At 51.0% G+C, this 121945-nt stretch overlaps 5 protein-coding genes, 1 long non-coding RNA gene and 2 other non-coding genes across 15 annotated transcripts; 7 read left to right on the top strand and 1 right to left on the bottom strand.

Annotated features, from left to right (window-relative positions):
* The first annotated feature begins 4429 nt into the window (after positions 1-4429).
* On the top strand, positions 4430-32883 carry IPO7 (importin 7). The gene is made up of 24 exons (XM_073561640.1): positions 4430-4553; positions 4765-4918; positions 7501-7659; positions 16635-16791; positions 16880-16969; positions 17044-17138; positions 17232-17316; positions 21072-21206; positions 21287-21386; positions 21852-21928; positions 22833-22949; positions 23239-23328; positions 23606-23771; positions 24056-24216; positions 24582-24710; positions 24798-24864; positions 24941-25066; positions 27022-27119; positions 27354-27449; positions 29976-30196; positions 30307-30512; positions 31065-31268; positions 31353-31469; positions 31782-32883. Exons 1-24 carry the CDS (start codon positions 4517-4519, stop codon positions 31871-31873), a joined length of 2979 nt encoding a protein of 992 aa, XP_073417741.1. The 5' UTR covers positions 4430-4516; the 3' UTR covers positions 31874-32883.
* LOC141074110 (small nucleolar RNA SNORA23) lies at positions 23375-23554 on the top strand. The gene has a single exon (XR_012227131.1). It is a non-coding gene; the product is annotated as a small nucleolar RNA SNORA23 (small nucleolar RNA).
* On the top strand, positions 24335-24514 carry LOC141074109 (small nucleolar RNA SNORA23). Its single transcript, XR_012227130.1, has one exon. It is a non-coding gene; the product is annotated as a small nucleolar RNA SNORA23 (small nucleolar RNA).
* A 5153-nt stretch (positions 32884-38036) lies between the features above and the next one.
* Positions 38037-81183, top strand: ZNF143 (zinc finger protein 143). Of its 2 annotated transcripts, none has more exons than XM_073561635.1 (15): positions 38037-38193; positions 68961-69076; positions 70210-70302; positions 70382-70459; positions 70636-70713; positions 70848-71044; positions 71122-71196; positions 71285-71404; positions 71480-71555; positions 72961-73086; positions 74912-75091; positions 75200-75427; positions 80319-80446; positions 80648-80794; positions 80974-81183. In XM_073561635.1, the coding sequence occupies exons 2-15, from the start codon at positions 68968-68970 to the stop codon at positions 81055-81057; spliced, it is 1719 nt and encodes a 572-aa protein (XP_073417736.1). In that variant the 5' UTR covers positions 38037-38193; positions 68961-68967; the 3' UTR covers positions 81058-81183. The 2 variants fall into 2 exon arrangements, with proteins under 2 accessions (XP_073417736.1, XP_073417735.1); XM_073561634.1 differs by having other exon boundaries at positions 70370-70459.
* LOC141074104 (uncharacterized) lies at positions 61404-68952 on the top strand. The gene has a single exon (XM_073561638.1). It carries the CDS (start codon positions 62287-62289, stop codon positions 63805-63807), a length of 1521 nt encoding a protein of 506 aa, XP_073417739.1. The 5' UTR covers positions 61404-62286; the 3' UTR covers positions 63808-68952.
* LOC141074106 (uncharacterized) lies at positions 75435-78276 on the top strand. The gene is made up of 2 exons (XR_012227129.1): positions 75435-76014; positions 76109-78276. It is a non-coding gene; the product is annotated as an uncharacterized lncRNA (long non-coding RNA).
* Positions 81184-82114: 931 nt separating the features above from the next.
* LOC141074105 (uncharacterized) lies at positions 82115-109563 on the bottom strand. 7 transcript variants are annotated; one of them, XR_012227126.1, is made up of 4 exons: positions 109082-109563; positions 103150-103340; positions 96733-96910; positions 82115-82894 (listed from the first exon to the last, which is right to left on the bottom strand). XR_012227126.1 is itself a non-coding variant. In XM_073561639.1 (4 exons), exons 1-4 carry the CDS (start codon positions 97274-97276, stop codon positions 82362-82364), a joined length of 501 nt encoding a protein of 166 aa, XP_073417740.1. In that variant the 5' UTR covers positions 97277-97352; the 3' UTR covers positions 82115-82361. The 7 variants fall into 7 exon arrangements, 1 of the variants encoding a protein (XP_073417740.1); XR_012227123.1 differs by lacking the exons at positions 103150-103340; positions 109082-109563 and adding an exon at positions 97667-100056 and having other exon boundaries at positions 82115-82574; positions 82845-82894; XM_073561639.1 differs by lacking the exons at positions 103150-103340; positions 109082-109563 and adding an exon at positions 97217-97352 and having other exon boundaries at positions 82115-82574; positions 82845-82894.
* Positions 109564-110266: 703 nt separating this feature from the next.
* WEE1 (WEE1 G2 checkpoint kinase) lies at positions 110267-119561 on the top strand. The gene is made up of 11 exons (XM_073561637.1): positions 110267-111332; positions 114802-115007; positions 115178-115244; positions 115324-115496; positions 115650-115771; positions 116056-116202; positions 116278-116373; positions 116452-116537; positions 116626-116796; positions 117019-117164; positions 117270-119561. Exons 1-11 carry the CDS (start codon positions 110982-110984, stop codon positions 117418-117420), a joined length of 1716 nt encoding a protein of 571 aa, XP_073417738.1. The 5' UTR covers positions 110267-110981; the 3' UTR covers positions 117421-119561.
* The last annotated feature ends 2384 nt before the right edge of the window (positions 119562-121945 follow it).

Raw genomic sequence — 121945 nt, 5'->3', positions numbered from 1 at the left:
GTGAGCCAAGAGGAGAGAGAGAATGTAACTCCACAAAGCTCAGCAGATTTAGAGGTCTCTAGGGGTCTGTGAATAGCTGGGTTAGCTCGTGGTCTTCGTCGTCCTCCATGTTTGATCTTGGGTTACATTGTGGCAGTGAAGCGTGGCCGAGGATGGATGAATCTGCTGATGATGAGGCAGAGCCGGGACAGATGAGCAGTGAGCCGGCACTTCCCCTCTTTCAGCACATTCTATACAATCTACACCTCTGCTCCATTGTGTCTCCAGGCCTATCGCCGTCACTCATGGCTGACCCCAGACCTGTCACTGCCAACTCTTGGTGGTCCTGAGATTTGACCCTGTTCTCCTTGCCTGTGTGCAGTCCTGGCACGTGTCCCCTCTCTCGCAGGTCCTCAGCCTGGCAGTGTCCCACCCCCTCGGCCCTCCTTGTGGTATCCAGCCTGACACGTCCCATCAGCGCTCTCCTCTCTGGCCTGGAAAGAGTCACCCGGCTCTCCTGTATTCCACGTCATGGGTCTCCCCCACCCCTCCCCCGCGCTCTCCTTTCTGACCTGGATCGGGTCCCCCCCCCCCCCCCCGCGGTCTCCTCTCCGGCCTGGAGCAGGCCCGCCTCTCACCCCGCCCCCCCACGCTCTCCTCTCTGGCCCGCCTCTGCCCCGCGCTCTCCTCTCTGGCCTGGATCAGGCCCTCCTCCCCCCCCCCGCGCTCTCCTCTCTGGCCTGGATCAGGCCCTCCTCCCCCCCCCCCGCGCTCTCCTCCCTGGCCTGGATCAGGCCCTCCTCCCCCCCCCGCGCTCTCCTCTCTGGCCTGGATCAGGCCCTCCTCCCCCTCCCCCCCCCCGCGCTCTCCTCTCTGGCCTGGATCAGGCCCTCCTCCCCCCCCCCCCCCCCCCCCGCGCTCTCCTCTCTGGCCTGGATCAGGCCCTCCTCCCCCCCCCCCCGCGCTCTCCTCTCTGGCCTGGATCAGGCCCTCCTCCTCCCCCCCGCGCTCTCCTCTCTGGCCTGGATCAGGCCCTCCTCCTCCCCCCCGCGCTCTCCTCTCTGGCCTGGATCAGGCCCTCCTCCTCCCCCCCGCGCTCTCCTCAGTGGCCTGGATCAGGCCCTCCTCCTCCCCCCCGCGCTCTCCTCAGTGGCCTGGATCAGGCCCTCCTACCCCCCCGCGCTCTCCTCAGTGACCTGGATCAGGCCCTCCTACCCCCCGCGCTCTCCTCTCTGGCCCGCCTCCACCCTGCGCTCTCCTCTCTGGCCTGGATCAGGCCCGCCTCCACCCTGCGCTCTCCTCTCTGGCCTGGATCAGGCCCTCCTCCCCCCCCCGCGCTCTCCTCTCTGGCCTGGATCAGGCCCTCCTCCCCCCCCCCGCGCTCTCCTCTCTGGCCTGGATCAGGCCCTCCTCCTCCCCCCCCGCGCTCTCCTCGGTGGCCTGGATCAGGCCCTCCTCCTCCCCCCCGCGCTCTCCTCGGTGGCCTGGATCAGGCCCTCCTCCTCCCCCCCGCGCTCTCCTCGGTGGCCTGGATCAGGCCCTCCTCCTCCCCCCCGCGCTCTCCTCGGTGGCCTGGATCAGGCCCTCCTCCTCCCCCCCGCGCTCTCCTCGGTGGCCTGGATCAGGCCCTCCTCCTCCCCCCCGCGCTCTCCTCGGTGGCCTGGATCAGGCCCTCCTACCCCCCGCGCTCTCCTCTCTGGCCCGCCTCCACCCTGCGCTCTCCTCGGTGGCCTGGATCAGGCCCTCCTCCCCCCCCCCCCCGCGCTCTCCTCGGTGGCCTGGATCAGGCCCTCCTCCCCCCCCCCCCGCGCTCTCCTCGGTGGCCTGGATCAGGCCCTCCTCCTCCCCCCCGCGCTCTCCTCGGTGGCCTGGATCAGGCCCTCCTCCTCCCCCCCGCGCTCTCCTCGGTGACCTGGATCAGGCCCTCCTACCCCCCGCGCTCTCCTCTCTAGCCCGCCTCCACCCTGCGCTCTCCTCTCTGGCCTGGATCAGGCCCGCCTCCACCCTGCGCTCTCCTCAGTGGCCTGGATCAGGCCATCCTCCTCCCCCCCGCGCTCTCCTCAGTGGCCTGGATCAGGCCCTCCTACCCCCCGCGCTCTCCTCAGTGACCTGGATCAGGCCCTCCTACCCCCCGCGCTCTCCTCTCTGGCCCGCCTCCACCCTGCGCTCTCCTCTCTGGCCTGGATCAGGCCCGCCTCCACCCTGCGCTCTCCTCAGTGGCCTGGATCAGGCCCTCCTCCTCCCCCCCGCGCTCTCCTCAGTGGCCTGGATCAGGCCCTCCTCCTCCCCCCCGCGCTCTCCTCAGTGGCCTGGATCAGGCCCTCCTCCTCCCCCCCGCGCTCTCCTCAGTGGCCTGGATCAGGCCCTCCTCCTCCCCCCCGCGCTCTCCTCAGTGGCCTGGATCAGGCCCTCCTACCCCCCGCGCTCTCCTCGGTGACCTGGATCAGGCCCTCCTACCCCCCGCGCTCTCCTCTCTGGCCCGCCTCCACCCTGCGCTCTCCTCTCTGGCCTGGATCAGGCCCGCCTCCACCCTGCGCTCTCCTCTCTGGCCTGGATCAGGCCATCCTCCTCCCCCCCGCGCTCTCCTCAGTGGCCTGGATCAGGCCCTCCTCCTCCCCCCCGCGCTCTCCTCAGTGGCCTGGATCAGGCCCTCCTCCTCCCCCCCGCGCTCTCCTCAGTGGCCTGGATCAGGCCCTCCTACCCCCCGCGCTCTCCTCGGTGACCTGGATCAGGCCCTCCTACCCCCCGCGCTCTCCTCTCTGGCCCGCCTCCACCCTGCGCTCTCCTCTCTGGCCTGGATCAGGCCCGCCTCCACCCTGCGCTCTCCTCTCTGGCCTGGATCAGGCCCTCCTCCTCCCCCCCGCGCTCTCCTCAGTGGCCTGGATCAGGCCCTCCTCCTCCCCCCCGCGCTCTCCTCAGTGGCCTGGATCAGGCCCTCCTCCTCCCCCCCGCGCTCTCCTCAGTGGCCTGGATCAGGCCCTCCTCCTCCCCCCCGCGCTCTCCTCAGTGGCCTGGATCAGGCCCTCCTACCCCCCGCGCTCTCCTCGGTGACCTGGATCAGGCCCTCCTACCCCCCGCGCTCTCCTCTCTGGCCCGCCTCCACCCTGCGCTCTCCTCTCTGGCCTGGATCAGGCCCGCCTCCACCCTGCGCTCTCCTCTCTGGCCTGGATCAGGCCATCCTCCTCCCCCCCGCGCTCTCCTCAGTGGCCTGGATCAGGCCATCCTCCTCCCCCCGCGCTCTCCTCAGTGGCCTGGATCAGGCCCTCCTACCCCCCGCGCTTTCCTCAGTGACCTGGATCAGGCCCTCCTACCCCCCGCGCTCTCCTCTCTGGCCCGCCTCCACCCTGCGCTCTCCTCTCTGGCCTGGATCAGGCCCGCCTCCACCCTGCGCTCTCCTCAGTGGCCTGGATCAGGCCCTCCTCCTCCCCCCCCCCCCGCGCTCTCCTCAGTGGCCTGGATCAGGCCCTCCTCCTCCCCCCCCGCGCTCTCCTCAGTGGCCTGGATCAGGCCCTCCTCCTCCCCCCCCGCGCTCTCCTCAGTGGCCTGGATCAGGCCCTCCTCCTCCCCCCCCGCGCTCTCCTCAGTGGCCTGGATCAGGCCCTCCTCCTCCCCCCCCCGCGCTCTCCTCAGTGGCCTGGATCAGGCCCTCCTCCTCCCCCCCCCCCCCGCGCTCTCCTCAGTGGCCTGGATCAGGCCCTCCTCCTCCCCCCCCCGCGCTCTCCTCAGTGGCCTGGATCAGGCCCTCCTCCTCCCCCCCCGCGCTCTCCTCAGTGGCCTGGATCAGGCCCTCCTCCTCCCCCCCCCGCGCTCTCCTCAGTGGCCTGGATCAGGCCCTCCTCCTCCCCCCCCGCGCTCTCCTCAGTGGCCTGGATCAGGCCCTCCTCCTCCCCCCCCCGCGCTCTCCTCAGTGGCCTGGATCAGGCCCTCCTCCTCCCCCCCCGCGCTCTCCTCAGTGGCCTGGATCAGGCCCTCCTCCTCCCCCCCCGCGCTCTCCTCAGTGGCCTGGATCAGGCCCTCCTCCTCCCCCCCGCGCTCTCCTCAGTGGCCTGGATCAGGCCCTCCTCCTCCCCCCCGCGCTCTCCTCAGTGGCCTGGATCAGGCCCTCCTCCTCCCCCCCCGCGCTCTCCTCAGTGGCCTGGATCAGGCCCTCCTCCTCCCCCCCCGCGCTCTCCTCAGTGGCCTGGATCAGGCCCTCCTCCTCCCCCCCCGCGCTCTCCTCAGTGGCCTGGATCAGGCCCTCCTCCTCCCCCCCCGCGCTCTCCTCAGTGGCCTGGATCAGGCCCTCCGCCTCCCCCCCCCGCGCTCTCCTCTGTGGCCTGGATCGCATCTCCTGTAAATAAAGATTTCTAATGTTTGTTTCAATTTTTTACCTTTCTTGATATGTTTGCTGCTGAATGGGAACCATCTTGTCTGGCTCACAGCTGAGGCTTTGTTACCGTGCGTCAGCCAGCTGTCTCCTTTGTTCCTGACTGTTTTGTGTTTTCCCCTCCAGTCGCACAAGTCCGTGAACTTCGTGTCAACCCTGCTGCAGATCACCATGTCTGAGCAACTGGATCTACCAGTACGACAAGCGGGTAAGAGCGCGCCAGGCAGTGTACCAGCCTGACTGAGGCTCCCACGGGTAACCCTTTAGTCACTGAGCATGGTCACTAAAATTACTATGGCCTGAGGATGCCTGATTATCAAACATTCTGGATTATCAGATAGTCTGAAGTCCTGTGTGTGGCACAAGTGTCATCCAGTGCATGGGTTTCTCTACATTCGCTGTTGTCTTCCTCCTCGCAGGTGTCATCTACCTGAAGAATATGATCACTCAGTATTGGCCGGATCGTGAGGTGACCCCCGGTGAAGTGCCCACTCACACCATCCCCGAGGAGGACCGTCACTGCATCCGAGAGAACATCGTGGAGGCCATCATCCAGTCCCCGGAGCTGATCAGGTAAGGTACCAGTCCTGTCTTGTGGAAATGATTGCGAGTTTCTCGTAAACTGACTCTACTCCTCACCATTCCTCTGCTGTCATTGAATCCTTGTCTTAAATATATCTAATCTGAATGCGACCTGTCAGTGTATCGTCTCACACCGCAGATTGCTTAGATACACATCTGATTACTGTGTCCCAACAGAGTCTTAGGGCCCCGTCACACATAGCGACTCACCAGCGATCCCGACACCGATATGACCTTGTCAGGATCGCTGGTGTGCCGCTACATGATCGCTGGTGACCTGCCAAACAGGCAGATCTCAGCAGCGATCAGGATAGCGACACGCGGGTAACAAACGACGCATGTTGCTTAGTTACCTGCAGTGTACATGTGCGCCCACAGGAGTATGGTCGCCACAGTGGCAATGCCTTCCTCCTAGGGAGTGTGATGTCATGCTTGGAAGCAATAAAGGATCTCTCTCGCAGTTAACCACAACACAGTTCCATTCCAGGTCAGCAGAGGGAGCTCTGAACCAAAACTGGGGAGGAGCTGCTTTCTGGGGGCCAGGAAGGGGAGAATGAGGAGTTCGTGTGAGGAGGGCAACGTGTGTGGACGTGAGGAGAAGAGCTGGGAGATTGAGCAGAGAGTTCAGGCTCATTCCCAGCTGTAGCGCATGATCTGGAGCCCGGTCTCCAAGGTTGTATGGATACTGATGTTCCTGCAACAGAAATCTGAGGAATAGGAAGCTGTAAATGCTCTGTTCCCATACAAGACTCGGAGGCACAACAGCGACGTGTGAGCCAGAAGAGGAAGGCTACAGCTGTCTGCCATACGAGGGAGTTCTAAGGAGAATAAGCAAGTGGAACTTCAGTGTAACACAGTACTGCAAGTACCTAAAACTAAGCGCTAGGAAGGAGACTACACAACCCATCTGCCTAGAGAGACTCCTAAGTTGCTTCCAGGCCGGCCAGCTCCTGTGCCATCTGTAATCTGGACCCTGGACTGCATTTGCCAAGCAAAGTAAAGGTAAAGAAACTGCACCCTGCTGTGTCCTTGCCTTCTTCCTGCAAACTCTCCAGCACTGCTACATCTGTGCCAAACACTGCACCCTCTTCATCTACTCTGCCCTGGGACTACAGCCCTGCCTGTGGAGGGCCACACCATCATTGCTGTACCCCACCATCTGTCCGAGAGGATCTGTCCGCAGCGTCGGCTTAACACCTTCATTGCCGAACACCACAGGTGACGTCACGAATCATTCACTCATGAACTTTATTCCATCACTTCATCTCTTTTACATGGGCGCCCAGGGCCACGGGCCGGGCCACCGCTACTGTGACACTTCCCTCTGAGAGACTGGCCTGGTATCGAGTAACCCCACAGCCCTGGGAGGGCGACCCATACATTAGATACCAGCGTGCTGGTGCAGGGAGCTGGTAACCAAGGTAAACATCGGGTTTCTAAGCCCCGCGCGGTGCTTAGAACCCCGCGCGGTGCTTAGAACCCCGATGTGTACCTTGGTTACCAGGCTCCAGCTCGCTGGTCTCCCGCCTACCACACGCAGCGATGCATGCTGGCCAGCGGGAGACCAACGATCAAAAAATGTCCTGTTCGAGCACGATCAGCGATACCAGCAGGGGGGCCGGTCGCTGATACATGTCACACACAAAAACTTGTGACTCCGCAGCGATCTCGCTAGCGAGATCGCTGTGTGTGACGGGGGCTTTAGTGGTGCAGCTGATGCGAGATCGCTGTGTGCAACGGGGGCTTTAGTTGTGCAGCTGATACATTGTACCAAACACATCGCTGTGCGAGCTGGACTAGCGCAGGAGCTCAGTCACTGACTGTAAACCTGTGATGTTCCCAGTAAGCGGAAGGTTAATGAGGTGCAGAACGCGTCACTTGTGGTCACAGTAACTGCATACAGCGACTCGTGCACTCGTCTGGTCTCTCCCTGCATGTCTGTGTATAGGGAGAGACCTGTCAATCATTGTCAGTGGGCGGGCAGAGCCGCCAAGAGCCCGTCTGTCCACTAGTAGCTTGGGCAGCATGTACCTGCTGTAAAGCCCCCAGTAAAAATGCAAAAGAATGTGAACCCTCCATCCTTTTCCAAATACGAAAATAAATGAGGCTGTACAGTATCGCTGCGCCCAAAGTCTGATCTAAGAAAACACAACAAATAATTATCCCAAATGGTAATTTTTTTTCCAGTCATTTTAAATCCCAATAAAATTGGGGGGGGGGGGGATTAAACCGTTGTATGTACCCCAAAGAGATGCGTCCCCTCACTTAGGTCAAAACGGATAAATCCTAACAGGGCACGTATGTGTAATACATATATATACCTTTGTGTTGTCGTTCCCAAAAACCTATGATAGTTTGTGCCACTATGGTGGGATTGCTTTTTCTCCCACCATCTCACTGCACTTGAATTTTTTTTCTGCGTTTTTCTGTGCATTATTTATTACTGTACAGTCGCTCCCACTCAAATTCCAATGAAGGTGCAGGAAACATGAGGTGTGACTGTTCATAGCCGCCATGGAAGATATACCGCCGCCGCTCTGGTAATATACTGATCGTCTCATTCTCTCTTGTAGGGTCCAGCTGACCACCTGCATCCATCACATCATCAAACACGACTACCCGAACCGCTGGACTGCCGTAGTAGAGAAGATCGGCTTCTATCTGCAGTCAGACAACAGTGCCTGCTGGCTGGGTATCCTCCTCTGCCTCTACCAACTAGTGAAAAACTATGAGTAAGTGACAGTGGGGGGGCAGAAAATCCATCACTGGGCACTATGTGGTGAAATGGGTATTATATTCCAGAGCTGCACTCACTATACTACATTACATTACTGATCCTGAGTTACATCCTGTATTATACCCCAGAGCTGAACTCACTATTCTGCTGGTGCAGTCACTGTGTACATACATTACATTACTGATCCTGAGTTACATCCTGCACTATACTCCACAGCTGCACTCACTATTCTGCTGGTGCACTCACTGTGTATATACATTACTGATCCCGAGTTACATTCTGTATTATACTCCAGAGCTGCACTCACTATTCTGCTGGTGCAGTCACTGTGTATATATATTACATTACTGATCCTGAGTTACCTCCTGTATTATACTCCAGAGCTGCACTCACTATTCTGCCGGTGCAGTCACTGTGTACATACATTACACTACTGATCCTGAGTTACCGCCTGTATTATACTCCAGAGCTGCACTCACTATTCTGCTGGTGCAGTCACTGTGTACATACATTACTGATCCTGAGTTACATCCTGTATTATACCCCAGAGCTGCACTCACTATTCTGCTGGTGCAGTCACTGTGTACATACATTACATTACTGATCCTGAGTTACCTCCTGTATTATGCCCCAGAGCTGAACTCACTATTCTGCTGGTGCAGTCACTGTGTACATACATTACATTACTGATCCTGAGTTACATCCTGTATTATGCCCCAGAGCTGAACTCACTATTCTGCTGGGGCAGTCACTGTGTACATTACTGATCCCTGAGTTACATCCTGTATTACACCCCAGAGCTGCACTCACTATTCTGCTGGTACAGTCACTGTGTACATACATTACTGATCCTGAGTTACATCCTGTATTGTACTCCAGAGCTGTACTCACTATTCTGCTGGTGCAGTCACTGTGTACATACATTACATTACTGATCCCGAGTTACATCCTGTATTATACTCCAGAGCTGCACTCACTATTCTGCTGGTGCAGTCACTGTGTACATACATTACTGATCCTGAGTTACATCCTGTATTATACCCCAGCGCTGCACTCACTATTCTGCTGGTGCAGTCACTGTGTACATACATTACATTAATGATCCCGAGTTACATCCTGTATTATACTCCAGAGCTGCACTCACTATTCTGCTGGTGCAGTCACTGTGTACATACATTACATTACTGATCCCGAGTTACATCCTGTATTATACTCCAGAGCTGCACTCACTATTCTGCTGGTGCAGTCACTGTGTACATACATTACTGATCCTGAGTTACATCCTGTATTATACTCCAGAGCTGCACTCACTATTCTGCTGGTGCAGTCACTGTGTACATACATTACATTACTGATCCTGAGTTACATCCTGTATTATACCCCAGCGCTGCACTCACTATTCTGCTGGTGCAGTCACTGTGTACATACATTACATTACTGATCCTGAGTTACATCCTGTATTGTACTCCAGAGCTGCACTCACTATTCTGCTGGTGCAGTCACTGTGTACATACATTACATTACTGATCCTGAGTTACATCCTGTATTGTACTCCAGAGCTGCACTCACTATTCTGCTGGTGCAGTCACTGTGTACATACATTACATTACTGATCCTGAGTTACATCCTGTATTGTACTCCAGAGCTGCACTCACTATTCTACTGGTGCAGTCACTGTGTACATACATTACTGATCCTGAGTTACATCCTGTATTGTACTCCAGAGCTGCACTCACTATTCTGCTGGTGCAGTCACTGTGTACATACATTACATTACTGATACTGAGTTACATCCTGTATTATACTCCAGAGCTGCACTCACTATTCTGCTGGTGCAGTCACTGTGTACATACATTACATTACTGATACTGAGTTACATCCTGTATTATACTCCAGAGCTGCACTCACTATTCTGCTGGTGCAGTCACTATGTACATACATTACATTACTGATCCTGAGTTACATCCTGTATTATACTCCAGAGCTGCACTCACTATTCTGCTGGTGCAGTCACTGTGTACATACATTACATTACTGATCCTGAGTTACATCCAGGGCTGTGGAGTCGGAGTCGGTGCTCATTTTGGTGGAGTCGGTATAAAATGGACCGACTCTGACTCCTAAAATATATAATAAATTGGGTACAGTAATTCAATGCAGGATGTGCTGAATATTTTTTCATAGGAATTTGGGAAAGTTATGAAATGTCCTATAAATGACTGTTCTATTCCTGATCTAAGGCTACATTCACACACAGCGTTTTTGCTGTGTTTTTTGAGGATACGTTTTTCAGCTGCAAAAGCCGATCAGATTTAAAAAAAAAAAACAAACCGCATCACCTGAAAGGTTTTTGAGCTCATAGATAATGTTTTCAATGTCAAAAGCAGATTAGAAATCTTCTCTATCTATCCATTTATCCATATCTGTACCAAAAAGAATGAAAGCCGGGTAGCACACAGACTGACACTTCCGCCAGGCAAAGGAGGAGGAAAGAGTCTGAAACATCATTAACAAGATATTTTGTAAGTGACAATGTTACTGTAACAATGACAGCAGATATGTCTAACAGACGGCTCCTCCAGCTTGTTGTGAAGGACGGTGTACCATTATCACTATTGGCACGACCGGCTGTTACAGCTCTTAATGGAGAAATGGCCGCAAACTTGGTGTTTCTCTGGAAAGAGAAAGTATTAGAAAATTAGTGATTGAAGAAGCCCTTAAACAAAAGGAAGATCTTAAAAAGACTCAAGAGACGCTTCATGTTTCTTAAAACGGATGCACACGTCACAGAGTGAACGATTTTGCCATCAATGTTCGATATGTTTGTGACAACAAAAATTGTTACCAACACGCTGGCAGTAACAGATCCTAAAGCTCCTCACAGCAGCCGGTTTCTCCAGGCCTTGGTGGAAAAAGTTCTGCAGGATTATAAACTCCTACAAAAGTACAATTACACTGATGAATGAGAGTAATGAACAACAGCTAGAAGAACATTCAGGATTCAGTATGAGATGGAAGGCCACAGTGCTGTTCATGTAACTGAGGAACAAACAGATATTACTACAGAAGAACAGCAACATTATACTGTAGAAATAGATGATCTTGTTGAAGCTGCTTCACGCCTCTTTCCTATTCATCACATGCGCTGTGTTGTGCACACGCTGCAGCTGGCAATAAGAGAGAGTCTGCAAGAGGGACATGCTGGAAATCTGATTGGAAAAGTGAGGAAATTAGTTATTGCCGCCAGAACCCGTAAAATTGATTCCATCTTGAAGAGACGTGCTGGGAAAGGGCAATTGTTGATCAACTAAAACCGTTACTTATAGATATGGCGAACCCTCAGGTAACCCTAAATGAAGGTCAATGGACACAGGTGGCTGAATTGAAGGAATTGCTTAATCACCCATTTACCGTGACTAAAAAATTACAAGCTGAGGATTTAACTCCTGGCATTTTCATGAGGGAGCGGAAGAACTTGCTATTTTGCTGTTTAATCGCAGATGGCATTTCTGCTTCAATGAAACGGAGAGAGACACAGCTATTTGAAAATAAAATTTTCCTGGCAGCTGTTTATGTGGACCCGAGTCATCGTTTATTGCTTGATGATCAACAGCTTACTAAGGGAAAAGAAGTTCTGACTGAGGTAGCAGTTAGGATGAGTGGCCTACAGGAGGACTGCCAGGCGCAAGAGGACTCGGGTCCTGACAGCGCTACTGCTGCCATATCTTCATCCTCATCAGATGAGGAGTTTGACTTTGACAAGTATTTGGATGACATGGAGCAGGCAAAGCGTTGCCGCAAGGAAAAAGATTCCACTCCGTCTCCTATAGCAGCAGATTGACCATATTTCAGCAAAATGTTTCACTTGTTCTCAAAGAAATAGAAAAATTCAACCGTTCATCAGAACTGACTGTGCAGGAGGCAATTCCTTTATACCCGGAAATTGTTAGAGATGTTCCCATGTGGTTACGGCTTTGCCTCCAACCCAAGTTACTGTAGGGAGGTTGTTCTCTGGCCTTAAAATTATTAGGTCAGATGTGAGGTCATCTATGAAGGAGGATCTGATGGAGGCAATTCTATTTCTTAGAACAAATTCATAGATTGCACAAATGTTATTTAGTATGTTTTTATTGAAAACTGTTTTTTGCCACTCACTATTCTGCTGGTGCAGTCACTGTGTACATACATTACATTACTGATCCTGAGTTACCTCCTGTATTATACTCCAGAGCTGCACTCACTATTCTGCTGGTGCAGTCACTGTGTACATACATTATTGATCCTGAGTTACATCCTGTATTATACTTCAGAGCTGCACTCACTATTCTGCTGGTGCAGTCACTGTGTACATACATTACATTACTGATCCTGAGTTACCTCCTGTATTATACTCCAAAGCTGCACTCACTATTCTGCTGGTGCAGTCACTGTGTACATACATTACATTACATTACTGATCCTGAGTTACATCCTGTATTATACTCCAGAGCTGCTCTCACTATTCTGCTGGTGCAGTCACTGTAGACCTGTTATATAATATTACACTGTAGAGGGCACTCACAACTAGCAGAACTATGATTCCTGCTCTGCTCTACCCTACTTTGGGGAACACTATGATTATTAAAAGGAGAAACACTAGAGCACTCAATAAATCCCATATAAAAAAAATGCAAATTTTTATTAATAAATTAGTAACAATAATACAAAAATGAATAACAGGTGTGCTCATAAACAGTATGGACAATATGTCCCATGACCCAACCTCACACCCCCTAGATGGAAAACCCGGTGAATATGTACCGTGAACCTAAAGTCATGTCTTAGATCTAAATACCAGCCCAGCAAATCTAGAGTAAACAATCTAAATAGCAATAGCCAAATACATCCATGCCAATGCCCACACACAGTAAGAGTCAGAGAGATAAGACCGGTGCTGGTTAGGATCAAAAGACCGTATAAAAAGACCAAAGAACAACTCACCGGGGAGGGGAAGAGGAAGGGGTCCAACAGTGGGGCCTCCGACGCGTGTTTCGCGACGTCCCCCGCCGCTTTATCAAGGAGGAGAATAAGTGAGAAAGTCCCGGTAGGGCCTTCAAATAGCCCATGACCCCGGTCACATGACCGGCGTCCACCAATAGGAGTGGCACAAGCGGCGCATGCGCCATGGTGTCTGCAGGTCCTGTGCTGCAGTACGGCGTCCACACACTGCGCATGTGTCGGGAACCCGAGGCAAAGCACACTATGTTAAAGGACGCCGACCGCAACATGGAGCCGCACACCACACGGCGATGCGCACGGCCAGACATGGATTTATGGGACACAATATAGATGGTCCCAGATCCAAGAGTCTAAATCAAGGGACCAAAGTTGCATAAAGATACATCTAAGGGTGGCCACGCTTTATATACATAGTGAATATACACTATAGATAATATGCAAAATACCTCTAACAATAGCATATATAACGGTACAGAAAAGTATAATTTCCAAATAATTATAATAGTCATATATAAAATCACTGGAAATAAAGTACAGTAAAATATACAATCAGGAAGGGGAAAACCACATTCCAAAATACAGCATGTTGCAAGGAGTTCGATCTGTTGGGACGTCCATAGATGTTCTTGATTGTAGACAGTAAAGTATTGGATCCACTGTATAGGGCTAGTTGAAGCCGAACCGGGGCACATAGAGAAATAGACTAAAAAGTAACAAAGAATATATCAAAAAATATTTTTAAAAACAAAATTAAAAGGAAAAATAAAAACAACCACTGCAGAACAACATGGGAAATATGGAGTCATGCAGAAACCACAAACAAAGAAAGCCATACCACAATATGTTTCAGGTTAACGTCTAAACTCAAAAGGAAGAAAAAGGGGGATATCGCGTTAAACACGAAAAGGAGGAGGAGAGGTTAGGGGGGGGGGCAACCAACAAACCAAGTTGGAAATGGAGTATTATAAAAATGGAGTAAAACTTAAAGACTCATTCAGTCCTCTTGGTTTCATGGTGTCCAAACGGACAATCCATTTGACCTCCATTTGCCCAAGAATTTTTTTATGATCCCCACCCCTTATGCCCATATGTAATGCATCAATCCCCCTAATTTTCAACAAGCCTGCATCACAATTGTGGTAGGCCCGGAAGTGTCTGGGGATGGTTTTAAGTTCAGTGGGATCAGATACAGTCCTGGCTGCGCCAATGTCCCGCACGTGTTCACGTGTCCGCACCCTCAGCTCTCTCGTGGTGAGGCCCACATAAATTTTGGGGCACGGACAGGTTGCGTAATAGATGACATTTAACGTGCCACATGAAATCCGTTGTCTAATTGTGAACTCCCTCGTACCATCCGATGAGCTGAAGGTGGAACAGCGCTAGACATTGGCGCAAGCCAGGCAGTGTCCACACTGAAAAGAGCCACATACCGGACCACTTGTCCCAAAAAAGTTTTTGGGAGTGGGCACATAGTGGCTCCGAACCAAGAAGTCCCTCAAATTACTAGAGCGGCGTGGCGTCATGGAAGGGCAGTCCTCAGGGCTGGTTCTGTCTCCAGAATGGACCAGTGTTTTTGTAGAATAGTGCGCATATTGCGCCATTCATGGTTATATGTAGATATAAAGCGTATAGGTCCATCTCTGTCTTGTCTGCCGATCCTCGTAGTGGGTTGTAGAAGACCACTACGCGGGGTACACCTAGCTCGATCATAGCCCCTCTTAATACACGTACGGCTATAACCCCTCTTGAGGAAACAATCACTCATGTCTTGAGCTTGTTTCTCAAATCGATCATTGGTGGAGCAGATGCGTCGCATGCGAAGGAACTGTCCGACCAGGATGGCCCTCACAGTGGCCGCATCATGAGCCGAGGATGCATGTAGCAAGGAATTGACAGAGGTGGGTTTCCTGAAGACGTCCGTCTGGATACGCCGATCAATGTCGCTCTCCAGACGGACATCCAGGAAATCCACAACCCTGTCATCACACTTATATGTCAAACGAATATTATAATTATTGACATTCAACGACCTCATGAAGTTACCGAGTTGGTCGACTCCACCATCCCACAAAAATAAAATATCATCTATGAAGCGGTACCAGCACAGCACATGGGAGACGTCCCGCGGGCCCCCGTCGCCAAAGAGATTCCTCTCCCAAGCCCCTAAAAAGAGGTTGGCATACGAAGGCGCACAGGCCGCCCCCATGGCTGTGCCCCGCTTCTGTAGATAAAATTGGTCTTTAAAAACAAAAAAATTGTGGGTCAGGATGAAGTCGACCAACTCAAGGACAAGCTCACATAGTGGGCCATCCAGGTCGGAGGCCCCCAAAAACAGGCAAACAGCATCTACTCCAACCGAATGATCGATACATGTGTAAAGGCTTTCTACATCGGCAGTAACAAGAAGAGTAGAGGGTTCCACAAGGATGCCATCGACCCGTGCCAGAACATCCGTCGTGTCACGGATATAGGATGGCAGTGCTTCCACTAATGGTTTCAAATAGAAATCAATAAAACGGCACACAGGTTCACAGATGCTGCCAATCCCAGACACGATGGGATGCCCTGGGGGGTCAAGGGCATCCTTGTGGACCTTAGGTAGAAGATAGAAAGTGGGGGTTCTGGGGAATCTCACCACCAGACCATCCAAGACCCTCTTAGTTATAACACCGCTTTCAAAAGCCCGCTCCAGGATTAGTCTAAGCTCATATGAGAAACGAATCCCTGGGTCGGAGGGCAATTTTTGATATGTTTCTGGGTCCCTCAATTGATGGAACACTTCCTTCTCATACTTACAACTAGGCCACACCACTATATTCCCCCCCCTTATCAGCTGGCTTGAATACAACGTCCTCCAGTGACTGTAATTGGAAGATCGCCTGACGTTGTTTTTGAGTTAAATTATCCAATCTGCGCCGTGAGGACAATTTCTTAAAGTCCTCACTCACTAATTTAGTGAAGATATCCACAGAGGGGCACAGCGACAAGGGGGGGAACCTAGTGGATTTAGGCCCAGAAGTAGGAGGAAACTTATAGGTGGACCATCTTGTTCAGCAAGCAGGTCCTCCAGATCACAAATTGCCTCCTTTCGGTGTTGTTCAGGGACCCAGGAACATAACTTGCAGTGTGAAGCTTTTTCAAAATTAATTTTCTTGAAAATAATTGGAGATCTTTCAAAGCTGTAAAGTAATTAAAAGAGTTTGTGGGTGAGAATGTTAGTCCCTTCCCCAGAACCTCCAATTGCACATCTGAGAACATGATTTGAAAGATTTAATACCTGTAAGTCTCCCCGAGGAGCACCCTGGGGGACTCCCGATCCCGCAGCTCGAGATGCACTCACTATTCTGCTGGTGCAGTCACTGTGTACATACATTACTGATCCGGAGTTACCTCCTGTATTATACTCCAGAGCTGCACTCACTATTCTGCTGGTGCAGTCACTGTGTACATACATTACATTACTGATCCTGAGTTACATCCTGTATTATACCCCAGAGCTGCACTCACTATTCTGCTGGTGCAGTCACTGTGTACATACATTACTGATCCTGAATTACATCCTGTATTATACCACAAAGCTGCAAACACTATTCTGCTGGTGCAGTCACTGTGTACATACATTACATTACTGATCCTGAGTTACGTCCTGTATTATACTCCAGAGCTGCACTCACTATTCTGCTGGTGCAGTCACTGTGTACATATATTACTGATCCTGAGTTACATCCTGTATTATACTCCAGAGCTGCACTCACTATTCTGCTGGTGCAGTCACTGTAGACCTGTTATATAATATTACACTGTAGAGGACACTCACAACTAGCAGAACTATGATTCTTGCTCTGCTCTACCCTACTTTGGGGAACACTATGTAGAATAACTCATATTTTCCATGCAGTGGGATGCTGGGTGTTATATCAGGGGTCTCGCTCCCCCTGTACATTACATTTCTCCGTTCTGTTCCCTCTCCAGGTATAAGAAGCCGGAGGAGAGGAGCCCGCTGATCGCCGCCATGCAACACTTCCTGCCAATGCTGAAGGAGCGTTTCATCCGTCTGCTTCCTGACCTCTCCGAGCAGTCTGTCCTGATCCAGAAACAGATCTTTAAGATATTCTATGCCCTGGTCCAGGTGAGTGAGTGCTGCTCTTGCTGGCTGCTTTCCCGTACAGCACTGTGGACAAGTCCTCAGTCTCTGACTCTGCCATCTTACGTTGCAGTATACGTTGCCCCTGGAGCTGATCAATCAGCCAAATCTGACTGAGTGGATAGAGATCCTGAAGACGGTTGTGGACCGGGATGTGCCTGCGGTGAGTATCCCGGGATCGGGAGGTCAGGGGACGTTTGCTCCAGCTGTCCTTCATCCTGTTCCTCTCTTGAACAGGAGACCCTCCAGGTTGATGAGGATGACCGGCCTGAGCTGCCATGGTGGAAGTGTAAGAAGTGGGCGCTGCACATCCTGGCCAGGCTGTTTGAGAGGTAAGCGGTGCCCTGGGGTGTGGGGGATGCCGGGTGAGGGGTGTATGTGTGAATGCGATCACTCACGGTACAGTCACTGTCCTCGTGTTCCAGGTACGGGAGTCCAGGGAACGTGTCCAAGGAGTACAATGAGTTTGCTGAAGTGTTTCTGAAGGCCTTTGCTGCCGGCGTTCAGCAGGTTCGTGCAGTCTCATCTTTCTAATATCTTGTGTGTTTGATCTCGGCCTCAGAGAGGATAATATCCTTATTCTAATGTCTCCTGGCCTTGATTTCCAAAATAGTCAGCGTTATTCTGAAGTTTGTGCAACCGTGCCTTATACAGTTGTGGCCAAAAGTATTGACACCCCTGCAATTCTGTCAGATAATACTCGGTTTCTTCCTGAAAATGATTGCAAACACAAATTCTTTGTTATCTTCATTTAATTTGTCTTAAATGAAAAAACACAAAAAGAATTGTCCTAAAGCCAAATTGGATATAATTCCACACCAAACATAAAAAAGAGGGTGGACAAAAGTATTGGCACTGTTCGAAAAATCATGTGATGCTTCTCTTAATTTGTGTAATTAACAGCACCTGTAACTTACCTGTGGCACCTAACAGGTGTTGGCAATAACTAAATCACACTTGCAGCCAGTTGACATGGATTAAAGTTGACTCAACCTCTGTCCTGTGTCCTTGTGTGTACCACATTGAGCATGGAGAAAAGAAAGAAGACCAAAGAACTGTCTGAGGACTTGAGAAACCAAATTGTGAGGAAGCATGAGCAATCTCAAGGCTACAAGTCCATCTCCAAAGACCTGAATGTTCCTGCATCTACCGTGCGCAGTGTCATCAAGAAGTTTAAAGCCCATGGCACTGTGGCTAACCTCCCTAGATGTGGACGGAAAAGAAAAATTGACAAGAGATTTCAACGTAAGATTGTGCGGATGTTGGATAAAGAACCTCGACTAACATCCAAACAAGTTCAAGCTGCCCTGCAGTCCAAGGGTACAACAGTGTCAACCCGTACTATCCGTCGTCGTCTGAATGAAAAGGGACTGTATGGTAGGAGACCCAGGAAGACCCCACTTCTTACCCCGAGACATAAAAAAGCCAGGCTGGAGTTTGCCAAAACTTACCTGAAAAAGCCTAAAATGTTTTGGAAGAATGTTCTCTGGTCAGATGAGACAAAAGTAGAGCTTTTTGGGCAAAGGCATCAACATAGAGTTTACAGGAGAAAAAAAGAGGCATTCAAAGAAAAGAACACGGTCCCTACAGTCAAACATGGCGGAGGTTCCCTGATGTTTTGGGGTTGCGTTGCTGCCTCTGGCACTGGACTGCTTGACCGTGTGCATGGCATTATGAAATCAGAAGACTACCAACAAATTTTGCAGCGTAATGTAGGGCCCAGTGTGAGAAAGCTGGGTCTCCCTCAGAGGTCATGGGTCTTTCAGCAGGACAATGACCCAAAACACACTTCAAAAAGCACTAGAAAATGGTTTGAGAGAAAGCACTGAAGACTTCTAAGGTGGCCAGCAATGATTCCAGACCTGAATCCCATAGAACACCTGTGGAGAGATCTAAAAATGGCAGTTTGGAGAAGGCACCCTTCAAATATCAGGGACCTGGAGCAGTTTGCCAAAGAAGAAAGGTCTAAAATTCCAGCAGAGCATTGTAAGAAACTCATTGATGGTTACCGGAAGCGGTTGGTCGCAGTTATTTTGGCTAAAGGTTGTGCAACCAAGTATTAGGCTGAGGGTGCCAATACTTTTGTCTGGCCCATTTGTGGAGTTTTGTGTGAAATTATCAATGTTTTGGTTTTTGCTTCATTCTCTCTTGTGTTTTTTCATTTAAGACAAATTAAATGAAGATAATAATACCAAAGAATTTGTGTTTGCAATCATTTTCAGGAAGAAACTGAGTATTATCTGACACAATTGCAGGGGTGTCAATATTTTTGGCCTCAACTGTAGGTGTGTGCACAGTGTCAGCGTGCGACTGGTAGAGCTCTGCCTTATAGGTGTCTGCGTGCGGCGGGTAGAGCCGTGCCTAATAGGTGTGTGTGTGCACAGTGTCAGCGTGCGACTGGTTGAGCTCTGCTTTATAGGTGTGCAGTGTCCGTGTGCAGCTAGAAGAGCTCTGCCTTATAGGTGTGTCAACAGTGTCATTGTGCGGCTGGTAGAGCTCTGCCTTATGGGTGTGTGCGGTGTCTGTGTGCGGCGGGTAGAGCCGAGCCTAATAGGTGTGTGTGCACAGTGTCAGTGTGCGGCTGGTAGAGCTCTGCCTTATAGGTGTGTGTGCGGCGGGTAGAACCGTGCCTAATAGGTGTGTGCACAGTGTCAGCGTGCGGCTGGTTGAGCTCTGCTTTATAGGTGTGCAGTGTCAGCGTGTGGCTGGTAGAACTCTGCCTTCTAGCTGTGTGTGCAGTGTCTGCGTGCGGCGGGTAGAGGCGTGCCTAATAGGTGTGTGCACAGTGTCAGCGTGCGGCTGGTTGAGCTCTGCTTTATAGGTGTGCAGTGTCAGCGTGTGGCTGGTAGAACTCTGCCTTCTAGGTGTGTGTGCAGTGTCTGCGTGCGGCGGGTAGAGGCGTGCCTAATAGGTGTGTGCACAGTGTCAGCGTGCGGCTGGTTGAGCTCTGCTTTATAGGTGTGCAGTGTCAGCGTGTGGCTGGTAGAACTCTGCCTTCTAGCTGTGTGTGCAGTGTCTGCGTGCGGCGGGTAGAACCGTGCCTAATAGGTGTGTGCACAGTGTCAGCGTGCGGCTGGTTGAGCTCTGCTTTATAGGTGTGCAGTGTCAGCGTGTGGCTGGTAGAACTCTGCCTTCTAGGTGTGTGTGCAGTGTCTGCGTGCGGCGGGTAGAGGTGTGCCTAATAGGTGTGTGTGTGCACAGTAGGGTGACCGCAAAAAATCGATGTCGGAATTTTGTCCGTCTGGACCCCACAAAACGTTTCCCCTTTCCAGATATTGAGAGAGCCAAAATTTGAGCTCGATCAAACGACGTTAACCCGCGCCGCTCGTCGCTCAAAGTTTGAAAAAATCCAAATTGAGGTATTTTAAGATTTAGGTATTTTGCATAGTCTGTTAGACTATAAAGAATGTGACAACAACATTGCAGAAATAGCCCTGACCAAATTTTCGAACCATTTGTGGTATTTGAATGCAGAGTTGGTGGGATTATCGTTTTTTGATCCCACCATTACAGACAATGAAAAGTTGTTAATGGCTAATAAATTGCTCAGTAGCACAGATGAACCATCAGAGCACGCTAACCTACACGAGTTGATAATTTTACATTGTTATCTAATCTATTCTAGAGCTTTTGTTAAAGTAGTTTTTGAAACGTCAGAATTTGCTTACAACTTGCAGGACATATTGCTTTTGTTCTTCATCTTTTGTCAGAAGGTCATTAAAGTCGGTTACTTCCTACCTCTTTTAATTTTTCTTTCCTAACTTTTGGATTTACAACCCTAGCGTGCTCTGATGGTTCATCTGTGCTACTGAGCAATTTATTAGCCATTAACAACTTTTCATTGTCTGTAATGGTGGGATCAAAAAACGATAATCCCACCAACTCTGCATTCAAATACCACAAATGGTTCGGAAATTTGGTCAGGGCTATTTCTGCAATGTTGTTGTCACATTCTTTATAGTCTAACAGACTATGCAAAATACCTAAATCTTAAAATACCTCAATTTGGATTTTTTCAAACTTTGAGCGACGAGCGTCACGGGTTAACGTCGTTTGATCGAGCTCAAATTTTGGCTATCTCAATATCTGGAAAGGGGAAACGTTTTGTGGGGTCCAGACGAACAAGATTCTGACTTTTTTTTTCCCCCACCCCATATGAGATCCGGTCACCCTAGTGCACAGTGTCCGCGTGCGGCTGGTAGAGCTCTGCCTTATAGGTGTGTGCACAGTGTTGGTGTGCTGCTGACGTCACTTTTCACTTTTAGGTTCTGCTGAAGGTTCTGTATCAGTATAAGGAGAAGCAATACATGGCTCCACGAGTCCTGCAACAAACGCTGAACTATCTGAACCAGGGGGTGTCCCACGCGGTGACGTGGAGGAACCTGAAGCCGCACATCCAGGTGAGCGTTGTGCCCCGGCAGCTCCTGGATGGTCGCCTTCTGCTGCTGGATCTAATCTTTGACTTTTCCCCTGACCTCAGGGCATCATCCAGGACGTCATCTTCCCCCTGATGTGTTACACAGACTCTGACGAGGAGCTCTGGCAGGAAGACCCCTATGAATATATCCGCATGAAATTCGGTAAGATAATTGGGCCGGGCGCCCGTCAGTCTGACCCCAGCTGTAATGTCAGACGCCTTCTTATACTTTGGACTTTTATATATGTGGCTTCCAGACTTGCCTAAAGTGATGCGAGTTTTTGCTTTTTTTTTTTTTTTTTTTTTAAGCCCCTGAGCTTTCAATTATTTGATTATCTACAGAAATACAGCCGGTTGCAGCACTTACCCGATGAGCAGATGGAACCCCTCGTGCTCTGGGTGTTTGGACATCATGGGTGCCACCATGGCAATGCTAATGCTGCCGTCAGTGATTGACAGCAGTATTTAGCGGGTTACAGCAATTGACACTCAGCTGCTGGGGATCGAACCCTGACCGTCTGGCGGATCTATCCACGAGGGGCATTAAGGCTCGGAGATCTGAAATGGGCTCCAGTTCTGTGTGGGGGTCCGCAGGCCAAGGGTTCTCTGATCACTTCTCTCTTCTTAGATGTGTTCGAGGATTTCATCTCCCCCACGACCGCGGCGCAGACGCTGCTCTTCACGTCCTGCAGTAAGAGGAAAGAGGTAGGGTGGAGTGTGGCAGATATGTCCCTTCATTCTCTTACTGGGACATATCTGGGCATTACTTACTGTCGTTGCGTCTTCTGCTCTGGGAACATCTCGATTTTGCTTTTTTCTGGTTCTCTCGAGATTGACTGCACGATCATCATTTATTTCAGTTATTTGCTTGCGGTCAGTGAATTGCTCCTGTGAGCAGAGGTGAGTGGATGTGACTGGACTGATGCGGTTTCAGATTCATTGTAGGAAACCGTCCGGTTTGGTGATCACAACTAAGGCCAGGTTCATATTGCGTTGACGGGCTGCGTTAACGGTATAGCATAAAGCGATCGCGTTATGCTATACCCGCTAGCGCTGATGATTCATGTGTGCTAGCGATGACGGAGCCTTAGACGCTGCAGCCTGCGTCTGAGGCTCTGTCACTGAGTGACGGCATATTGCGAGCGCATGCCGCTTTAAGGCATGCATCACGATGCGCCGATAATGAGGGTCAGTGACAGCGTTAACGGACTGCGATACACCGCGTTATGCCGGTGTGTAACGCAGCCCGTCTAATGGACTGCCATAACGCAATGTGACCCCGGCCTAAGGCTTTACCAGCCTGGCTGTAAGAGCAGTTTCCATTCCCTCACAGTAAGCGGAGAACTTCAGTGGTGAAGAATTACAGGGGTTGTCCAGCCAAAGCCGATCCGAGTCTGCAGTCGCGCTGTCACTTGTGAATCACCCCTGTGTATGCCGGGGGATTCATACGTCTGCAGTCACACAGCGAACGTCACCTGACGCTGAAGCTTTTCTCCTTTAAGCCGTGGAGGGGGGGGATTTGTGACCTGAGCTCAGTTTCCTCCCTTGTGACTTGTTGCTGGTTTTAAGGTCATTCCTCTTTTTTGACGTTTCTTTGTTTTTGCTCCAGGTCTTACAGAAGACTATGGGATTCTGTTATCAGATTTTAACGGAGCCCACAGCAGATCCCCGAAAGAAGGATGGCGCTCTCCATATGATCGGCTCATTGGCGGAAATCTTGCTGAAGGTGAGTGTGACGGAGATGGTCGGCGACATGTTCTGTGGGCTATAGACTGTAGTGATGGGGATTACTTGTATTCCTTCTGTGTTACTCCAGAGCTCAACTCCCTATTCTGCTGGTTGCTGGAAACAGTAAGCTTGTGGCCATCTAACCCTTGCTCCCATAAGCTTAGCCGAGCTCTTATTATGCCGCAATTTGTCCGTATCCCGCCCTGACATAATGCGTGCAGTGGTCGGAGTCGTGTGACGGGTACAACATGGCATCGGCACCTTCTCACATTCTTACTTTCTTACAGAAAAAGATCTACAAGGACCAGATGGAGTTCATGCTGCAGAATCACGTGTTCCCCCTCTTCAGCAGCGAGCTGGGCTACATGCGGGCGAGGGTAAGCTGCAGGGTGTTGGTGGGCGACGCAGATCTCCAGGGCGGCTGCAGGACTGTGTGCACAGTGTCAGTCTGTGTCTGGTAAAGCTGTCTGCCAGCGTCTTGCTGGGGGACTGCTCTGCTCACACAAAACCTAAGAGCCAAGATAATGGTGAGATCATAGTACTGGTCTAGTGACGTCTGCTGGACGCTCCACCACTGGCCGGCCTCCGACTTCTCCCACATGTCGCCATATAACAGTATGGGGGCTTCCTCTGACTTGTCCGCTTTTTCTGCAGGCATGTTGGGTTCTTCACTATTTCTGTGAAGTAAAGTTCAAGAATGACCAAAACCTGCAGACTGCTCTGGAGCTGACCAGACGCTGCCTCATCGATGACCGGGAGATGCCCGTGAAGGTGGAAGCCGCCATCGCCCTCCAGGTTCTCATCAGCAATCAGGAGAAAGGTGCGTCCAGCAACATGGCTGCGGGCTGCATGCAATGGTGGCCGTAGCCCACTGCTGGTAGCTACATCCCACCACACATGTCTAGGAGCTGAGGGGCTTCTAGCGAGGTGAGCACCCCCTAGGGGTGGCTGGAGACAGATTTATAACTTGGAAGGAAAGCGGTACAGTGGATTTCCTCCCGCCAGCTAACGAGGGGACACGGATTATTTATCAATCCCTACTAATCTCTGTAGTCAGTCGCTTCGGTATACGGCACATGTAATAATGCCGCTGTTACTTTACAGCCAAGGAATACATCGCCCCCTTCATCAGGCCGGTCATGCAGGCCTTGCTGCACATCATCCGGGAGACAGAGAACGACGACCTCACCAATGTAATTCAGAAGATGATCTGCGAGTACAGCGAGGAGGTGACGCCCATAGCGGTGGAAATGACGCAGCACCTGGTGAGTCCGGCCGGAAGAGGCGGCATATTGCCATGGCTGGTGCTTTACGTACTGATGGCGAATATATAGGGGCTTGGGGCACGGTGGGTGTAATACACGACGTTGTGCATCTGGGGCTGCCGGGCAGTGTGCACAGTGCCAGTCTGTGTCTGGTAAAGCTGCTCACTGGCGTCTTGCTGGTCGGCTGCTTTGCTCACACAAATCCGGCGGCCCAAGAGAATCCTGAGATCATAGTACTGGTCTAGTGACGTCCCCTGGACGCTCCACCACTGGCCAGCCTCCGACCTCTCAGACACGACCGGATGGACACCGGATCGAGGCTTTCATTGATATCTTATTGCTGTCTCTGAACGTTTCTTTTCCAGGCAATGACGTTCAATCAGGTTATCCAGACGGGTCCTGACGAGGAGGGCAGCGATGATAAAGCCGTCACAGCCATGGGAATCCTCAACACTATCGACACCCTGCTAAGCGTTGTGGAGGATCATAAAGAGGTGGGCAGAGTTGTCAGACCGTGGACCGATATTGTGTGTTGGGTGTATGGTCTGGGGCCGCTGAGCGTCTCTTGTCTCATTCCTCAGATCACACAGCAGCTGGAGGGAATCTGCCTGCAAGTCATCGGCACGGTTCTGCAGCAGCACGTTCTAGGTGAGCCTCGGCCGACGCACGCGCAGCCCGGTGGGTTTAGGGATCTGTCATTGACTCCTGGTCCTTCTGTCTGTAGAGTTTTATGAAGAGATCTTCTCCCTGGCACACAGTCTCACCTGCCAGCAGGTGTCTGCTCAGATGTGGCAGCTCTTACCGCTGGTCTTCGAGGTGTTTCAGCAGGACGGATTTGATTACTTCACAGGTGAGACAGGCTGAGAAAACGCAGACACCCCCACCCCTACAGTGTACCCATATCGAAAAACAGGATGGTGTGTGTGTGTATATAGACACACGCGATACTCTTCTGATTTTGTAAGTTTTGCCGCCTTCAAAGAATGGAGAGGTCTGTAATTTTTATCGTAGGTACACTTCACCTGTGAGAGACAGAATCAAAAGATAAAATCCAGAAAATCGCATTGTATGATCTGTATATAATTAATTAGAATTTTATTACATGAAGAACTTAATTTTTGGTGCAGAAACCTTTGTTTGCAGTTAGAGGTCAGACGTTTCATGTAGTTCTTGGCCAGGTGTGCACACTCTGCAGCAGGGATTTTGGCCCCCTCCTCCATTCAGATCTTCTCCAGATCTTTCAGGTTTCTGGGCTGTCGCTGGACAACATTGAGTTTCAGCTCCTCCAAAGATTTCCTATGAGTTCAGGTCTGGAGACTGGCTAGGCGACTCTAGGACCTTGTAATGCATCTTACGGAGACACTCCTTAGTTGCCCTGCCTGTATGTTTCAGTTCATTGTCATGATAGAAGACCCAGCCATGACCCATCTTCAATGCTCTTACCCCGAGGGAAGGAGGTTGTTGGTCAAAATCTTGTGATACATGAACCCATCCATCCTCCCTTCAATACGTTGCAGTTGTCCTGTCCGCTTTGCAGTATGAGGTTTCCCCCACCATGCTTCACGGTTGGGATGGTTTTCTTAAGGTTGTACTCATCCTTCTTCCTCCTAATGCGGCAAGTGGAGTTGAAAACAAAATTCTATTTTCGTCTCATCTGACGACATGACCTTCTCCCATGCCTCCTCTGGTTCATCCAGATGGTCATTGGTGAACTTCAAACGGGCCTGGACATGTGCTGGCATGGGCAGGGGGACCTTGGTTGCCCAAGAGGATTTTAATCCATGGCGGAGTAATGTTTGAGACTGTGGTCCCAGCGCTCTCCAGGTCACTGACCAGGTCCTCCTGTGTAGTTTTGGGCTGATTCCTGACCTTTCTCCGAGTCATCCTTACTCCACGAGGTGAGATCTTGCATGGAGCCCCAGACTGAGGAAGATTGATAGTCACCTTGTGTTTCTTCCATTTTCTAGTAATTGCACCAACAGTTGCTGCTTCTCACCCAGCTGCTTGCCTATTGTTCTGTAGCCCATCCCAGCCTTGTGCAGGTCTAATTTTGTCTCTGGTGTCCTTAGACAGCTCTTTGGTCTTGGCCTTGGTGGCGAGGTTGGAGTGATTAAGTATGTGGACAGGTGTCTGTTATACAGGTAACGAGATCAAACAGGTGCAATTATACCAGGTAATGAGTGCAGAGTAGGAGGCTTCTTAAAGAAAAAGAACGGGTCTGTGAGAACCAGAATCTTTGCTGGTTGGTTGATGACCAAATACTTACTTCCTGCAATAAAATCAATTTAATTAAGTAAGAATCCTACAATGTGATTTATTTACAGACCTCTCCATTCTTTGTAGGTGGCAAACGTGCTAAATCGGCAGCGTATCAAATACCCCCCCCCGTGCCCAAAATGGTAAAATGTGGGCCATTTATACTGCAGGGCAAGCGCCATAAAAAGGAAACTAAAAAATGGATGGCAGAATGGATTTTTTCTTAAAAGTAGTTAAAGTGTTAAGCATATAATATTTAGCCTGCATGCAAAATGTCATAAAGGAAAAACAATTTAAACGCCAAAATTGTGTTTTGTTTTTTTTCTGCACTTCTGCCACAATATACAAAACTTTACATCTATCCCCAAAATTTCATAAACACAGCTCGGCCACAGACACAAGCCCTCGTGGAAGGAGCACGCACAAGCAGAATTTGGATTAAATTTATTTTTTTACGAAAGTTCAGAATTTCTTTTAGCAACTAGAATTAAAAGCCGTGATAAAGCCGTGATAACGCTGGTAAAGCTGACTTGTGTCCTGCCCTAACAGATATGATGCCGCTGCTGCACAATTATGTCACTGTGGACACGGACACCCTCCTGTCCGACACCAAGTACCTGGAGATGATCTACAGTATGTGCAAAAAGGTAAGGAACCATTCTAACCAGTGCACATGTCCGACGTCCCACACTGGTCTCTGGGAGATGGAGCAGGCACTGTTCTGTAACCAGGTGGCACGTTTAGGGCAGCTCTGGCCCCCGTCTTTGGAGCAGCCACACGCACGGTCAGTCATGTCTGCAATTGGCAACCTATGGACGTGACCGGCCCGTTCTTCCAATGTGTACGTGTGAACTCGGCCTGACGTACACGTTTCCCTCCAGGTGCTGACAGGTGTGGCCGGAGAAGACGCAGAATGTCACGCAGCAAAACTGTTAGAAGTCGTCGTCATACAGTGTAAAGGACGCGGCATTGACCAGGTGAGCGCAGACCTGTATCATCGCCCTCATCCAGACCAGATTTGCTGCAATGGATTTTCAGGTCCATCATATTTCACTCACACTGGCCTTAAAGGCAATTTCTGGTGGTCATCTCTGAAACGTTGTATTTTCCATGTTTATCAGACCATGTACGTGACTGCTGCTGTCCATGTGTACCAGTTGTGACAGCAGCCCCCTCTGGTGCAGGCTCTCTCCGTGTTTCTCGGCCGCAGTCGTCTGGTGCAGGCTCTCTCCATGATTCTCGGCCGCAGTCGTCTGGTGCAGGCTCTCTCCATGATTCTCGGCCGCAGTCGTCTGGTGCAGGCTCTCTCCATGATTCTCGGCCGCAGTCGTCTGGTGCAGGCTCTCTCCATGATTCTCGGCCGCAGTCGTCTGGTGCAGGCTCTCTCCATGATTCTCGGCCGCAGTCGTCTGGTGCAGGCTCTCTCCATGATTCTCGGCCGCAGTCGTCTGGTGCAGGCTCTCTCCATGATTCTCGGCCGCAGTCGTCTGGTGCAGGCTCTCTCCATGATTCTCGGCCGCAGTCGTCTGGTGCAGGCTCTCTCCATGATTCTCGGCCGCAGTCGTCTGGTGCAGGCTCTCTCCATGATTCTCGGCCGCAGTCGTCTGGTGCAGGCTCTCTCCATGATTCTCGGCCGCAGTCGTCTGGTGCAGGCTCTCTCCATGATTCTCGGCCGCAGTCGTCTGGTGCAGGCTCTCTCCATGATTCTCGGCCGCAGTCGTCTGGTGCAGGCTCTCTCCATGATTCTCGGCCGCAGTCGTCTGGTGCAGGCTCTCTCCATGATTCTCGGCCGCAGTCGTCTGGTGCAGGCTCTCTCCATGATTCTCGGCCGCAGTCGTCTGGTGCAGGCTCTCTCCATGATTCTCGGCCGCAGTCGTCTGGTGCAGGCTCTCTCCGTGTTTCTTGGCCGCAGTCGTCTGGTGCAGGCTCTCTCCGTGTTTCTTGGCCGCAGTCCTCTGGTGCAGGCTCTCTCCGTGTTTCTTGGCCGCAGTCCTCTGGTGCAGGCTCTCTCCGTGTTTCTCGGCCGCAGTTCTCTGGTGCAGGCTCTCTGCCTCCATGTTTTTTGGCCGCAATCCTCTGGTGCAGGCTCTCACTCTTTTACAGTCCTCTGGGGCAGGTTCTCACAGTCCTCTGGTACATGCTCCCTCCATGTTTCTCGCCCACAGACCTCTGGTGCAGCCTCTCTTCCTCCGTGTTTCTCTGTTGTAGTCCTCTGGTGCAGCCTGTGTTTCTCTGTTGTAGTCCTCTGGTGCAGCCTCTCTCCCTCTGTTTCTCGGCCGTAGTCCTCTGGTGCAGCCTCTCTCCCTCCGTGTTCATCTGCCGTAGTCCTCTGGTGCAGCCTGTGGTTTTCTGTTGTAGTCCTCTGGTGCAGCTTCTCTCCCCTCCGTGCTTCTCTGCCGTAGTCCTCTGGTGCAGCCTCTCTCCCTCCGTGTTTCTCTGTTGTAGTCCTCTGGTGCAGCCTCTCTCCCTCCGTGTTTCTCTGTTGTAGTCCTCTGGTGCAGCCTCTCTCCCTCCGTGTTTCTCTGTTGTAGTCCTCTGGTGCAGCCTCTCTCCCTCCGTGTTTCTCTGTTGTAGTCCTCTGGTGCAGCCTCTCTCCCTCCGTGTTTCTCTGTTGTAGTCCTCTGGTGCAGCCTCTCTCCCTCCGTGTTTCTCTGTTGTAGTCCTCTGGTGCAGCCTCTCTCCCTCCGTGTTTCTCTGTTGTAGTCCTCTGGTGCAGCCTCTCCCCCTCCGTGTTTCTCTGTTGTAGTCCTCTGGTGCAGCCTCTCTCCCTCCGTGTTTCTCTGTTGTAGTCCTCTGGTGCAGCCTCTCCCCCTCCGTGTTTCTCTGTTGTAGTCCTCTGGTGCAGCCTCTCTCCCTCCGTGTTTCTCTGTTGTAGTCCTCTGGTGCAGCCCCTCTCCCTCCGTGTTTCTCTGTTGTAGTCCTCTGGTGCAGCCTCTCTCCCTCCGTGTTTCTCTGTTGTAGTCCTCTGGTGCAGCCTCTCTCCCTCCGTGTTTCTCTGTTGTAGTCCTCTGGTGCAGCCTCTCTCCCTCCGTGTTTCTCTGTTGTAGTCCTCTGGTGCAGCCGCTCTCCCTCCGTGTTTCTCTGTTGTAGTCCTCTGGTGCAGCCGCTCTCCCTCCGTGTTTCTCTGTTGTAGTCCTCTGGTGCAGCCGCTCTCCCACCGTGTTTCTCTGTTGTAGTCCTCTGGTGCAGCCTCTCTCCCTCCGTGTTTCTCTGTTGTAGTCCTCTGGTGCAGCCGCTCTCCCTCCGTGTTTCTCTGTTGTAGTCCTCTGGTGCAGCCGCTCTCCCTCCGTGTTTCTCTGTTGTAGTCCTCTGGTGCAGCCGCTCTCCCACCGTGTTTCTCTGTTGTAGTCCTCTGGTGCAGCCGCTCTCCCTCCGTGTTTCTCTGTTGTAGTCCTCCGGTGCAGCCGCTCTCCCTCCGTGTTTCTCTGTTGTAGTCCTCTGGTGCAGCCGCTCTCCATGTTTGTCATCGGTTTTCAGCTGTGTCCTGACTTTTCCTGTTGCAGTGCATCCCATTATTCGTTGAAGCTGCTCTGGAGAGGTTAACCCGAGAAGTGAAGACGAGTGAGCTGAGAACAATGTGCCTCCAGGTGGCCATAGCTGCTTTGTACTATAGTCCTCCCCTCCTTCTCAACACCCTGGAAAACCTGCGCTTCCCCAATACAGTAGAGCCCGTCACTAACCACTTCATCAAGCAGTGGCTGAACGACGTGGACTGCTTCCTAGGGTGAGTGCCGCACGGTCCATGGCGGGTCCTACCCGTCTCGAGCTTTGCTGGGTACAGCCGCCATGTTTGGTTTCATAAGAGGTCTAATGACAGCTTCTTCCTCTCTGCAGGTTACACGATCGTAAGATCTGCGTCCTGGGACTTTGCGCACTTATAGAACTTGAACAGAGACCCCAAATATTGGCTGAGGTCTCAACACAAATTTTGCCAGCTTTTATTCTCTTATTTAATGGTCTGAAGAGAGCTTACGCCTGCCATGCAGAGCAAGAAAACGACAGTGATGACGAAGAGGATGGTGAAGAGGAAGATGAAGCTGGTGAGAAACGCCAAGGCTGGGCACAGTTGATTTCTCGTACAAGTCCTTTTCTAACTGGAGGGCTTACTTTTCTACACTTCACAAATTGTTTGTGCCATGTGGATGTAATAGGTGAGCTTGTCTCACCGGGCACCTCTCACGATGAGCTGCTCAGTTCCCCGTGTATTCCAGCCATTCATCTGCACATGGTTTCCCATGCAGCAGCCGTGCATTGCCGAATGTGTCCTCCCCCTGCAAAATCTTTGTTTTTTTTGGTTAGGGTGCAAGAGTGGAGGTCGGCAAGGATAAGGCTGGCTCTGGAACAATTGGTACAAATTATTTGATATTACTTCTTGCTGGATTTTCCAGCAATGACATCAGTTTTTTTGTGTTCAGCAGCTGCACTGATTGAGCTGAGAAATTCCCTAAAGTTTACGGAGATCTCAGCAAACTTTAGGACAAAGTTTTGCACCATTTATCTTGCTCATGGAGCGGCGGCCTGTCTCACTGCCCCTGATGAGGAAGAAGTTGCTGGTCTGTGTCCGGGTTATAACTACTTGATTCCAATTTCAGAACTTGGTAGTGATGAGGATGACATAGATGAGGATGGTCAGGAATACCTGGAGATGTTGGCCAAGCAGGCGGGAGAAGACGGGGATGATGAAGATTGGGAAGAAGACGATGCGGATGAGACGGCACTGGAGGGTTATAATACTCTAATAGACGATGAAGATAACCCCGTAGATGAATATCAGATCTTTAAAGCTATATTTCAGAGTAAGTGGCAGTGATCCCCGAGTCCTGCACGTTTTATGTAGATCCGTCGTGGTAGTGTGAGTAATCACCATGTGGATGTTTCAGAGTTGCAGGGTCAGGACCCGGCCTGGTATCAGACTCTCACTCAAGGACTAAATGAAGAACAAGGAAAGCAGTTACAGGACATCGCAACGCTGGCAGATCAGAGGCGGGCGGCTCATGGTAAGGTCGCCACCGGAGGCCGAGATCGGGGCTGTAACGGTGATCTCACATTTCATGGCCCGACCTTAATCCAAAGTAAAAATAAAGACATCTCTGTAGGTGCCAACATTTATAGTAAACAAAAAAACAAGCAAACATGCAGTTATTATAGATACCGAGGCATGCAGCCATATACACTGGAAAACCTCCATGATTTACCCTGCAGGAATATTTCATTGGTTCCCCACATTGCCTTGGGTTGTCCCTGTTCTATAGTTTCATGATGATGACTTTATTTTTCTTAAGTTGCTGATCCTTTTTCTTTCTCTGCAGAATCTAAAATGATCGAGAAACATGGAGGATACAAGTTCAATGCTCCAGTTGTGCCAAGTTCATTCAATTTTGGGGGCCCGGGCATGAATTGAGCCGTCACTTCCTTTCCTGCTAACGTGTGACTGATTGTAGTGAGAAAAGCTTGTGTTCCTCCCGATAGTGGATCCAGAAGCGCTCGGTCTGAACTGTGACATAGGATTCTGGAGAGTGAGAGCAGAACATGCGACTCGGCCCTGGGACAGCAAACACAGGGGTTTCCTTCAGATTAACTTTTTTTTTTTTTTTTTTGTTTTTCTCCTTGTATTTTTTTTTTTTTTTTTTTGGATATCTGCAGCCTTCTCAGAGATGTCATAATTGCAGCTTTTTTTTTAATACCCTTTCCTTTTTGGGTGCGGTAGAAAACACCATAAATCGCTGGACTATTTAATAGCTTTCCTTCACTCACGAGGGCCAATTTTACTTCACCAGTTTTAGACTCCAGCCTAGAACATGTCTGTTGCCTCCGATTAATTTTCATTCTTTTATTGTAAAATATCTAAACTAAAAAAAAAAAAAAAAAATAATGAAGAGGCTAGAGTTGTAGCCTTAGTTGGCGACGTCCTGAATCAGAGCCCGGTCCTGATGTCCAGTGTCGAGCACTAGTAGCACTACACGATTAATGATGAAAATGAACAGCACTTTTTATACGCTTCCCGTTTGGTGTAAAAAGAAAAAAAAAACAATTACAAAAAAAGCGACTGATTTCTCAGTTTCTGCGTTAGAAGGGACGGACGGGCTCAGTTCGGTGTTTTAGACTCGGGCCCGAGCCGCTCCCTGGATGTAACTTGAATCTGGTTCTGTAATTTCGGGGTTGGTAATTCATTGCTGCTACATACGGCGATGCCCTTTTTTTTTCTGCCATGTTAATTTTTTTTAAACCTCCTAAGATGTACGATTCGGATACACAGCGGTCATGTGAGCGCTGAGCCAGACGGACGGCCGCTATCTTCTGACGCATGTTATAATCGGACATGGATCTCTACTCTCAAAGAGTGTGAAGTGTGGATGAAACATCTGTATATGCAAACTATTAAAAAAAAAAAATCAAGATGAATTCACCTAATCGCTGCCTTGTGTTCATTTGTGACCTCTGAGCCGCCGTATAGGGCAAAACCCCTCGTATTCGCCCCAGGAACATCTGGGATGGGCGAGGCTCAACATTCAGCATAATTCAGGTCCAGCGTCGGCCGCCATGTGTGCGCTGGTGTTTACCTACGATGGTTGATAGCGTGCGCACTTTTCTAGTTGCGTGTCATTTGCGTCTCGCCTCGGGTGTACGTGCCTCGCTCTTGGCTGCACGAGGGGTATGTTGTATCAGAGCCTGCGTTACCATTTTCATACAGTGGTTGCCCATCTCCATTCAATACTGTAATGGGAGGAGAGCGGCGCTGACACCCGGATCCACTTTGCCAGGACTAATGTGGGAGTGGGTTTTGCTGGAGAGCCCCTTTTTAATGCTTAATATTTTCTACTTGCTGTAATAATGGCAAGCAACACTGACAAATGGAAATGAGATGTAATAAACGTCAACGCTGCTTCGCCAATTTAAAAAGGTTGTCGATTGATAAAGTTTAGGAACGTTTGCAAATAAAAATTTGAGCTTACAAATATTCATAAAATGGTAGAGTTGGAAGGGATCATCTGGTCCAACCCCCTGCTCAATGCAGGATTTGCTAAATTATCCCAGACAGATGTCTGTCCAGCCTCTGCTTGAAGACTTCCATTGAAGGAGAACTCAACACTTCTCGTGGCAGCTTGTTCCACTCATTGATCACTCTGTCAAAAAGTTTTTTTCTAATATCTAATCTGTGTCTCCTCCCATTCAGTTTCATCCCATTGCTTCTAGTCTTTCCTGGTGCAAATGAGAATAAAGATGATCCCTCTACAATGTGACAGCCCTTGAGATATTTGTAGACAGCTATTAAGTCTTCTCTTTGCAGCTAAACATTCCCAAATCCTGCAACCGGTCTTATTCAAATATTCCTAGAAAGGGGTTATACAAATTTATTGATTAGTGGAAGGCTGATTATTGGTGTCCAAACTAACACCTCACGTGCGTGGAGCAGAGTTTGATGTAATGTCACCTACAGACAATATCTATATTCCCTTGGTGCGTACAATCCACATGTGCCCTCTAAATGGCTTTGTGGGGTCGCAGGCAATGCCCCCTTAATGATCTTATCGATGAGTCTATATACAGTCATGGACCTTTTATCCTGACTGCACATGGTGCCAGCGTGGTTCACGGGGTGAGACCCTAGTTATGTGCCAGCGTGGTTCACGGGGTGAGACCCTAGTTATGTGCCAGCGTGGTTCACGGGGTGAGACCCTAGTTATGTGCCAGCGTGGTTCACGGGGTGAGACCCTAGTTATGTGCCAGCGTGGTTCACGGGGTGAGACCCTAGTTATGTGCCAGCGTGGTTCACAGGGTGAGACCCTAGTTATGTGCCAGCGTGGTTCACGGGGTGAGACCCTAGTTATGTGCCAGCGTGGTTCACGGGGTGAGACCCTAGTTATGTGCCAGCGTGGTTCACGGGGTGAGACCCTAGTTATGTGCCAGCGTGGTTGGGGCTGTGGGTTCCATGGAACCCATGTGCACTGTAATATCAAGCCAAGACTTCACCCTATCCTCCCATGTCTGCAGATATTCTCTGCAGAAGCAGAGTGGATCCTAAGAGCTGCAGGTTAGTCCCCGGCGGCACAAGGAAAACGGAATAAAATCAGCCCTGGCAGTGTTACAATCATGAAATCTATCCAATAATCAGACGTAGAAACGGTTGTAGATTTGGGGAAGTGGCTGCATCTCCCCAGGTGACATCGGACAACCCTACCTGGTGAACCGATTAATAAAGGAGAAAATAGGGGCTGTATCAAAGATCAACCATGTGGCTGAAAGAAAGATGCCAGAGTCTGTCTGGATCCCAGAAACTCACTCGGCTTCTATGCACACACTGATTACAAGCAAACCGGTGAGGAGGCTACATTTACTAGCCAGTCAAAGCCATTTGTGTCGCCTTCTGTGCATGTTATCAGGGTCATTTGGATGTTTGGGGTTGTCATTATGATTTTAAAAGAGAAAACACAGTCTGACAATAAATGGCTTCACCCAACCACTAACCATGAGTGGAGAAAAAGGTTTGGTGTTATCATTCATATTCTCTAAAAAAAAAAAAAAAAAAAAAAAAAAGGCCAAGAAAGCAAAATTTCTGATGGGGTATGTAAACTTATGAGCACAACTGTACATAACTGATCCTGAGTTACATTCTGTATTATACTCCAGAGCTGTACTCACTATTCTGCTGGTGCAGTCACTGTGTACATACATTACATTACTGATCCTGAGTTACCTCCTGTATTATACCCCAGAGCTGCACTCACTATTCTGCTGGTGCAGTCACTGTGTACATTCATTACATTACTGATCCTGAGTTACATCCTGTATTATACCCCAGAGCTGCACTCACTATTCTGCTGGTGCAGTCACTGTGTACATACATTGCATTATTGATCCTGAGTTACATCCTGTATTATACTCCAGAGCTGTACTCACTATTCTGCTGGTGCAGTCACTGTGTACATACATTACTGATCCTGAGTTACATCCTGTATTATACTCCAGAGCTGCACTCACTATTCTGCTGGTGCAGTCACTGTGTACATACATTGCATTATTGATCCTGAGTTACATCCTGTATTATACTCCAGAGCTGTACTCACTATTCTGCTGGTGCAGTCACTGTGTACATACATTACTGATCCTGAGTTACATCCTGTATTATACTCCAGAGCTGCACTCACTATTCTGCTGGTGCAGTCACTGTGTACATACATTACTGATCCTGAGTTACATCCTGTATTATACTCCAGAGCTGCACTCACTATTCTGCTGGTGCAGTCACTGTGTACATACATTGCATTATTGATCCTGAGTTACATCCTGTATTATACTCCAGAGCTGTACTCACTATTCTGCTGGTGCAGTCACTGTGTACATACATTACTGATCCTGAGTTACATCCTGTATTATACTCCAGAGCTGCACTCACTATTCTGCTGGTGCAGTCACTGTGTACATACATTACTGATCCTGAGTTACATCCTGTATTATACTCCAGAGCTGTGCTCACTATTCTGCTGGTGCAGTCACTGTGTACATAGATTGCATTATTGATCCTGAGTTACATCCTGTATTATACTCCAGAGCTGTACTCACTATTCTGCTGGTGCAGTCACTGTGTACATACATTACTGATCCTGAGTTACACCCTGTATTATACTCCAGAGCTGCACTCACTATTCTGCTGGTGCAGTCACTGTGTACATACATTACTGATCCTGAGTTACATCCTGTATTATACTCCGGATCTGCACTCACTATTCTGCTGGTGCAGTCACTGTGTACATACATTACTGATCCTAAGTTACATCCTGTATTATACCCCAGAGCTGCACTCACTATTCTGATGGTGCAGTTGGTATGTACATATAAAAGCCACTTTTGAGATTCCCTTGAAGCCTTTGAGTGACGGAGCCTTTCTCGGGGAGTTGTGTGCTTTCACCCTCCAAGTCTCTTGCTTTGTCCAGGGATCATGCAGAGCTGACATCATGCAGTAGGCCTCGCAGTCGGGCGAGTCACCACATTCTGGATGGCTTACTGGCAGAATCTGCTCTTGCTGAGGACTCGTTATTTTAGAAAAACTATCAGGGTCTGTGCGCACGATCCGGAGCCGATGTCACAGCACAGTGGGGGTCAACTTCACCCACAGGCGCCTGTGGCTCACCTGCGGAGATGGACCTGCAGCGCGGCTTTCCAGACCGCAGCATGTTGACTTTTGTGCAAGAGAAAATACATCACAATGTATTGGACGCGGTGAATCCGCGCGGGTCAGTGATCACATCCGGATTTACCTGCGTTCAATAGGCGGTAGCGCATCGGATGCAGCGAAGATGCGCTGCTAGTTCCGCAGCATGGAGAAACATTCAATCACCGCACACTCCGGAGAGATGCTTGTGAAAGTTTTATTGTATAGATGCAGTAAAAACACAATTCAGGTGTAGGGATAGAGGAGAGGGTGAGGCGACAAGAACAGCACGCTCCGCCCCCCCCCCCCACAGGGTCGGATTCACATAGTCGCTGCTGGCAAGGTGCAAGGATATTCTGATTGCAAAGGACACCTGGGCAGAGTCCCCAGCGGGGCGGAGCACGTCGGGGGCAGAGTCCCCAGCGGGGCGGAGCACGTCGGGGGCAGAGTCCCCAGCGGGGCGGAGCACGTCGGGGGCAGAGTCCCCAGCGGGGCGGAGCACGTCGGGGGCAGAGTCCCCAGCGGGGCGGAGCACGTCGGGGGCAGAGTCCCCAGCGGGGCGGAGCACGTCGGGGGCAGAGTCCCCAGCCGGGCGGAGCACGTCGGTGGCAGAGTCCCCAGCCGGGCGGAGCACGTCGGGGGCAGAGTCCCCAGCGGCGCGGAGCACGTCGGGGGCAGAGTCCCCAGCGGCGCGGAGCACGTCGGGGGCAGAGTCCCCAGCCGAGCGGAGCACGTCGGGGGCAGAGTCCCCAGCCGAGCGGAGCACGTCGGGGGCAGAGTCCCCAGCCGAGCGGAGCACGTCGGGGGCAGAGTCCCCAGCCGAGCGGAGCACGTCGGGGGCAGAGTCCCCAGCCGAGCGGAGCACGTCGGGGGCAGAGTCCCCAGCCGAGCGGAGCACGTCGGGGGCAGAGTCCCCAGCGGAGCACTGCAGGGGCTGTGAGCTCTCCCAGGCTGAGCGTAGCGGAGTCTCTCAGTGACGTCGGGAACCGCCATTGTACGGGGCCTCTCGGCAGTGACGACCCCACAGCTGGAGCCCCGCGGCGCCTTACGTGTCCCCCACACGTTCCATTGCCCGGTAACGCAGAGCAGCAGGTTCTCTGCGCTCCCTGAGGGACAGTCCATTAACCGCTTCACACACAAAATGGCGGCCACTTCCCTCAGCCCCAGAACCAGCACCTTTCTCGGGATCACTAGGCGGGTCCGCAGTCATCTGACAGCGCCGACGTGCAATCAGCGCACGAATTATTTTGACGTCACGTCCGTCACAGCCAATAATCTTCAAGTCTACGATGTGGGCGGGTTCAACGAGCTCCTCAGCAAAGCCCTGCGCTCTGAATAACAAAATCAAAACCGCTCGCATGTAGAAATTCACCAATCACACGACGGGCACGGAGCGGTGCGCACCCGCCTCAGCCAATGAGCAGGCGACGGGCCCGGTTTAGTCCCGCCCGCTGCTCTTCCTCTCAGGCTCTGCTATGCTCTATCCTCGGCGCCGGGCGGCATCTCGCGGCTGTTTCCTGCCCTGATGCATGGTGGTCGGACGGAGGAATTGTTGGAAAATTGTGTCGGAGGTTGGTATATAAATGTGTTTTTACCCAGTGTGCCTTGTTCCTCGCAGTCCGCCCGGGGAGCGCAGCGCTGGGCCGGGGGCGCCGCTCCTGTCACCGCCGCGGGGACCGCCGCCTCCCGCCCGCCGCCTCCTCCCCACATCCCCGCCTCCTCCTGTGAGGCTGCCGGCTGTGCGGCTCCGGCTCCCGGCCTCCTCACAGCGCGGCTCCCAGGCCGCACTCCATCGCCGGGCCTCCCCGCAGGCCGCGCCCGGATCTGCTCCGCACCGCCCGGTACCGGCAACCGCGACTCCGGGGCCGCAGTGTGACCGTGTGGAGCGAGCGACACCGCCGCGGACATGAGATAGCGGTTACATCACGGCGTAGTGTACACGGTGCAAAAGTCTGCGCACCCCGGAGACAGCCGCAAACAGCAGTGATTTCATTTCTGTGACACAAAGTAACAAGTGTTATTAATGTGTAGCGGGAGAGATACAAGGTGTAGGGACAGACATGTGACCGTGTGCGTTAGTGTTCAGCCCCCTGTAGCCTGAGGCCCCAAAATAACCTGAGTGACCGATCCCCCCAGAAGTCACATAATCTGCACACTGCTTCCCAGAACAACTACAGCCGGTCTGTGAGAGAACATCCATATATATATATATACCGCCGAGTGTATGTGCGCAGTGACGGTGATGTCATATGGTTGCCATGGTGACGATAATGGGTATATGGGCACGGGACTGTGGGATGGAGGATATGTATGATGGGTATATGGGCACGGGACTATGGGATGGAGGATATGTATGATGGGTATATGGGCACGGGACTATGGGATGGAGGATATGTATGATGGGTATATGGGCACGGGACTATGGGATGGAGGATGTGTGATGGGTATATGGGCACGGGACTATGGGATGGAGGATATGTATGATGGGTATATGGGCACGGGACTATGGGATGGAGGATATGTATGATGGGTATATGGGCACGGGACTATGAGATGAAGGATGTGTGATGGGTATATGGGCACGGGACTATGGGATGGAGGATGTGTATGATGGGTATATGGGCACGGGACTATGGGATGGAGGATATGTATGATGGGTATATGGGCACGGGACTATGAGATGGAGGATATGTATGATGGGTATATGGGCACGGGACTATGGGATGGAGGATATGTATGATGGGTATATGGGCACGGGACTATGAGATGAAGGATGTGTGATGGGTATATGGGCATGGGACTATGGGATGGAGGATGTGTGATGGGTATATGGGCATGGGACTATGGGATGGAGGATGTGTGATGGGTATATGGGCATGGGACTATGGGATGGAGGATGTGTGATGGGTATATGGCCATGGGACTATGGGATGGAGGATGTGTGATGGGTATATGGGCACGTGACTATGGGATGGAGGATGTGTGATGGGTATATGGGCATGGGACTATGGGATGGAGGATGTGTGATGGGTATATGGGCACTGGACTATGGGATGGAGGATGTGTGATGGGTATATGGGCATGGGACTATGGGATGGAGGATGTGTGATGGGTATATGGCCATGGGACTATGGGATGGAGGATGTGTGATGGGTATATGGGCACGTGACTATGGGATGGAGGATGTGTGATGGGTATATGGGCATGGGACTATGGGATGGAGGATGTGTGATGGGTATATGGGCACGGGACTATGGGATGGAGGATATGTATGATGGGTATATGGGCACGGGACTATGGAATGGAGAATATGTATGATGGGTATATGGGCACAGGACTATGGGATGGAGGATGTGTGATGGGTATATGGCCATGGGACTATGGGATGGAGGATGTGTGATGGGTATATGGGCATGGGACTATGGGATGGAGGATGTGTGATGGGTATATGGGCACTGGACTATGGGATGGAGGATATGTATGATGGGTATATGGGCACGGGACTATGGGATGGAGGATGTGTGATGGGTATATGGCCATGGGACTATGGGATGGAGGATGTGTGATGGGTATATGGCCATGGGACTATGGGATGGAGGATGTGTGATGGGTATATGGGCACGGGACTATGGGATGGAGGATATGTATGATGGGTATATGGGCACGGGACTATGGAATGGAGAATATGTATGATGGGTATATGGGCACAGGACTATGGGATGGAGGATGTGTGATGGGTATATGGCCATGGGACTATGGGATGGAGGATGTGTGATGGGTATATGGGCATGGGACTATGGGATGGAGGATGTGTGATGGGTATATGGGCACTGGACTATGGGATGGAGGATATGTATGATGGGTATATGGGCACGGGACTATGGAATGCAGGATGTGTGATGGGTATATGGCCATGGGACTATGGGATGGAGGATGTGTGATGGGTATATGGGCATGGGACTATGGGATGGAGGATGTGTGATGGGTATATGGGCATGGGACTATGGGATGGAGGATATGTGTGATGGGTATATGGGCACGGGACTATGAGATGGAGGATATGTATGATGGGTATATGGGCACGGGACTGTGGAATGGAGAATATGTATGATGGGTATATGGGCACAGGACTATGGGATGGAGGATGTGTGATGGGTATATGGCCATGGGACTGTGGGATGGAGGATGTGTGATGGGTATATGGCCATGGGACTATGGGATGGAGGATGTGTGATGGGTATATGGGCACGGGACTATGGAATGGAGGATGTGTGATGGGTATATGGGCACGGGACTATGGGATGGAGGATATGTATGATGGGTATATGGGCATGGGACTATGGGATGGAGGATGTGTGATGGGTATATGGGCACGGGACTATGGGATGGAGGATGTGTGATGGGTATATGGGCATGGGACTATGGGATGGAGGATGTGTGATGGGTATATGGGCACGGGACTATGGGATGGAGGATGTGTGATGGGTATATGGGCACGGGACTATGGGATGGCGGATGTGTGATAGGTATATGGGCACGGGCCTATGGGATGGAGGATATGTATGATGGGTATATGGGCACTGGACTATGGGATGGCGGATGTGTATGATGGGTATATGGGCACTGGACTATGGGATGGCGGATGTGTATGATGGGTATATGGGCACGGGACTATGGGATGGATGTGTATGATGGGTATATGGGCACAGGACTATGAGATGGAGGATGTGTATGATGGGTATATGGGCACGGGACTATGGGATGGTGGATATGTATGATGGGTATATGGGCACGGGACTATGGGATGGTGGATATGTATGATGGGTATATGGGCACTGGACTATGGGATGGAGGATGTGTATGATGGGTATATGGGCACGGGACTATGGGATGGAGGATGGGTATATGGGCACGGGACTATGGGATGGAGGATGTGTATGATGGGTATATGGGCACGGGACTATGGGATGGAGGATGTGTATGATGGGTATATGGGCACGGGACTATGGGATGGAGGATGTGTATGATGGGTATATGGGCACGGGACTATGGGATGGAGGATGTGTGATGGGTATATGGGCACGGGACTATGGGATGGAGGATATGTATGATGGGTATATGGGCACGGGACTATGGGATGGAGGATGTGTATGATGGGTATATGGGCATGGGACTATGGGATGGAGGATGTGTGATGGGTATATGAGCACAGGACTATGGGATGGAGGATGTGTATGATGGGTATATGGGCACGGGACTATGGGATGGAGGATATGTATGATGGGTATATGGGCACGGGACTATGGGATGGAGGATGTGTATGATGGGTATATGGGCACGGGACTATGGGATGGAGGATGTGTGATGGGTATATGGGCACGGGACTATGGGATGGAGGATATGTATGATGGGTATATGAGCACAGGACTAAGATGGAGGATGTGTGGGTATATGGGCACTGGACTATGGGATGGAGGATATGTATGATGGGTATATGGGCACGGGACTATGGGATGGAGGATGTGTGATGGGTATATGGGCACTGGACTATGGGATGGAGGATATGTATGATGGGTATATGAGCACAGGACTATGAGATGGAGGATGTGTGATGGGTATATGGGCACTGGACTATGGGATGGAGGATATGTATGATGGGTATATGAGCACAGGACTATGAGATGGAGGATGTGTGATGGGTATATGGGCTCGGGACTATGGGATGGTGGATATGTATGATGGGTATATTGGCACTGGACTATGGGATGGAGGATGTGTATGATGGGTATATGGGCACGGGACTATGGGATGGAGGATGTGTATGATGGGTATATGGGCACGGGACTATGGGATGGAGGATGTGTATGATGGGTATATGGGCACGGGACTATGGGATGGAGGATGTGTGATGGGTATATGGGCACGGGACTATGGGATGGAGGATGTGTATGATGGGTAAATGGGCACGGGACTATGGGATGGAGGATGTGTGATGGGTATATGGGCACGGGACTATGGGATGGAGGATATGTATGATGGGTATATGAGCACAGGACTATGAGATGGAGGATGTATGATGGGTATATGGGCACTGGACTATGGGATGGAGGATGTATGATGGGTATATGGGCACTGGACTATGGGATGGAGGATGTATGATGGGTATATGGGCACTGGACTATGGGATGGAGGATGTATGATGGGTATATGGGCACTGGACTATGGGATGGAGGATATGTGATGGGTATATGGGCACGGGACTATGGGATGGAGGATGTGTGATGGGTATATGGGCACGGGACTATGGGATGGAGGATGTGTGATGGGTATATGGGCACGGGACTATGGGATGGAGGATATGTATGATGGGTATATGGGCACAGGACTATGGGATGGAGGATATGTATGATGGGTATATGGGCACGGGACTATGAGATGGAGGATATGTATGATGGGTATATGGGCACGGGACTATGAGATGGAGGATGTGTGATGGGTATATGGGCACAGGACTATGGGATGGAGGATATGTATGATGGGTATATGGGCACGGGACTATGAGATGGAGGATGTGTGATGGGTATATGGGCACAGGACTATGAGATGGAGGATATGTATGATGGGTATATGGGCACGGGACTATGAGATGGAGGATGTGTGATGGGTATATGGGCACAGGACTATGAGATGGAGGATGTGTGATGGGTATATGGGCACAGGACTATGGGATGGAGGATGTGTGATGGGTATATGGGCACAGGACTATGAGATGGAGGATATGTATGATGGGTATATGGGCACGGGACTGGGATGGAGGATGTGTGATGGGTATATGGGCATGGGACTATGAGATGGAGCATGTGTGATGGGTATATGGGCATGGGACTATGAGATGGAGCATGTGTGATGGGTATATGGGCATGGGACTATGGGATGGAGGATATGTATGATGGGTATATGGGCACGGGACTATGGGATGGAGGATATGTATGCCGGGTATATGGGCACGGGACTATGGGATGGAGGATATGTGTGATGGGTATATGGGCACGGGACTATGGGATGGCGTATATGTATGACGGGTATATGGGCACGGGACTATGGGATGGAGGATATGTATGATGGGTATATGGGCACAAGACTATGGGATGGAGGATGTGTGATGGGTATATGGGCACGGGACTATGGGATGGAGGATATGTATGATGTGTATATGGGCACGGGACTATGGGATGGAGGATATGTATGATGGGTATATGGGCAAGACTATGGGATGGAGAATATGTATGATGGGTGTATGGGCACGGGACTATGGGATGGAGGATGTGTGATGGGTATATGGGCACGGGACTATGGGATGGAGGATATGTATGATGTTTATATGGGCACGGGACTATGGGATGGAGGATATGTATGACGGGTATATGGGCACGGGACTATGGGATGGAGGATATGTATGATGGGTATATGGGCACGGGACTATGGGATGGAGGATGTGTGATGGGTATATGGGCACGGGACTATGGGATGGAGGATGTATGATGGGTATATGGGCATGGGACTATGGGATGGAGGATGTGTGATGGGTATATGGGCACGGGACTATGGGATGGAGGATGTGTGATGGGTATATGGGCACAGGACTATGGGATGGCGGATGTGTATGATGGGTATATGGGCACTGGACTGTGGGATGGAGGATATGTATGCCGGGTATATGGGCACGGGACTATGGTATGTATGCCGGGTATATGGGCATGGGACTATGGGATGGCGGATATGTATGATGGGTATATGGGCATGGGACTATGGGATGTCGGATATGTATGATGGGTATATGGGCACTGGACTGTGGGATGGAGGATATATATGACGGGTATATGGGCACTGGACTATGGGATGGAGGATATGTATGATGGGTATATGGGCACTGGACTATGGGATGGAGGATATGTATGCCGGATATATGGGCATGGGACTATGGGATGGCGGATATGTATGATGGGTATATGGGCCCTGGACTGTGGGATGGAGGATATGTATGATGGGTATATGGGCACTTGACTATGGGATGGAGGATATGTATGATGGGTATATGGGCACTGGACTATGGGATGGAGGATATGTATGATGGGTATATGGGCACTGGACTATGGGATGGAGGATATGTATGCCGGGTATATGGGTATGGGACTATGGGATGGATGATATGTATGATGGGTATATGGGCATGGGACTATGGGATGGCGGATATGTATGATGGGTATATGGGCACTGGACTGTGGGATGGAGGATATGTATGATGGGTATGTGGGCACGGGACTATGGGATGGAGGATGTGTGATGGGTATATGGGCACTGGACTGTGGGATGGAGGATATGTATGATGGGTATATGGCCATGGGACTATGGGATGGAGGATGTGTATGATGGGTATATGGGCATGGGACTATGGGATGGATTATATGTATGATGGATATATGGGCACGGGACTATGGGATGGAGGATATGTATGATGGGTATATGGGCACGGGATTATGGGATGGAGGATATGTATGATGGGTATATGGGCACGGGACTATGGGATGGAGGATATGTATGATGGGTATATGGGCACGGGACTATGGGATGGAGGATATGTATGATGGGTATATGGGCAGTAGACTATGGGATGGAGGATATGTATGATGGGTATATGGGCAGTAGACTATGGGATGGAGGATATGTATGATGGGTATATGGGCAGTAGACTATGGGATGGAGGATAATCATTGTAATTTGTTATAACTAACCACAGTTAGTTACTATGCCTGGGCTCTTCAGCTAGTGAAGAGAAAACAGCTGCACTCTGGGAAATTTTGATTTTCAATGCAAAAAAATGTTCTTTGAAGACACCATAGGGGAATAGTGCGTTGAGGTAACGTTTTGACCCTATGTCGGGTCTTTTTCAAACCTCACTAAAGTGCCATATGTAGAAGTCCGGTCTGGCAGGGACCAGGTAGAGGTCCTGAGATGAGCTGGAAGCGTGGGGCAGACGGCGCTTGGTGGGGGCAGACGTCGCTTGGTGCCCCACGCTTCCAGCTCATCTCAGGACCTCTACCTGGTCCCTGCCAGACCGGAATTCTACATATGGCACTTTAGTGAGGTTTGAAAAAGACCCGACATAGGGTCAAAACGTTACCTCATCGCACTATTCCCCTGTGGTGTCTTCAATAAACATTTTTTTGCTTTGAAAATCAAAATTTCCCAGAGTGCAGCTGTTTTTTCTTCACTGGATGATCGTCTGGACTGAGTTCCAGGTTCAGCTTGCACCTACCTCATATTCACAGAGTGCACGCCTTGTCTGTATCAGGGCTTTTCAGCTAGTTAAGAATACTTTTATTTCTATAGCACGGACATATTCCTCAGCGCTGTACATTAGAGGGTACTTCTACTGACATTAGGCATGGCAATAAACACATACAGTAAATCACCAGATACCAAGAGGCGTGAGGGCCCTGCTCGCAAGCTTACAATCTATGAGGAAATATGGGCGACGCGAGAGGTGGATGGTAACAATTGCTTTCATTGTTCCGGCCAGCCCTAGTGTAAGAATCGGGTTTTCCTGTGATACTGCATGAACTGGTTATCAGCCAGAATATGTAACAATACAGACACAGAGGACTATTAAATGCATCAAGCATGTGAGAACATGATGCAAGGAACCTGGTTATGGTAAAATTTTTGAATGGGCAACACAGGCCAGTCTGAACAAATGCGTTTTTAGGGTACGCTTAACACTGTGGGTATTGGAATAAAATTGCAATATGAAACCAAGTTGCCCACCACACAGGTCAGGGATAAAGCTGTGGAAAGCAGGGTCAGGTTAGGATTCAGAAGGATGTAGATAAGCTTGAACAATGGGCAGTGACTAATGGTATTCAACAGGGAGAAATGCAAGATTCTACATCTGGCAAGAAAAATGAAAATTACATCTACAGAATGGGAGGAATAGAACTAATCAACAGCATGTGCGAAAAAGACTTGGGTATACTAATAGATCACAGACTGCACATGAGTCAACAGTGTGATGCAGCAGCAAAAAAGGCAAACAGTTCTAGGATGTATTAACAGAAGCATACAGTCTAGATCATGTGAAGTCATTATCTCCCTCTATTCCACCTTGATCAGGCATCATCTAGATACTGTGTCCAGTTCTGGGCACCACATTTTAAAAAGACATTGAAAAACTGGAGCAAGTTCAGATAAGAGCGACCAGGATGGTGAGCAGACTACAAAGTATGTCCTACGAGGAACGGTTAAAGGATCTGGGAATGTTTAGCTGCAAAAAAGAAAGATAATAGGAAACTTAATAGCTGTGTACAAATATCTGAAGGGCTGTCACAGTGTAGAGGGATCATCATTATTCTCATGCGTACATGGAAACATGAAAGCAATGGAATGAAACTGAAAGAGAAGATACAGAGTAGATATTAGAAAAAAACTTTTTGACAGTGAGGCTGATCAATGAGTGGAACAGGCTGCCACGAGAGGTGGTGAGTTCTCCTTCAATGGAAGTTTTCAAACAGAGGCTGGACAGACATCTGTCTGGGATGATTTAGTGAATCCTGCATTGAGCAGGGGGTTGGACACGAAGACTCTTGAGGTCCCCTCCAACTCTAACATTCTAGTGTTCTATAGAAAACAGCCCAAGCTCTGAACATCTCACAGAGCAATGTTCAATCCATCATCCAAACATGGAAGGAAAATGGCATAACTGCAAACCTACCAAGACATGAACGTCCACCTAACCTGCCAACCCAAGCAAGGAGAGCACAAATTAGAGAAGCAGCCAAAAAGGCCCATGGTTATTCAGGAGCTGCAGAGATACGCAGCACAGGGGGGAGAATCTGTCCACAGGAAAACTACTAGTCATATACACCACAAATCTGGTCTCTAAGGAAGAGTGTCAAGAAGAATTGAAAGTCGTAAGAAGTGTCATGTAGGGGGCACAGTGAGCATGTGGAAGAAGGGGCTCTGCTCAGCTGAGACCAAAGGACAACTTTTTGGGATAAATAATTCTATGTGTGGTGGAAAACTAATACTGCACGTCACCTTGAAAACACCATCCACACCGTCACACATGGTGGCAGCCTCCTGCTGTGGGTAGACTTCTCTTCAGCAGGTGCAGGGAAGCTGGTCAGAGGGGATGGGAAGGTGGATAGAGCTAAACACAGGAAAATCCTGGAGGAAAACCTGCCAACGCTGCCAAAGATGTGAGACTGGGGTGTAGGTTCACCTTCCAGAAGGACAATGACCCTCAACATCCTACTAGTGCTACAATGGAGGGTTTAGGTCAGAACATATTCCTGTGTGTGATCGGCGCAGTCACCGTCCAGACCCAAATCCCAGAGAATCTGTGACAAGACGTGAGAACTGCTGATCACAGACGTCTCCATCCAATGTCACAGAGTGCAAAGAAGAAGGGGCAAAATCTCACCTCTAGATGTGCAAAGATGGGGAGACAGACCCCAAAAGACTGCAGAGAAAGGTGGGAGAGACAGACCCCAAAAGACTGCAGAGAAAGGTGGAGAGAGACAGGCCCCAAAAGACTCCAGAGAAAGGTGGGAGAGACAGAACCCAAAAGACTGCAGAGAAAGGTGGAGAGACAGACCCCAAAAGCCTGCAGAGAAAGGTGGAGAGACAGACCCCACAAGACTACAGAGAAAGGTGGGAGAGACAGACCCCACAAGACTACAGAGAAAGGTGGGAGAGACAGACCCCAAAAGACTGCAGAGAAAGGTGGAGAGAGACAGACCCCACAAGACTACAGAGAAAGGTGGGAGAGACAGACCCCAAAAGACTGCAGAGAAAGGTGGAGAGAGACAGACCCCAAAAGACTACAGATAAAGGTGGTAGAGAAAGAACCCAAAAGACTACAGAGAAAGGTGGAGAGAGACAGACCCCAAAAGACTGCAGAGAAAGGTGGTAGAGAAAGAACCCACAAGACTACAGAGAAAGGTGGTAGAGAAAGAACCCAAAAGACTACAGAGAAAGGTGGAGAGACAGACTCCAAAAGACTACAGAGAAAGGTGGAGAGAGACAGACCCCCAAAAGACTGCAGAGAAAGGTGGAGAGACAGACCCCAAAAGACTGCAGAGAAAGGTGGAGAGACAGACCCCAAAAGACTACAGAGAAAGGTGGAGAGACAGACCCAAAAGACTACAGAGAAAGGTGGAGAGACAGACCCCAAAAGACTACAGAGAAAGGTGGAGAGACAGACCCCAAAAGACTACAGAGAAAGGTGGAGAGACAGACCCCAAAAGACTACAGAGAAAGGTGGAGAGACAGACCCCAAAAGACTGCAGAGAAAGGTGGGAGAGACAGACCCCAAAAGACTGCAGAGAAAGGTGGGAGAGACAGACCCCAAAAGACTGCAGAGAAAGGTGGGAGAGACAGACCCCAAAAGACTGCAGAGAAAGGTGGGAGAGACAGACCCCAAAAGACTGCAGAGAAAGGTGGGAGAGACAGACCCCAAAATACTGCAGAGAAAGGTGGGAGAGACAGACCCCAAAAGACTGCAGAGAAAGGTGGAGAGACAGACCCCAAAAGACTGCAGCAGGGACTGAGGTCGTCCTAGAAAGTACTGACTCAAGGGGGCTGAATACAAATGCACTGCACAATTCTCAGAATTGTACTTGAAAAATACTTAGAAAGCCTTGTATAATTTCTTCTGCATGTCACGCATTCTTGTTACTGTGTGTTATGTCACAGAAAATCCTGATAAACAACAGTGAAGTTTGTGGTTAAAATGTGGGAAAGTTCCCAGGTATGACGGCACTGTCTGTATTATATAGGGTGAACAGTGGGTGTGACATCACAGGCAGAGGAGATACATGCAGCTGGTGTAATAAGGATTGAACTCATCACCAGTGTTCTCACTAAATCTATTGGTAAAGATGCTATTGTCATGAAATTCTCCCCAGATGTCGGTAACAACCTGTCCAAGCCATACGGGACAGAAATCACCATAATGTCCACAAAGTATGTGTAATAATGAGAGATGACGCAGGGTAAAGTACTGAACACTACGGGCCATGAAGGTTTCATGCATTACTTGAGGTTTTCTTGTTCCTGCTGATTCCAGGTCTTTCTGTAGGTCTCCACAGGTGTCCTTGGCTCTTGGACAACTCATAATAATTTTCACTCCTCTGTCTGAAATCTTGGGGGCACCTGGTCGTAGCCTGTTTATGGTGAAATCTTGCGGGGAGGCACGAGGTCGTGGCAGGTTTATAGTGAAATCTCATGGGGAGCACCTGGTCATGGTCGGTTTATGATGAAATCTTGTGGTGAGCATCTGGTCGTGGCTGGTTTATGGTGAAATGTTGCTGGGAGCACCTGGTCGTGGCCGGTTTATGGTGAAATCTCGTGTGGTGCACCTGGCCATGGCCGGTTTATGATGAAATCTTGTTTGGAGCATCTGGTCGTGGCCGGTTTATGGTGAAATGATGTTCTTTCCACTTCCGCATTATCACCCCAGCAGCGATCACTGGAACTTCCAGTAGTTTAGAAATTCCTCTGTAACATTGCCATCAGGATGTTTTGCAGCAATAAGGTTGTGAAGGTCTTGAGACGGCTCACTGGTGTTACCCATCATGAGAGCTTCCTTATGTGGCTGCTTGGTAGGAGGCGTGAACAAGGCATGTCCTCTGTCGACCAATAGTGTACAAGCATTGCGTTGTCAGGGAGACATCATCCCTCTCGTCGCTTATATCCCATCTTCTCAATTCTGCACGTCCCCCCAGCGCTCACCCCCGTCACTGCGCTTCACACGACAGCGGTCATATGACCAAGTGACAGTGCGCGCACAGCCAGGCATCATCACCGGGCGTCACCAGAGCTGCGGTCATGTGACCACGGCAGAGGCACGACCACTGATGTAACCAGATTATTGGATCCTTTCGATCTCTATGCTAGACCCTATAACAGTGATCAAAGTATAAATAATAGTAAATCAACTCCCCTTTTGTCGCCCCCTTAGTTAAAAAAAAAAAATTATGAAATAAAAATCTGGCCTCTGCCTTCTGGCCCCATGCAGTCTGTACACGGATGTGTCCTGCCTCCGGCTGCCGTCCCATAGTGGCCTCTCCCTTCTGGCACCATGCAGTCTGTACATGGATGTGTCCTGCCTCCGGCTGCCGTCCCATAGTGGTCTCTGCCTTCTGGCCCCATGCAGTCTGTACACGGATGTGTCCTGCCTCCGGCTGCCGTCCCATAGTGGTCTCTGCCTTCTGGCCCCATGCAGTCTGTACACGGATGTGTCCTGCCTCCGACTGCCGTCCCATAGTTGTCTCTGCCTTCTGGCCCCATGCAGCCTGTACACGGATGTGTCCTGCCTCCGGCTGCCATCCCATAGTGGTCTCTGCCTTCTGGCCCCATGCAGTCTGTACACGGATGTGTCCTGCCTCCGGCTGCCGTCCCATAGTGGTCTCTGCCTTCTGGCCCCATGCAGTCTGTACACGGATGTGTCCTGCCTCCGGCTGCCGTCCCATAGTGGTCTCTGCCTTCTGGCCCCATGCAGTCTGTACACGGATGTGTCCTGCCTCCGGCTGCTGTCCCATAGTGGTCTCTGCCTTCTGGTCCATGCAGTCTGTACACGGATGTGTCCTGCCTCCGGCTGCCGTCCCATAGTGGTTTCTGCCTTCTGGCCCCATGCAGTCTGTACACGGATGTGTCCTGCCTCCGGCTGCCGTCCCATAGTGGTTTCTGCCTTCTGGCCCCATTCAGTCTGTACACGGATGTGTCCTGCCTCCGGCTGCCGTCCCATAGTGGTCTCTGCCTCCTGGCCCCATGCAGTCTGTACACGGATGTGTCCTGCCTCCGGCTGCCGTCCCATAGTGGTCTCTGCCTTCTGGCCCCATGCAGTCTGTACACGGATGTGTCCTGCCTCCGGCTGCCGTCCCATAGTGGTCTCTGCCTTCTGGCACCATGCAGTCTGTACACGGATGTGTCCTGCCTCCGGCTGCCGTCCCATAGTGGTCTCTGCCTCCTGGCCCCATGCAGTCTGTACACGGATGTGTCCTGCCTCCGGCTGCCGTCCCATAGTGGTCTCTGCCTCCTGGCCCCATGCAGTCTGTACACGGATGTGTCCTGCCTCCGGCTGCCGTCCCATAGTGGTCTCTGCCTTCTGGCCCCATGCAGTCTGTACACGGATGTGTCCTGCCTCCGGCTGCCGTCCCATAGTGGTCTCTGCCTCCTGGCCCCATGCAGTCTGTACACGGATGTGTCCTGCCTCCGGCTGCCGTCCCATAGTGGTCTCTGCCTCCTGGCCCCATGCAGTCTGTACGCGGCTGTGTCCTGCCTCCGGCTGCCGTCCCATAGTGGTCTCTGCCTCCTGGCCGCCCACCCAGCAGTGACCACCTGAGGTGGTGACTGTCCAGGAGTGGCAATGGGAAATAAATAAGGGCCAGGAATGGCAGTGGTTGATTATGGGGGAATCAGTCTGAGTTTTGTTAAGAATATTTCTCATTTAGCTGAAAAAAAGCATTTCCAGGCCCTACAGACCTGCAGTCATCTCCTGGGCCTCAGTCGGACGCCTGTTTTACACGTATAGTCGTGTGTTCGTTATAGTCTGTGGGATTGGATTTTTTTCCACAGACCGATAGCCCGGGGACTCGCTTGTTTTTCATTCAAATTGTGGATCAAACTTGCCATCACTGTAGTAATAACAGTTTTATTTCTATAGCGCCAACTTATTCCACAGCGCTGTGCAATAAGCGGAGACATGTACAAACAGACATCACTAAATAACACAGGTCCCCGGTTACAGGAGCAGTGAGGGTCCCGATCACAAGCTAAAATCTACAAGGATATAAGGGGACACAATAGGAAGACTGTGCCGTCATTATAATAAATGAGGGTTATCATGTAAAGCTGCAGGATCCGTCATCAGCCAGGATCTGTATATATACAGTACAGACCAAAAGTTTGGACACGCCTTCTCATTCAAAGAGTTTTCATTATTTTCATGACTATGAAAATTGTAGATTCACTCTGAAGGCATCAAAACTATGAATTACCACATGTGGAATTATATAATTAACAAAAAAGTGTGAAACAAGTGAAAATATGTCTTATATTCTAGGTTCTTCCGAGTAGCCACCTTTTGCTTTGATTACTGCTTTGCACACTCTTGGCATTCTCTTGATGAGCTTCAAGATGTAGTCACCGGAAATGGTCTTACAACAGTCTTGAAGGAGTTCCCAGAGATGCTTAGCACTTGTTGGCCCTTTTGCCTTCACTCTGCGGTCCAGCTCACCCCAAACCATCTCGATTGGGTTCAGGTCTGGTGTCTGTGGAGGCCAGGTCATCTGGCGTAGCACCCCATCACTCTCCTTCTTGGTCAAATAGCCCTTACACAGCCTGGAGGTGTGTTTGAGGTCATTGCCCTGTTGAAAAATAAATGATGGTCCAACTAAACACAAACCAGATGGAATAGCATGCCGCTGCAAGATGCTGTGGTAGCCATGCTGGTTCAGTATGCCTTCAATTTTGAATAAATCCCCAACAGTGTCACCAGCAAAGCCCCCCCACACCATCACACCTCCTCCTCCATGCTTCACGGTGGGAACCAGGCATGTAGAGTCCATCCGTTCACCTTTTCTGCGTCGCACAAAGACACAGTGGTTGGAACCAAAGATCTCAAATTTGGACTCATCAGACCAAAGCACAGATTTCCACTGGTCTAATGTCCATTCCTTGTGTTCTTTAGCCCAATCAAGTCTCTTCTGCTTGTTGCCTGTCCTTAACAGTGGTTTCCTAGCAGCTATTTTACCATGAAGGCCTGCTGCACAAAGTCTCCTCTTAACAGTTGTTGTAGAGATGTTTCTGCTGCTAGAACTCTGTGTGGCATTGACCTGGTCTCTATTCTGAGCTGCTGTTAACCTGCGATTTCTGAGGCTGGTGACTCGGATGAACTTATCCTCCGCAGCAGAGGTGACTCTTGGTCTTCCTTTCCTGGGGTGGTCCTCATGTGAGCCAGTTTCTTTGTAGCACTTGATGGTTTTTGCCACTGCACTTGGGGACACTTTTAAAGTTTTCCCAATTTTTCGGACTGACTGACCTTCATTTCTTAAAGTAATGATGGCCACTCGTTTTTCTTTACTTAGCTGCTTTTTTCTTGCCATAATACAAATTCTAACAGTCTATTCAGTAGGACTATCAGCTGTGTATCCACCAGACTTCAGCACAACACAACTGATGGTCCCAACCCCATTTATAAGGCAAGAAATCCCACTTATTAAACCTGACAGGGCACACCTGTGAAGTGAAAACCATTTCCGGTGACTACCTCTTGAAGCTCATCAAGAGAATGCCAAGAGTGTGCAAAGCAGTAATCAAAGCAAAAGGTGGCTACTTTGAAGAATCTAGAATATAAGACATATTTTCAGTTGTTTCACACTTTTTTGTTAATTATATAATTCCACATGTGATAATTCATTGTTTTGATGCCTTCAGAGTGAAGCTACCATTTTCATAGTCATGAAAATAAAGAAAACTCTTTAAGGCTATGTGCCCACAGTAGCGTTTTTTAAACGCTCAGGAAACAGGTCTCCTTCCCAGAAAATGTGCGTTTTTTGCTCAAAAACCACACGTTTTTGATGAGTTTTTTTCCGCGCGTCTTTTGGACTATAGGAAATAGCCAAAAACGCGGACCTAAGCGGAAATTAATGAACATGCTGCGTTTTTTACCGCTAAGCGTTTCCTTAGCGGTAAAAAACGCATCCATTGACACAAAGAGGCCAAAATACATTAAGGCTGTGTGCCCACGTTGCGTTTTTTTTTTAAGCGTTTTTGATGCGTTTTTCGGGGTCAAACCGCATCAAAAACGCTTAAAAGAAGCATCCCATTCATTTTAATGTATTTTGGCTTCTTTGTGCCAATGGATGGGTTTTTTTTACCGCTAATGAAACTCTTAGCCGTTAAAAAGTGCAGCATGTTCATTAATTTCCACTTCGGTCTGCGTTTTTGGCTATTTCCTATAGTCCAAAAGACGCGCGGAAAAAAAATCATCAAAAACGCGCGTTTTCTGGGAAGGAGACCCGTTTCCTGAGCGCTTAAAAACGCTGCTGTGGGCACATGGCCTCAAATGAATGGGATGCTTCTTTTAAGCGTTTTTGATGCGGTTTGACCCCGAACAACGCATCAAAAACGCTTAAACGCAACGTGGGCACACAGCCTGAATGAGAAGGTGTGTCCAAACTTTTGGTCTGTACTGTACATGTATGATCTAGTCATCAGCCAGGATCTGTATATGTACATGTATGATCTAGTCATCAGCCAGGATCTGTATATGTACATGTATGATCCGGTCATCAGTCGGGATCTGTATATGTACATGTATGACCCGGTCATCAGTCGGGATCTGTATATGTACATGTATGACCCGTCATCAACCAGGATCTGTATATGTACATGTATGACCCGTCATCAACCAGGATCTGTATATGTACATGTATGACCCGGTCATCAGTCGGGATCTGTATATGTACATGTGTGACCCGGTCATTAGCCAGGATCTGTATATGTACATGTATGACCCGGTCATCAGTCGGGATCTGTATATGTACATGTGTGACCCGGTCATTAGCCAGGATCTGTATATGTACATGTATGACCCGGTCATCAGTCGGGATCTCTATATGTACATGTATGACCCGGTCATCAGTCGGGATCTGTATATGTACATGTGTGACCCGGTCATTAGCCAGGATCTGTATATGTACATGTATGATCCGGTCATCAGCCAGGATCTGTATATGTACACGTATGATCCGGTCATCAGCCGGGATCTGTATATGTACATGTATGACCCGGTCATCAGCCGGGATCTGTATATGTACATGTATGATCCGGTCATCAGCCGGGATCTGTATATGTACATGTATGATCCGGTCATCAGCCGGGATCTGTATATGTACATGTATGATCCGGTCATCAGTCGGGATCTGTATATGTACATGTGTGACCCGGTCATTAGCCGGGATCTGTATATGTACATGTATGACCCGGTCATCAGTCGGGATCTGTATATGTGTCAAGCCGCCGCTCCAGCGTCGCAGCCTCTCGCCGCCCGGCAGCTGCGGCGGTCTCTCCCTCCAGGTCCGCGGCCGACGGCGTCTCTGCATGCTATGCACCGTAGGCCGCGCCTCGTCCCCGTCTCTTGTGCTCCGGCGGTGCCCTGACCCAGATGCACCGGCGGACTAATGGGAGACCAGGCAGGGGCATATCAGGCCGCCCTCCTGTAATGGAGGAGCCTGATCTTCGTGTCATATAGCACGTTAGGCCCCTCTCCCGCTACCACTGCTGCTGACCTTGCTACACTTGTCCCGTGCAGTCCTACTCTGGTCCTGTCCTCCGTGTCCCTGCTCCGTCCTGCTGTCTGTGTTCCAATCCTGCAGTCCTACTCCGGTCCGGTCCTGTCCTCCATGTTCCTGCTCCGTCCTGCTGTCTGTGGTCCACCCCTGCAGTCCTACTCCGGTCCTGTCCTCCGTGTCCCTTCTCCGTCCTGCTGTCTGTAGTCCAGCCCTGCAGTCCTACTCCGGTCCTGTGCTCCGTCCTGCTGTCTATGGTCCAGTCCTGCAGTCCTACTCCTGTCCTGTGCTCCGTCCTGCTGTCTATGGTCCAGTCCTGCATTCCTACTCCGGTCCTGTCTTCCGTGTCCTTAATCCGCCCTGCTGTCCGTGGTCTAGACCTGCAGTCCTACTCCGGTCCTGTCTTCCGTGTTTCTGCTTCGTCCTGCTGTCTGTGGTCTAGTCCTGCAATCCCTCTGTACTTCCGAGGTCTTACTCCAGTCCATTCTGAGCCGCCTCTCTCGGTACCGGCTATTGTGGTACCCGAACCCCTGAGCCTGCTCCTAACGATCCCTGTATAGGGGTTGGCTCCACCTGGCAACTCACCCGGGGCCCCTCGGTGCCTCGATCCATAGGGTCCACTCCTGGAGACTTTTCTCACCTGACTACACCGCTAACAATATGTACATGTATGATCCGTCACCAGCCGGGATCTGTGTATGTACATGTATGATCAGTCATCAGTCAGGATCTGTATATGTACATGTATGATCCGTCATCAGCCAGGATCTGTATATGTACATGTATGATCCGTCACCAGCCGGGATCTATATATGTACATGTATGATCCTTCATCAGCCAGGATCTGTATATGTACATGTATGATCCGTCACCAGCCGGGATCTGTATATGTACATGTATGATCCGTCACCAGCCGGGATCTGTATATGTACATGTATGATCCGTCACCAGCCGGGATCTGTATATGTACATGTATGATCCGTCACCAGCCAGGATCTGTATATGGACATGTATGGTCATCAGCCGGGATCTGTACATGTTCACTCACCGTGTGCTATTGGGTGCATGGAGGATGTGGATATAGATGAATAGGGGGGAGCAGATTATGATTAACATTTAGAAGGAGGGTTCGGGGGAGGTTTAGGTTAATGTAATAAGGTGATCGGCCTGTCTAATGAGATGTGTTTTTAAAGTATGCTTAAAAACATGGGCGATAGTCATTAGTCAGATTGTATGGGTTAGTGCATTCCAGAAAACTGGGTCAGCACAAGAGAAGTATTGGAAACGGAGGTGCAAAGTTTGGACTATGTTAGGCTATGTGCACACATAGTTTTAGGTGCTGCAGATTTGGAAAAATCCGCAGGTAAATCCGCAGGTCAATAGACCTGTGGTTTACCTGCGGATTAGCCTGCAGTTTAGCCCTGCGGTTTCACACTTCTGCAATGGAAAAGGGGTGAAAACGCTGCGGATTCCGCACAAAGAATTGACATGCTATGGATTTGAGCCCACAGCAAATCCGCGCTGAAAAATCCGCAGCATGTGCACAGCTTTTTTGATTTTACCATTGAAAACAATGGTACTGTACAACGCAGCTAAATCTGCTGCGATTCCGCAGAGCCAAAAACGCTGCGGATCCGCTGCAGAATACGCACCGTGTGCACATAGCCTAAGTCTTGGATCATCTGCAGAACAGAGAGCACAGGTAGGGTGATAGAGATGAGGGAGGAGATGTAGGATGGTGCAGAACTGTGGAGAACTTTGTGGCTGAGTGTTTGTATTGTATTCTGTAGTGGATGGGTAACCAGTGCAAGGACTGGCACAGGGCAGAGGCATCAGTGAAGCGGCTGGACAGAAATACAACCCTGGCTGTCACATTCAGGACGGATTAGAGGGAGACCGATCAGTAGAGAGTTGCAATAATCCAGATGAGATTGAATAAAAGTGACAGTAAGATCTTTTGCAGGTTCAAAGGTGAGAAAAGTTTGGATTCTGGAGATGTTTCTAAGGTGCAGGTGACACAAGCGAGTGATTGGATATATGGAATAAAGGAAAGTTCTGTGTCATATATGACCCCATGACAGCGAGCGTGCTGCTTGCAGTTATGGTAGAATCACCCAAGGTAATTATAATATCAGGTATACAGTTGTGCTCAAAAGTTTACATACCCCGGCAGAATTTTTGCCTTCTTGCCCTTTTTTCAGAGAATATGAATGATAACACCAAAACTTTTCATCCACTCATGGTTAGTGGTTGGGTGAAGCCATTTATTGTCAAATTACTGTGTTTTCTCTTTTTAAATCATAATGGCAACTGTGATAAAACACTCCGGGATCGCCTTTGCTGGGGTCAAAGGTCACGTGCGTTCAGCATGAAACTCAGGGGCAGAGCTGGGATTCGGGTGTAACTGACCCTGGGTCAGGTTTATTAACGGTGAAAGCAATGCAAAAGGAAATAAAACATAAAACAAATCCTTGCCTGTCCGGCACTAACTAAACAATGGACAACCTAACTACCAACTGGCGGGCTTCTCCCGTCCATCCAAACCACAGTTGCAGTGGGCACTGCTTCCACTCACGTGTGTCTCTCACACAGACAGGCTCTCTGTGTTCCCAGGCTGAGACACTCACACAACCACCTGGCATCCTTATATATCCACCTCCCATTATCCATTAGTAAGCAGGTGCGATACTGACCAGACTAGGCCACATAGGAAAGGAATCTAAGCGAGATATACCTGCCCTCATCCACTATTCCCACATGATTCTCACATATCCCCCCCCTCTGCTCAGACCACTCCGGTCGAGCAATGACACCCGCCAAACAGTGCACTCGGGACAGGGCATCTGCGTTTCCCATCTGTACCCCTGGGCGGTGCTCCACCGTAAAAGTGTAGGCCTGCAGGGCAAGGAACCACCGGGTCACCCGGCTATTCCGTTCCTTGTTCAAGTGCATCCACTTGAGAGGGGCATGGTCAGTGATCAGCCTGAACTTTCGGCCCACCAGGTAATATTTGAGGGCCTCTAGAGCCCACTTAATGGCGAGGCACTCTTTTTCTACGACTGCATACCTTTGCTCGTGTTTATTCCACTTCCTGCTGAGATAGAGGACTGGGTGTTCCACTCCGTCCCTCACTTGTGAGAGTACGGCCCCGATACCGGTATCAGAGGCATCCGTTTGGACCACAAACTCGCTGCGGAAGTCCGGAGTCACCAGTACGGGCTGAGAGCAAAGTGCCCGTTTTAGGCTATGGAAGGCTTCTTCAGCCGCTAAACTCCATTTAATCATGACGGAGTCTTTCCCTTTTGTAAGATCCGTCAGGGGGGTAGCGATGGCTGCAAAATTGGGTATGAACCGACGATAATAGCCGGCGATCCCCAGAAAGGCTTGCACCTGCTTCTTGTTGACAGGTTGCGGCCAGTCCTGAACCGCCTGAATATTATCGAGCTGGGGTTTAACAACACCCCTCCCAATTACATACCCCAAATACCGGGCTTCTTCTAGCCCGATGTGACATTTCTTGGGGTTCGCGGTTAGACCTGCCTCCCACAGGTCGTCAATCACAGCTTGTACTTTCTGGAGATGAGTCTCCCAGTCCAAGCTGTAAATGATAATGTCGTCCAAATAGGCCGAAGCGTACCGCCTATGTGGCCTCAGGACTCGATCCATCAGTCTCTGGAAGGTCACCAGTGCCCCGTGCAGTCCAAACGGCATATACACATACTGAAATAGACCTTCCGGCGTAGCAAATGCCGTCTTTTCTCTGGCAGCCTCTGCCAGAGGGATCTGCCAATACCCCTTTGTTAGGTCTAGGGTCGTAATATACCGGGCTTTTCCTAACCGATCTATTAACTCGTCGACCCGGGGCATGGGGTAGGCATCAAATTTTGAGACCGCATTCAGTTTCCTGAAGTCATTGCAGAACCGGATGGTGCCGTCCGGTTTAGGAATTAGCACAATCGGGCTGGACCAAGCACTGTGCGATTCCTCAATGACACCTAACTCTAACATTGCCTTCACTTCTCGGGAAACGGCTTCACGGCGCGCTTCCGGGATTCGGTAGGGCTTTACGTGAACTGTGACACCAGGTTCCGTTACGATGTCATGTTTCATTAGCGTAGTCTGCCCGGGTTTTTCTGAGAAAAACTTTTGGTTGTAAAGTAGAAACTGCCTGACCTCAGTCTTTTGCCGCTCCGAGAGAGTCTCTGCAACCCGTACCTCCGGTACAGTATGCGAGCAGACGGGACGGGCCAGCTCCGCTGACAAGGCAGACCGATCCTTCCAGGGCTTTATCAGATTTACATGATAAATCTGTTCAGGTTTCCGTTTACCTGCCTGGTATACTTTGTAGTTTACTTCACCAACTTTTTCCTTAATCTCAAAGGGGCCCTGCCACTTTGCCAGGAACTTACTGTCCACCGTGGGGACCAGGATCAACACCCTATCTCCGGGTGCAAATGTACGGATCTTGGCGCCCCTATCATAGATTCTTTTTTGGGCTCCTTGAGCCTGCATCATGTGTTCTTTGACGATAGGCATAACAGCCGCAATACGGTCCTGCATTTGTGTGACGTGATCTATCACTGTTTTAAACGGAGTGACCTGACCCTCCCAGGTTTCTTTTGCAACGTCTAACAGTCCGCGAGGACGTCGGGCGTACAATAACTCGAAAGGCGAGAATCCCGTGGAAGACTGGGGTACTTCCCTGATGGAAAAAAGCAAATACGGAAGTAAATAGTCCCAGTTCTTCCCATCCTTGTCTATCACCTTTCTCAGCATCTGCTTCAGAGTTTTATTGAACCGTTCGACCAACCCGTCTGTTTGAGGGTGATACACGGATGTGCGTAACGGGTCGATTTGTAACAATCGGCAGAGCTCCTTCATTACCCTGGACATAAAGGGGGTCCCCTGGTCAGTGAGTATCTGTTTTGGTATACCGACCCGACTAAACACATGCACCAGTTCCTTGGCAATCGTCTTGGTGGCCGTGTTACGCAAAGGGATGGCCTCCGGGTAACGAATGGCATAATCCAAGATGACCAGGATATGTTGGTGTCCACGTGCAGACCGTGGAAGGGGCCCAACTAAATCCATCCCAATCCTCTCAAACGGGACTTCAATAATAGGTAGGGGTACCAAAGGGCTACAGAATCGGGGCTTAGGTGCAGAGGCTTGGCAGTCAGGACAAGACTCACAATATACACGAATATCGTGATGCATGCCTGGCCAAACAAAACAGTGTAATATCCTTTCGGTGGTTTTCTGGACTCCCAGGTGACCTCCCATCACATGTCCGTGGGCCAGGTCCAGCACCTGCCGCCGGTAGGGTTTTGGCACGACTAATAGTTGCACCGTATCTTCCCCCTTTTTCTCTATCTGATAGAGTAAATCATTCTCCAGAACCATGTAAGGATATGCCAGCCTAGAGCCAGGTTCTACGGGTACCCCATTTATCACTTTTACATTTGTCCTAGCCTGAGAAAGGGTAGGATCCTTTATTTGCTCGCTTTGGAAGTCATCTTTCTGAACTTCCAAATCCGGCAAACGGGGAGGTGGACGGCTGTCGGCCTCCTCCTCTTCCCCGGTCTCCTCCGTATCACCCGCCATGACTGAAAACGGGAACTGCAGGTCATTTCCCGCAGACTCTTCCCCCGAGTCTTCCGGGGAGACATCTTCCAGGGGTTCGAGACCCCCACGCGCCCTGGGAGAAGAATCATGTACACTATTACCCGGGGGCATCAACTGATTCTCCCACAATTGCCAGAAGTGGGGAAAATCCCGGCCCAGGATAACATCATTCAATAACGCCGGGACGAGTCCCACTTTATGTTGCACAGACCCATAGGAAAGAAAGGTAGAAAGGTTTTTTTTTTTTTTTTTTGTCCCTTTCTCTGTTTGATGGCCTTGTCCAGCGTTAGTTATTTACCCTGCATAGTAATGCCTGCTCTGGCCTTGTGCTAATTGGTTAATTACTGATTGTGGCCTTTTGGTGGCTGAAGCTAGCAGACATTTCATTTCATATATATTTAGCTCTGGCTGGGATAGCACACGTGCGGGCTCATGCGTGCAACAGATATTAAGTGCAACAGGATAAAGTGCTTTGCAGTTAGACAATGCAGCTGGACAGGGCAGGAGACAGGTAAGGTGCATAAGCTTTTCATGCACGCATGCTTCTTGGTCAGTCGTACTACATTTGCATTGATCATATCAACCTTCTGCTTTTTTGTCTTCACCTCTGCTTTCTAACAACTCGCCTGCCCTTTTACACATTCTGTGCACTCTCTGCATATCCACCCCTCCCTTTTCCCCTCTCCCATGTATAACTCTGAGGCTCTATTGACATTTCTTACCCACACCAAACCATCCAAAACCACCATGCAGCGCTCAAAACGTTCATACAAATCATCCCACCACCTGCTTTTTCTGTTTTTTCTCCTTTTAATAGTTGCAGGTGACATCTCCCCCAACCCTGGGCCTCCCTCCACCAGCATACGTTTCTCTCCTCCAGCTGCATATAGCAACCCTGCTAATCTTATTAACATTCAGTGCATGCCTTCTCCTCTCACTTTCCAATGTGCTCTCTGGAATGCACGGTCTGTGTGTAACAAACTGACTTACATTCACGATCTTTTTCTCTCTAATTCCCTTAACCTTCTGGCTATTACAGAAACCTGGATCCACCATTCAGACACCACCGCTGCTGCCGCTCTCTCGTTTGGTGGGCTGAAATTTTCACATACCCCCAGACCTGAGAACAGACAGGGTGGAGGTGTTGGTTTGCTGCTTTCATCACAATGTGCTTTCCAGGTCATCCCCCCGGTTCCCTCACTTACATTTCTTTCCTTTGAAGTCCACGCCGTCAGACTCTTTAAGCCTTTCTCCTTACCAGTGGCGGTTGTTTATCGCCCTCCAGGCTCCTCCCGCCAGTTTCTAGACCACTTCACCACCTGGCTTACTCACTTTCTATCCTGTGACATCCCCACCCTCATCATGGGAGACTTTAACATCCCCATCAATGATCCGCTCTCCCAGTCTGCCTCTCATCTTCTTTCTCTAACTTCTTCATTCGGCCTCTCACAGTTTACTAATTCTCCTACACATGAGGACGGGAATACTCTGGACCTGGTTTTCTCCCGTCCCGGCTCGCTGCACGACTTTACTAATTCACCCCTCCCGCTCTCGGACCACAACCTTCTTTTCTTCTCTGTCAATAATTGTCTCCTCACCCGGGACACCCCCACTTACCACACTTATCGGAATACACGTACCATTAATACCCAACAGCTTAGGGACAATCTCCACACATCTTTAGCCCCCATCTCCACCCTCTCCTGTCCAGACTTAGCATTGTCACACTTCAATAATACACTGAAGAATGCCCTAGATGAAGCAGCACCTTCTATACGCAGAAAGACCCGACACAGACAACGGCAGCCCTGGCACACAACGCAAACACGCTTTCTTCAGCGCTGCTCGAGGTGTGCAGAGCGGCAGTGGAGAAAATCTCTCTTAGCAGAAGACTTCATCCACTATAAGTTCATGCTCAAAACCTATAACTCTGCCCTTCATCTGGCCAAACAATCCTACTTCACCACCCTCATCACCTCACTATCCAACAACCCAAGACGACTTTTTGAAACCTTAAACTCCCTCCTGAAACCTAAAGTACAGGCCCCCATCACCAACCTCAGCGGTGAGGATCTGGCCACTTATTTCCTAGAAAAAATCAACCACATCCATCAGGATATCTCAGCCCTATCTCCTCAGTGCCTGGATCCCCTTCCCTGCCGCACCTCAAGCTCACTAGACATCTTTGAGCCTGTTTCAGAAGAATAAGTTTCCAAGCTCCTCGCTTCTGCTCGGCCTACAACCTGCAGCAGTGACCCTATTCCTTCACAGCTCCTGCAGTCTCTCTCACCAGTGGTCACCACTCACCTGACTAAAATATTTAACCTCTCTCTTTCTTCAGGTATATTTCCCTCCTCATTTAAACATGCCATCATAACCCCTTTACTTAAAAAGCCATCCCTGGACCAGAACTGCACTGTTAACTACAGACCTGTCTCTAACCTTCCCTTCATCTCTAAACTCCTGGAACGCCTGGTCCACTCCCGTCTAATCCGCTATCTCTCGGATAACTCTCTTCTCGACCCCTTACAATCTGGTTTCCGCTCTTTACACTCTACTGAAACTGCCCTCACTAAAGTCTCTAATGATTTAATAACAGCTAAATCGAAAGGTCATTGCTCCCTGCTGATTCTACTGGATCTCTCTGCCACATTTGACACTGTGGATCACCAGCTCCTCCTCACTATGCTCCGCTCTATAGGCCTCAAGGACACCGTTCTCTCCTGGTTCTCCTCCTACCTCTCTGACCGCTCCTTCACTGTATCTTTTTCCGGCTCCTCTTCCTCTTCTCGTCCCCTTACTATCGGGGTCCCGCAGGGCTCAGTCCTAGGCCCCCTCCTCTTCTCTTTATACACTGCCCCTATTGGACAAACAATCAGCAGATTTGGGTTCCAGTATCATCTCTATGCTGATGACACCCAATTATACACTTCTGCCCCTGACATCACCCCTACCCTAATTCAAAATACCAAGGATTGTCTGTCTGCTGTCTCTAACATCATGTCCTCCCTCTATCTGAAACTAAATCTCTCTAAAACTGAACTTCTTGTGTTTCTCCCCTCTACTAACCTCACTCTACCTAACATCGAAATAACCCTGGAGGGTTCAACCATAACTCCCAAGCAGCATGCCCGCTGTCTTGGGGTCATATTCGACACTGAACTTTCCTTTACTCCGTACATCCGATCACTCAGTCGCTCTTGTCACCTGCATCTTAAAAACATCTCCAGAATCCGACCTTTTCTCACCTTTGAAACTGCTAAGACTCTTACTGTCGCTCTTATTCATTCTCGTCTGGACTACTGCAACTCTCTTCTGATCGGTCTCCCTCTTACCAAACTTTCTCCTCTCCAATCCATCTTGAATGCGGCAGCCAGGGTCATATTTCTGTCCAGCCGCTTCATCGATGCCTCCATCTTGTGCCAGTCATTACACTGGCTACCTATTCGCTACAGGGTCCAGTATAAACTCATCTCTCTCACCCACAAAGCTCTCCACTGTTCTGCACCGCCTTATATCTCCTCTCTCATCTCTGTCTATCGCCCTACACGTGCCCTCCGTTCTACAAATGACCTAAGACTAACATCCCCCGTAATCCGAACCTCGCACCTCCGTCTCCAAGACTTCTCTCGTGCTGCTCCAGCTCTCTGGAATGCACTTCCCCAGACGATCAGACTGATACCTAGCCCTGACCTATTCAAGCGCGCTTTGAAAACCCATCTCTTCAAACAAGCCTACCACATCAACTACTCAGCAAGCTAACTTTGCCCTGTTCCCTCCTTCCAAATATTATTCTGAATCTGCACCCTACTATTCATCTGTCTCCACACCCTTCATGCACATGATAACTGCACTTGATACTTGTCTATTGCACTTAAACACACGGGCTGATGACCGGATCATGCAGCTTTATATGAAAATCCCTATTATAATTGCCAGACCTGAATTAACAAGAATTTCTCACCTACTGTGTCCCCCCATTTCCTTGTAGATTGTAAGCTTGCGAGCAGGGACCTCACTCCTAATGTCACTGTTTGAATTGTCTTAACTTGTATTGAATTTATTGTCTGTACATGTCCCCGCTTAATTGTAAAGTGCTGCGGAATATGTTGGCGCTATATAATTAAAAAATTATTATTATTATTATTATTATAGGAAGTAGTAATGCATATGACCGTGGTGAGGTACGAACAGGTGTCTCCATGCACACACGTTACAGAAAATTTGTCTGACGGTCCAGTCGGGGCTGACACCAGACTGGCCTTCACCAGAGTCACCACACTTCCCGAGTCTAACAATGCCACCACATTTTTGCCATCAACAGTTAAATCACACAAGTGTTTTTCCACATCCTTTTGACCGGCATTCACACTCACTACCCGTGCAACCATAGACATGCGGTTTTTAGAGTCTGTGACGTCGCACTGCATGGGTTCAGTAGTGAGCGGACAGTTCGCAGCAATGTGTCCCATCTCTTGGTAGCGGAAACACCTAACGGGCCCCTTGCTTAGACCATAGTTCGTTACTCTCGGCCTCGCAGTGCGGGCAGTCCCGTTTTCCTCCCCCACTGTCTTAGGGATTTTTCCATCTCCCCTACTCCCTGGAACAGTCTTACCGGTTCCACGTGGAGATGATGAAGAACGAGGTGGGGTAGCGTCGTCTCGGAGTCCTTCCGCCACGGAGTAACGTTCAACCAGATCCACCAGTTGATCTGCCGTTGTAGGATTTCCATGGCTTACCCACTTCCTCAGGGCTGGCGGTAGAGCTCTCAGGTACTTGTCCATGACGACTCTCTGGATTATCTATGGCGCTGTCAACACCTCGGGTTGTAGCCACTTCTTCGTCACGTGGATCAGGTCGAACATCTGTGACCGCGGTGGTTTATCCGGCTGATAAGTCCATTGATGCACTCTCTGTGCACGGACAGCGGTCGTCACTCCCAGCCGGGCCAAGATCTCGGCTTTCAATTTGTCAAAGTCCTGCGCAGCTTCAGGTTCCAAGTCATAATACGCCTTTTGGGCCTCACCGGAAAGAAACGGGGCAATCAGGCCGGCCCATTGTGCCTTCGGCCATTTTTCTCGCACCACCGTCCGTTCAAACGTGGTCAGGTATGCCTCGACGTCATCTTCGGTCGTCATCTTCTGCCAGTACCGACTCACGTGAATCACTCTCGACTTGGCTTCCAGGTAAACCTCAGGAAGCTTGCCAGGCGCTGCGCCACCTGCTGGAGAAGCGAACGATCGGTAACTGTCATGTCCACCAACTCCATCAGCTGGGCCATCATCACCCGATTAGCTTCTTGCTGGACGGCGGTGGACTGTACCAGCGCTTTCACCACGTCCTCCATGCTCATGCTTGCAACGTGATGCCCGCGTTCTCCACCACAATGTGATAAAACACTCCGGTATCGCCTTTGCTGGGGTCAAAGGTCACGTGCATTCAGCATGAAACTCAGGCGCAGAGCTGGGATTCGGGTGTAACTGACCCTGGGTCAGGTTTATTAACGGTGAAAGCAATGCAAAAGGAAATAAAACATAAAACAAATCCTTGCCTGTCCGGCACTAACTAAACAATGGACAACCTAACTACCAACTGGCGGGCTTCTCCCGTCCAGCCAAACCACAGTTGCAGTGGGCACTGCTTCCACTCACGTGTGTCTCTCACACAGACAGGCTCTCTGTGTTCCCAGGCTGAGACACTCACACAACCACCTGGCATCCTTTTATATCCACCTCCCATTATTCATTAGTCACCAGGTGAGATACTGACCAGACTAGGGCACATAGGAAAGGAACCTGGGCGAGATATACCTGCCCTCATCCACTATTCCCACATGATTCTCACACAACCCAAAACATCCAAATGACCCTGATCAATAGTTTACATACCCTGGTGATTTTGGCCTGATAACATGCACAGAAGTTGACACAAATGGCTTTGACTGTCTACTAAAGGTAACATCCTCACCTGTGACCTGTTTGCTTGTAATCAGTGTGTGCACATAAAAGCTGAGTGAGTTTCTGGGATCCAGACAGACTCTAGCATCTTTCATCCAGCCACTGACATTTCTGTATTGTGAGTCCACATGCCATGATTACCTGGTAAGACACTCAAAGTATTGCATACGGGCTCTCCCTAAGCCAGCTCTGAATATATCGGAAGTGTCTGCTGGGATATAGGGACCAATTTGCCTTCTTGAATAATTAAGCAATTAGCACAAGACCACAGCAGACATTACTATACACCAAAGCTCGCACTGGGCAAAAGACGACCAGAAAACATCAAGTGAAAGAGAAAACTGTGACCATTTAGAAGAAACGAAGGAGCAATTAGTAAATGGCAAATGTGAAATCAAGAGAGATGTTCACACTTGACAGATGTAACGCTGCAGATACCTTCTGGAACGTTTCTAAGGGGCACTTAAAAGTTGCACCAGAGAAGATGCGGTCAGGAACCGAGTTCAGAGATGTCTTGGTCCAGATTTATACACATATAATGGCTCATAAGATTCCAGGTGAGACCAGAGGGGGGCCCGCAGGGAGGAAGAGAAGAAGACTCTTCTATGTTGAAACTTGAACGAGGCCCCAGCGTCCGGCCGTGAGATGTTTATTGCTTCCTTTAGGAAATGGAGGTATGAAAGATTCTCCTAGGATGTTACCCGGAGGGCAGGCTGGCGTATATGGCTGACACTGCTGTGTACAGGGTCTCTACAGCTCGTGAAGTCCCATGTAAAAAAAAAAAAAAAAGCTTGATCTTGATTGGTGCATTGTGAAAAGCTCTCATTCACAAAGGCCGGTGTTTCATGCTTCGGTATCAAAGGTAACAACGATTCATAAATTTTGGCCGTCCTAAAGTCAGGAAATCTGCGCCATTGTCTGGCTTTGTGAATGATAACTCTGTCTGTGGGTGAGACGTGGAGTAGCTCCACCGACGGGCGACAGTCACTTCCATCTCAGTATCGTGCAGTCCGTGTCCACCACGGTGGCAGAGTCTCACCTGACTTTAATTTCATAAAGTAAAAAAAATCTGTGCAGGAACATGGAAGGCATCCAGCAGATGGGTACGTGAGGACTCGCCGCAATGTCCGTCCCCTCCTCGCCGGCAGGGGACACCTGCGATGAGTCTGTGGTGACGCTCTGGTTATCCTGTGCAATCACTGCAGATTTCTCAGCGTCCGATCAGATTTTTCACGCTGATACATTGTAACAATCCTGAGTAAACAGCGCCCCCTCAGGATGGCGTGAGCAGTGCGTTTCTAGTCACTGACAGACATGGTGAAAGTGTTGTAGAATCCTAACACGTCACATTGTAGATTATTGAGGCCGGACAGCAGTAATCACCGGCTCTTACTGTCTCCGCAGGTGAACCATGCTGCTAGCCCAGATCAACCGCGACGCGCAGGGGATGGCGGAGTTCACCGGAGGAGGCAGCGACGGCCACGTCACTCTGTGTCTGACCGAGGCCGTGACCGGTGACGGTAATTTCACTTTCATTCATCAACCCTTTAATTGCAGGTGATCAGCTGGAGAAAAGAGGGGGCGAAAGAGAGAAAGACCAGACGGATCATCGGAATTCACCCGTAGTCTGTCCTCAGAAAAATGTCTGTGCCAGGTGTAAGCTGTGTAGGGGGAGGCTCCTGCTGCAGCCAGACACAGTGAGGAGGAGGTCTGGTGATGCCACTGCGTCCCATGCTTTCAGTCACATGACTGCCAGGACCCCCGGTGGCGGGGTCGGAGTTGTCAGGAAGATTTTGTTTTTTTTTATTTTTTCATGTTCCCTTTCAGGTAGACAATTTAAAAATAAATTGTGGAAACCTCTTTGGAAATAGAAACCTACTGTGTCCCAGGAGCTCAGCACCGATCCCTCCTCAGGCCCCCGTGTCTGGCTGCAGCAGGAGCCTCTCCCCTTTCCAGCTTATGAATCCTGCAGACGGATTAAACCTTGGGGCGAGATTATCTCCTGTTACTGTAGCGTTCATTTCTTGGCTTAGTATAGAAGTGACTGCCTGTGCCCAGTGCGGGTCCCGGGTGGGCATGGGTTTATGGGCAGCCCCCAAGGGGCAGCTGAGAAAGCTCCATGCCTGCATGATGTATTTAGGATCAGTGACTACAATAGGATCCCCCCTTCTAATACATTTAGGGGCTTAAGTTTCTAAGACCCCATGGTAAGACCTCGACCCTGGAACACGTGACAGCCGCTCTCATGTTCTCTACTTCCGATGACGTCACACACATAGATCCTTCCGGTGATGTCATATCCCTGGGGGGCTTACAGGGGCTTCACTTCTGCATTCAGGTGAGCGGTGCCACCGATGGTGCCACCCCACATACTGGATAAGACACCTGCACTATCTGCCGATGAGCCGGACACAGGCACGATACCTGCCACGTCTCTGCCGTCACATGGAGCCATAACATCAGCACCGCTCGGTCCAATGCGGAAGTGTGAATAGGTGCCGAGGCAGATGGCCGAGTGTGGACATGTCGGGGGGCATGTAATCGTACCCCGAAGTCTGCACGGGGTCTGTCCAGGATCTGTCCGGTTGGGGAGACGATGGGAGTGATGATGGAAGTGAAGGGTGTAATGAGTTATCTGGTCCTGCCTTTTCAGATGGTGAGAGCATGGACACCATGGAGGGTGTGAGCCTACAAGCGGTGACTCTGTCCGACGGCTCCACGGCATATATACAGCACAATGCGAAAGGTATGAGAACGTCTGCCCTGCACACTGACACCGCTCTGCTGAGCATGCGATCACTAATGATCTCCAGTCTCCTCTACAGATGGAAAACTCATGGAAGGACAAGTGATTCAGCTGGAGGACGGCTCCGCAGCCTACGTCCAACATGTCCCAAAAAGTGGTGAGTGCGACACACCAAGACCATAAGGCTGGGCCTGCAGCGCCCTGATCATCGCGACATCTACTTGTCATTGGGGTCGTGGTGTCGCAAATCCCACCTTGGTGGTCACACTGATGTTACCTGCACAGAGTTCTCTGTAAGATACGCGCGACTCATGTGCAATCTGCTCCCTACAGACTCTCTGCGCCTGGAGGACGGACAGGCGGTGCAGCTGGAGGACGGGACCACCGCCTACATCCACCACTCCACCAAAGGTAGGCACTGGGCGCTGCACTATGTGTGCATGGCATTAACCCTTCCACGCACTCTATACCGTGTACACCATAGTGTTGGCAGCAGACCCCCTAACAAACCACATCACTTACCCCAGACAATCTCTCTCTTCTAGATTCCTATGACCAGAGCTCGGTGCAGGCGGTGCAGCTAGAAGATGGCACCACAGCATACATCCACCATGCTGTGCAGGTCCCGCAGCCGGACACCATCCTCGCTATCCAGGCTGACGGCACGGTGGCCGGACTGCACGCGGCCGAAGCCACCATCGACCCGGACACCATCACCGCTCTGGAGCAGTATGCGGCCAAGGTAATAAAACGATAATGTGAAACTGATATCATTTCCGACAAATCCGTGGGGTGATGCCCGTGTTTTCTCTGCTTCAGGTTTCTATCGAAGGAAGTGATAATGTGAGCAGCGGCGCGCTAATCGCCGAGACCGAGCAGGAGAAGAAGATGCAGGTCAGTGCCGCAGGCAGACCACCCAGGAGAGGCTGGAGTCCACTCCTTGGTGTCCTCTTAATGCCGCCATTGTTATTCTCATCTGCAGATTGTTTTACAAGGACACGGGCCCCGGGTGACTGCGAAACCCCCACAGACCAACGAGAAAGCGTTTCGCTGTGACTATGAGGGATGTGGAAAGCTCTACACCACAGCGCACCACCTCAAGGTATGGGGGGCGCTGTCTACTCTCCAGAGGGATATGTGTGTCTAACACGATGTAATGCTGATCCCTATCCGATAGGTGCATGAACGATCACACACCGGGGACCGGCCGTACCAGTGCGAACATGGCGGCTGCGGGAAAGCGTTTGCAACAGGTGCAGTATTCTGTATTGAGTTTGTGTGTGTCCAGAGCAGTGACACGGGGACTAGAGCTGGAGGGCATAGATAATGGTGAAGAATGGAAATTTCTTCTGTTATCCATCATTTATACTCCAGTCACATCCAAAGCCGCATTCACGTGGCTAACAAAAGTCTTTCCTAACCGAAAACGTGACTGCTCAGATCATCGAGCAGTCATATGTACTTAGAAGGGAGAATGGAGGTAACTGCAGCTAGATCCCTCCATACCCCCTCCGTCCTCCTCTGGACCCCTCTGTCTGCCTCCTCCAGGCTCCTCTGTCCTCCTTCCTCCAGACTCCTCTGTCCTCCTTCCTCCAGACTCCTCTGTCCTCCTTCCTCCAGACCCCTCTGTCCTCCTTCCTCCAGACCCCTCTGTCCTCCTTCCTCCAGACCCCTCTGTCCTCCTTCCTCCAGACCCCTCTGTCCTCCTTCCTCCAGACCCCTCTGTCCTCCTTCCTCCAGACCCCTCTGTCCTCCCTCCTCCAGACTCCTCTGTCCTCCCTCCTCCAGACCCCTCTGTCCTCCTTCCTCTAGACCCCTCTGTCCTCCTTCCTCCAGACCCCTCTGTCCTCCTTCCTCCAGACCCCTCTGTCCTCCTTCCTCCAGACCCCTCTGTCCTCCTTCCTCCAGACCCCTCTGTCCTCCTCCCTCTTGACCCCTCTGTCGTCGTCCTCCCTCCCCCCAGACTCCTCTGTCGTCGTCCTCCCCCCCAGACTCCTCTGTCCTCCCTCTCCCTCCCCCCCGACTCCTCTGTCGTCCTCCTCCCTCCCCCCCAGACTCCTCTGTCCTCCTTCTCCCTCCCCCCCCACACTCCTCTGTCCTCCTTCTCCCTCCCCCCCAGACTCCTCTGTCCTCCTTCTCCCTCCCCCCCAGACTCCTCTGTCCTCCTTCTCCCCCCCCCAGACTCCTCTGTCCTCCTTCTCCCTCCCCCCCAGACTCCTCTGTCCTCCTTCTCCCTCCCCCCCAGACTCCTCTGTCCTCCTTCTCCCTCCCCCCCAGACTCCTGTCCTCCTTCTCCCTCCCCCCCAGACTCCTCTGTCCTCCTCCTCCCTCCCCCCCAGACTCCTCTGTCCTCCTCCTCCCTCCCAGACCGCTCTGTCCTCCTTCTCCCTCCCCCCCAGACTCCTCTGTCCTCCTTCTCCCTCACCCCCAGACTCCTCTGTCCTCCTTCTCCCTCCCCCCCAGACTCCTCTGTCCTCCTCCTCCCTCCCAGACCGCTCTGTCCTCCTTCTCCCTCCCCCCAGACTCCTCTGTCCTCCTCCTCCTTCAGACTTGTACACAACTGAGCAGCAGTGTGCTCGCTGCTCTGGATGTCCCAGGAGAGGGGAGCAGTGTTTCTTTGTGAAGTTCAGGATGGTGACATCTGATTTATTTCTGCAGGTTACGGGTTAAAAAGCCACGTCCGGACACACACTGGGGAGAAACCGTACAGGTGCACGGAAGAAAACTGCACCAAGTCATTCAAAACGTCAGGAGACCTACAGAAACACATCCGAACCCACACAGGTGAGACCCCCCTCCCACATCACAGGTGAGAAACTCCCCACCCCCAACAACACAGGTGAAACCCCCCCCCCCTTCCCACATCCAGGTGAGACACCCCCCCCCTTCCCACGTCACAGGTGAGACACCCCCCCTTCCCAAATCATAGGTGAGAGATTCCACCCCCACATTGCAGTTGAGAGACTCCCCATATCGCAGGTGAGACCCCCCTTCCCACATCACAGGTGAGGAAACCCCACAGACACAAATCCCATGTGAGAGACCTCCACCCACATCACAGGTGAGACCCCGCCCTTCCCACGTCACAGGTGAAACCCCCCTTTCCAACATCGCAGGTGAGACCCCGCCCTTCCCACGTCACAGGTAAGACACACCCCCCCTTCCCACATCACAGGTGAGAGACCCCCCCCCCCTGCAGGCGTTCCCTGGGTGCAGGGGTCACTTGATGGACAGATGTAGCCACAGCCCTACACGCTGGAGTGTTTATGGAAACAGGAATGTTTCCTTTCAGTGACGGCAAGCAGGGAGAGCAAGGTCGGGGGGGGAGCAGGGTTGGTGGAGCAGGGTCGGGGGGAGCACAGTAGGGGGAGCAGGGTCGGGGGGAGCAGGGTCCGTGGAGCAGGGTCGGGGGGAGCACAGTAGGGGGAGCAGGGTCGGGAGAGCAAGGTCGGGGGGAAGCAGGGTTGGTGGAGCAGGGTCCGTGGAGCAGGGTCGGGGGGGAGCACAGTAGGTGGAGCAGGGTCGGGGGTACAGGGTCGTTGGAGCAGGATCGGGAGGGGGAGCAGGGTCCGTGGAGCAGGGTCAGTGGTGCAGGGTCTGTGGAGCAGGGTCGGGGGACGGGGGGATTCAGGGTTGGGGGGAGCAGGGTCGGGGACACAGGGTCGTTGGAGCAGGGTTGGTGGTGCAGGGTCTGTAGAGCAGGGTTGGTGGAGCAGGGTTGGGGGTACAGGGTCGTTGGAGCAGGGTCGGTGGAGCAGGGTTGGGGGGAGCAGGGTCGGGAGAGGGGGGGGGGATGCAGGGTTGGGGGGAGCAGGGTCGGTGGTGCAGGGTCTGTGGAGCAGAGTTGGGGGGGGCAAGGTCAGAGGGGAAAGCAGGGTCGGGGGAGCAGTCACACACAGTAATAGTCTGCAGAACAGGAAACTTCTATCCGCTCCAGACCTGGCTTGAATGACAACTATTGGGGTCCTGCAGCTGCCTAGTGGGTAGTAAAGGGTTAATTTCTGGGACTTGTGGTGGACGTTTCCAGTTATGTAATTTCTGCCGTTATTTTTATTTGAATGTGCTGTGATTGGCGGCTGACGCGTCCGTCAGGAGTATTAATAGTTATTGTGGGCGTTTCCTGTCTCCACGGCGACGTCTGGTTACATAATGTTCCCCACAGTTTGGCAGGGTGTGAGGTCTGAGTGTACGGGGTGGGGGCTGGGAGGGAACGTGGTGTTCTCTGCCTGGAGCCGCCAGGCCGGAGCGGAACACGGCGTCCTCGTGTGCATACATTGAAAAATGCCGCCAATCATGGATCTAAATATGGAGAGTCCGGAAAATCTGAGGTCAGAGACTCCGAATTATCAGATTTACACAGCAGTGATCTCATAGACTTAAAAGGGTTAAACCAAAGCGACCATTCCTGGTTAACCCCTCGTGTACCGGCCGGAGTTAGCAGCTCTGATGTGTTTGAGGGGTCGTGTGGCCAGCAGGGGGCAGCAGTTACCTAGCTGTAATCCGTCATCTGATAATCCGGCATGTTTGCAGAAATGATGACATTGTCCCAGATTTGTGGTTTTTTTTTTTTTTTTTGCTTCTCCATAAATCTCTCGCTCTTCGTCTGCAGGAGAGCGGCCGTTCAAGTGTCCGTTCGAGGGCTGCGGGAGGTCGTTCACCACGTCGAACATCCGGAAAGTTCACATCCGCACGCACACGGGAGAGCGGCCATATTACTGCTCGGAGGCCGGCTGCGGCAGAGCGTTCGCCAGCGCCACGAATTACAAGAACCACGTGCGAATCCACACAGGTACCACGGCCTGCGGGCAGGAGGGTCCGCCGCTGCAAGGCGCCACATAACCGCAGCCCCTGCTGATAGAGGAGGTGTCCCCTCACCGCTCTTCTGTCTCTGCCCTAGGGGAGAAGCCGTACGTGTGCACGGTGCCGGGCTGCGACAAGCGTTTCACCGAGTATTCCAGCCTGTACAAACACCACGTGGTCCACACGCACTCCAAGCCGTACAACTGCAACCACTGCGGCAAAACCTACAAGCAGATCTCCACGCTCGCCATGCACAAGAAGACGGCGCACAACGACACGGAGCCCATCGAGGAGGACCAGGAAGGCTTCTACGTCCCGCAGCCACGTATGTGCCCCCAGTGCTTGGGGACCCCTGAGTGTTTATCTCCACTGCAGGGATGTTATTACATGGCGGCCCATTATGCCGCCATCATCAACATCTCAGGGAATAGAGACTGTGCCCTCTGACCCACGACCCCGGTGCCTCTCCTGATGGGTGGGCTCGGCGTGACGTGACCTTTGTGGCATGACACATGTCACACGGGCCCAGTAATCCGAGGAGGTTAGGAGGGCTCTTGCCCATCAGCCATGAACTAAAGATGCGTCCAACCCGACAAGGGTCCTGGAGTGTCAACCTGACAAATTGTGACAAATCAGCGAGGAGACATCAGTGCTGCTGCCATGTTCAGCTCTCCGAGGGTTAGACTGCCACTCACAGAGGGCTAGAGACTGCCACTCACAGAGGGCTAGAGACTGCCACTCACAGAGGGCTAGAGACTGCCACTCACAGAGGGCTAGAGACTGCCACTCACAGAGGGTTAGACTGCCACTCACAGAGGGCTAGAGACTGCCACTCACAGAGGGCTAGAGACTGCCACTCACAGAAGGTTAGACTGCCACTCACAGGGGGCTAGAGACTGCCACTCACAGAAGGTTAGAGACTGCCACTCACAGAAGGTTAGACTGCCACTCACAGGGGGCTAGAGACTGCCACTCACAAGGGGCTAGAGACTGCCACTCACAGAAGGTTAGACTGCCACTCACAGGGGGCTAGAGACTGCCACTCACAGAAGGTTAGACTGCCACTCACAGAGGGCTAGAGACTGCCACTCACGGGGCTAGAGACTGCCACTAACAGGGGGCTAGAGACTGCCACTCACAGAGGGCTAGAGACTGCCACTCACAGAGGGCTAGAGACTGCCACTCACAGAGGGTTAGACTGCCACTCACAGAGGGCTAGAGACTGCCACTCACAGAGGGTTAGACTGCCACTCACAGAGGGCTAGAGACTGCCACTCACAGAGGATTAGACTGCTTCTCGCAGAGGGCTAGAGACTGCTCGCACTCCATATTCTCTGATAACCGTTATCCGTGCTGCCATGTCTGCGGCACGGCCCCTCGGGTGCTCGTCGCTGGCACAGCTGGCGGTTGCTTTGTCATTGATACCGGTGTCACCGCAGAGCGTCCGTTTCTGGAGCACAATGCTCTCGCGCACACACAGCCGATCTGTTTGCCCAGGACACCTGGCGAGCTCACTGGTTTGGGCAGGTGCCAGGACACAGCGCTGCACCTTCACAAAGGAGCTGCTAACGAGCGTGGAGGGGCCCGGGAAGCGTCCGTTGGGTCGACGGCCCTCCTGGCAGAGCATCAGCCCTGGTGGGGGGGGCGTACATTCCTACCTGTGAGAACCGCTGATCTGGAACAGCTGCTGCCCGCATAGTCTGTGATTCCGCTGCTTCCATTGTTTGTGCGCTGACAGCCAGAACTTATACCGGCTGTAATAGATGGATGTGACCGCGGCAGAGACCTGAGACTGCATCGGGATAATGTCCTGATGGCGCAGTACGAACCCGCGCGCTCTCCAGGCCTCGGCTCTGCGCTACATTTCAGTATCTCTGCTTACTGTCAGGAGGAATCCAGTCTGGATACATTTCACTTGCTCTCATGCATTGTAGCAAACATGATTACCTACATTAGATACATTGTAACAAATCCTCTGCGCTTGGATGAATTATGCCTGAATGAGTTCTGTGCTTCTAAATTAAAATAGGAATGTTTCACTTATAGAAGAGCAGCATTAAATTGTGAAAACCGCTCCGGTAGAGACAGATGGTGAATACGAAACGCCGCCGACCATGATGACCAATTACCACACAATATTGTGTCCCAACTGTGCAGCCACTGGCGGCTGCGGATCATCAGTGCCACCATTAGGGTCCCTCTACTGCCTGAAGCACCAGGGATTGCTTACATGTAGTTAATCTGATGCCCAGCAGAGGGAGCGCGTGTTCCCATCCTGAAACTGCTGCTGTATACTGTATACCTGGGATAGAGCTGCCCCCGGTGTATACTGTATACCTGGGATAGAGCTGCCCCCGGTGTATACTGTATACCTGGGATAGAGCTGCCCCCGGTGTATACTGTATACCTGGGATAGAGCTGCCCCCGGTGTATACTGTATACCTGGGATAGAGCAGCCCCCGGTGTATACTGTGTACCTGGGATAGAGCAGCCCCCGGTGTATACTGTGTACCTGGGATAGAGCAGCCCCCGGTGTATACTGTGTACCTGGGATAGAGCAGCCCCCGGTGTATACTGTGTACCTGGGATAGAGCTGCCCCCGGTGTATACTGTGTACCTGGGATAGAGCAGCCCCCGGTGTATACTGTGTACCTGGGATAGAGCAGCCCCCGGTGTATACTGTATTCCTGGGATAGAGCAGCCCCCGGTGTATACTGTGTACCTGGGATAGAGCAGCCCCCGGTGTATACTGTATACCTGGGATAGAGCAGCCCCCGGTGTATACTGTATACCTGGGATAGAGCTGCCCCCGGTGTATACTGTGTACCTGGGATAGAGCTGCCCCCGGTGTATACTGTGTACCTGGGATAGAGCAGCCCCCGGTGTATACTGTATACCTGGGATAGAGCAGCCCCCGGTGTATACTGTATACCTGGGATAGAGCAGCCCCCGGTGTATACTGTATACCTGGGATAGAGCAGCCCACAGGTGTATACTGTATACCTGGGATAGAGCAGCCCCCGGTGTATACTGTGTACCTGGGATAGAGCTGCCCCCGGTGTATACTGTGTACCTGGGATAGAGCAGCCCACAGGTGTATACTGTATACCTGGGATAGAGCAGCCCTCTGAGCTCTCCTCTAGTTTACGCCTCGCTCTCCAGATTGTCCTTCCTTGGTGTTTGCAGACTGAGTGATTTGTGTGACCTCACTGTGTACACACATCCTCCATTGTCTCCCTGCCAGAGCTGTGGCTTCTTCTGAGTGGCCGGATACTGTGTTTTATTACAGGCGACAGGTTAATCTTTAACGCGCTGCTGATTTGTTGTCTGTGATTTTGGAGCGGATTCTTCTATAGAATAAACTGTGACCTGAATTCACACAGAACAGTCCGGTGACGCGATGGACGTTCTATTACAGGCCACATAACAAGGTCCAACCATTGCTTCATCCTCATAAAGTGCGAATCATGGTGGGGCAGGTGGTGCGCTGAGCTCAGAGCCCCCCACCAGCAGAATAGTGAGTGCAGCTCTGGGGTATAATACAGGATGTAACTCAGGATCAGTAATGTAATGTATGTACACAGTGACTGCACCAGCAGAATAGTGAGTGCAGCTCTGGAGTATAATACCGGATGTAACTCAGGATCAGTAATGTAATGTATGTACACAGTGACTGCACCAGCAGAATAGTGAGTGCAGCTCTGGGGTATAATACAGGATGTAACTCAGGATCAGTAATGTAATGTATGTACACAGTGACTGCACCAGCAGAATAGTGAGCGCAGCTCTGGAGTATAATACCGGATGTAACTCAGGATCAGTAATGTAATGTATGTACACAGTGACTGCACCAGCAGAATAGTGAGTGCAGCTCTGGAGGATGAGGCTGTGTGCACACGCTGCGGAAAAGGTGCGGATTCCTCCGCGCGGATTTTGTACAATCCGCAGGTGAAACCGCAGGTCAAAAGACCTGCGGTTTTACCTGCGGATTGCTCTGCGGTTTTGCCCTGCGGTTTTTCATCTCCTCAATGGAGGAGATGGCAAACCGCAGGAGAATCCGCAGAAAGAATTGACATGTCAATTCTTTCTGCGGATTGAAAACCGCAGATAATCCGCGCGGAAAATTCCGCACCGTCTGCACTGCGGTTTTTGATTCCCATAGGGAATCATTGTACTGTACACCGCAGCAAAAACTGCTGCGGGTCCGCAGCGGCCAAAACCGCTGCGGAACCGCAGCAAAATCCGCAGCGTGTGCACACACCCTAATACAGGATGTAACTCAGGATCAGTAATGTATGTACACAGTGACTGCACCAGCAGAATAGTGAGTGCAGCTCTGGAGTATAATACCGGATGTAACTCAGGATCAGTAATGTAATGTATGTACACAGTGACTGCACCAGCAGAATAGTGAGTGCAGCTCTGGGGTATAATACAGGATGTAACTCAGGATCAGTAATGTAATGTATGTACACAGTGACTGCACCAGCAGAATAGTGAGCGCAGCTCTGGAGTATAATACCGGATGTAACTCAGGATCAGTAATGTAATGTATGTACACAGTGACTGCACCAGCAGAATAGTGAGTGCAGCTCTGGAGGATGAGGCTGTGTGCACACGCTGCGGAAAAGGTGCGGATTCCTCCGCGCGGATTTTGTACAATCCGCAGGTGAAACCGCAGGTCAAAAGACCTGCGGTTTTACCTGCGGATTGCTCTGCGGTTTTGCCCTGCGGTTTTTCATCTCCTCAATGGAGGAGATGGCAAACCGCAGGAGAATCCGCAGAAAGAATTGACATGTCAATTCTTTCTGCGGATTGAAAACCGCAGATAATCCGCGCGGAAAATTCCGCACCGTCTGCACTGCGGTTTTTGATTCCCATAGGGAATCATTGTACTGTACACCGCAGCAAAAACTGCTGCGGGTCCGCAGCGGCCAAAACCGCTGCGGAACCGCAGCAAAATCCGCAGCGTGTGCACACACCCTAATACAGGATGTAACTCAGGATCAGTAATGTATGTACACAGTGACTGCACCAGCAGAATAGTGAGTGCAGCTCTGGAGTATAATACAGGAGGTAACTCAGGATCAGTAATGTAATGTATGTACACACTGACTGCACCATGTAATGTAGTCACTGACCATTGTCAGTAGTGGACTGACACCTTGGAAACTCTTTTCCGCAGTTGATGATCCCTCTCTGTCCTTCCCTTATAGCTGAAGATCTCTTGAAGAGCTCGCAGATCACATACGTCACTGGGATGGGAGGAGAGGACGGTATACCCACAGCCGTGACGCAGTCAGGGCAGCAGTTGGCTCTTATAGCGCAGGACGGCACCCAACACGTAAGTGATGAGCAATAATCAGTGATTGGGGGGGATCGGTGACATGAAGTCCCAGATCATAAACGTGATGCAAATGACATATGCACAATCCGGCAAGCTCTGTATTTCCAGCCCGTTCTCAGCTTCACTTCTTGTTGTTAGTGATGCCGCAGTCCCCCCTGGTGCATTTCTTCATCGTCTCCTTTCTTTCTCTCCTCGCAGGTGGCTATAGTGGCGCAGGACCTGTCTGCTTTCCATGCGGCCTCCACGGAAATGGTACAGCAGCAACACGGCCACCATCTGGTCACCACTGAGAGCCGGCCGGTCACATTACTGGCCACATCTAATGGGACGCAGATTGCCGTGACGGTATGAGGCCGATTGATTTTTTTTTATTGCTGGGCTATTTAACTCGGTGGACCCCTTCTATGTGGCGTATGCGGACCACCTGTCCACTCATTGTCTATGGGACTGCTGGGGGTCTCGGGGCGGGGGGGTCCCCTTACCTCCTGTGGACGGACCATACATTGCTTGTTTTCTCCCATCAGCTCGGCGAGCAGCAATCCTTGGAAGAAGCCATCAGGATAGCCTCGCGGATACAGCAGGGGGAGTCTCCCGGGATGGACGACTAGCGCACCGCAGTGGCCATCTTGGACTCTTCCCATCCTCCATCTGGTCGGGATGTAGAAACCTTATTCCAGGACATGTAGGACATTGAACACTTTCCGGGGCCGAGATTAAATTCATGTTACATTTCAGTTGCGTGTCCCCGGTGTCTCGCTGTCGGAGCTCACTTCTGCGCTCCGGACGCTTTGTACTTTTTGTATATAGAGATTGTTAATGCCGAGATTGTTGAGACTATTTTATCTGTTCCGCACGTCACGGACATAATCCTCCCCTGCACGCCGCCGCCATTGTGGGCATAGATGGAGAAACTCCGGGAAACCGCACATGAAACCATTTATCCACTTTGAAGCCATAGACGTGAGATCTTTCTCTGTTACCGCTCGGGTGATGCCATTTTCATCTATCACCTGACCGCTGCAGCCAATCCATGACATCAGCGGTGGCACCTGCATGTGTCATGTGAATGATGCAAGTGACATCGTCACTATAGGACGGGGCAACTTAATGGCGATTAATGAATATTTTTTTATTTTTTAGCACTTTTCCCTTCTTAGGTTCCTTTCTTATAATTGCAGACCTTCCATAGAGATGCTGGCTACACAGAGCAACTTTGCAATGTGCCTCTTATTACAAATACTCTGTTCTCAAGGACGGAGGCACGTATAAGTGTACGGCGCGTTGTCTAGGTTCCCGACCACCGCTGTTTTGTTAGGCAAGGAACACAGCACCACAAATCCTTTACTTTTCAGCCAGCGAGCGCTGCTCTGGAGCTGGTGGATCAGGTCTATGCTGCAGTGGTAAAGCCGCCTCATTGAGTGACATCGGAGATGGCACAGGTCGGGCCATGCTGCTGCCAATCATCATGAGCGCACCGCCCCGGGGGAGGCAGCAGAGCAGAAAGTGGACAGATAAATATCTCACGTCTGGGCTGTGCATTTATGACACTTTATAAATCAGATTGAGAATCTGACATATCAGATGAGTCGTTGTGACGTTTCCGTGTGCCCCTAGGGGGCGCTCCGCCGAGGATCTCTGAAATTAATTAATAAAGCGCTGCCCTCGGCCGATGATGAATTCTTTATTTATATTAATTTCCGTATTTTTCTCCTCTCCACGCCGTTGGTCGCGTTGGCAGTCGGGGAGGGGAGACTTATCGCGCTTCCGTTTATTTATAAGCACTGATTTTATTTGTACAATGAAGCAATAAACATTTTGCTTTTTTAAAAAAAGAAAAAAACCTTCATCAGATGTTCGGTGATTTGTGTATGGCGGCTGCAGGTCCCGCTCACGTGGCAGCCGCTCGCTCTCGTCATTCCTGGGGTCGCTCGGTTCTGTGCGGTGACGCCTGGTTGTCTGATGGGAGGCTCAGACTATAAGCAGCGCAGTCCATCCACAGTGACAGAGGTACCGCAGCAGCTGTGCCACTTCCCATGTGGTGACGCGCTTCGTCTGAAGCTCCACACTTAGCATTGACGTCCATTAGACGCCTCCTGTGTCCGGGGAGGAATTGTGTGGCGGTGACCTGCAAAGTAAAAGGCAAAGCACTACTGATCCACAGACGCCCAGTTTCCTGCAGCCACTTGGATGTGATATCTGGGGCCGTGTGGCGCCCAGAGAGCCCACAACACCTTCATTTTAGGGGTCTTCCCACCATATGTGAGGCTCACGGTGCCTGGGCTGATGGTGCTGGGGCTCACAGTGTGTGGGCCGGGGGTCCCACTTTGCCCAGGTTTCAGTTTGGGACCCCCACTGATACATGGCACGGCCCATAAACGTTCACGCTTTTTCTTACATTTGCAGGTGGCGTGTCTTTCCTTCTTCGTCCGGACTTCTGCTCCGTTACTGAGAACATAAAAAGAAATTTCTTGAAGAAAAATGAATCAAAAATACTGAGCAAAGTACGAATGTAATAAACTGTAAAAGTCTCTCCCCGCCTGTGTTCATGGGGTAATGAACAGTCCGCTGAGGCTGGGAGCGCGATCCCGCCAGAGATCTGCATCACAGCAGGGAAATATGGGAGAAGGGTCCACACCTGGACCGGCCCCCGGTCTGAGCCATCTGTAATCTGATTTATCCGATGACCTTCAGCAGACAAACAAGAAGCAGAGCCGAGACTACAAAGCCGGTCAGCGGGGGTCACGTGCTACCGAAGCAAGGTAAGAAGCGGGGGTCACATGCTACAGAAGCAAGGTAAGAAGCGGGGGTCACAGACTACAGCCTCATGGTAAGGAGCGGGGATCACACACTACAGATGCCCGTTAAGGAGCGGGGTCACGGACTACAGACGCCCAGGTAAGAAGCAGGGGTCACATGCTACAGACGCCCGGTTAGAAGCGGGGGGTCACATGCTACAGACGCCTGGTAAGAAGCGGGGGTCACATGCTACAGAAGCAAGGTAAGAAGCGGGGGTCAAATGCTACAGGCGCCCGGTTAGAAGCGGGGGTCACAGACTACAGACGCCCAGGTAAGGAGCGGGGGTCACATGCTACAGCGGCAAGGTAAGGAGCGGGGGTCACAGACTACAGACGCCCAGGTAAGGAGCGGGGGTCACATGCTACAGAGGCAAGGTATGAAGCGGGGGTCACAGGCTACTGGCGCCCGGAAAGAAGCGGGGGTCACATACAGACGCCCGATAAGAAGCGGGGGTCATGCTACGGATGCCCGGTAAGGAGCGGGGGTCACATGCTACAGAAGCAAGGTAAGAAGCGGGGGTCACATGCTACAGAAGCAAAGTAACGAGCGGGGGTCACATGCTACAGCAGCAAGGTAAGAAGCGGGGGTCACATGCTACAGAAGCAAAGTAACGAGCGGGGGTCACATGCTACAGAAGCAAGGTAAGAAGCGGGGATCACATACTACAGACGCCCAGTAAGGAGCGGGGGTTACATGCTACAGACGCCCGGTTAGAAGCGGGGATCACATGCTACAGACGCCCAAGTAAGGAGTGGGGGTCACATGCTACAGAAGCAAGGTAAGAAGCGGGGATCATATGCTACAGAAGCAAGGTAAGAAGCGGGGATCACATGCTACAGAAGCAAGGTAAGAAGCGGGGGTCACAGACTACAGACGCCCGGTAAGGAGCGGGGGTCACATGCTACAGACGCCCGGTAAGGAGCGGGGGTCACATGCTACAGACGCCCGGTAAGGAGCGGGGGTCACATGCTACAGACGCCCGGTTAGAAGCGGGGGTCACATGCTACAGACGCCCAAGTAAGGAGTGGGGGTCACATGCTACAGAAGCAAGGTAAGAAGCGGGGATCACATGCTACAGAAGCAAGGTAAGGAGCAGGGGTCACAGACTACAGACGCCCAGGTAAGGAGCGGGGGGTCACATGCTACAGAAGCAAGGTAAGGAGCGGGGGTCACAGACTACAGACGCCCCGGTAAGGAGCGGGGGTCACATGCTACAGAAGCAAGGTATGAAGTGGGGGTCACAGGCTACTGGCGCCCGGAAAGAAGCGGGGGTCACATACAGACGCCAGGTAAGAAGCGGGGGTCATGCTACGGATGCCCGGTAAGGAGCGGGGGTCACAGACTCCAGATGCCCGGTAAGGAGCGGGAGTCACACACTTCAAACACCCAGTAAGGAGTGGGGTCGCACGCTACAGCTGCCCGGTAAGAAGCGGGGATCACATGCTACAGAAGCAAGGTAAGAAGCGGGGATCACATGCTACAGAAGCAAGGTAAGAAGCGGGGGTCACAGACTACAGACGCCCGGTAAGGAGCGGGGGTCACATGCTACAGACGCCCGGTAAGGAGCGGGGATCACATGCTACAGACGCCCGGTAAGGAGCGGGGGTCACATGCTACAGACGCCCGGTAAGGAGCGGGGGTCACATGCTACAGACGCCCGGTTAGAAGCGGGGGTCACATGCTACAGACGCCCAAGTAAGGAGTGGGGGTCACATGCTACAGAAGCAAGGTAAGAAGCGGGGATCACATGCTACAGAAGCAAGGTAAGGAGCGGGGGTCACAGACTACAGACGCCCGGTAAGGAGCGGGGGTCACATGCTACAGACGCCCGGTAAGGAGCGGGGGTCACATGCTACAGACGCCCGGTTAGAAGCGGGGGTCACATGCTACAGACGCCCAAGTAAGGAGTGGGGGTCACATGCTACAGAAGCAAGGTAAGAAGCGGGGATCACATGCTACAGACGCCCGGTAAGGAGCGGGGGTCACAGACTACAGACGCCCGGTAAGGAGCGGGGGTCACATGCTACAGACGCCCGGTAAGGAGCGGGGGTCACATGCTACAGACGCCCGGTTAGAAGCGGGGGTCACATGCTACAGACGCCCAAGTAAGGAGTGGGGGTCACATGCTACAGAAGCAAGGTAAGAAGCGGGGATCACATGCTACAGAAGCAAGGTAAGGAGCGGGGGTCACAGACTACAGACGCCCAGGTAAGGAGCGGGGGGTCACATGCTACAGAAGCAAGGTAAGGAGCGGGGTTCACAGACTACAGACGCCCCGGTAAGGAGCGGGGGTCACATGCTACAGAAGCAAGGTATGAAGCGGGGGTCACAGGCTACTGGCGCCCGGAAAGAAGCGGGGGTCACATACAGACGCCAGACGCCAGGTAAGAAGCGGGGGTCACATGCTACAGACGCCCGGTAAGGAGCGGGGGTCACAGACTACAGATGCCCGGTAAGGAGCGGGAGTCACACACTTCAAACACCCAGTAAGGAGTGGGGTCGCACGCTACAGCTGCCCGGTAAGGAGTGGGGGTCACATGCTACGGACGCCCGGTAAGGAGCGGGGGTCACATACAGACGCCCGATAAGGAGTGGGGGTCACATGCTACAGACAGACGCCCGGTAAGGAGTGGGGGTCACATGCTACAGATAGACGCCTGGTAAGGAGCGGGGGTCACAGAAGACTACAGACGCCCGGTAAGAAGCGGGGGTCATGCTACGGTCGCCCGGTAAGGAGCGGGGGTCACAGACTACAGATGCCCGGTAAGGAGCGGGAGTCACACACTTCAGACACCCGGTAAGGAGTGGGGGTCACACGCTACAGCTGCCCGGTAAGGAGCGGGGGTCACATGCTACGGACGCCCGGTAAGGAGCGGGGGTCACATACAGACGCCCGATAAGGAGTGGGGGTCACATGCTACAGACAGACGCCCGGTAAGGAGTGGGGGTCACATGCTACAGACGCCCGGTAAGGAGCGGGGGTCACAGACTACAGATGCCCGGTAAGGAGCGGGAGTCACACACTTCAGACACCCGGTAAGGAGTGGGGTCACACGCTACAGCTGCCCAGTAAGGAGCGGGGGTCACATGCTACGGACGCCCGGTAAGGAGCGGGGGTCACATACAGACGCCCGATTAGGAGTGGGGGTCACATGCTACAGACAGACGCCCGGTAAGGAGTGGGGGTCAGATGCTACAGATAGACGCCCGGTAAGGAGTGGGGGTCACAGTCTACAGACGCCTGGTAAGGAGCGAGGGTAACAGAATACAGTCACTCGGTAAGGAGTGGGGGTCACAGACTACAGACGCCCAGTAAGGAGTGGGGGTCGCAGTCTACAGACGCCCGGTAAGGAGTGGGGGTCACAGACTCCCGGTAAGGAGCGGGGGTCACACACTACAGGTGCCCGGTAAGGAGTGGGGATCACAGTCTACAGACGCCTGGTAAGGGTTGAGGGTCACAGACTACAGTAGCCCGGTAAGGAGTGGGGGTCACAGACTACAGACGCCCAGTAAGGAGTGGGGGGTCACAGACTCCCGGTAAGGAGCGGGGGTCACACACTACAGGTGCTCGGTAAGGAACAGGGGTCACAGACAACAGACGCCCGGTAAGGCGCTGAGGTTACATACTTGTTCAGTGCATTGTGGGGTGTGGTACAACCTGGTTGAGGTCCCCAGGACATTTATCATCTATCAATGCAGACTACAGGGATTGAGGTTGGGGGATGCGTGCAACCCCTCACAATTTGCAGTTTCAGGCGCTCCCTCAAAACACATTTGTTCAGAGCGGCCTATCACGTTCACTAATCACAGTCATTCTCTGTGTAAGTGTGTGTAGCCCATTCACTATCTCCATCCCTCACTCCCTCAAGATGGCTGGACCATCATTGTAAATCCATCATTGTATATACACACCTGTCCTCTGTATCTCCCCCACCTCACTGTAGAGTGTAAGCTCTCACCAGCAGGGGCGGCTTATTGTGCTTTAATTACTGTATTGTTAACGTTGTTACTTATGACTTGTGTTTGGAAAATGTTAAACTGTAAAGCGCTGCGGAATATGTTGGCCTTATATAAAGATTATTATTAATAATCCATCGTCCGGCCCTGATCCTCCTCGTCGTCTTCATTGTGAGTCGACGTTGCCCAGAGCAAACAGAAAACCAGCAGCGGATCCCTCCATAACCAGCGGATCCCTCCATAACCAGCGGATCCTGTTTGCGTCTCCATCTACTCTGCAGCTCTTCCCCCTGTAGTTTATCCATCGGTGCAGGAATATAATGCCCGGGCTACAGTACAGACTGACACACCCGCCCCGTGACAATACAATTTTGGGGAGTTGGAAGTTTCAGGGTTTTCTGCTCCCAGACAACATTTTGTTGCTTAGAAATGTGTAGAATCTGCGCAGCGCAGGCGTTTGGGGTTATTTCACCTCTCGATCACCATCCAGGGGCAGTTTCTTACCCACAAGCCAAATAGTCTAAATGTCTAATCCTACAGCAGTGACAACTGAAGCCGCCGCGCTGCACCGAAAACCTTCCTGTCGTTTTGTGTTCACAGCTCCTATGCAGCGCTATGCGTCTCCCTGGTAACTTGGCTGCCGGAGGAGGGGTTAGCCACTCTCGTAGCCGCCTCAGAATGTCAAACAGAGTGCACCCATTTGCTAACAGCAAGCAGAGTTATTAAAAACAGTGGAAGGAATTTGAGGACACCCAATAAATATTAGCAAGTTTCTCACACAACGATGGTGGTGTTGGTGCAGGAGGTGATTCGTCCTGGATACAAGAATCAGTCTGGAATGTGCTGCGCTCAGCGTCCTCGGCGGTGACGGGCGTACGGTGTAATTACACGAGCGCCTCGTCCACCGCCCCAGGCTCTGGCCTCCATGTATCCTCCACCTCCTTCGTCGCAGACATCCGGCGGGTCACGCGGCTCCTATGGCGGCCGCTCCCCAGGTGGGACTCGCCACATAGTTCCTTCCATTCTGGGAAACCAGCTTCTTTGCATCTTGTGACGCATTGCCTGTAGCACCGTGTTCACACTGCTCAATTGGAGGAGGTTTATTTTCATCAGATCCTCTTCAAAATCCTCCTGAAAAAAAAAACAGCTTAAAAAAAGCTCGGTCGACTTTTCCAACTACTTTGCTTTTTATCTTCGTTGGAGTTTTTTTTTAACTTTTTTTTATTTTTGTTTTTAAAGGTTTAGAAAAATGTGATTCCCGTGGAGCGAAACCTCTCCAACTGGTCACCGACTAAGATGAAGCCAGGGCGGGTATGGCAGATGGTATACGGCCCGGGGTCGCATAAACCCAACCTTGGGGCTCGTTCACACAGAAGTTCTGCACCAAAATCCACATCCCAATCAGCGCACAACAACCGCCCCATGGATTTGTGTGAGAACAAGTCCCTACACTGTGTCGTTATAGTGGATGTCAACGCCTTGCTGCGTCTTTAGAAGTTTTTGCTGCAGAAAAGTGACCACAAAAAAAAAAAAACACCCCTCCATGCTGCGCCCATGTCACAAAAACCACATGAAAACTTGGCAAACAATCTTTTAGAAGCAGTTTTCAAGATTAAGATTTTTCTGCTAGTGAAATCAAAAGTCAAGAAATTCCAGGCGGAGTCATCATATCCAGTTTTTTAACTCACTTTTATTTTTGTCTTCTGGCTGCACTGAGACCTTACGATGAGCGGTGGCTGCACTGAGACCTTGTGATGAGCGGTGGCTGCAGAGACCTTATGATGAGCGGTGGCTGCACGGAGACCTTACGATGAGCGGTGGCTGCACGGAGACCTTACGATGAGCGGTGGCTGCACTGAGATCTTACGATGAGCGGTGGCTGAGACTACTTTACAATGAGGGGTGGCTGCAGAGACCTTATGATTAGCGGTGGCTGCAGAGACCTTATGATGAGCGGTGGCCACACTGAGACCTTACGATGAGCGGTGGCTGCAGAGATTTTACGATGAGCCGTGGCTGCAGAGACTTTACAATGAGGGGTGGCTGCAGAGACTTTACGATGAGCGTTGGCTGCACAGAGACCTTACGATGAGCGGTGGCTGCACTGAGACCTTACGATGAGCGGTGGCTGCAGAGACTTTACGATGAGCGGTGGCTGCAGAGACTTTTTGATGAGCAGTGGCTGCACTGAGACCTTACGATGAGCTGTGGCTGCACTGAGACCTTACGATGAGCGGTGGCTGCACCAAGACCTTTCAATGAGCGGTGGCTGCACTGAGACCTTATGATGAGCGGTGCCTGCAGAGACTTTACGATGAGCGGTGGCCGCAGAGACTTTTTGATGAGCAGTGGCTGCACTGAGACCTTACGATGAGCGGTGGCTGCACAGAGACCTTACAATGAGCGGTGGCTGCAGAGACTTTTTGATGAGCGGTGGCTGCACTGAGACCTTATGATGAGCGGTGGCTGCAGAGACTTTACGATGAGCGGTGGCTGCAGAGACTTTTTGATGAGCAGTGGCTGCACTGAGACCTTACGATGAGCGGTGGCTGCACCAAGACCTTACGATGAGTGGTGGCTGCACTGAGACCTTATGATGAGCGGTGGCTGCAGAGACTTTACGATGAGCGGTGGCTGCAGAGACTTTTTGATGAGCGGTGGCTGCACTGAGACCTTACGATGAGCGGTGGCTGCACCAAGACCTTACAATGAGGGGTGGCTGCACCGAGACCTTATGATGAGCGGTGGCTGCACCGAGACCTTATGATGAGCGGTGGCTGCAGAGACTTTTTGATGAGCAGTGGCTGCACTGAGACCTTACGATGAGCGGTGGCTGCACAGAGACCTTACAATGAGCGGTGGCTGCAGAGACTTTTTGATGAGCGGTGGCTGCACTGAGACCTTATGATGAGCGGTGGCTGCAGAGACTTTTTGATGAGCAGTGGCTGCACTGAGACCTTACGATGAGCGGTGGCTGCACCGAGACCTTACGATGAGTGGTGGCTGCACCGAGACCTTATGATGAGCGGTGGCTGCAGAGACTTTACGATGAGCGGTGGCTGCAGAGACTTTTTGATGAGCGGTGGCTGCACTGAGACCTTACGATGAGCGGTGGCTGCACCAAGACCTTACAATGAGGGGTGGCTGCACCGAGACCTTATGATGAGCGGTGGCTGCACCGAGACCTTACGATGAGCGGTGGCTGCACTGAGACCTTACAATGAGCGGTGGCTGCAGAGACTTTTTGATGAGCGGTGGCTGCACTGAGACCTTACAATGAGCGGTGGCTGCACCAAGACCTTACAATGAGGGGTGGCTGCACCGAGACCTTATGATGAGCGGTGGCTGCACCGAGACCTTACGATGAGCGGTGGCTGCACTGAGACCTTACAATGAGCGGTGGCTGCAGAGACTTTTTGATGAGCAGTGGCTGCACTGAGACATTACAATGAGCGGTGGCTGCACTGAGACCTTATGATGAGCGGTGGCTGCACCGAGACCTTATGATGAGCGGTGGCTGCAGAGACTTTTTGATGAGCAGTGGCTGCACTGAGACCTTACGATGAGCGGTGGCTGCACCGAGACCTTACGATGAGTGGTGGCTGCACCGAGACCTTATGATGAGCGGTGGCTGCAGAGACTTTACGATGAGCGGTGGCTGCAGAGACTTTTTGATGAGCGGTGGCTGCACTGAGACCTTACGATGAGCGGTGGCTGCACCAAGACCTTACAATGAGGGGTGGCTGCACCGAGACCTTATGATGAGCGGTGGCTGCACTGAGACCTTACAATGAGCGGTGGCTGCAGAGACTTTTTGATGAGCGGTGGCTGCACTGAGACGTTACGATGAGCGGTGGCTGCACCAAGACCTTACAATGAGGGGTGGCTGCACCGAGACCTTATGATGAGCGGTGGCTGCACCGAGACCTTACGATGAGCGGTGGCTGCACCGAGACCTTACAATGAGCGGTGGCTGCACTGAGACCTTACGATGAGCGGTGGCTGCAGAGACTTTACGATGAGCGGTGGCTGCAGAGACTTTACGATGAGGGGTGGCTGCACCGAGACCTTACAATGAGCGATGAGTGGGGGCTGCACCGAGAACTTACGATGAGCGGTGGCTGCACCGAGACCTTACGATGAGCGGTGGCTGCACTGAGACCTTACAATGAGCGGTGGCTGCACCGAGACCTTATGATGAGCGGTGGCTGCAGAGACTTTACGATGAGCGGTGGCTGCAGAGACTTTACGATGAGGGGTGGCTGCACCGAGACCTTACAATGAGCGATGAGTGGGGGCTGCACCGAGAACTTACGATGAGCGGTGGCTGCACCGAGACCTTACGATGAGCGGTGGCTGCACCGAGACCTTACGATGAGCGGTGGCTGCACCGAGACCTTACGATGAGCGGTGGCTGCACCGAGACCTTACGATGAGCGGTGGCTGCACCGAGACCTTACGATGAGCGGTGGCTGCACCGAGACCTTACGATGAGCGGTGGCTGCACCGAGACCTTACGATGAGCGGTGGCTGCACTGATTTTAGCCTGTACTTGAGGGGCCATGCAGGAGTTGCAGTAATTTCTGCTGGATCATCAGTTCTGGTGCAGATGAGCAGAGCATCGACTCATTTAAAGGGCAAGTCACCAGGACTTGGTTGTGTCACATCCCCCCAATCAGACTACAGTTGAGACACATCTGAGCACTCGGCCCCGGTGATGACTTTTTCATGTCGTGACTATCAGCAGATGGCCAGGTGTCCTCAGAAGTGAGAACAGGTGATGATGAACATGTCTGTCCAGCTCCGGGCATCTTTCATTTTGCGCTGGGCCATTTCTAAACACTCACCTCCCCCATCTTCCCCAGTATAACCCAACCGTGACTACTGGTTTCCATCAAAGCTGGCACCTGGCGCTCCCTCGTATGACTGACGCCCGGTCACGATAATCACATCTTACTCAGCCCCAATCACCATTTCACGTCTACTCCTGCTCAGACTTTCTCTGCACTGGTCCTCTGTGCCCATTCATGGGCTCGCCCCATTCGCTCCTGGTATTCTGGGCCGATCGTGGACTCTCTGCTGCTGCGGTCCTGCTCAATCCCCCCCGCTGTTTTCCAGGCATCAACCATGAGTCACAGTCCTGATGAAGACCCTTCCCCCAGTGCCCGAGGCCCTAATGGTTCCTGTGTGGCATGAAGGTGTCATTCTGCTATTGGAGCTGCCCATCCAGACCTCAGAGGGAAACCGAGCAGATGGGGTGGTGCACCGAAATGTTTGGCCACCATGACGCACCGAGCGCCTGTGCTTGGTTCGAACAGTCAAATCTGAGCTCAATTTTTCAGCCCTGGACGCACTTAAACTAAAGAATGGTGTATTCAACTTCGAGCGCCCCGGCCGATTCATTGCAGGTCACTCTGGAGAGGAGTACCGCTGCAGACAATCAGGTGACTAGAAGAACGTGCTGATTTGCGCTAGGTCTGACGCTTTTTATTCTATCCGTGCCTTGAATTTTCTTTAACGCTACATTCACATTTGCCTAAGGCCGGCCGACCCCACCGATATCAGCAACTGACAGTCCAATGTGTGCGGGGTCCCTCGGGGGAAGCTGCAATCCCACAGCCGCTGCGGCTCTTGGAAAACACAGGAGAGCGGCGGCCATCGAATGTGTCTGGGGGTCTTATGCTACTTTCACACTTGCGGTTTTTTGCGCTGCGTGCACAGTGCAAACTCGCATAAAAAACACATCATGTGTTTATAATGTGTTTTGTTTTTTGCGCATGGTTTTTAAACGCTGACGGGTGCATGACCATAGACGTTAATGTGTTTCTGGGTGAATTCCGTGAGCATTGCGTACGCAGGCGTTTTTTTGAGACAGGTCGGATGCACAAAAAATGCAACAGGTTGCATTTTGTGCGCCTGGGCGCACGCTACAAAAAAACGCATGAAACGTGTACAAACGCATGACAATGCGCACCCATGTTAAATATAGGAAAAAAATGCAAGTGTGAAACCAGCCTTACACAAGTGCAATGCACGTCACCATAGGGGGGAGACGGCCAGTCTAATAGGAAGGCTGCACAATGGATGAGCCAGGAACGGACTACAAGCCCCAGCATGCGGCGATGTCAGTAACGTGTGGATCCAGTGCAGTGACGCATCGGCTGAGGTCAGGGCTGTGCGACCCCAGAGATTATCAGTCGCTCTTTTGTAACACAACCAGTAATGTCCCGCAGGATCCACCAGCACGGGGGCGGCTTCCAGGCATCTGGCGAGTTTCCCAGCGTCATCGAGGAAGCAGGAACACGGGGATCTTACTGGACTGGAAAATCGCCAGGAAACAAGACGAGCGAGTCACCAACTCCGGAAAAATGGGGGAAAAGTTTAAAAAATACTGCGGCAAGTAACGCGAGTCAGGAGGGTGGAAAATGTGGCGGCAGCGGAGTTGTCCCAACTGTATCCAGCATACAATGTAATGTGAGGATTGTACAGACTGGATACAATGTAACAAATGATCAGCTGTGAGCAGGACTGCACCGCTGGATGCAAACGAGAGCATTTCACAGACAGCAAGCAGAGATTCTGCTAGACGAGGCGACAGCCATAGGAATGAAGGATGCGGAGCAGGAGACCGGCGGCTGATCCTACGAGCAGGAATCATGGACGCCTACAGTCACAGTGTGGTCCCATAACAGCACTGATGGGAAGAGAGAGGCGATGGCATCCGGCGGTGCAGCCAACATTCCCGTGTCACCGCCGTCCCCCCGGGGATCTGTCTGTCCGTGTGGGTAGATGCGGAGATCACTGCTGCATTTATATTGGGGGTGATCTCTGCACCTAACGCCTTAAGAGGATCGGCTGTCGGCTGTGATGGTCACGGATAGAGGGCCGGGGCTCCCCCCCCCCGATGTCTGCGTCTGGACCGCCGGCTCGGAGGACCATCGTCGCCTTCCCACCAATACGGAGATTCTGCCTCCAGATGATTTCTGGAGCTTGTTGCCCCAGGGCTCATTGCCGTCTCCGGCCCGGAGGATCCTAGATCTACGACCAGAAGACGATGGACTAAAGAAAAAAGAATTTACAGTAAAAACGCAGCATTCCCAGCACGGCCTAGACCCGACCAGTGACCCCAGCCGTCCACAGACCCTCATTGTGTGACCCCAGACACCCAGAGGGTGGGGGGTTAGGAGGTGATGGCCGGGGCTGGAGTATCCAGAGAACCTCCAGCAGCCGCCATTGTCCTTTTATCTGTGATTGTTTTACCCCAGCCCATCCCCCGCTCCATCCTGACTGCTATCAATGACTCTTATCAGCATCTGCAGGAGTCACTGCATACAATGGGTACACAGGGGATACCGTGTATCTAAGCCTGGCCTGGGTGGCAGGTGAAAATCTCATCGCCTTATCACATATGCTGGGATTCAATACACAGTGGAATGTATCACACAGGAGAGGATTAGATACACGGCTCAGCAGTCAGTATCACACAGGATAGGATTAGATACACGGCTCAGCAGACAGTATCACACAGGAGAGGATTAGATACACGACTCAGCAGACAGTATCACACAGGAGAGGATTACATACACGGCTCAGCAGACAGTATCACACAGGAGAGGATTAGATACACGGCTCAGCAGTCAGTATCACACAGGATAGGATTAGATACACGGCTCAGCAGACAGTATCACACAGGAGAGGATTAGATACACGACTCAGCAGACAGTATCACACAGGAGAGGATTACATACACGGCTCAGCAGACAGTATCACACAGGAGAGGATTAGATACACGGCTCAGCAGTCAGTATCACACAGGAGAGGATTAGATACACTGCTCAGCAGTCAGTATCACACAGGAGAGGATTAGATACACGGCTCAGCAGTCAGTATCACACAGGAGAGGATTAGATACACAGGTCAGCAGTCAGTATTACACAGGATAGGATTAGATACACGGCTCAGCAGACAGTATCACACAGGATGGGATTAGATACACGGCTCAGCAGTCAGTATCACACAGGAGAGGATTAGATACACGGCTCAGCAGTCAGTATCACACAGGAGAGGATTAGATACACAGGTCAGCAGACAGTATCACACAGGATATGATTAGATACGCGGCTCAGCAGTCAGTATCACACAGGAGAGGATTAAATACACGGCTCAGCAGTCAGTATCACACAGGAGAGGATTAGATACACAGGTCAGCAGACAGTATCACACAGGATAGGATTAGATACACGGCTCAGCAGTCAGTATCACACAGGAGAGGATTAGATACACGGTTCAGCAGTATCACACAGGAGAGGATTAGATACACGGCTCAGCAGTCAGTATCACAGGAGAGGATTAGATACACGGCTCAGCAGTCAGTATCACACAGGAGAGGATTAGACACACGGCTCATCAGTCAGTATCACACAGGATAGGATTAGATACACGGCTCAGCAGTCAGTATCACACAGGATAGGATTAGATACACGGCTCAGCAGACAGTATCACACAGGAGAGGATTAGATACACGGCTCAGCAGTCAGTATCACACAGGATAGGATTAGATACATGGCTCAGCAGTCAGTATCACACAGGAGAGGATTAGATACACGGCTCAGCAGTCAGTATCACACAGGATAGGATTAGATACATGGCTCAGCAGTCAGTATCACACAGGAGAGGATTAGATACACGGCTCAGCAGACAGTATCACACAGGATAGGATTAGATACACGGCTCAGCAGACAGTATCACACAGGATAGGATTAGATACACGGCTCAGCAGTCAGTATCACACAGGATAGGATTAGATATACGGCTCAGCAGTCAGTATCACACAGGAGAGGATTAGATAAACGGCTCAGCAGTCAGTATCACACAGGATAGGATTAGATACACGGCTCAGCAGTCAGTATCACACAGGATAGGATTAGATACATGGCTCAGCAGTCAGTATCACACAGGAGAGGATTAGATACACGGCTCAGCAGTCAGTATCACACAGGAGAGGATTAGATACACGGCTCAGCAGTCAGTATCACACAGGAGAGGATTAGATAAACGGCTCAGCAGTCAGTATCACACAGGAGAGGATTAGACACACGGCTCATCAGTCAGTATCACACAGGATAGGATTAGATACACGGCTCAGCAGTCAGTATCACACAGGATAGGATTAGATACACGGCTCAGCAGACAGTATCACACAGGAGAGGATTAGATACACGGCTCAGCAGTCAGTATCACACAGGAGAGGATTAGATACACGGCTCAGCAGTCAGTATCACACAGGAGAGGATTAGATACACGGCTCAGCAGACAGTATCACACAGGAGAGGATTAGATAAACGGCTCAGCAGTCAGTATCACACAGGATAGGATTAGATAAATGGCTCAGCAGTCAGTATCACACAGGAGAGGATTAGATATACGGCTCAGCAGTCAGTATCACACAGGAGAGGATTAGATACACGGCTCAGCAGACAGTATCACACAGGAGAGGATTAGATACACTGCTCAGTGGACTTATCACATACTGTGGGATTGGATACACAGTTCAGGAGCACATGATCCCTTATTCCATGACTGGACTGTTCGCAGGGGAGTCGTTCCTTTGTCTCGGTGTCTGATGTCGGGAGATGAGCTGCAGGAATCTCCAGATCCGGTTTTTCTGGTCTGGTGTCTGCGGTTCTGTGGACGTGGCAGTGGAAAGTCCTGGATAAGAGGGAAATAAAAGCCGGAGGGGAAAGAAAATTAAAATCTGGATGTAATCCCTGAATAACAATAGGTGAGCTAAGAAAAGTGATTGAGCGTCCGGAGCCCCCGGCAGGAGCGTCTCCCTGCACCGTCACGTGTGTGCAGCTCCTCTCCGCACCACGGTGCCGTCTATACAGCCGTGTACAACTCCTCCGCAAGTCATAGGAAACCTGCGGCTCCGCTGCCCACCACCCGTCCGCCGCCACTATTCACAAATGAGAGGGAAAAGTGTTTAAAGAAGTCTCTGCCCAGACCGCCGCTGACCTCGGCCACGTTTCTACTTCCACAGTCACAAAGTAGGAAATAATACAATGGAGGCCGCATCTAGGCAATGTGAGAACGAGCCGGACGTGGCGGCGAGCACTATCACCTACAAGTGTCCTCATCACTCAGACCAAGGGATTACCAAAAAGCGGTCACAGATGTACAGTCACGTGGCCGCGCTCGGTTACATCTCCTTCCCTATAAGCTTTACACAAAGTTGAAAATTTGGGGTCAGAAAATTGGCAAAAGTCGCTAAATTGTGGAATGTTTCATACAGATTTACAGCAGAAAGCTGAGAAAACTGCGATTAATGGGGGTCAAATCTACAAAAAAATCCGTCACCCCCTCGTGTCAGAGGTCATCTCTGACAGCAGCCGTCTCGTCCACACGCGGCAGCGCTCTGCCGGCCGCCGCCGGTCATCTCTGGCAGCAGCTGTCTCGTCCTCCCACCTGTCATAGCTGGATGGGATTTTTCTTTTTTTACACCAATGCTGCATTTTTATGTAATATTTCCGGTTCACAGCGGATTTTGGCTGCAGTGTTCCAGGACTCGGCCGCTCGCGCCTTGTGATGGAGCGTGCAGTGACCTGGAGATTTTTAGGAGTCTTTTAGGTATAATAAAATAACTTCACCACCTGAAAGACTCCGGCTCATCTCCAGTATAAAGCTTTTTCTTTCTATTTCTGGTTTAAAAAAAAAACCCAAACAAAAGTGAAAGTCGCTGATGGATCCGGTGGAATCTCCTCCAGTGTACCCACCGTCCAATCAGACGCAGAGAGAAAAAACTCTTCTAAGGCCTCTTTCACACTTCAGTTTTTTGTGTCAGTTACAATCCGCCAAAAAGGTGGAGAAGCGGATCCGTTCTTAACTGACGTGAACGGATGCCACAGGATCCGTTTTTTGACGGATCCGCAAAATGAGGAAATTTAAAGGAACCGCTGAGGGAGAGAGAAAGAGAGAGGGAGAAAGAGAGGGAGAGAGAGAAAGAGAGGGAGAGAGAGAAAGAGAGGGAGAGAGAGAAAGAGAGGGAGAGAGAGAAAGAGAGGGAGAGAGAGAGAAAGAGAGGGAGAGAGAGAGAAAGAGAGGGAGAGAGAGAGAAAGAGAGGGAGAGAGAGAGAAAGAGAGGGAGAGAGAGAGAAAGAGAGGGAGAGAGAGAGAAAGAGAGGGAGAGAGAGAGAAAGAGAGGGAGAGAGAGAAAGAGAGGGAGAGAGAGAAAGAGAGGGAGAGAGAGAAAGAGAGGAGAGAGAGAGAAAGAGGGGAGAGAGAGAGAAAGAGGGGAGAGAGAGAGAAAGAGGGGAGAGAGGGAGAGAAAGAGGGAGAGAAAGAGAAAGAGGGAGAGAGAGAGAAAGAGGAGAGAGAGAGAAAGAGGAGAGAGAGAGAGAGAAAGAGGAGAGAGAGAGAGAGAAAGAGGAGAGAGAGAGAGAGAAAGAGGAGAGAGAGAGAGAAAGAGGAGAGAGAGAGAGAAAGAGAGAGAGAGAGAGAAAGAGAGGGAGAGAGAGAAAGAGAGGAGAGAGAGAGAAAGAGGGGAGAGAGAGAGAAAGAGGGGAGAGAGAGAGAAAGAGGGGAGAGAAAGAGAAAGAGGAGAGAGAGAGAAAGAGGAGAGAGAGAGAAAGAGGAGAGAGAGAGAGAGAAAGAGGAGAGAGAGAGAGAGAAAGAGGAGAGAGAGAGAGAGAAAGAGGAGAGAGAGAGAGAAAGAGGAGAGAGAGAGAGAAAGAGGAGAGAGAGAGAGAAAGAGGAGAGAGAGAGAGAAAGAGGAGAGAGAGAGAGAAAGAGGAGAGAGAAAGAAAGAGGAGAGAGAGAGAAAGAAAGAGGAGAGAGAGAGAAAGAAAGAGGAGAGAGAGAGAAAGAAAGAGAGAGAGAGAGAGAGAAAGAAAGAGAGAGAGAGAGAGAAGAGAGAGAGAGAGAGAGAGAGAGAGAGAGAGAGAGAGAGAGAGAATGAGAATTTTATTTTGTCCGGCACCCAGACAGAATTTGGGGTTAAATCAGTGTGTGGAGGATCCGCCGGCCAAAAAAACGTTGCAAGCTCCGTTTGGAAATCTTTGAGGATGTTAACGGACACTAACATTATGGTGGATCCTCACAAAAACGGATGCAACGGACGGCAATCCGTCAAAATCCGCCGATAATGGAAGTCAATGGGGAAAAAAACGGATCCGCAAAAAAATATTGCGGATCCGTTTTTTTTTAAAACCTGGCGGATTTTGACTGATTGTAAAAAAACGGAAGTGTGAAAGAGGCCTAAGCGACATCAGGAAATGAAAAACTAACAAAGGAAAAGCTTCCTGTAGAGTCAGCCTAGAAAACATGCGGGTGATTAGTGTGCACAGCGCCCTTAGTAATGTCCACACTGAGGGGTCGTCATGTGTTAGAGAGAACCGAGGAGCATCCACAGGAGGAGGAGCGTCCACAGGAGGAGGAGTGTCCACAGAAACCACGTAAACAGGAGGAGGAGCGTCCACAGGAGGAGGAGCGTCCACAGAAACCACGTAAACAGGAGGAGGAGCGTCCACAGAAACTACGTAAACAGGAGGAGGAGCGTCCACAGGAGGAGGAGCGTACACTGGAGGAGCGTCCACAGAAACCATGTAAACAGGAGGAGGAGCGTCCACAGGAGGAGGAGCGTCCACAGAAACCACGTAAACAGGAGGAGAAGCGTCCACAGGAAGAGGAGCGTCCACAGAAGCCACGTAAACAGGAGGAGGAGCGTCCACAGGAGGAGCGTCCACAGAAACCACGTAAACAGGAGGATGAGCGTCCACAGGAGGAGGAGCGTCCACAGAAACCGCGTAAACAGGAGGAGGAGCGTCCACAGGAGGAGGAGCGTCCACAGAAACCACGTAAACAGGAGGAGGAGCGTCCACAGGAGGAGGAGCGTCCACAGAAACCGCGTAAACAGGAGGAGGAGCGTCCACAGGAGGAGCGTCCACAGAAACCACGTAAACAGGAGGAGGAGCGTCCACAGGAGGAGGAGCGTCCACAGAAACCACGTAAACAGGAGGAGGAGCCTCCACAGGAGGAGGAGCGTCCACAGAAACCACGTAAACAGGAGGAGGAGCGTCCACAGAAGGAGGAGTGTCCACAGAAACCACGTAAACAGGAGGAGCGTCCACAGAAACCACGTAAACAGGAGGAGGAGCGTCCACAGGAGGAGGAGCGTCCACAGAAACCACGTAAACAGGAGGAGCGTCCACAGGAGGAGGAGCGTCCACAGAAACCGCGTAAACAGGAAGAGGAGCGTCCACAGAAACCACGTAAACAGGAGGATGAGCGTCCACAGGAGGAGGAGCGTCCACAGAAACCACGTAAACAGGAGGAGGAGCGTCCACAGGAGGAGGAGCGTCCACAGAAACCACGTAAACAGGAGGAGCGTCCACAGAAACCGCGTAAACAGGAGGAGGAGCGTCCACAGAAACCACGTAAACAGGAGGAGGAGCGTCCACAGGAGGAGCGTCCACAGAAACCACGTAAACAGGAGGAGGAGCGTCCACAGGAGGAGGAGCGTCCACAGAAACCACGTAAACAGGAGGAGGAGCGTCCACAGGAGGAGGAGCGTCCACAGAAACCACGTAAACAGGAGGAGGAGCGTCCACAGGAGGAGGAGCGTCCACAGAAACCACGTAAACAGGAGGAGAAGCGTCCACAGGAAGAGGAGCGTCCACAGAAGCCACGTAAACAGGAGGAGGAGCGTCCACAGAAACCAATGAAACAGGAGGAGCGTCCACAGGAAGAGGAGCGTCCACAGAAACCACGTAAACAGGAGGAGCGTCCACAGGAAGAGGAGCGTCCACAGAAACCACGTAAACAGGAGGCGGAGCGTCCACAGGAGGAGGAGCGTCCACAGAAACCACGTAAACAGGAGGAGGAGTGTCCACAGAAACCACGTAAACAGGAGGAGGAGCATCCACAGGAGGAGCGTCCACAGAAACCACGTAAACAGGAGGAGGAGCGTCCACAGGAAGAGGAGCGTCCACAGAAGCCACGTAAACAGGAGGAGAAGCGTCCACAGGAGGAGCGTCCACAGAAGCCACGTAAACAGGAGGAGCGTCCACAGGAAGAGGAGCGTCCACAGAAACCACGTAAACAGGAGGAGCGTCCACAGGAAGAGGAGCGTCCACAGAAACCACGTAAACAGGAGGAGGAGCGTCCACAGGAGGAGGAGCGTCCACAGGAGGAGGAGCGTCCACAGAAACCATGTAAACAGGAGGAGCGTCCACAGGAGGAGGAGCGTCCACAGGAGGAGGAGCGTCCACAGAAACCACGTAAACAGGAGGAGGAGCATCCACAGAAACCACGTAAACAGGAGGAGGAGCGTCCACAGGAGGAGGAGCGTCCACAGAAACCACGTAAACAGGAGGAGGAGCGTCCACAGGAGGAGGAGCGTCCACAGAAACCACGTAAACAGGAGGAGAAGTGTCCACAGGAGGAGGAGCGTACACTGGAGGAGCGTCCACTGGAGGAGGAGAATCCACAGAAGCAGTGTCCACTGGAGGAGCACCTGGGTCGCCCTCCCAGAGCTGTGGGGTACTTGGTACCGGGCCGGTGTCGGCGGGATGTGTCACAGCAGCGGTGACCCGGTCCGTGGCCCTGGACGCCCAAGTATCAGGGGAGATTGAATGGGGGAATGTAGTTAGATGAATAGTTTGTGACGCCACCTGTGGTGTTCGGCATGTGAGATGTTAAGCCGACGCTGCAGACAGATCCTCTGGGACTGATGGTGTGGTGCAGCAAAGATGTAAAAGCTCCCCACAGGTGAAGCTGTAGTCCCAGGGCAGTGTAGATGTCGTTGGCACAGGGATGTAGCAGTGCCGGAAGGGTAGGAAGCAGACAAGACACAGCGGGGTGCAATTTCTGTACCTTTACTTGATAACTGCAGTCCAGGGTCCTGATTACAGATGGAACCGGAGCAGGCTAGCCTGGAAGCAATTCAGGGATTCTCTCTCACAAGCGGGCTGTGCAGTCTCCTTCCCTAGCGCTTATTTGAGTGAAGTACTCCTAGTACTGAGTTACACTGAAGTTCCTCCTAATTCTCTTCTACTCTCGCTCCTCGTATGGCAGACAGCTGTAGCCGCTATTCCTCTCTTGGCTCACTCCGTGCTGTTGTGCCTCCGAGTCTTAGATGGGGGTAGTGCATTTACAGCCTCCTACTCCTCTGGTATCTGCTGTAGGACCTTTAGTATCCGTACAACCGTGGAGACCAGGCTCCAGTTCATGCGCTCTCGCTATGAGGGAGCTCTCTTTCCTCAGCTCAACCTCCAGCTTCTCTCCACACGTCTGCACACGTGGACCTCCTCACACTAACTGACCACTCCTTCCTCTTGGCCCTCAGAGAGCACTCCTCCCTTCCATTCCAGTTCAGAGTCCCCCCTGCTGGCCTGGAGTGGAACTGTGCTGCATGTATAGGTTAACTGTGAGAGAGACCCATCATTGCCTCCAAGCCTGGCATTACCCTCCCTGGAGGAAGGCAAAGCCACTGTGGCGACCATACTCCTGGGGTGCCACACATGCACAGGAGGAGGAGCGTCCACTGGAGGAGCGTCCACAGAAGCGCGTAAACAGAAGGAGCGTCCACAGGAGGAGGAGCGTCCACTGTAATAAGCATCCTGTAATACGCAGTAGGTGAGGACATCGCACTGGCAGGTGGCCCCCAGTACAGGGCTGTGCAGTCGGTGTCCATTTTGGTGGGGTCAGAGGTTTGGCTTACTGGCTCCCCGGCCTTTTCCCCATACACATTACACATGGGGGTCCCCGGACAATCATCGGGGCCGTTAAGCATCGTGCAAGTCCGATTTTGGACTCGGATCATTTATTCTGCCAGGGATAAGCGGCCGTCAGAGCTTTCCGACAGCGACACTCAGAATACAGAGCGCTCTCGCATGTGAGGGCGGCTTTACTTGTCTACATGATCTCTGCAGTAATTACGTCACTGTTCACACCTGACTGTGTGTCAGCAGACACTGCCGGGTTTCCCAATGATGGACGGTTTCCTGCACGGGATTATTAGGTCACAGGACTCATTGCTCTGGGTGCAGGGGACGAGCCAGGACCGGGGGTAATGAGGCGTCAGCCGGAGCGGCGGCGGAAACTGGTCAGCGGGGCCACGACCATGTCCAGCAGTGGACGGACCCTTAAAGACAAACATCCACATAGGAGCAAACAGAAGGGGCACATTAAATGCAGTTTTGTAGAAAACCGTAGGATGACGGCCTACAGGGGGTGCAGAGTATGGGGGTCCGGGCTGCAGCCCAGAGCAGGCAGTATATAAGCAGCTCTACAGGCAGTATATAGGCAGGTATACAGGCAGTATATAAGAATGTATACAGACAGTATATATGCAGGTATATAGACAGGTATACAGGCAGTATATAGACAGGTATACAGGTAGTATATAGACAGGTATACAGGCACGTATATAAGAACGTATACAGGCAGTATATAGCCAGGTATACAGGCAGTATATAGCCAGGTATACAGGCACGTATATAAGAACGTATACAGGCAGTATATAGACAGGTATACAGGCAGTATATAGACAGGTATACAGGTAGTATATAGCCAGGTATACAGGCAGTATATAGACAGGTATACAGGCAGTATATAGCCAGGTATACAGGCAGTATATAGACAGGTATACAGGCAGTATATAGACATGTATACAGGCAGTATATAGCCAGGTATACAGGCAGTATATAGCCAGGTATACAGACAGTATATAGACAGGTATACAGACAGTATATAGCCAGGTATACAGGCATTATATAGCCAGGTATACAGGTAGTATATAGACAGGTATACAGACAGTATATAGCCAGGTATACAGGCAGTATATAGCCAGGTATACAGGCAGTATATAGCCAGGTATACAGACAGTATATAGACAGGTATACAGACAGTATATAGCCAGGTATACAGGCATTATATAGCCAGGTATACAGGTAGTATATAGACAGGTATACAGGCAGTATATAGATAGGTATACAGGCAGTATATAGACAGGTATACAGACAGTATATAGACAGGTATACAGACAGTATATATACAGGTAGTATATAGCCAGGTATACAGGCAGTATATAGACAGGTATACAGGCAGTATATAGCCAGGTATACAGGTAGTATATAGACAGGTATACAGACAGTATATATACAGGTAGTATATAGCCAGGTATACAGGCAGTATATAGACAGGTATACAGGCAGTATATAGCCAGGTATACAGGCAGTATATAGACAGGTATACAGGCAGTATATAGACAGGTATACAGACAGTATATAGACAGGTATACAGGCAGTATATAGACAGGTATACAGGTAGTATATAGACAGGTATACAGGCAGTATATAGACAGGTATACAGGTAGTATATAGACAGGTATACAGGCAGTATATAGACAGGTATACAGGTAGTATATAGCCAGGTATACAGGCAGTATATAGACAGGTATACAGGTAGTATATAGCCAGGTATACAGGCAGTATATAGGCAGTATACAGGCAGTATATAGACAGGTATACAGGCAGTATATAGCCAGGTATACAGGCAGTATATAGCCAGGTATACAGGTAGTATATAGCCAGGTATACAGGCAGTATATAGACAGGTATACAGACAGTATATAGACAGGTATACAGGCAGTATATAGCCAGGTATACAGGCAGTATATAGCCAGGTATACAGACAGTATATAGCCAGGTATACAGGCAGTATATAGACAGGTATACAGACAGTATATAGACAGGTATACAGGCAGTATATAGACAGGTATACAGGTAGTATATAGACAGGTATACAGGCAGTATATAGACAGGTATACAGGTAGTATATAGACAGGTATACAGGCAGTATATAGACAGGTATACAGGCAGTATATAGCCAGGTATACAGACAGTATATAGACAGGTATACAGGCAGTATATAGACAGGTATACAGGTAGTATATAGACAGGTATACAGGCAGTATATAGGCAGTATACAGGCAGTATATAAGCAGTATATAGAAGGTATACAGGCAGTATATAGACAGGTATACAGGTAGTATATAGGCAGTATACAGGCAGTATATAAGCAGTATATAGAAGGTATACAGGCAGTATATAGACAGTATATAGACAGGTATACAGACAGTATATAGACAGGTATACAGGCAGTATATAGACAGGTATACAGGCAGTATATAAGCAGTATATAGACAGTATATAGACAGGTATACAGACAGTATACAGGCAGTATATAGACAGTATATAGACAGGTATACAGACAGTATATATGCAGGTATATAGACAGGTATACAGGCAGTATATAGCCAGGTATACAGGCAGTATATAGACAGGTATACAGGCAGTATATAAGCAGTATATAGACAGTATATAGACAGGTATACAGGCAGTATATAGGCAGTATACAGGCAGTATATAGGCAGTATATAGGCAGTATACAGGCAGTATACAGGTAGTATACAGGCAGTATACAGGCAGTATATAGCCAGGTATACAGGCAGTATATAGACAGGTATACAGACAGTATATAGCCAGGTATACAGGCAGTATATAGCCAGGTATACAGGCAGTATATAGACAGGTATACAGGCAGTATATAAGCAGTATATAGACAGTATATAGACAGGTATACAGACAGTATATATGCAGGTATATAGACAGGTATACAGGCAGTATATAGACAGGTATACAGGCAGTATATAGGCAGTATATAGACAGGTATACAGACAGTATATATGCAGGTATATAGACAGGTATACAGGCAGTATATAGACAGGTATACAGGCAGTATATAGGCAGTATACAGGCAGTATATAGGCAGGTATACAGGCAGTATATAGACAGGTATACAGGCAGTATATAAGCAGTATATAGACAGTATATAGACAGGTATACAGACAGTATATATGCAGGTATATAGACAGGTATACAGGCAGTATATAAGCAGTATATAGACAGTATATAGACAGGTATACAGACAGTATATAGACAGGTATACAGGCAGTATATAGACAGGTATACAGGCAGTATATAGGCAGTATATAGACAGGTATACAGACAGTATATATGCAGGTATATAGACAGGTATACAGGCAGTATATAGACAGGTATACGGGCAGTATATAGGCAGTATACAGGCAGTATATAGGCAGGTATACAGGCAGTATATAGACAGGTATACAGGCAGTATATAAGCAGTATATAGACAGTATATAGACAGGTATACAGACAGTATATATGCAGGTATATAGACAGGTATACAGGCAGTATATAAGCAGTATATAGACAGTATATAGACAGGTATACAGACAGTATATATGCAGGTATATAGACAGGTATACAGGCAGTATATAAGCAGTATACAGGCAGTATATAGACAGGTATACAGGCAGTATATAGACAGGTATACAGGCAGTATATAGCCAGGTATACAGGCAGTATATAGGCAGTATACAGGCAGTATATAGACAGGTATACAGGCAGTATATAGACAGGTATACAGGCAGTATATAGGCAGTATACAGGCAGTATATAGGCAGGTATACAGGCAGTATATAGACAGTATACAGGCAGTATATAAGCAGTATATAGAAGGTATACAGGCAGTATATAGACAGGTATACAGACAGTATATAGACAGGTATACAGGCAGTATATAGACAGGTATACAGGCAGTATATAGACAGGTATACAGGCAGTATATAGGCAGGTATACAGGCAGTATATAGGCAGGTATACAGGCAGTATATAAGCAGTATATAGAAGGTATACAGGCAGTATATAGACAGGTATACAGGCAGTATATAGACAGGTATACAGGCAGTATATAGGCAGGTATACAGGCAGTATATAGACAGGTATACAGGCAGTATATAGACAGGTATACAGACAGTATATAGGCAGGTATACAGGCAGTATATAAGCAGTATATAGACAGTATATAGACAGGTATACAGGTAGTATATAGCCAGGTATACAGGCAGTATATAGCCAGGTATACAGGCAGTATATAGGCAGGTATACAGGCAGTATATAGACAGGTATACAGACAGTATATAGACAGGTATACAGGCAGTATATAAGCAGTATATAGAAGGTATATAGACAGTATACAGGCAGTATATAAGCAGTATATAAGCAGTATATAGACAGTATATAGACAGTATATAGACAGGTATACAGGTAGTATATAGCCAGGTATACAGGCAGTATATAGACAGGTATACAGGCAGTATATAGCCAGGTATACAGGTAGTATACAGGCAGTATACAGGCAGTATATAGCCAGGTATACAGGCAGTATATAGACAGGTATACAGACAGTATATAGGCAGGTATACAGACAGTATATAGACAGGTATACAGGCAGTATATAGCCAGGTATACAGACAGTATATAGACAGGTATACAGGCAGTATATAAGCAGTATATAGAAGGTATATAGACAGTATACAGGCAGTATACAGGCAGTATATAGACAGTATACAGGCAGTATATAAGCAGTATATAGACAGTATATAGACAGGTATACAGGCAGTATATAAGCAGTATATAGAAGGTATATAGACAGTATACAGGCAGTATATAGACAGTATATAGGCAGTATACAGACAGTATATAGACAGGTATACAGGCAGTATATAGACAGGTATACAGACAGTATACAGGCAGTATATAAGCAGTATATAGACAGGCAGTATATAGGCAGTATACAGGCAGTATATAAGCAGTATATAGGCAGTATACAGGCAGTATATAGACAGTATATAGGCAGTATACAGACAGTATATAGACAGGTATACAGGCAGTATATAGACAGGTATACAGACAGTATACAGGCAGTATATAAGCAGTATATAGACAGGCAGTATATAGGCAGTATACAGGCAGTATATAGACAGGTATACAGGCAGTATACAGGCAGTATATAGACAGGTATACAGGCAGTATACAGGCAGTATATAGCCAGGTATACAGACAGTATATAGACAGGTATACAGGCAGTATATAAGCAGTATATAGAAGGTATATAGACAGTATACAGGCAGTATATAGACAGTATACAGGCAGTATATAAACAGTATATAGACAGTATATAGACAGTATACAGGCAGTATATAAGCAGTATATAGAAGGTATATAGACAGTATACAGGCAGTATACAGGCAGTATATAGACAGTATACAGACAGTATATAGACAGGTATACAGGCAGTATATAGACAGGTATACAGGCAGTATATAAACAGTATATAGACAGTATATAGACAGGTATACAGGCAGTATATAAGCAGTATATAGAAGGTATATAGACAGTATACAGGCAGTATACAGGCAGTATATAGACAGGTATACAGGCAGTATATAGACAGGTATACAGGCAGTATATAAGCAGTATATAGACAGGCAGTATATAGGCAGTATACAGGCAGTATATAAGCAGTATATAGGCAGTATACAGGCAGTATATAAGCAGTATACAGGCAGTATACAGGCAGTATATAGACAGTATATAGGCAGTATACAGACAGTATATAGACAGGTATACAGGCAGTATATAGACAGGTATACAGACAGTATACAGGCAGTATATAAGCAGTATATAGACAGGCAGTATATAGGCAGTATACAGGCAGTATATAGACAGGTATACAGGCAGTATACAGGCAGTATATAGACAGGTATACAGGCAGTATATAGACAGGCAGTATACAGAGAGCAGCCCCCGCAGTGAGCACCGGACGCCCGGGTGGGGGGATATAATTAGGACTCTGTGCAGACAGTGACTCCGCTCTGACTCAGGATGACATCATAACATTACACAGCGACGAATAGGGAATAAATGGAAAGCAGGAAACAAAGGGTTAACTCACCGCTGCTGCGATCACGTGAGGCCCGGGCTCTGCAGCCGATCATCTCCACAGATCACTCTGGAAAAGCAAAAAACCTGATGACACGGACAGCGCTCCCCTCCCGGACCCCGAGCGGGTCAGACGACGGCGTCCCCCCAGGAGCAGCCACAGCCGGCACCACCAGCCGGGAGCTGCGACATGTGAACACAGCCTGACAGACGGCGCTCGTTACACCCGGCGTTTCATCATCGCTCTCCGGGCTGAAGCCTGATGCTGGGATTTGTGACAATGTCTCTCTCCCAGCTGAGGTTTTGCTGCAGTGTAGCAGCGCTGGCGACTCCCAGTCACTGAGGAGCCAAGAAGCAGAGTAACGGACTCTCAGCTGTCAGCGGCTCCGTTCCAAGGTTCGACCTCCGACCCCATCATGTGCTCAGCGGAGGAGCCTGCAGCGGACAGATCCCCCCCAGCCCCAAGCATCTCATGGGGAACACAGGCCCCTGAGTGCAGCACCCCCTTGGTCACGCCCCAGCGGCCCCTTGGTCACGCCCCTGCCCCCCCTTGGTCACGCCCCTGCGGCCCCTTAGGCACGCCCTGCCCCCCTTGGTCACGCCCCTGCGCCCCCTTGGTCACGCCCCTGCGCCCCCTTGGTCACGCCCCTGCCCCCCCTTGGTCACGCCCCTGCCCCCCCTTGGTCACGCCCCTGCCCCCCCCCTTGGTCACGCCCCTGCGGCCCCCTTGGTCACGCCCCGGCGCCCCCTTGGTCACGCCCCTGCGGCCCCTTAGGCACGCCCCTGCACCCCTTGGTCACGCCCCTGCTGCCCCTTGGTCACGCCCTTGCGGCCCCTTGGTCACGCCCCTGCGGCCCCCTGGCGTCTTAGGCCGGACTTCACCATTTCCACTGCTCATCTCTCAGTCCGCACATTCTGGATTATCAGGCAGTGTGCACACGCTGCGGAAAAGGTGCGGATTCATCCGCGCGGATTTTGTAAAATCTGCAGGTCAAAATACCTGCGGATTGCTCTGCGGTTCCTCAATGGAGGAGATGGCAAACCGCAGGAGAATCCGCAGAAAGAACTGACATGTCAATTCTTTCTGCAGATTGAAAACCGCAGATAATCAGCGCGGAAAATTCCGCACCGTCTGCACTGCGGTTTTTGATTCCCGTAGGGATCATGGTACTGTACACCAAAACCGCTGCGGAACCGCAGCAAAATCCGCAGCGTGTGCACACAGCCTAAGATGCCGGATCAGCAGCGGCTTCAGGGGACGGCTCTGCTACAGTTTGTCAGGAACCGCATGAGAGCGTCCCCCACACTGCAGATCCCTGCGGAGCCAAACACCCCATCACCCGCAGCAACAAAAGCCTCGTGCACACGCTGCGTCTTATTCCTCGAGATTTATGACGTAATTCCCGGGGAGCAGGAGGCCGAGTGACCGACTCTTTCCGCACACACCGCCCACAGCGGGCGTCACACCCTCGGGTCACACTCCGGACACCGCGTTGGGGGGAGGGGCGGAGGATGTTTGTCATCAATGTCATGTGACTCTGGCCCCGCCCCCTCACACTGACTTGGCGCCAAATCTCGCCGTCCGCGCACGAGGCTCTCTGGCGGCCGCTGCAGGAGACATTTTGAAAGCGGTTGTGAGCAGCGATTGGTCAGCCGCGGCTCCGCCTCCAGTCGTCAGAGCACCGCGCTCGCGCATTGGGCGTTCCCGGCCACGCCTCCCAGCGGCAGCCTCCTGCTCGCTCTCATTGGTCCGCTGCGTCCTCCACCCCCTGTGACTAACGGTCGCGCCAGGCTGACTGGCCGGAGAGTCCGAGCCGAGGATTCCCGGTACCTCAGCGCCGCTCCGAGCCCCGGATCATGGTGAGCGCCCCCGGGCGGAGACCTGCTGGTGACCCGCTCCGCCGACCGCGACCATGAGCTTCCCGGACATCCGCCAGAAGCTGCTTTTCAACGCCAGCGACTGCGAGGAGGAGGACGGCAACAGCACGGGCGAGGACTCGGCCTTCCAGGAGTCTGACTCCCCGAGCGGGCAGCCGCAACACGAGAGCCCGGGGCCGCGGCCCTGGGAGGAGGAGGAGGACGACGAGGAGGAGGAGGGCCTGGGGTCGTCACCGCTCAAGTCCCCCGGAGATGAACTGATGACCGGCTCCCCGCTCCGGAGACTGCGGCGGGAGGGCTCCAGCTCCCCGGCAACCTGCCCCGGCACCCCGCCCCACAAGACCTTCCGCAAGCTGCGGCTGTTCGACACCCCGCACACCCCGAAGGTGAGAGGAGCCCCGACAACCCCGGGGGGGGAGGAGAGGAGAGGGAGCCGGGGGGGGGGAGGAGAGGAGCCCCGACAACCCCGGGGGGGGGGGGGGGGTGAGAGGGAACCCCGGGGGGGGGGGGGGTGAGAGGGAGCCCCGGGGGGGGGGGGGTGAGGAGAGGAGCCCCGGGGGGGGGGGGGTGAGGAGAGGAGCCCCGGGGGGGGGGGGGGTGAGGAGAGGAGCCCCGGGGGGGGGGGGGGAGGGTGAGAGGGAGCGCCGGGGGGGGGGGGGGGGGGGGTGAGAGGGAGCGCCGGGGGGGGGGGGGGGGGGGGGGGTGTGAGAGGAGCCCCGGGGGGGGGGGGGGGGGGGTGAGAGGAGCCCCGACAACCCCGGGGGTGGGGGGGTGAGAGGAGCGCGTTTGTTGGGGGCGCGTTTGTTTGTATGACTGCTCTTTGACTCTTCTGTCGGTGCCTATGACAATTCTTCCCGTCTTGCTGCTGATTGGCTGTGGGGACTTGTTCGTTGTCTATAAACAGCAGGTTGCAGCCTCTGGGCGGCCCCGTGAAGGCGCGGGGTACGGTACATGCCCGGGACATGTCTTATATAATGTGACCACCCCCCTTGTATCGCCCCAGGGGGTCACATGTACATATAAACAGCGGTCGTGAGGGACGGTGGATTTCCCAGTAATGGTTATCGATGACACCGCTGTAATGACTGGGGCGTCTCTCCTGAGGTCAGGACCGTACGTGTCACTGTACACACAACTGGGGGTGGGGTGTGGACACCGAATCTGGTGTCAGGTGTCCCTATAGCCCCCCCGACCTGTACTGGGGGCTCTAATAATGCGGCGAGTGCAGTGTACCCCATTATTACATGTTCTTGTGTCTGGTGGCTCATACCATGACATGTAACACGTGTGTACAGGCAGCGCCGTGTGTATATCTGTATACTGCTGCCTCTATGTGTATGGCTGTATACTGCCGCCCCTCCTGTGTATATGTAGCTGTATACTGCCGCCCCTCCTGTGTATATGTAGCTGTATACTGCCGCCCCTCCTGTGTATATGTAGCTGTATACTGCCGCCCCTCCTGTGTATATGTAGCTGTATACTGCCGCCCCTCCTGTGTATATGTAGCTGTATACTGCCGCCCCTCCTGTGTATATGTAGCTGTATACTGCCGCCCCTCCTGTGTATATGTAGCTGTATACTGCCGCCCCTCCTGTGTATATGTAGCTGTATACTGCCGCCCCTCCTGTGTATATGTAGCTGTATACTGCCGCCCCTCCTGTGTATATGTAGCTGTATACTGCCGCCCCTCCTGTGTATATGTAGCTGTATACTGCCGCCCCTCCTGTGTATATGTAGCTGTATACTGCCGCCCCTCCTGTGTATATGTAGCTGTATACTGCCGCCCCTCCTGTGTATATGTAGCTGTATACTGCCGCCCCCCTGTGTATATGTATCTGTATACTGCCGCCCCCCTGTGTATATGTATCTGTATACTGCCGCCCCCTGTGTATATGTATCTGTATACTGCCGCCCCCTGTGTATATGTATCTGTATACTGCCGCCCCCCTGTGTATATGTAGCTGTATACTGCCCTCCCCCCGTGTGTGTATAGCTGTATACTGCCGCCCCCTGTGTATATGTAGTTGTATACTGCCGCCCCCTGTGTATATGTAGTTGTATACTGCCGTCCCCCTGTGTATATGTAGCTGTATACTGCCCCCCCTCCTGTGTGTATAGCTGTATACTGCCCCCCCTCCTGTGTGTATAGCTGTATACTGCCCCCCCTCCTGTGTGTATAGCTGTATACTGCCCCCCCTCCTGTGTGTATAGCTGTATACTGCCCCCCCTCCTGTGTGTATAGCTGTATACTGCCCCCCCTCCTGTGTGTATAGCTGTATACTGCCCCCCCTCCTGTGTGTATAGCTGTATACTGCCCCCCCTCCTGTGTGTATAGCTGTATACTGCCCCCCCTCCTGTGTGTATAGCTGTATACTGCCCCCCCTCCTGTGTGTATAGCTGTATACTGCCCCCCCTCCTGTGTGTATAGCTGTATACTGCCCCCCCTCCTGTGTGTATAGCTGTATACTGCCCCCCCTCCTGTGTGTATAGCTGTATACTGCCCCCCCTCCTGTGTGTATAGCTGTATACTGCCCCCCCTCCTGTGTGTATAGCTGTATTCTGCCCCCCCTCCTGTGTGTAGCTGTATTCTGCCCCCCCTCCTGTGTGTATAGCTGTATTCTGCCCCCCCTCCTGTGTGTATAGCTGTATTCTGCCCCCCCTCCTGTGTGTATAGCTGTATTCTGCCCCCCGTGTGTATAGCTGTATTCTGCCCCCCGTGTGTATAGCTGTATACTGCCCCCCCTGTGTATAGCTGTATGCTGCCCCCTCCCGTGTATAGCTGTATGCTGCCCCCCCCCCCCCGTGTGTATAGCTGTATGCTGCCCCCCCGTGTGTATAGCTGTATGCTGCCCCCCCGTGTGTATAGCTGTATGCTGCCCCCCCGTGTGTATAGCTGTATACTGCCCCCCCGTGTGTATAGCTGTATACTGCCCCCCCGTGTGTATAGCTGTATACTGCCCCCCCGTGTGTATAGCTGTATACTGCCCCCCCGTGTGTATAGCTGTATACTGCCCCCCCGTGTGTATAGCTGTATACTGCCCCCCCGTGTGTATAGCTGTATACTGCCCCCCCGTGTGTATAGCTGTATACTGCGTGCCCCCCCTGTGTATAGCTGTATGCTGCCCCCTCCTGTGTGTATAGCTGTATACTGCCCCCCCTCCCGTGTGTATAGCTGTATACTGCCCCCCCTCCCGTGTGTATAGCTGTATACTGCCCCCCCTCCCGTGTGTATAGCTGTATACTGCCCCCCCTCCCGTGTGTATAGCTGTATACTGCCCCCCCTCCCGTGTGTATAGCTGTATACTGCCCCCCCTCCCGTGTGTATAGCTGTATACTGCCCCCCCTCCCGTGTGTATAGCTGTATACTGCCCCCCCTCCCGTGTGTATAGCTGTATACTGCCCCCCCTCCCGTGTGTATAGCTGTACACTGACGCTCCCCCCCCCCCCCCCCCCCCCCCCCCCCCCGTGTGTATAGCTGTATACTGCTGCTGTTCGTGCAGTTTGCTGGACTGGTCTGTGACTCCAACCTGTGCTGGTGTTTTGGCTCTTGGCCCCCTCCCCCACTCCCCTGTGTTGGAATGTGATGGGGGAGGGGCGTGCTGCCCTCAGTATACAGCATGTGCTGGGCTCTGCCTTCTACCTCTCTGCACCAGTGCACATTCGCCTGTGGGAGCCCTGGGTGGGATCCCTGGGGGTCCGGTGGCCCCTAGTTTTCTGGCTTCTGTGGATTTTGCTGTGCTTTAGTGTCATCACGCAGGTGATCTCTGAACGGGCGCTGGCCGCCATTTCCTCCGCTCACCAGGAGGGGGCAGTCAGTCTCCCAACCCATTAATGTGCTGCCTCCTTTTCGCACAGAGTTTACTGTCCAGAGCTCGTGGCATCGGCTCCAGCGGATTGAGGAACAGAGGGGTCTCTCTTTTCCGAGATGTGGATAAGTCCGAAAGACATGACTTGGTGTACAGAGCCCCCCAAGTGAACATCAACCCCTTCACCCCAGTATCCTTGGATCTGCAGGGCTCCAGCGAAGGCTGTCGGAGGAGGAAGCGGGCGCATTGGAATGAGTATGTCTTCCCGCTTTGTTTCAGGGCCTGTCTTTCTCGTTGCCCCGCGGTCAGTCTTGGCCATAGTCCGCGGTCAGTCTTGGCCATAGTCCGCGGTCAGTCTTGGCCATAGTCCGCGGTCTCTATAGTTTTTCTGTTGCTTCTTGTGTAACGCTGGTTTTACTGTTCAGCTCCTGCGGTGAAGATATGGAGGGCAGCGACTGTGAGCTGCTGGAGGAAAGCGTCCGACCAGCTAAGGTAACTCTCAGTCTGATCGTGGCCGTCCAGTAGATCACTAACGCCCTGAGGACTAACTGTCATCCCCTTCCATCCACAGAGGATCACAATCACGGAAAGTAACATGAAATCCCGATACGCCATTGAGTTCCACGAGCTGGAGAAGATCGGCTCTGGAGAGTTTGGGGCGGTGTACAAATGTGTGAAGAGGCTGGATGGCTGCGTCTACGCCATCAAGCGCTCCAAGAAGCCCCTGGCCGGCTCTGTGGACGAGTAAGTGCTGTGGGGGGCTGTGACCAGCATCGGCTCCTCTGGTGAAGATTGAAGGCAGGAAAGCGCGAGCCATCACCGGGCTGGTGCCATGTGTGCTGCAGTCCACCCTGAGCCCCCTGCTGGCATCCCTGTAACCTGCCTTCTCTTTCACAGGCAGAATGCACTGCGAGAAGTGTATGCACACGCCGTCCTGGGGCAGCACCCGCACGTGGTGCGGTATTACTCGGCATGGGCGGAGGATGACCACATGCTTATACAGAACGAGTATTGTAATGGTAAGTGGTCTGCCAGACTTATGGGGGGGCCTCTGCGTTCATAGTCGGTGTGGTGTAATTCAGGGGCATCATATCGGACCACAGACCCTTTATAGTGCAGATCATTAATCCTTGTGGCTGTGATACAGATGTAACAATGCATGCACGTTGCGATCTGAATGGGGCTTATGCCTTCTGCTTGTGTGAACACAGCCTTAGATGATCTGCAGCCGCAGGACTTGCACTTGGGATGGAAAAGTCCTGGGTCTTTTCACAATACTGAGCGTCATGTTCTTGGTACCCAGGTGGCAGTTTAGCAGACGCCATTAGTGAAGACTACCGCACCATGCACTACTTCACCGAGCCGGAGCTGAAGGACCTGCTGCTGCAAGTGGCCCGCGGGCTGAAGTACATCCACTCCATGTCTCTGGTGCACATGGACATAAAGCCAAGTAAGTCTCTGTCTTCCTGTGGGCGCCTTGGCCGCTCTGAGCTCATCCCTGACACTGCGTCTTTCCTCCCCGCAGGTAACATATTCATATCCAGGACAGAGCTTCCCAGCACGACTGTGGATGAAGCGGACGATGAAGAAGGCAGCCCCCGAAAAGTGACCTATAAAATAGGTAATGTCATCGTAGATCGGAGTGATGGCGGGCGGGGAGTGATGGCCGGCAGATAACCAGTCGTTGTCTCCTACGCAGGTGACCTTGGGCATGTGACCCGGGTGTCCAGCCCGCAGGTAGAAGAAGGTGACAGTCGATTTCTGGCCAACGAAGTGTTACAGGAGGTGAGTGTCCTGACCCTTTTGGTGTGGCGACCCTGTAGGTTTCGAGTCGCGCTGGTCATGGAGGTGACATCTGATTTGTTCTAACTAGGATTATTCTCAATTACCGAAAGCTGACATTTTTGCCCTTGCTCTGACGGTCTGGAGCGCTGCAGGGGCAGAGCCGCTTCCAACTAATGGGGACCAGTGGCACGAGATCCGGCAGGGCAGGTTGCCCACCGTGCCGCAGGTGCTGTCCCAGGAATTCTTGGATCTCATAAAGGTGAGTGTGCGACTTGTCGTCACGTGTAAAACTCCCTGTAGTCTGTGACCAGGCAGATGACGATTGTAAGGAATCCATAAATGTTCTCCAGGCCTGCCGCTTGTAATCCGGGTGTACAGTATCCTGACACTGCCTGGTTACTCGCTGTGGCTACTGCTGGCCTTCTGGTGACTACCTGGATGATGTTCTTCTATCTGAACGTTGCTCGTCTTCTTCTTGTAGCTTATGATTACTCCAGATCCAGAAAAAAGGCCGTCGGCTGTGGCCCTCGTCAGGCACTCGGTTCTCCTGTCCACGTCCCGGAAAAGTGCCGAGCAGCTGAGGATCGAGCTGAATGCTGAGAAGTTCAAGAACGCTCTGCTGCAGAAGTATGGCTGTTAGCTGTATATAGCACAGTGCCGCTATGATCAGTCCAGTGTCTGCAGTGCTGCACTGTTCCCGGACTCTTGCTCACAATCTCCTTCTTTCTCCAGGGAACTGAAGAAAGCACAGATCGCGAAAGCCGTAGCCGAGGAGCGAGCGCTGTTTCCTGACAGAATGACCACACGATCAACATCGCAGAACAGAACCTCCCGCCTCATAGGCAAGAAGATGAACCGCTCTGTCAGCCTCACTATATATTGACGTGTATATAGACTGAAGACTGTAGCTTTTAATGGCCGCTGCCCATCCTGAGTATTCGTGCAGCGTGGGATGTGACTGGTCAGATCCTGCCACCAAGGAGGATGCGTGGCACATTGGCCTGAGCTCGCGATGCCACATGTGTGGCACTCGGGGCGTGACGTCGTTCAAGGAACGTTTAATGGAAGTCAATTCGGGGTCCACATTTCACCCACCTCTAGTGGGGTAAATCCTGCTGGGAATGAACTGCGGCCGTCGGCAAAGCAGCAGCAGGCGCGGCTCCCGGCGGCAGGTCCTGACTGCTCCCTAATGTGACATTACTGTAGTTATGGTTCCTTTTAGTTGAAATTCAATGGATTGTACTAATATGATGATCTCTTGTACAGGTGTATTATACATTTTTGCTTTCTTGTAATTTTTCTTTATAGAGACTGCAGGAGCCTCAGCGCCGGCCCTCGTTTGTCTCAGTACATTTTTATCTTGTGGTTTTTCTATATTCAACTTTGAGCACTTTCTCTGCACCGGGTGAATCCTCGGCGACCGCCTTGTGACATTTGCTGCTATTTTTTTGCTTTTTTTTTTTTTTTTTTTTTTTTTTTTTTTTTTTTTTTTACATTTTCTGTACAAATTGTAGCATTAAACAATCATTGTTGGTGACCCCAAGATAGCAACACACGGCCGCCCTCCATCCCCAGTGCGGAGGCGCAAAGATCAATTCTCCTGGATTTCTCATGCACCTTTTTTTGTACAATATATATATATATAATTTTTTTCGGGGTTTTGTTCATACTGGAAATGTCGGTCGTGCGTCCTGTCTGTTCTGTGTTATAAAGAAAAGTCTGTACCCAAAACGAAAGGATCAAAGTATCGTCTGCCAATGCAGAGTTCTGTTTCTGCCCAGCAGTCGCTGCTCTGCTTGTGTTTGGGTGTGATGGTCTGCAGCCGTATACGAAGGGCGCTCCGGAGTCGATGGGAGGTTGTCACACTATTGGCACCAAAAGAACAATGTGAACGGTGCCTCAGTAATTGGATTACTAAGTGTGTCGGACAGCACTGCGTCTCCTGGGAATGTGGCTATCTTTTACACAGTGGCGTTTCTGCACTAGAGATTTACATTGTCATTGGTTGTTTGCCGGTCTGGTATGTTATACCATAGGAGATGGTGGTTAAGGGGACGCAGATGGGAAAAGCGGAGACGAGCTGGGGCAGGTGGCGGACATACAGTCGTGTGTGGACTCTGTGTCCCAATGACTACTCGCATGTGGTTCATTGGGGTTTCTTGCCGCTCTGCTCCTCATGACATGATGGGTCACATAAGAGACCTGTCCGTTTAGTGGTGCAGGGTGGGGAGAAACCACAGGGACCTCTCCAGGCAGCAGCATCCCGGTCATCCAATGTGACAGAGTATAATTTCCTGAAATGTCACGTTGTGGTTGTGACTCGTTCGTGACAGAGGTATTCCCATCTCCCGAGATCTTATCCCAATATGTAGTAAGTGTAATAATCGCAAATACTTCCAATTAGAAATGTAGTATAGTTCTGGTTTGCAGTGTCACTTACCCCATGTCCAGGGCATTGCTAAACCTTAGGTCTCCATGGTTATGACCACTTACTGTCCCTTATGTGTGTGGTTGTAACCATAGATGCAGAAGCTCTCCTTCACAGTCAGAACGATACTACGTTTCTAATTGGAGGTATTTGGTAATATTACACTTACTACATATTGCGATAGGGTCTTGAAGATGTGAGTACCCCCTTAATGTGTCCACGTTTGCTTACTATTGCAGGTCGCAGGCCTCTTGCTTGCCATAGACTTCAGTGTAATTCGCAATGTGGCTGCCACTTGCATTTGATTTGGCTTTTTTCTCTCTTTACAAATTTGTAGCCGTAAGGCTCCGTTCCCACGATCAAGAAGTAGCCGCACTTTGGATGCAGCTGCTTATTGCTGCCGGCTGTTGGACGCAGGTGATTGCCTTCCCATCTTCTGTGCCTCCATCCTGCTCGGCTGCGGAACGTCACCGGTTGCCACTCTTTTTAATTGCAGCTCTGGTTTTAGCTTTCCATTTTACAGACTATTATGTAAGCTAGAAACCTGTAACTAGATGATTCTCTGTAAATAAAGTTCTCGTGCCTTCCTCCTCCTCCTTCATTGCTCTTGTTTTGTGAAATTTGCGTTCTCACATGGGTTTCTGTTAAAGCGCCTGTGATCAGGATTGTTCTCTCTGGCTATAGGCAGTGTCAGGTCGGCGTCGTTATACTTATTACACTGACACCTGGTGATGAATCCGTCTCATAGGTATTCATAATGATAAGCCATACAGATGAATACCCAATCAGAGCACCACATGCAGACCCCCACGGGCCGCTCCAGAGCTCGAGCAGATCATTAACTCAAAACTGAAAATACAGATTCCACAACAACCACAAGACTGATTCATCACCAGGTGTCAGTGTGATCAGTATAACGGCGCCGACCTGACACTGCCTGTAGTCAATGAGCACAATCCTGCTGACGGGCACCTTAAGGTGTCTGCCGTTATATAGGTAAAAAATGTCAGATCTAGTAGCAGAAACGGTTACCAAGTCTTGAAGGAACACTGGCCATAAAATGGGATCAAATGAGGTTTATGTCATCTAACAAACCTGAGAAGGAATCTTGTGATTCTCCCGCTGTTGTCCCTGTGCGCTATCCTCCTCCTTTGTCCTGTGCAGCAGGAGCCTCCCCCCGCTGTACGTTTGAGCAGAGCCAGACTCCAGTAAAGAAATACAACAGATCAGCAGCAGGTTCCCTTGCGGTTTTTTTTCTTAATCATTTTTCAACTAAATTCAATCTGTATTAACAGAAGCATACAGTCTAGATCACGTGAAGTCATTATTTCCCTCTACTCCTCTTTGGTCAGACCTCATATGGAATATTGTGTCCAGTTTTGGGCACCACATTTTAAAAAAGACATCAACAAACTGGAGCAAGTTCAGAAAAGAGCGACCAGAATGGTGACCGGTCTGCAAACCCTGTCTTATGAGGAAAGGTTGCAGGATTTGGCAATGTTTAGTTTGCAAAAGAGAAGACTGAGAGGAGACTTAATAGCTGTCTACAAATATCTCAAGGGCTGTCTCATTGTAGAAGGATCAACTTTATTCTCATTTGCACAAGGAAAGACTAGAAGCAATGGGAGGAGACAGATTAGATATTAGAAAAAATTTTTTGACAGAGTGATCAATGAGTGGAACAGGCTGCCACGAGAAGTGGTGAGTTCTCCTTCAATGGAAGTCTTCAAACAGAGGCTGGACAGACATCTGACTGGGATGATTTAGTGAATCCTGCTTTGAGCAGGGGGTTTGACCAGATGGCCCAGGAGGTCCCTTCCAAATCTACGATTCTATGGGGAACGTCTGCTGGAATCATGCACATCCAAAAACAGAAAAGATGACGGTGAAGGTCCGCTCCCCTCCGCACATGTTTTTGAGCTGTTTTTATAGCAACAGCAGAGTGTCTTCTGTATATCCTACTGATATTTCCATGTATAAAAATTAGACCGAGAGTAAATGTGGATGTAAAAGGGACGGAGCGGAATAAGGTCCCTCCTGTCTAATCTCGTCACAAATGCAATGTGCAGACCGGATATAACTTCAAGAGAAATGTGCTGTCTTCCAGGTGCAAAAATTAAAGATGTGTCTGACAGGATATCAGGACTCTTCAGACCTACAGATGACTACCCATTCCTGCTACTACATGTGGGGACAAATGACACCGCAAGAAACGACCTGGAAACCATCTGCAGAGACTTTGAAGACTTAGGCAAGAAAGTGAAAGAACTGGGAGCGCAGGTGGTCTTCTCTTCCATCCTCCCAGTGGATGGCCATGGAACAAGGAGGTGGAATAAGATTCTGCAGGTGAACAACTGGCTACGTCGATGGTGCCGTCAGCAACGATTTGGATTTCTGGATCACGGAGTGAACTACTTATACGATGGACTACTTGCTAGAGATGGGGTGCACCTTACGAAGACTGGAAAGCATGTATTTGGAAGTCGCCTTGCTACACTTGTAAGGAGAGCTTTAAACTAGAACAACATGGGAAGGGAAGCAAAAGACCAGAAAAAGCCATACACCTGACAAATGCTACTGAGAACTCTGCTATTAGAAGTGGAAAGGAAGAACAAAGACGAAAGAATCTAATTAAAAAAAATATTGGAGAAAGAGAAACCAATCACAAACTAAAATGTTTCTATACTAATGCACAAAGTATGGGCAACAAACAAGGAGAATTGGAACTACTAACACAGGAAAAGAAATATGATGTCATTGGAATCACTGAAACTTGGTGGGACAATACACATGATTGGAATACAAGACTAGAAGGATACAACTTATTTGCAAGAAACAGACTTGATAAACGAGGAGGGGGTGTCGCATTGTATGTTAGAAATGCGTATATCTGCACAGAGATTGAAGCTTCAGAGACTGGGAGTTCTGTGGAAACTGTTTGGGTAAGAATACAAGGACAGAACAATGGAAAGGACACCAT

The sequence above is a fragment of the Dendrobates tinctorius genome, unplaced genomic scaffold, assembly GCF_039654945.1.
Source record: "Dendrobates tinctorius isolate UK_male_01 unplaced genomic scaffold, ASM3965494v1 ptg000323l, whole genome shotgun sequence".
In the NCBI taxonomy this organism is placed as follows: Eukaryota; Metazoa; Chordata; class Amphibia; order Anura; family Dendrobatidae; genus Dendrobates; species Dendrobates tinctorius.
The sequence above is the reverse complement of the archived record's forward strand: the minus strand, read 5'-3'. Positions and strand labels throughout refer to the sequence as shown.

What these genes read in the sequence shown, in the direction of transcription:
- IPO7 (XM_073561640.1), top strand. Translation starts at nt 4,517, where the DNA reads ATGTCTGAGCAACTGGATCTACCAGTACGACAAGCGG. An exon ending in ATATATCCGCATGAAATTCG is followed by an intron (nt 21,387 to 21,851) that starts GTAAGATAATTG and finishes CTCTCTTCTTAG; the next exon opens with ATGTGTTCGAGGATTTCATC. An exon ending in TCTGCAGCAGCACGTTCTAG is followed by an intron (nt 24,865 to 24,940) that starts GTGAGCCTCGGC and finishes TTCTGTCTGTAG; the next exon opens with AGTTTTATGAAGAGATCTTC.
- LOC141074104 (XM_073561638.1), top strand. Translation starts at nt 62,287, where the DNA reads ATGTATAACTCTGAGGCTCTATTGACATTTCTTACCCACACCAAACCA.
- ZNF143 (XM_073561634.1), top strand. Translation starts at nt 68,968, where the DNA reads ATGCTGCTAGCCCAGATCAACCGCGACGCGCAGGGGATGGCGGAGTTC. An exon ending in TATACAGCACAATGCGAAAG is followed by an intron (nt 70,303 to 70,369) that starts GTATGAGAACGT and finishes AATGATCTCCAG; the next exon opens with TCTCCTCTACAGATGGAAAA. An exon ending in CGCAGGACGGCACCCAACAC is followed by an intron (nt 80,447 to 80,647) that starts GTAAGTGATGAG and finishes CTCTCCTCGCAG; the next exon opens with GTGGCTATAGTGGCGCAGGA.
- LOC141074105 (XM_073561639.1), bottom strand. Translation starts at nt 97,276, where the DNA reads ATGCGGCCTCCATTGTATTATTTCCTACTTTGTGACTGTGGAAGTAGA. An exon ending in GAAGTAGAAACGTGGCCGAG is followed by an intron (nt 96,911 to 97,216) that starts GTCAGCGGCGGT and finishes CCTCTTATCCAG; the next exon opens with GACTTTCCACTGCCACGTCC. An exon ending in ACTGTGTATCCAATCCCACA is followed by an intron (nt 82,895 to 96,732) that starts GTATGTGATAAG and finishes TTATGTTCTCAG; the next exon opens with TAACGGAGCAGAAGTCCGGA.
- WEE1 (XM_073561637.1), top strand. Translation starts at nt 110,982, where the DNA reads ATGAGCTTCCCGGACATCCGCCAGAAGCTGCTTTTCAACGCCAGCGAC. An exon ending in ACAGAACGAGTATTGTAATG is followed by an intron (nt 115,772 to 116,055) that starts GTAAGTGGTCTG and finishes CTTGGTACCCAG; the next exon opens with GTGGCAGTTTAGCAGACGCC. An exon ending in CCAACGAAGTGTTACAGGAG is followed by an intron (nt 116,538 to 116,625) that starts GTGAGTGTCCTG and finishes TGTTCTAACTAG; the next exon opens with GATTATTCTCAATTACCGAA.